General features: G+C 41.7%; 1 protein-coding gene across 3 annotated transcripts; it reads left to right on the forward strand.

Moving 5' to 3' along the window:
• The first annotated feature begins 1395 nt into the window (after window positions 1–1395).
• Window positions 1396–82264, forward strand: EHF (ETS homologous factor). Of its 3 annotated transcripts, none has more exons than XM_061610753.1 (9): window positions 1396–1531; window positions 39182–39281; window positions 50364–50609; window positions 54333–54392; window positions 57577–57645; window positions 57746–57814; window positions 64744–64806; window positions 70457–70652; window positions 77139–82264. In XM_061610753.1, exons 2-9 carry the CDS (start codon window positions 39185–39187, stop codon window positions 77236–77238), a joined length of 900 nt encoding a protein of 299 aa, XP_061466737.1. In that variant the 5' UTR covers window positions 1396–1531; window positions 39182–39184; the 3' UTR covers window positions 77239–82264. The 3 variants fall into 3 exon arrangements, with proteins under 3 accessions (XP_061466737.1, XP_061466736.1, XP_061466735.1); XM_061610752.1 differs by lacking the exon at window positions 1396–1531 and adding an exon at window positions 4221–4272; XM_061610751.1 differs by lacking the exon at window positions 1396–1531 and adding an exon at window positions 36058–36118.
• Window positions 82265–144179: the final 61915 nt, after the last annotated feature.

Here is a 144179-nt window from a genome sequence, read left to right on the forward strand (position 1 = left end):
GTATGCATTTTTGTAAATAGTGGTTGGTTGGAGAACTGCATCACAAAATTGAGAATGCCAAAGGATGGCTGTGTTTTGCTTCTCATCATGTTTTGGAAACTGGAAATTTGATAGGCTCGGCTTTAAATACAGACTGAATTTAATTTCTCCCCATACCTAGTGAACACACACACAAAAGGTGCAAAATTGTGCAATACCATCCCACCTGCTTTGTCTCTTACCTGTTCAAATGCAAAACTAAGCTGACAAAGCACCCCATACCACAAAAAAACCCATGCACCTCGGCTGTCTTCTCACATGAGTTATTATCCCTATCACTAGCCATTTGGGATAATGTGGTGGTCCCACATGTCTCTAGTGCTCTTCTTCATTATCCAGAGCATTTTAAAGAGGTGCAAGAGTTGAGCTACATATGGTTTCCTTCTTCTGGAGCCAGCTGGCACAGCAGTCTTCTGTAAAGAGACAAAAGCACGGCTAGGACTAAATTCCTTTGCAAGCACCATTTGTGGACCAAATGCTATGGCCAGGGCTTGGCAGACTAATGTCATGCCCTCAACTGCACAAGCTGATTCTATTTTATTTTCAGGCTGATTCTATTTTATTTTGAGCAGATGTAATCTATAATTTGAAAGGCAGCATGGACACTGAAATAAGCCAAACATCCTGGTTGCCCCTTTGTGCACTGATTGCCACATCCATAGTCACTCCTTATGCAGGTATGCTGTTTTCAGCTTGTGCCAAGTTTTTGTTTTGTTCCGTTCTCTACCATGCACATGTGGTGCGTGCACACAGAAATCAAATGTGGAAAGGACAGGTACAGAAACAAATTCTCTAATAGATGTACTGTCTGACTGAGTTCACTGAGGGTAATTGAACACCAGGGAGGAGAGAGATAATCCTTCAGAGCTGGAACATTTGCTTGAGCTTGCTGCTAATGCAAAGTTGTGCCATACAGTTTGTTTTCTGGGTAATCCTATCCCCACCCCCCAATCTGATTTCATCTATCTGAAATGATGGCCACATTTCTGGAATTTACTTCTCTTTGTCCAAATTATATTTTGATAAGTGCCTGAAATAACCTGTCTTTAGCAAAATAAATAAATAAATTGGGATCATCTTAAAACAGACACACATTCACAGGAAATCAATGCCTCATCCATTAACAGGGCTCTTTCTCTTTTGTTCTCGGGACAGAAGTGTAACCTGGTTAGACTTGTTTTGTTTGTGCGTGAAGGTGTGAGTTGGCTGACTGTATGCAAATATTTGCAATCCCTGTGGGGTTTTTTAAAGTTTAATCTTAGAAGATCCAATCAGAATAACAGGAAGTGACCTAAGGAATTCCACAATTGGCCAGCTAAACATTCTAAAATATGTTTTAAAATTAATATCACAACCATTTATCTTCACTGCTGCAAGGGTTTTTGAAGTGATAGCCTGCCACCTATGTTTACCTAACATCTGGCATAGCCTGATCAGTCTTTTCGCTGCTGCAGCTAAAGGATTTCCCCAACAGAACCAGCAGCTAAATGAGGTAAGGGTTCTTGACTCGGTGTGCTGCTCACTTCATTTTAAGCAAATACTCTGCCAGTAGGGTTGAAATCTCGAGTTGCACAAGTATTAACTAGGCTTAGGCATAACGATGAAGTCCCAACCTTGCCTTGAAAAATGCATGTAAATTCTTTTGATCAAAGTGTGTTGAAAAACTCTCATTAAGAGATTTTACCTGCATACCAGCAGCTCAAATCCCACTGAAATCAGTGGGCTTTAAGTATCCTAACAATGTGCAGGATTGTAACCATTGACTCAACTAGCAGGAAACTCTAATACAATTAATTTTCTTTAAAAGTGTTTTTGTTACTTTAGTAATAGTACTAATGCTACTAATAAAAATCTGCTCTTTTTAGTTACATTGATTATTGTACATTGATTATTGTACATTTAGTTACATTGATTATTGGCCTGATTTTATAAGGTGAAGAAGATTACTATTCAGAGGAAAAAATCTACAATGTTCAGTACAGTGTACAGTATTTTTTCACATCTGTTTTAATTTAGCACTCCAGTTTTGTTCATGCTAGTTTCAAATACATAGCTCCTAATTTCTCAAGTGATATTTGTGGGTTAACACTGTGTACGTACAGTGTAAATAGGCCTGGTGAATATAATATTGCCACTGATGATCCCCAAATATATTGATTGCTCTTTTGATTCTAGAATGAAGGAGACATTGTCATGATCTTAAATAGACACTGGTCGGCTTCAAACTGGGCTTCTAGGTCCAATTTCCAGATTGTTCCCTATCATCCAGTTACTATCATAACTAGGGGCTACTAACATTTTCATATCATGAATTATCTGAAGGATTGATTGTCCCATGTTGATGTTCCAGATCAAATTTAATGCAAAGTTCCATAATGACCTTGCTTAATTGTTACTCACTTCATAAGCACAATTCCATTTTTTCAGGGGCAAAGAATTTAAGAATGGACTATAAACAGAGTTAGAGTCTTCAGAATTTAAATCTTAATTTGTGCACTCATTTCCATTGGCTTTTACTGACATTTAGCTTTAATAACTTCAAAACAATTAATATAGCGTTTATTAAAATAGTATTTATTTGCTATTTTCTGCAGTCCCTGCTTTAATCACAGACTGAACAAATTGAAGTGCATATTCTGTATACTGAATTATGAACCTTAACTTGTTCAATAACCTTTCAGTCATAAGTACAATTTTAATTTTAATTTTAAGCTTGAGTGATTTTGAATACAGTGTTTAATGTACTGAAGATAAAACCTGAGTGCATAAAATTCAGATACATCTAGCTAGAGCTACTATTTTAACCTTAAACCATTCTTTTTAGGTTTAATATTAACCAAAGTTGTCAGTCTGATAATTTGTCTTGGTGGTTAAGAAATATTTTGAAGCCAGAGGCATAATGAAAGGCATGCATGCTTATTGTTATAGAAAATAAATCCAGAACAGTAAAATGGCTTCAGCTGTAATATCATAATTATGGTTATGCATTTGTTTTCTGAAATAAAAAAAAATACAATCTGTGCAGATACAAAGTGGAAAACAAAAATCAGAAATGAATCATTTAGCTGCGCTTGTTTCTTCTGTAGAAAATGCTCTATTTCCCCTCTCTTTCTATTCTTCTTTTTCTTAGCAGCAAGTGTGACTTTGGTTGTGATCCTAGGAACACTTACCTGGAAGTAAGCCCTGTTTCACACACTGAGACTCACTTCTGAATTAATATTAATAGAATGCTAGATTAAATATAAATAAGGTTGCGATCCTAAATATACTTACAAAGGAGCATGCTCCACTCAACACAGTATTATTTCCAAGTAAGCATGCATCTGATTGCACTGTAAGGCACTGTTTAAAGTTTATTTTTGCATTTTATACATATGAAGGCAAAAAATACTGAGTTAAAAATTACTGGATTGTTTGTTTCTTCTCTTCCTTTCATTCTTCCTTCTTTTAAATCACAGCCTTCTTCCAATCTCAGGGTAGTATAAATGGTTCCCCTGTTTTATTCACACCAGGATAAAAGGTATTTTTTAAAAAAAGAAAAATGCCCACTGGTCCAGAACTTAAGCATCAAATCGACTCTTTTCTTTATGATACATTTAATACATTTGTTAAATTGTATTGTACATACACACAATTACCCTCAAAGGCTTAAGTTCATCACAAAGGATGACTAATGGCAGAATGAGGGGGGGAGAAATAGCTTATATGAGTTCACATTATGTATGTAGAGCATGGTCTATTAATCACTTGAAAGTACAGTCCTCAACAGGATCAATAAACTTGCACCATCTGAGAAAATGACCACAGGTACACAAATATAATTGTCAGAACACTGTGGACTTTTCTAATAGTGTTTGTGTAAAAGGTAGATTATGGATTACTAGATACATGAGTCTATGGAGACATGAGATTTAACGTATTCCCAGCAGCAGTAATATTTTTTAAACTTATATCACTTGACAGTGACAGTATTTCTCCACAATTAGAACTGCTGGAGAAAGGGGCTAATTAGGTGGTAAAGTCCCACATGATCTGCCCTGCCTACATGATTGCAATTTTAGCACTAGTGTGAAATCACACCATGGAGAAGCAGTTTCCGTGCCATTGGTGTGTGTGTATGTGAATTTGTGGGGTGGGTGGGTAAAGGAATCAAGTGAGGGTGTATAGAGAGGTCTTTTCCGCAACAACTTCCCAGCTTTGGAATTCACTTTGTTCCAAGGTTCACCAGAACAAGTAAGTAAGCATTTCATGGCCTCTCATAAGTTTGGCACTTTGTCTGTTTGGTTTTTTAAATGGTTATTACAATTCCTCCAACAAAAATTCATACTTCTCCCAAGGACTTTAGGCATGGAGGCTATGTTATGCTGAGACTGCAAAACACTTGAGGCCACTCAGTTATTTCCATAGCTGATCACAAATGTGAATTTGGGTTTTCCACATCCAAATGCAACATGAGGCCAAATGAGCTCAGCTCCTCTGAACGTTTGATGACAGAGCAAATTAAAAGGGCTTAGACTGCAACCTAGAAACTAAGTCCAGTTAAGTTCAGTGGGATTTTCTTTTGAGGATGCACTATTAGGATTGCTCTTGCATACAGTGATGTATGCTTAAGACCTATGGAAACAAATGTGACTTAATTGTGCATAGCTGGATACAGGGTTGTACTCAGCCACAGAAAAAGTTAATTAAATTTTTCATATTTAAAGGTAAAAGCTAGCAGTCTTTGAAATTATCTTGAATTAAGTTAAATATTTCCACTTTCCACTAGTTAAAATGAGACTAGCTGGTTAAAAGTTAATTCATGTGAAATGCATCAAATACGGTGAATCGCCTCTGTAAATTAAGTCACAGTTAACATTTATATTATTTAATTTTTGAAATTGACTATTTTGAAGTTATACAAAAGAGAGTGATTCTAAACATATGGAGAGGGCCGTGAAGCTTTGCTGCATGGAGGGAGGACTTTGAGGACTAGGCGGCCTAAGCCAGGAAGATACACAGAACATTTTTAAGGATCAATTTACACAGGGGAGAAGGAGCGAGCTCAATAAAGAAATATAGCTATTCCATATAGGATCCCTAGAATCCCAAAGAATGGATGTGTCTGGGACAATTCTGGGACAGTTGGGTTTCAATATTTAAAAAAACATTTAAATTATAATTAAAAAGTTAATCTTTTAAAAAAAATCTAGTAAAAGTTAAAGGTTGACAGCTGAAACATTTAACGAGTTAACATTAAATATTAAATGTTAAAACTAGGTAATTCCCATGACTGCTAATTATTAGTGATGTCTTGTAGACATGGGGGATCTGATGGACACACAGCAACTTGTCAAGATGCGTTTCCCTACACATTCCAATGGAGTGGTCAGCTCCATGTGAACTTTTTTTGTATACACTTACCTGTTGCCTTCTCTAAATGAACAAGGAAGCCCACACAGGTCACTAGATCAAATAAACATTATTGTAAGATTAATTATATGTCTAGTTCCCAGAAAGCATATATATCTCCAAATAGCCGAGTTATTCAGGCAGCTTTAGGGTCACAAAGTAAACAACATTAAGCAAATTATACATATACACAAGCTGACATCATACAGTTAATGTCAACAGTGCTAATAACAGCTTTATTGCTGAAGATAATGCTTTCAAAAGGATTGCTCCCTGCACATATGGATATAGCCTTCTTATTTAGCCCTATATTGTGCTGACTTACATCCTGTCTGGATATATTTGTTTGACTGGATACGTATTTTAGAAAACGTGATTTGTTCAGTAACTACTGCTTAGTTCTACCCTCATTTTAGCTTCTAGAATCCCAAATACTCTAGTTCAAATTAAGGGCTACACATTTTATTCCTTATGCGAATCTGTCTCCTGTGATTGCTATGAAATGGACTCAGTCAGCATTCTGAAAGCATTATTACAAATAGTATTTCATGTCTGGGTAAGGTTGGTATTTTTCCTCTTTGATATTCATTAGGTGGGGGGGTGGTATATGAAGGACCACAATAATGATCCCAAAGTGAGAAGTATCGTGTTAATGCATTAATTCTCATCTGGACTAGATAATTGTGGTCCAATGGGTTTTCTAGAGTATTCTTTGAGCAGAAAAAATGTAATTAAAGTTGCAGTCCTATGTGAAGTTGGGCACCAGTTGTTCATTTGTCAATCTTGCATGTGAAAGGGACCATAAATGTTTTAGGCTGCAATCCGAACTCCACTTACCTGGGAGTAAGCCCCATTGCATTCAATAGGTGTTCCTTCTGAGTAGATGTGCTTAGGATTGTGCTGTCAGTTGCTGGTGAACACATGCAATACATTTATCCAAACAGTCTAAAGGACACTCTAAACATGACTATAAACAGAAGCATAGCTAATCAAGAATGCTATTTATGTTAAATTGTCTTATGTTAGATTTTTTTGGTAGTGTGCAGTGTTACATTGAACTAACTTTTCTGATAAACTCAGGTGGCACTGAATATCTTATCTATACTTTCTTGTTGTTGTTATGTGCCTTCAAGTCAATTACAACTTATGGCGACCGTATGAATCAGTGACCTCCAATAGAATCTGTCGTGAACCACCCTGTTCGGATCTAACTTAAGAGTATTTTGAACAAATTTATTATATTAGACATACACAACTATCCAAACCTGGGTTAAAAACATTACACAGTTATTAAATTTATTTATATAGGGATGAATACATAGCTCACTGGTAGAGCTCATGCAAAAAGCCTTAGATTTAGTCTGTGGCATCTCCTGTAGAATTAGAAAAGGCTCCTGTCTGAGTCTTCAAGAGCCTCTGTAGAGCCTCTGCCCGTTGATGTAGACAATGCTGAGCTAGATGGGACAACTTGGACTGACTTGGTAGAAATCACCTTCCTAGCTTCTGCTTATCCAAATTCACTGGGTAAACTTAATCATGTCATTACAATCCTATGTAGATAGGTTTCCATTTGTCTGAACTTCTTATTGTCCATGTTTGGGATCAGACAGAAAGGACTGGAAGGAAAATCTAAAATTCAATAATAACTCAATTACAGGTGTTATAAATAAATAAATCATTTACGTTTTATGTACACTCTTGTTCAGCCATGATCTAGCTTCCATTTAAACCAGTGGGACAAACTTTTTTTTTTATTAAAGACAATGTTGCAGTGAAAGAAGGGGAAACAAACTTTTAAAAGAAATAGGTTTAGTGATAGAGAGCAGAGTAAGATGCAGTCCTGAAAATACATAATTAAAGATTAACAGCTACAAGAAGAAACAAGGTAAAGGTGATGTAACTTACACCAATATAATTCAAACTTCTTTAGCATTATATTATTGTAGTAATGACATTGTTTCATAATCAAACCCGCAGTTTTGCTTAAAATGCAGCACGCTTGGCAGAGGTGTAGTTATCCGAGGTGTCTGGGGGACTTAGACCCTTTATGTTTTTGAGAGCAGTGTCCCTATGCCTCCCTCATCCAACGAGGCAATCAGCATGAAAAGGGAGTGTAGTGGACACTGATAAGAGTCTTCTAAAATGTTTCCTTGTCCTTTCCTGCACATTGGAGCCAATCAGAGTGAAAGGAGGTGAGTTAGCCGCTGAGAGGAATCTTCTCAGTATCTAACAGTCTGCTCTTTTATACTTATTGGCTCCTAGGGATGTCTGTTATTGTGGGAGAAGGCATTAACAAGGATCTCATTCTCTATCACTCAGCAAAAAAAAGTGGGGGGGGCTGTGACTAACATGAAGGAACCCTGCACTTCTGAATTTGCCCCTACACTACAAGTGCTTGGGTTAAACATGTAACAATCAGGAAGGTCTGTCAGCTAATGGAATAATTAACCATCCTGTTTTATCAGAAAGAGTTATTTTCAATTGACCCACTACTCAGTTCCTAACATAAAATAGGCAACTATTTTTTTCTTCATTTGGAACTGATTATGAATGTTAACAGGCACTTTAAATGTGATCATAGGAATGCAGTCCTAAATTCAGAGAGCAAAAAGCTTTCAAACCCTACCAGCTATACATAAACCGCCCTGGGCTCCTGCTGGGAAGAAGGGCGGGATACAAATTAATTAAATAATAATAATAATAATAATAAATATACAAAAGCATTAGAGATAGTCCCAGTCTAGTCAACTAAAGGGGAGATACAGAAAATGTGTGATTACTTCTGTGATTTCTGGTAGAATAGGGACTAACCAGTAATAAGAGTGATGCCACCTTCACATATGCACATATACAAACTAAATTTCCTTGAACTGTCTAGGAAAGCAATTCCAGGATTATAGTGGAAAATTCACTTGAAAATTCAACCCAGTACACTGTAACATTAGAAGTAAGTAAGCTGTATTTTCTGTATGTGTACATATCATGAAATCCAAAGTGGCAACTTGAACCCTTTACTCTTGTATGTGCTTTACCTACACACACTCCCCACAGCGGAAATATGTGAGCCTCCCCAGATGTTAATGACGCAGATAAACACAAATTACTATTTCATGCTTCCTGTATTTGCACATACCATAAGTACATCTTTCTCAAAATACTGGAATTCTGAGTCATCTAATAAAATCGATTAGCAGTTTGTGAGTAACCAGTATTCCTTCACAAAAAGTATACATAACTTATGTGAAACTATTGCCACAGATACATTTATTTATTATTTATTTATTAAACTTCTGTCCCACCCTTCCTCCCAGAAGGAGCCCAGTGTGGCAAACAAAACACTAAAAACATCTTAAAAAGAAAGCATCATAAAATCAAACATCTTAAAAAGTTCTTTTTTAAAAAAAAATCTTAAAAAGCAATGCCAAAACAGACTCAGGCTTGGATAAGGTATCTACTTAAAAGGCTTGTTGAAGGAGGAAGGTCTTCAGTAGGACCTGAAAAGATAACAAAAGAGATGGTGCTTGTCTAATATTTAAGGAGAGGGAATTCCAAAGGGTAGGTGCCACAACACTGAAGGTCCTTCCTATGTTTTGCGGAATAGACCTCCTGATAAGATGGGATCTGCAGGAGGCCCTCAGCTGCAGAGCACAGTGATGGACTGGGTATATAAGGAGTAAGATGATCTTTCAGGTATCCTGGTCCACGCTGTATAAGGCTTTGTTCACCAAAACTAGAACCTTAAACTTGGCCCAGTAGCTAATGGGCAGCTAGTGCAATTCTTTTAGCAGCAGGGTAATTGGTTAAGGTGTTGGACTAAGACCTGGGAGACCAGGGTTTGAATCCCCACAAAGCCATGAAGCTCACTGGGTGACCTTGGGCCAGTCACTGCCTCTCAGCCTCAGAGGAAGGCAATGGTAAACCCGCTCTGACTACCGCTTACCATGAAAACCCTATTCATAGGGTTGCCATAAGTCAGAATCGACTTGAAGGCAGTCCATTTCCATTTTTCAACATGTTGGCAATATCCTGTCCCAATGAGCAGTTGTGCCACTGCATTTTGCACTAGCTGCAGCTTCCAGACCAATCTCCAGGGCAGCTCCGCATAGAGCGCATTACAGTAATCGAGCCTGGAGGTTACCAGTGCATGGACAACAGTGGTCAGGCTTTCCTGGTCCAGAAATGGCCGCAGCTGTCTTACCAGCCAAAGATGGTAAAAGGCACTCTTAACCTGGCAGTCACCTGGGCCTCTAGCATCAAAGACGGATCCAGGAGCACCCCTAGACTATGAACCTGCTCTTTCAGAGTTAGTACGACACCATCCAAAGGAGGCAATTGACCAATTATCTGGAACCACCAACCCTCAGTGCCTCCATCTTGCTAGGATTCAGAGTCAATTTCTTGGCTGTCATCCAGCCAACCACTGAGTCTAAGGCTTGCACAGCCTCTCCTGATTCAGATGCTACCAGGAAATAGAGCTGGGTATAACGTTCTGCTGACACCTTACCCTAAATCTCCTGATGACCACTCCCAGCTGTTTCATATAGATGTTAAACAGCATTGGAGACACCCCGCAGCACAACCTCTAGGGGGCTGAAAGACAATTAAGCAATGCTATTCTCTGCAACTGACCCTAGAGATCAGATTGGAAACACTGTAAAACAGTGCCTTCAGTACTCATTTCACCAAGTTGGCTCAGAAGGATACCCAGTAATGTAGTGGCAAATTCAGAAGTGTTGGGTCCCTTCATGATAGCCACAGACACACTCCTCTCTCTTTTTTTGCTCCTGGGTTGAAAATGAGATAATGGCTTCTCCCACAACAGACATCTTTCCATGAAAGAGAAGAGTTAGCTGCTGAAAAGAGTCTTCTCAGTGGCTGACACTTCCTTGCACTTTGATTGGTTCCAATCAGCAAGAAAGAACAAGGAATCATGTTAGAAGACTCTTCTCAGTGGCTAACACACTTTTCTTTCATATTGATTGGCTCATAGGATGCTGGCGATATAGGGACCCTGCTGGGACCCTTCTCCCTAAAAACAAGGGTCTAAGACCCCCTGAGACCCTGGACAACTACACCACTGAGGATATCATGGTCAATGGTATCAAAAGCTCCAGAGTGATCAAGTAAGAATAACAGAGTCACACTTCTCCTGTCCTTCTCCCAATAAAAGTCATCTATCAGGGCAATTCAGTCCTATAGCCAAGCCTGAACCCAGATTGGAATGGGTTAGGATAATCTGTTTCATCCAAGAGTACTTGCAGTTGCTGCGCCACAACTCTCTCAATCATATTCCCTAACAAGGGGATATTGTTGAAGAGAAGACTGAGGGGAGATATGATAGCACTCTTCAAGTACATGAAAGGTTGCCACACAGACGGCCAGGATCTCTTCTCGATCGTCCCAGAGTGGAGGACACGGAATAATGGGCTCCAGTTGCAGGAAGCCAGATTTCAACTGGACATCAGGAAAAACTTCCTAACTGTTAGAGCCATACAACAATGGAACCAATTACCTGGAGAGGCAGTGGGCTCTCTGACACTGGAGACATTCAAGAGGCAGCTGGACAGCCATCTGTTGGGAATGCTTTGATTTGGATTCCTGCATTGAGCAGGGAGTTGGACTTGATGGCCTTATAGGCCCCTTCCAACGCTACTATTCTAGGATTCTAGGATTTGCGACTGGGCGGTAGCTGTCACAAATCAATGGATCCAAAGTGGGCTTTTTCAGGAGCGGTTGGATCACTGCCTCTTTCAGGGTGGTTGGGACCACTCCCTCCTGCAAAGATGCACTGACCACATCCATGCACTGACTTTATAGTGATGGAGAGTATGGCTTTAGCAAAGGATTAAACAAATTCTTTATATATTAATCATTTTTTGGCTTGAGAGAGAAAAGAGTGCTACCACTTTTTTTGGTCTTACAAGAAAATGTAATACCTTTTCAACCAAATGAGAACTGCTTTTATAAGCAAACGTGAGTTCAAAGATGTGTATAAGTCATTCCAGACTCAAGAAGGCTTTAGGTTGTGTTTCTTAAATAGAAAGTTCTCCATGCTACATAGCAGATAAGTTTTGAAACTGAAGGGAGTTGAAAAGCAGTTTGTGATATGGCATGGAGTAATAATAATCAAATATATAGTCTGCTGTTCAGTGTGAAAAAAATTAAACATATCTAATCCTTTGGGAGTTACCAAAGTAGTTTTTGGCATTCTGGCCTAACAGTGCAAACCCTCACAAAATTAGAAACAGTCCAAACCACAGTTGCTGCTGGAAACTAAGACATCAACACTGAAACCTGTAAACCAGCTATGGGAAGAGCCTGTCTTAACACAAAGCCTTTGGATCCATTCTGGCAGAGACTCTATAGATCCCAAGTAGTTAATTTCAACATAACATAAATCCAGCTGTTGGTGCCTTTTATTATTATTATTATTATTATTATTATTATTATTATTATTGATTACATTTGTACACCGCCCCATAGCCGAAGCTCTCTGGGCTGTTTACAACAATTAAAAACATTAAAAACAACATTAAAACATTAAAATCTTTAGGATAGACGCATGAAAACCACTGAATGCCAATGGTAAACCACAAAAACCCATTAATTTGAAAAAGATGCATTTAAAATAGAAAGAAATGAGTAATAAGAAAGCCTTAATAATGAAATACGGAAAATATTCAACTTACGTTGCGTGAACACTGTTCTAGCTCATACTTTAGTAATAGTAAGAATAGAGCCAAAAAGTTCTATTCGCAAACATCAGTTTCATCATCGTGATTCCTGATGTAGGAATCATGAAACCAGAAGGCATCCTCAGACTCCATTTTGGTTGGAGCACATGAAAATTCAGAACAAGCAATGAGAAACAGGAAGTACGATGCACTCTCCAGAGGCTTTCCTCCCCCAGGCCAACATGAATACCCGCAACTAACATTTTGGTCCTGATCTAAATAGGAAAAAAAATTAATAAATGGGAAAATGTTTACCCTTCATTCCTTGTGATATGGACTAATAGATGCTATATGAGTCATAATGACTTCAGGATAGGAAGGAGAAAGGCCACACTTCTTACAGGTAACTTAAGTGAATTAGTCTGGTTTCTCAGCAGGCAGGAAAAAAGACTGGGGCGAATTAAAACATTGCAGTCTCTGCCTGGGAGAATTCCTTACTGAGAACAAAGAAATGTGTGTCTTTTCATGATAGTCATACATGGACAGGGAACTAGTTATGTGGCTGTTTAGATGCTGCATTTTGTTTTCTTGTGCACTTAGCCAAAGATGCAGCCAGGAAAGATTGAAAGGATGATTCTTTAAGTGATTCAACTATATCTAAACCTTACCATTTTTGTTGTTAGATGCAACCCTGAATTTGCATGAGTTCAAAAAACAGCTTTCATATAAAACTGAGGGAGGGAGTGACTAATTTATAATAATACAGTATAATTGCTCTCTCATGTCATGTAAAGACCTTTTAAAAATCAGCCAAAGATGTTGTGGTTAGAAAATCCTATGTACCTAACGTAATTATCTCCAAATTTTTCTTAATGGGTTTGACCAAAACATACAATTATTATTACATAATTGCATAAAATGTTTCAGAATTCTCTTGTTCCATCTTCATGGTGCAGAAAACTTCGATAAACAGAAGTTGCTGACTGTATGGACATATGAAATATTGCCGCAATCTCCACAGTATTTGAATGCAAATATACAAACCTTTCTCCATAGGAACAATCCTCTGTAATATTTATAATATGTGGCACAGTTATAGTGATAACATTCCCAATTATTCACTATAGACAAAAAATCCTTGCTGTTTTAGAAGCAACCTATAGCCAGCAGACATTCTATCAAACTTTAAAAAGCAGGGAAATTGGGCTGCTCTAGTGAAGGCACCAGGGAAGCAGGAGACCTGACCTCCTCTCTGAGATACTGTACTGCCCTACAAATTTGTCAAAATGCAAACACAATTTGGGTTGGTCTTTCACAGTCCAACCCACTTCCTGCGTAGCTTGGAAGAATTTGGTAGCATGTGCCTCTGAGCATATGGTGAGCAGTGGCAACACCTGAAATCAGCCCAAATAACAGAAACAAGACATGTGCTGTGCTGATCTTGTTTTAGCAGGGAGGAAGCAACAATATTAAGACAGTTGATATAGTTCAGATCGTCACTTTAAATATGTTTGATTTACTTTGCAATTTTAGTGAAGTTACCTATAGTAAATCATTCTCTTTTGCTTCTGTTTCTGTGAATATGTGAAATACAGCAAGACTAAAAAAAAACCTCCAAAAACTATTGGGGAATAATGGCACTGACTATTCTGTAGAATAGTTTTCAATGGACATCAGGAGTGTCTCAGTTTTCACAAGATAAAACAGTGGGAGATGAAATATATTCTAGCAAAATTCTAGGTGTGCTCTATGTTTTTAATTGGCAATGCCCACCTTTCCTTAAGTGGAGTGGTTTAAGCATAGCAGGCTGAAAACATGCATCTTGGGCAGGCCAAGTTCGTTTTTTTCCAACAGCTAGAGTCATTGCTTAAGTAGCAACTTATTGTAATCAGTCTGATTTTACATCAAACTGCAGTTTCTGATTCAACTGTTAATGCACCCAAATTAGAAATATAATATAACCTCCAGTTTGAAACACAAAAGGCTGTCTTCACCATCATATGACATTGATCAATCAAAAGGCTTTGAAATTAATAAAAATAAATTTGACACAGATTTTGGGGATCTAGGTTAGATTCTCTGTACAAACGGTAGTAACACAGAAAAGAAGCAAATTAAGAACATCAACAAACATACAAAAATTCTCCGTCTCTGGAGATGCAGTCCTGATTGCTGATGTTGCCACTACTCACCATATGCTCAGAAGCACGTTACAAAATTCTTCCATGCTACACAGGAAGTGGATTGGATTGTGACAGACCAATCCAAATTGTGTTTGGATTTTGACAAATTTGTAGGGCAGTATAATATCTCAGAGAGGAGGTCAGATCTCCTGCTCCCCTGGTGCATTGTCACCCACACTCCCATACTAAGTAGATTTGTTCTGTGCACGGAAAACACTGAATAGGGCTCAAGCCTCATGTGCTTAGAGTACATTCTGGCAATCGGGCATTTGCTGAAGCCCAGAGAGGTGCCTACCACCAATACTCAGGCACTGCCATCTTCACTTCCACTTTGTACATGTGGTCTGTTATGTCCCACACATACATGCTAGCAGTAGGAATCTTTGGTATGATGTCTAGATCTGCTGCTGGCATTCCCTGGTTTTCTTTTACTTTGTTGTCTATCTGGGATTTGAACATATGTAGTTTGCCAGTAGTACTAGTGCTTCAATATTTGGTGTGCATAGGGAGGGGAGGGGAAAGGATGACTGTGTTTGCCATCTGAGGATGGCTGTTTCCACCCACCTTGCCTCACCCTCCAGCCCTAGGAGCCTTCATAAGAGAGCTGTTGTGAGAACTGTGAGGGTTTTTTTTCCCTGGCCTGTTGAGTCTAGGTATAAATGTCTTTTTGGGGCAGAGGGGTTGCTTGGCACTAGTGCCACCAGCTTAGGGGTTACTTGAGACATGAAGGTGACTAACATTTTCAGTTGACTTAGTGGTAAGCTTGATGCTCACTTTTTGATATATTTTAAATGTATTGTTAATTGCTGAATTGTTTGTGTTATGTTGCAGTGATAATATTTCTTCTGATATGGATTGTAATTATGTACAATTATTGCAGACTGTTTATTTTCTGTGAATCACTTTGAGCATAAATGTATTTGTGGGAAATGCGGTATATAAATAATAAACTGACTATAACTAATTGGCTGTAGCTGCCCAGAAGTAACAGCTATTGTCCTGGAAGCTAATTCTCCTGGCTGTGGTTACACAATCATAAGAGAAAACACTGTCCATTTTCTTCTTTAGTCATGTGTTCTAAGGTGGGGTTCCCAAACTATGGTCCGTGGACCACCAGTGGTCCACAAACTTAATTCAGGTGGTCTACAACATGTCTAAGTGGAACACTTACCTTTTGAATTCTGTGGAATTCCAATTGCAATACAATAAAATACAATATTAGAAATAAAAAGCAATAAAAATACAATTTAAAAATCATGCAGCATCTAGATCATTGCAATTGCTACAACAGACAGAAAAAAATTATTAGTTGGTTCACCAGGACCCTCAATCATTTTTAAGTGGTCTGTGTGGGAAAAAGTTTAGGAACCACTATTCAAAGGCAGGGCTGGGCAATCTTTTCCGGCCAGATTCTGAGCTCCTCCATCCCCCACAGGCCACTTTGACAGGCCTCCCCATCAGGTATATGAGGTATATGACATCAGGTGTGGGGTGGGCCGTGTGGCTTGGGAAAAAACAGGCTTGCTGGCTAAATTGGGCCACAGAGGGTTCCACTCTGCTGTTCTAGGATAAATGCGGATAGAGGGAGGCTCACTGATCATTTCTTGCCCCACAATCTGGAGTTGGTTCTGATTCCAACTTCTTGACCACACGGTTATATACAGAGATGAGTAAATGTAAGATTTATCTCCACTTCAAAATGCTTGCCCTTTTTTTGTGAAAGCATTAGATTGTTGAGAATATAAAGGGAGACCATGTCTGCAATATTTTGAGTATATTTAATTTGCAATGCATATGTTTTCTATAGCAATCTGCTCCTCTAAATGGCTTATTCTAATTCATTATTCTTGGCCCCTTCCCATCAACAGTTCTGTGTTGAATGTATGGGAACGTTGATTGATATATTAACAGAAAGCAAAGCTGATATATTTAAAGCATGTGACTTTAAGAATCCTGGGAATTGTAGTTTGTTAAGGGTGCTGGGAATGTGTACTCTTTGAGGGAGAAACCACAGTTCCCAGCTTTCTTTGGGGGAAGTCATGTTTTTTACATGTGTGGTAGATGGGCTTTAAATGTATCATGTGGACCTGTGAAACCATGTCACCATAGCATCTGTATTAATGGGTGAAAAGGGCCTGCAGATAGGTAGCCAGCAGCCAGTCTGCGCTTTATCCCATGTGCTTGCAACTTTTTAAAATTTAGGATATGTAATTTTGTGCAAACCTATATGCTCTGGGGTTTAATTTGGCAGGTTAGTAGTTGTCCTTAACCACACTAAAATAGGTGTCACACATTTTTCCTCTTCATCCATTCCTTTAAAAAAAACACAGTATTTTTTAACAGAATCAATTCATCCATTTTTGTGCCATCCCCCACCCCCTCAATAAGGCAGAGTAATCCTAACCCTCAGCAGTGGTGCAGAGAGGAGTGGAAGATCTGCAGGGTTCCATCTTGCCTTCCATACTATTTAACACCTATATGAAGCTGCTGGGAGCAGTCATCAGGAGGTTTGGAGTGAGGTGTCATCAATGTGCAGATGACACCCAACTCTGTCTCTCTTTTCCATCTGAATTGGGAGAGGTATAGTTGAGGTGCTGGACCAGTGCTTGGAGGTGGAAATGGGCTGGATGTGGGCCAAAAAAGTGAGGCTGAATCCTGATAAGACAGAGGTTATGTGTCCAGAGTTCTCATATCTGGAAGGTGGGGAGATGGCCTGTTCTGAACAGGGCTGGACTCCCCTGGAAGAAGCAGGTTTGCAGCTTGGGGATAATCCTGGATCCAACATTGTCACTGGAGGCTCAGGTGGCCTCAGCAGCTAGGAGTGCTTTTTTCCAGCTCTGGCTGGTTCGCCAACTTCAGCCCCTTTTGGACAGGGATGACTTGGCCACAGAACTCCATGCTCTGGTAACTTCCACATTGGATTATTGCAATGTGCTCTATGTATGGCTGCGCTTGAAAATGACTTGGAAACTTCAACTGGTTCAAAATGCAACAGCTAGATTACTGGCTGGAGTTCCCTTAGATCTCATGTTCACTAATAGGCAAAAAAATCCTTGTGGTTTAAGAATCCACCTGTTGTTGCCAACAGATATTTCTATCAAACTTTAAAGCAAGGAAATTGGGCAGCTATAGTGAATCCACCAGGAGATCAGGAGACCAGACCTCCTCTCTGAGATACTGTACTGCCTTACACATCTGTAAAAATGCACACACAATTTGGGTTGGTCTTTCACAGTTCAATCCAGTTCCTGTGTAGCTTGGAAGAATTTGGTAACGTGCCTCTGACATATGGAGGGAGGGGAGGAGTTTGGGTGGGTCGGTGGGCACTGGACAGAGGGAAAGACCCTCTTTGAAGTCTGGATTCTCCCTGAGTGTTTTGTATATCACCATGAGGATTGTTAAGCAAGCATTCATGAGTTCAGGTCTATAAGTTTTGTAAGGTTTTGGTTTGGAATGAGTTTATGGGAAGCAGCAGAATGGCATGGGTTTTTTTTCAGTATAACATGGCAGAATGTGAAAAATCCATGCTGGCTATAGTATTTTAACCCCTGTTTTAAAACAGCTGTATTTGTAACTTAGATCCCAAATATCTGAAAGACCACCTCCTTTCCGAAGACCCTTTCATTGTTGAGATCAGCAGAGGGCATGTTTCCATCACTCTCAGAACCTTGGTGTTGTGGTGGCCCAAGAAAGGGCATTATCTGTGGTAGCCTCTAAGTTGTGGAACTCCCTCCCCACTGGGATATGTTTGGCAACTTCACTGTACAGTTTTAGGCAAATGCTGAAGATGTAGCCTTTGCCCTGGCCTTTGACACCTGAGACATGTAATTTAGGACACACTCTATTTGGGGATTTTAGGTTGTGTTTAATTTGTTTTTAATTTTGTACTTTAAAATTGTTGTAACCTACCCAGAGACCTTTGGGTGAATGGTGGGTTATAACAACAACAACAACAACAACAACAATAATAAAGATTGATGGGACAGCCAGGATAGAAGGTTGGGGGCATTTTTAACATATCATTTTCTGTAGCAGAGGGCCCCTCTCAGGGGAATGGACCAGCTGAAGATCTAGCATATCCATGGCCAGCCCTTCTCTGCCCTGCTCCAGTAATGTTACATTTTGTGGCCTTACGCTGGCCAGTGGTAGCATTCAATCTACCATGCTTTCCATGGGCACAGTGGGGTCTCTGTGATAGCAGAACCCACACACACAGCAGCGGAGGCTGATGGAGGCAAGCAGGGGATGTCCCACTACATCTTAACCCCCTCCAGTAGGAAGGATCAAGGGGTTATCAGGACAGCCTTCCAGCACAATCACATGCATGTCTACTCAGAAGGAAGTCTTATTGAGTTCAGTATAGTTTACTGTCTGGTAAGTGTGGATTGCACAATTAATGAATTTAAAAACAGGATGTCTGAATGATACACTTCACATGCCTGTCTTTTAAAAACTGAAGAGTATCACTTTTTATCCCACTTCTTACATTCCCATACTGAGAATCAAGGGAAGTCAAAGTACAGTGTTAGACTGGGATCTGGGAGACCAGGGTTTGAATCCCAACTGAGTCATGAAGCTCACTGCGTGATACTGTGCAAGTCACTGTATCTCATCCTAACCTCCCCTAAACTGGGGAGGGAGAAAATGGGTAGGTCACCTTGAATTCTTTGAAGTGAAGGTGGGATAAAAATGTAATAATTATAAAAAATGAAACAGACAGCAAGGGCAGATTTGTTCTTGTGTGGGACCTGTCTGTTCATGGAACTCCTTTAGCTCCATGAGTTCTGTTGCTTTCTTTTTCAGTACTTGCTGCTAGCTACATAGAAATCCATAGAAAAACATTTGGGTTACTGATTAGGGTGTTTTTTTTGTGTAGCCATGATTTGCATATTCCTACATGCCTATTTGCATATACCCAACCTTGAATTACAGAGCTTGGGAAGTTATTCCACAATGACTTGCATCACTTCCTTTGAGAGCCCTTGCTCATGGTATTGCTGTTCAAAGGTTCTAGAGCAAGCGATGGAGCTTGCTCACACCTCCCTTACAGTTCATGCATGCACTATGTGTAGCTGTGCATTTGCTGCATGCTGCTTGGGTTCTGGTTAATGGAAAAGTCCAACATCCAATATCATCTTGGGGGATCGCTCCTGCTCCTCCTGCTCCTCCTCTAACTGGACTATGCATGTTGCAAGCAATGGGATGCTTACACTGCCTGACAGTTGAAAGCCACATTCCTATGAAAACTCTTTGGAAAAGCTCTCTCATCGAACTAGCCCAGGTTGTTGAGGCCAATGCCTTTCTTTGGTTTTGTTTTTCAAATATCCCAGCAAACCAAAGCCTGGTCTGAGCTGTTATCAGAGCCAAGCAGCAGGTGCAAAATAATAATAAAATAAAATAAATAACCATGCTGCCAACTCAAATGAAAAGGTAGGGTTAATACCCTTTGGAAGGCATTGAGAAGATAACAGAAAGCCATGCCAGCAACTGAATTAACGTCTCTTTTTATGGTCGGTTTTACCTTGACAACCTGTTTCCAGTCTTCTGACATATAAATACTCCATTGTATTGAATCCAGTCCCTACTAATTTAAAGCAAGCGACAAGAGGGAGCTATTTTCTGCAGCAGCGATGGAGGAGAAGCATTTTAGAAGTAATAGTTGTGTATCCAAATGAACACCCAGTGGACATAAATGGACACATAAAATTTAATCAATGAACCAAGAACACAAATTCAGGCTGGAACCCACTGAAACACTGACTAGAGGTATGAAATTTTAGTGAAATTCAATAGAAACAGTAGAACTTAGAGGCACATTACACAATAATTCTTGAGATTATTACAAACCACCAGTCTTTCTGAAAAACTTCTTATCACTGTCTGCTACAGCAGGGCGTGGATCATAAGCAGCAGTTGTTAATTTTAATTTGCTTTTTAATTCATGCAGGCTAGTAACTTATGTAAATGTATTTGCAAGGCTATATTCATTCCTTTTTTTTAAGTTGGAACCACTTTTGCTTCAATCCAAATGTCAGGGTTTGTACATAGTAGAGAAGCTTCCATGTGTAAACCAGCTGAATGAAAAAATGGACACCCATTAACAATTCCTTAAAAATGCTCTGTTTTACATAGAGATGGAATCTGGAGATGTGTTAATAATAAGAAGTAATGGCTAACTCTTCATGCATACACTTGCTTGGAAGTTAGTATCGCACTGCCAAAAGGAAGCCCAAAACTGCACACCTGAAGCTGCCCTCACTTTTCTTGTTATGCATGTGGTGGACCCAATACAATATCACTTTCTTGGTCTTATATAACATTTATAGAAGATGAGCAAACATCTAGCCAGTACATTCTTCAAGTCAACACCCCTCTGGAATAAGGTACTGGATCACAGTGTGCTTTTAGAGTAGTTTATTGGACTGCCAGCCTTTTTCTTTTTAAAGGAACATGCTGCAGTTGCAAACACAAGAACACAAAAGGGGGCCTGCACAATCAGACCAGCATTCTGTTCCCACAGTGGCCAGCCAGATGCCCGTGGGAAGCCCACAAGAAGGGCTTGAGGGTAATAACTCTCTCACACAGTTGTTACCTTTCAACTGGTATTCGTAGGCATGCAGCCTCTGATAATGGAGGGAATATATAGCCAACTTGACTAGTGCAGATTGGGATATATCCAGTGTGTGAAAAATTTGATTCAGTTTGCATTTAAATGCAAACCTACCTCATCCATACTTTCTAAAACAATATGCAAACTGAAACACAGCTATCATTTGGAATTTACAGTTTTACAGTACAGGTCTCCAGCCAAGTAACATATACAAAAATGCATCTACTAGGGTAAAGTGTGAATAAAAATGCATATATTAATAAAGATAACATATAAAACCACATTATATTGAGGAATATTGCTTTGCAAAAATGTGTATATTAGGGGAAATTGCATACAAAAATGTGTCTATTTGGAAAAATTCACACTAAAATGCTGATCAGCTTTCACAAAGACTTTAAAAAACATATACTGATGTGGAAATGTGAGAACTCAATTTAAGATTGGAAAAATGAGAAACTGAAAGAAACCAAAATTGCCATATTTGTCCATTCCTAATCCAGTGGTGGCTTTGTGCTGGTGGAAGCACTTCCATGTGCATTGCTAATGCCCCCTACCACTTGATTCCCCCCTGCTGTTTTATGTCACATTCTGTGCTTTTATAGAGGATGTCTGAAACAGTAACTGGGGGATGGGCACAGTGCTGCATTGCATTGGAGAGATCAGTAAAAATCAGGTGCCCTACATTGCACAAAGGGAAGCACTTCTGCTAGTGCAAAGGCACCACTGAAAACAACGTATTGATAGCCAAGCCTCCATGAGTTTGCCTAATCACCTTATACCATCTTGTGGTAGCATATGTTATGGTTTAACTAGGCTTGTGTGAAGTAGTTGCTCCTTTTGTCTGTCCTGAATCTTCCAACATTCTGCTTTGTTGGAGAACCCTGGTTTCTAATGTTATGAGAGAAGGGGGGGACTTTGCCCTACTTTCTCCACACCATGCATAACTTTATGCACCTCTATCCTACCCCCCTACCTTTTGGTTCTTAAACTAAAAAGCCTCAAATGATGTAACCTTTCCTCTAGCTCTTGATCATTTGGGTTGCCCAAATGTACAGTTACTAAGCTGAATAGTGCTCTTGTTCATCATTAGAATACCTTACAAAATATATAACACTAGTATTAACATTCATAACAAAGTTGAACAAGACAAAGAAGATATTCATTCTGCCAAAATGCCAATTTATATAAATATTTACATAAATAGTGGCTGCTATTTGAACTGGAATGAAAATTTCTGCTCCCACTAATGGAAGCTTTTTCCAATGCAAGAGGGAAATCTGGATTCGGACCAGAGCAGGGACAAAGTCCTCCCCCCCCCATTGCCTGTTCTCCCCCCTCTGCTATTTTACTTTTAAAAATCATTCATGCAATTGCTAATTGCATGAATTGCATGGTGTATAGGGTTTTGTGAGTATCGTTACCTGATGTTCCACGGCTCATTTAAGTAGAGCTCCTGCATGAGCTGGTTTGTGTGTTTTTGAGCTGGCATTTATACCATTTAAGCAGCTTTTGGTCAACACAGCTAAACTCAAGACAACTGTGGACAGCTTCAGATCTGCCTTTAAGAAAACCCTATCAGGAAGCAAGCCTGTTGGATTAAAGGAAACTATCAGACTAACTGGAAAAACTGTGGATTCTCTTGAAGTTCCCCTAAGAATTTTAATCAAAATTTGGTGGTGATTGAAGAACATGTTTTAATCCAGGGCAGTGATTATGACGCCCTCCAGGTGTTGTTGGATTACAGCTGTCATCATGCCAGGCCATTGGTCATGTTGGCTGGAGCTGACCTTGGGACCCAATAGGAACACTTACAGAAAATACTAGTATTTATTTATTATTTTATTTATTTATTGCATTTGTATACCGCCCCATAGCCGAAGCCCTCTGGGCGGTTTACAACAATTAAAAACATTAAAAACAAATATACAAATTTAAAAACACATTTTGTAAAAAAGCAATTTAAAAACACACGCTATAATGCCTGGGAGAAGAGGAAAGTCTTGACCTGGCGCCGGAAAGACAACAGTGTTGGCACCAGTCGCACCTCGTCAGAAAATTCATTCCATAATTTGGGGGCCACCACTAAGAAGTCCCTCTCCCTTGTTGCCAGCCTCCCAGCTTCCCTCCGAGTAGACACCCGGAGGAGGGCCTTTGATGTTGAGCGTAGTGTACAGGTTGCTTCGTGTTGGGAGAGGCGTTCCATCAGGTATTGTGGTCCTAAGCCATGTAAGGCTTTATAGGTTAAAACCAACACCTTGAATCGAGCTTGGAAACATACAGGCAGCCAATGCAAGCGGGCTAGAATCGATTTTATATGTTTGAACCATCTGGTCCCTGTTACCAATCTGGCCGCTGCATTTTGCACAAGCTGCAGCTTTTGAACCGTCTTCAAAGGCAGCCACACGTAGAGCGCATTGCAGTAATCTAACTTGCAGGTTACCATAGCATGGACAACTGAAGCCAGGTTATCCCTGTCCAGATAGGGGCATAGCTGGGCCACCAACCGAAGCTGGTAGAAGTCACTCCGTGCCACCGAAGCTACTTGAGCCTCAAGTGACAGAGACGGTTCTAGGAGAACCCCCAAGCTATGAACCTGCTCCTTCAGGGGGAGTGCAACTCCATCCAGGACAGGTTGGACATCCACCATCCGGTCAGAAGAACCAGCCATTAGCAGCACCTCAGTCTTATCTGTATTGAGCCTCAGTTTATTAGCTCTCATCCAGTCCATTGTCGCAGCCAGGCACTGTTTCAGCACATTGACAGCCTCACCTGAAGCAGATGAAAAGGAGAAATAGAGCTGCATGTCATCAGCATACTGATGGCAACGCACTCCAAAGCTCTGGATGACTGCACCCAATGGTTTCATGTAGATGTTGAACAGCATGGGGGACAGAACTGACCCCTGCAGAACCCCATACTGGAGAGTCCAGGGTGCAAAGCAATGTTCCCCAAGCACCACCTTCTGGAGACGACCCGCCAAGTAGGAGCAGAACCACCGCAATGCAGTACCTCCCACTCCCAACTCAGCCAGTCTTCCCAGAAGGATACCATGGTCAATGGTATCGAAAGCCACTGAGAGATCAAGGAGAATCAACAGAGTCACAGTCCCCCTGTCTCTCTCCCAACAGAGGTCATCATATAGGGCAACCAAGGCTGTTTACGTGCCAAAACCAGGCCTGAAACCCAGCTGAAATGGCTCCAGATAATTCGTCTCATCCAAGAGTGTCTGGAGCTGGCCTGCAACCACTCGTTCAAGAACCTTGCCCAGGAATGGAACATCTGCTACCAGCCTATAGTTATTAAGATTTTCTGGGTCCAGGGAGGGTCTCTTCAGGAGTGGTCTCACTACTGCCTCTTTCAGGCAGCCAGGGACCACCTCCTCTCACAGAGAGGCATTAATCACTTCCCTGGCCCAGCCAGCTGTTCCATCCCTACTAGCTTTTATTAGCCAAGAAGGGCAAGGATCCAGCACAGAAGCGGTTGCACGAACCTGTCCAAGCACCTTGTCAACGTCCTCAAGCTGTACCAACTGAAACTCATCCAAGAAATCGGGACAAGGGTGTGCTCTGGATACCTCACTTGATTCACCTGCTATAACACTGGAGTCTAAGTCCTGGCGGATGCTAAAGATCCTGGAAGTGCCTAGCAAATTCATTACAGCAGGCCTCAGATGGTTCTACCATGTCCTTGGGGCCAGTGTATAATAGTCCCCGGACAATTCTGAAGAGCTCCATTGGGCGGCACATTGATGATTTGATAGTGGCAGCAAAATAATGTTTTTTTTGCTGCCCTCACTGCCCCTAAATACAGCTTGCCATAGGCACTTACCAGTGTGTAATTGCATCTACCAGGAGTTCGTCTCCATTTGCACTCAAACCATCTCCTATATTGTTTCATCACTCTCAGCTCTGGGGTATACCATGGAGCCATACGAGCTCTACACAGGAGAGGGTGCTCAGGAGCAATCATGTCAACCACCCGGGTCATTTCTGTAATTCCACAGTTCAACCAGAGTTTCGACAGGAGTGCCAGCGCTATCAGCCAGAAAACTCCTCAAAGCCCTTTGGAAACCATCCAGATCCATTAGTCTCTGGGGGTGGACCAACTTAATAGGTCCCCCACCCTTGCAAAGGGAAAAGGCTGCTGTAAGTCTAAACTTCAGCAAGCAGTGATCTGTCCATGACAGAGGGACTGATGTAAGGCCCCCACATTCAGATCACCATCTCCATGTCCAGTTGCCAAAACCAAGTCTAGAGAATGCCCTGCTACATGTGTTGGGCCAATGGCATATTGGGACAGTCCCATGGTTTTCATGGAGACCATGAAATCCTGAGCTGCCCCGGATAAGGTGGCCTCGGCATGCATGTTGACATCACCCAGAACCAACATTCTGGGGGATCTCAACAGTACACCCGAGACCACCTCCATCAGCTCAGCTAGGGAGTTTGTTGTGCAGTGGGGTGGGCAGTACACCAAGAGAATCCCCAGTCTGTCCCACTGACCCAACACAAGGTGCAAACACTCCAGATAAGTAGTCACATGGACAGGGTCCTTGCAGAGGGAGATGGAGCTCCTATAGACCATAGCAACCCCCCTCCCTGACCCTCAGGTCTATGCTGATGCTGAACCAGGTACCCTGGCGGACATAGATGGGAGAGACTGACTCGTCCCTGCTCACCCACCCAGGTCTTGGTTATACATGCCATATCGGCTGCCTCATCCACAATTAAATCATGAATGAGGGAGATCTTATTATGCACCGATCTGGCGTTTAGGAGAAGCATCAGGAGGCCTGAGAGCTGGCTGATAGGGCAACCAACAAACCTGCGGGTGCAGGGAGGACCGGAACAAGGCACAGTTGTTAACTGCCTCAGCCATGTTCCCCTTACCTGGCAAATCCTCCTCACAACACCATATCTCCCTCTACCCATCACTACACTAATTGGGGCCCCCTCAAGTCTACCCACTTGGCTCTGAGTCCTCTCTCCCAGGCACATCTCAAGACCCGCAAAAAGCCAGGCAATCTGCAAAGCAGGAGCCACCTCAGCCAGCCAGTTGATGTATCCACTCCAGGAAAGGGACAGGTGGATGATATCAGCAACAGCTGGCTGAGTATCTGGGGGCCTGGTCCTGCAAGGTGTGACACCTGCAGAGCAGAAGTCCAACAGGGAGAGGAGAGTGGTGGTAGCCAAGCAGCAGCAGCAAGCAAGCAAGCAGGCAAGCAGACAGCAGCAGCAAATGGCTCTCCTTCTTCCCCGGGTGATGGTGGTCCCCTTCCTCCTGCAGGCACTAGTATTGTTTATATGTTTATGGTAATCTAGCCCAGTCTAGAAGGATGTTTGCTCACCTGTGTTGAGATGGAGAGACAGTTTTGGGCTAGACTCATAGAAATCTGATAAGAAGAGAAGCTTACATTTTGAAGCTCCTTCATCAGGAAATGATGAAGGACATCATTGTCAATGGAGGTGTTTATCAAGCAGGCCAAACTTAATGCCAGGATATACTAGATACATCCTAATACACAATTCATGATAAATCTATCATCTATAAATGTGTCATCCTTTTTTAAGGCAATCTAAGCTACAGATCATTAGTAAATCCACAGGAATGAATACTAAGTTCATTTGTGCTTTACCTGAAGAACTGCTTTTGTTTGTTTGTCACGAACTATTGGCAGTTGCTTGAAAGGATGACCACCAGTTTAAAATGGTGATCACCAGTTCTAGCATTATAACAAAGGGAATAATTTCTCTTCTCTCCACACTTCAAAAGCCTTTGTCCACCCAGAAGATGTCCCAACCCTCTGTTTTTGAGGTCAAGTAGACAAAGGGGCTCTCAGATGTGGCAACCTCATAAATGTATATAATTGCATTAATTTTTTTAAAAAACTCTTTCATTATAATTCTAACAAAGGTATTTCTACTCATGCTAGGTTGGGGTTACCCTGATTTTTGTTGATTCCCTCTTTCCTCTACAGCCCACCACACCCAGGGCCAGTTAAGACATCCTGACGCCCAGACCCTTGTCAAGATTCAGAGGCTCCATACCATAAAAAATAAAGTGGAAAAAAGTGGTGGGAAAAGAGGGAAGGAGGGGATTAGTGCAATGTGTTGATAGGCTTGCTCCCGTTGTTTCCTCTTGAAGTCTGCGGTGAGGTTGAGCAACCTGTAGATAATATGAGTAGTGCAGGAGCCCTAGAAGGGAAGTTGATGGGGTTGAGATGGGAAGGTCATCATTCAGAATTTTGGTGGTGGGTTTTATATGAAAACTTACTGAAGTTAAAGCGATTTCAATTATAATAAAACTTCTTAGTTATTTTCAATGTATTTGGAGGTCCCTCAAAATGTAAGGCCCTAAACTGTGGCTTACTTGGCTTGTTCCTAAACCTGGCAGGGACTACCCCATATCCCATGCCATTCTGGAAGTAACCATAACCACCAGGAATGGCTTTTGGGAGGGCATGGGCAACTGCAGTGGGAAGGAGGAGGCAGGAAGTCTACTGACTGAAATTAGGATACAAGCCACTGAATTTTATTTTATTTACAATTAACTTTAAAAGGCTTTTAAAAGGTTCTTGCAATAATAACAGCAGATTACTGATGCCATAGAAGATACAAATCTTTTCATATGGAACAAAGTGTCTGTTATAATTTAGTACAGTGATGTGGCTTGATAGTAGCCTACTCATATTCTGTACCCCTTCTTCGGATGGCTACTTAAACTCATTTCCAAAGCTTGTGTCTTCTGCACTTTGCAAAGCATTCTTCATAGGTTTCAATCTCCCTCTTCTGTCCTACTGTTCTATAGTCATCATTCATCTTCTCCAAATCTACATTTCATATATCTGTTGCGCTCACTCTCTGACTAGTCTTTCCCAATTTTGTTTTTTGCCATATTTAACCACACATGCTTTTTATTCATTCATAAACTTGGTATCTCTTGCCAGTCACAATCCTCTTCTGTTTCCTGTATGAGGGCCATAGGACCTGGCTGTCCATGACTGTGTTCTCCTTGCAATAAGTTGTTTTTGTACTAGTTGTGTCTTGTGCCTTCTCCGCAACAACTCACATTTCTTGACTGAGAAAAGAAGTTAGATGGGAAGGCAAAGTGGACACAGAGCTCCCATCTGCCATAATGTCATGGTGCATCACTGTCTGTGTAAATGTGCTAAGAGTTTGCTAGTGTTGTGGTGTTGCAGGATTTTGTGGTGCCTTATGATTAATCTGCATGCAGGTGATATGCCTCATGGGGATCATGCCCTTTGTGCTTTATATATTGGTACCATGTCAGTCCAGTTACATTTTGTTTCACTGTTGATTGATAAATCTTCTTCTAATATGACTACATGTATTAACAGTTGATTGCACATGCAGTTTGGGATAGATTTTCTTCTGTGTTGTAATTTTGATCAACATGTGGCTAAATAGGATGAATGTGTCTGTTTTCAGTAACGCTAGGCCAGCCAAAAGTGGTCCATGTGAACTCTTCTCTTCTCAAGGCTAAACACACCTAGTTCTTTCAGTCTGTCCTTAAAGGGCTTCATTTCCAGTCCCCTGATCATCCTTGCTGCCCGCCTCTGAACCTGATCCAGTTTGTCTGCATCCTTCTTAAAATTCTGTTCAACATTCTAATTGTGAGGTTTATCTATTGTGCTTGGTGTCCATGCTCTATCATTTGTTGTTTCAGATATGTACTGTGATTATTCTTTTATTGTATACAGTGATGATTTTTATTCAGTTCTCATATCTTATTCAATTATTATTTTTAATGGTTTTTTGCTCTTTGTTTTTGGGTGGCATATACATATTGTAAACAAACAAACAAATATATTTATATTATATTGTTATTATAAAGCCTCCCTTGGAAAGTTTTTCAAGGGCAGGCTATACATAACTACAATAAATAAATAAGGCTAAATCACTGTCTGATGTTGTACCATTATAGGAGCATGATTTTGTGAATATAAGTATAAACAATTAATGTCTGTAAAAAAGCTGGTAGTTAAATATCTGGGATTATCATTATACAAAGACTAACAGTGCAATCCTATGCATGCCTGCTCAGAAGTAAGTCCCTGCTAGGTGTATAGGATCAAAGCCTAAAGCACACTCTACAGCCAGGCCTGTGAAACCATTGGCTAAATGTTGCATGTACTGTATCCCTACGTGATCCAGCTCTGCTAGACGCAAGGAACCAGTGAGGATCATCCAGGATGGGTGGTAAATGGATGGGGGGAGCACATGTCTTTCTGTTTTTTTTTTTTACAATAATTTTTATTCAAATTTTCATAAAACATAGAAAACAAAATCATAAAACATTCAAAGACAAAAAACAAAACAAAACAAAAATGATTAAACAAAAAAAAATAAAATGTTGACTTCCCATTTGTCACATATCAAATCAGTTATAGGTCTACAATATATAACAATCCTGTCTCTTAAATCATATTATAAAATCACTTTCCTCCAGTAGTTATCTTAATTAATCATCAAATCTCATAAACATTACTTTATTCTTTCCACAAAAAGTCAAAGAGAGGTTTCAATTCTTTAAGAAATATATCTATCAATTTTTCTCCAAATAAACATGTCAATTAATCCATCTCGTTAATAATTATAATAATCTTATTGTCATAACCATAGTCCAAATAAACATTTCGATTAATCCATCTCATCAGAATCTGTTAGGTCCAATAATTTCAATAGCCATTATTCCATTATCCCTATTAGTTCCATCTTCCATCTTCAATAGTCCTGTTAAGTCCAGTAATTTCAGTGTCCAATCTTCCATTATCAGTATTCCATAATAATCTTGCTGTTGTAGCCATAGTCATATAATAAGAGTCTGATGGGAATTTCCTCTATCCCAAATATTTTCTTGCCATCCATTCTGAATAAGTTGCTGAAATACTGTTGTAAAGTCATATCTGTGTTCTTCTTTTTTACAAAATGCACTGGCTCATCTCTTAAGAGTTTTTCCATTGTCACATGGCTGCAGTTAATTCCATAGATTTTCTCTATATCAAGCTCCATCACATCATTCCAGTCCAGAAGATTATCCAAGCCATTGATAACTTTATCTCTAATATCTTCATTAATTTCTTCAGAGATAACGTTAAATTCCAAACAGTAGATTTTATTTCTAAAATCCATAAACTCCAGATCTTTTTCCAATTCCACATTTGTTCCAATCTCCAGGGCTTGTATCTTCCCTTTATTTTTTCTTTTCTCATCTCTGATCTCATTCTCCTCTCTCACAGGATCCCCTATTTCTTTAAACTCCTGCGTCATTTTGCTCAGTTCAATTTTCAGCTCCTTACTACCCTGTCGCAGGGTTTGTTTCGTTATCTCAATCTCATCCATTATTTTCTGAAACATAGTTACTTCCAGATTCTCAGCCACTTTCTTGATTGCCATTTTTAAAACCACGAAAACAAAGCAAAACAAAAATAAAGAAAAACCACTTCTTATTTCAGCAACAATTGGGTTAATATTCCAGGCTTGATGACATCACAGTATAAACAGAGCAACCTGCCTTATCTCTCTATGTTCAAGAATGCAAAACAAATTTAGTTCCCAGCATCAAAACAGTTAGTGGCGTCGTGAAGAAGCAGATTCGTCAAAATAAAATAGACCAAAAAGAGAATAGTCCCAGACAATATAATATTCCTTGGAATAGAAATCAGGAATAGAAATCCCTCTTCTGTGTATATCTTTAGAATGCACTTCCAGGACAGCTTTTTGCGACAGAAACAGAGATAAGCTGTTAATTTCGTAGATAACAGAGAAGAGTTATAGCTCACCCAGAAGCTGTCCAAAGCCGATCAATCTGACAAATCTCCTTTTGCTGCAACAATTTAAACCAAGTAAAAAAAAAAATAGAAAGAAAGGTGCTTGCCTGTTAGTCCGTTCTCTCTTTAAAGAAAAGATAAACGTATCGCTTAAGCAGATAGAGCTTGTTCGAAAGTCCGTCCGGCATTGTTGGCTGGACCTTATCTCATAAATTAATGAAATCCAGTCCTCCCAACAAAAACAGGCTTTTGAGGTTGATCTCTACGTTTCTCCCTGCCCGGGAGAAATTTCATCAGTCAAAAAAAAAATGTTCTGACTGATTTATATCTGAATAAGCTTCTTTTGAGGCGTGAGCCCGTCCCAAAAGCAGGCACAAGCGAAGTCACCCTTCCCGGAAGTCAGCACATGTCTTTCTGTTAAAGGTGTTTTTTTTTAATCATTGGATAGAATAGTATGTACTGGCTTTAAAAATAAAAATGAAACGTTTTTAGGGAAATATTCAGCAGATGCATTTTTTCCTCCCTTACACAAAAGCACTAATGAGAAAAACTGTGCCTGAGGAGAAATTTTCCTCAGAGCTCATGAATGGATGAGTGTGTCTTTCTGAGCCCTAACAAAATCAGTGTTTTCATGGCAACTATAAATGTTAATTAATTAATTGGAAAAGTTTATATCATACCATTCTTCATAAAAACAGAGTGCTTCCAAAAATTAAAACAACATAAATTTTAAAAATGCATAATAAAAAACCTACAATTTTACACAATCAAGGTCATGTTTCAGGAAATATTGAAATAGGCCATATTCAAACTATTTTTATTTCAGTGTGTTTTTAAAAACTGTTTTTGATTTTCCGATTTCCCCTTACTCAGTTTAATAAATGTGAGGTGATTTTTTTTAACCATAGTTAGTGTTGTTTGGGGTTTCCAACAGAAGTATGCAAAACATTATCCAGATAATGTTCTTCACACATTTGTGAGGAGACAGCAAAAAGATTGGAGAAAAAAGTAGTGTGGCATAAGTTCTGATGTCTTTCAAGGCACTTTTGGGCTGGGAGACTAGTTTTTATTTTTTTAATACTGAGAGACAGTAGCAGTCTGAGCAAACTAGTCCTTTTAAATCCCTCCCCTATTTTCTTCTTGCTTTAAACAACTTTTCCTGCCACTTTCCCATGGTTACAACAATCCTCTGTAGTGTGCCATAATGCATCTGCCTGCTGTCCAGGTGCTGTTTATTGGCAACTTCAAGGTCTGTGCTCTGTCATTTTGTGGCTAGGGTTAAATGGTCCTTGGACCAGTCAGCCCTTCAAACATAGGACTCCTTCAAATAGATTACTATCCTCTGTAAAGCAGGATATGTGCACCCTCTATTTTGTTGACCAGCTGAGGGATCATCAGGTCTAACAGGTCTGGTACAGGTCTAAGGGTCAGAGCAGCCTACCCAGACTGGCCGTGGCAGGGAGTGATCCAATCATGAAGAGCAGCAAGAATGGTAGTAGTGGCAGGTAGGCACTTAGGTAATAAGACCTTCCCCTCACTCCCTACATACCCTCACTACCCATTGCTGGCATCTTCATCATCCATTGCTCAGCAAATGAGCCAAGAAGACACACAGGATCACACAACCACTTGTCAGTGGGAGGGAGGGAGGCCCAAACCATGGGTGGAGGTGGGGATACTTTGAATTTTTCCTGCTGTTGGCAACATGCACACAAGCATGCACTGTCTTGCAGGACTTCCCACACATAGCCTTTCTGTATCCACAGCCCCATGCCAAACAATCAGTCAATCAGTCAGTCTGTCAATCAATCAATCAATCATAATGGCTTGGTTGGAAACCCCCACATGTCAGTGGGGGGGGGAGAGACACAACCCAACCCCCAACTGACAAGGCCGATACTTTTCAGTCCAGACGGCAACTCTAGAGACGATAGATTGAACGTAGGGATTTGGGGGGAAATTGTGGCAGCTGATGTATTCAATTAATATTACAGAGATGCTTAATTTTAGGATTATGTGACTTAGACTCAGTACTGATAGAGATACCCTTTAGATCTCACACACGAAAAACCCACAGCTAAGTGTGAATTGAAATGTGTGTGTGAGAGAGAGAGAGAGAGAAAGAGAGAGAGAGAGAGAGAGAGAGGACTGCTATTTCTTTTTAAAATTACGATCATGGAGTAAAATTTTGAGAAGAATATTAGCAGTGAACCTCTTTTCTAGATTAATTGGTTCAATTATTCTTAACTGGCATTATAAATAAATATGCAGGTACATTTTGAACGGTTATCTCTATCATTAACGTATAATCAGAGCTTGGAAAAGTTACTTTTTTGAACTACAGCTCCTATCAGCCCTAGCCAGCATGACCACTGGATTGGGCTGATGGGAGTTGTAGTTCAAAAAAGTAACTTTTCCGAGCTCTGCGTATAATATAATGCACAACTTAATTTAATTTATATTAATTTTGGAATTGTAATTTAAGAGGCCGCACTGGAAAATTTGACCTGAAACAAAAATTTTACATCAAATTAACAACAACCCATCACCCCAGCCAGCATGGCCATTGTCAGGGATTATGGGTGTTGGTAGTCCAACAACATCTGGAAAAATGCTGGTTCCCCATCCCTGACATACAATATAATCTTATTGTAATTGCCTCAAACTCCCTGCAGATACAATGCATACAATGCGGCCTGTAATCTCCTCCAAAATCATTGCCAGCTCTTCCTCAACTCTCAGCAAAGATTTAAATTCAATATCTGACTTTAGCAAGGTCCCTTATTAGCAGCTGTTTGTTTATGCTGAAATAGTTTCATAAATAAAGTGACCCATCACTTGATGATACATATATGCTCATCAGTTAACATAATGCCACAGATATGCGTGTCGTTAACTAACAAATGCATATAAAATCCTACAAAAACAAATTAGAGTTCATAAACCATTCCAGATTTTCGGCCTGTTATGTAAGACAAAATATTACAAAGGCGTCAAATATATTTGCATAATTTAAATATACAGTTTATTACAAGAAAACCTCACAGAACACTTGTTCTCTCCAAATGACACTGGCGTTTTCTAAAAATGAAAGATTCAGTGTATCTTCATCTGCTCTTGCCATGAGCTGAATTAATTATTTAAAAAACGTTCAGCTCTGCTCTGCTTTTGAAGCAGTTTGAGTTACAGTATTGTGGTAGGGTGATCTGCTAATGGATCTGCTAAGGGAAAGATAACAAAATATCTACTGGGCATGTCCAAATCACTAAAAAATGCCCTGGCCATATTTTTCAGTGTGTGGAGCTAAACTAGCAAATGGCTAAAATCCCCTCATAAAGATGTCAGCCAGTTGTCTCACGCCTTTCATGTAGAGAGTAGGTAGGCCATACATTTTCTGTTCTAAAACCAGGAATTAGTGATGCAAGCACCTAAATCCAGACAATTTGTCTATCACTGCTAAACTGCTATTGGTGTCTAATTCTGCCTTGTCCCCTCCCTTTCAGTGACAGTACTGTTCCCTACATATCTTTTCAAATATTTTGGTATTATACATATCATACATGATGTGGCATGCTGGTCCTAAATGCATTTAATCAAAATGAGAGTAGCTGATTTCAAATAAGTTCACTTCCATTAATTAATTAATTAATTAAAATTATCCACAATAACATTTGTTAGTGACTTTTTACAAAAAGAGGTCTCAAAGTAAAATAATAATAAATACAACAGATAAAAACAATTAAATCCAGAAAACTTTAAAACAATATATAAGACCAAATAACTAAAAAGATCATCTATAACATGATAATAAGTCCTATCCACCCCACTAAAAGATAAGCACCATCATAGAGGGCAGCAAAATTACCAAAGGCCTGAGTGAGTAAAAAGGTCTCAGGCAGGTGTGTTTCTCTAGGGAGGGCTTTCCGCAGATCTACACTTCTGGATATCTGTAAATATCCCTGAGCCTATGATTTGTGAGATTTCTGTTGAACTGGTGTGTGTGTGTGTGCTTTTTAGATACTGCCTGACTGAATTATCCAAAAATCCATATTTCTTACAGATTATTTATTTATTTATGTCAAAGCATTTTTGAACTGCTTATTATTTAAAAATCTGTAAGTGGTGTACACTATGTGCCATATAAAAGTGAGATTCATTAAAACAAAAATACAGCCTAAAACAATAAAACAGTATAAAAACATATAAAAGCAAATAAAATAGATTCAGGGGATTCATACACATAAATTTAATCTTGTGGGTCATGGAAAGCCTGGGCACAAAGATAAATCGTTACAAGATGTCTGAAGCAACAGATGCTTACTGCTTCATGAGGGAAAGGAATTACACAGTAAAGGGGCAACAGAATAAAATGCCTATTTTGGGGTTATCACCCTATGATATTCTGTAGGGTGCAGTGCTATGAGGACAATTAACTAGATGACCTCAGTGATCTTGCTCAGTGATACAGGGGCAGGGGATCTTTCAGGTAGCCTGGTCCCAAGTTGTTCCAGGGCTTTCCAAGATGACCTTGAATGTTGCCTGGTAGCTATTATTAATTGGAATTGGAAGTTCACAAAAAATGCTAAGGGGCACTGTCATATTCCAAGGAACTGACTGAAATGCTATGGCTACTAGAAATGAGATGAAGATTTTAGTCATAAACCTTTCATGCCACTTCTGACTGGGTTTTGCCTTCTCTTTCCTGGATATAGATATCCATAGAAAGTTTCCATTAAATGACACCAGAAAAAAATTAACTTCTTCCAGCCCATTTAAGAGTAGGCATCAGGCCCAACTCGTCTAAAGTTAGTCATGACTAAGTTCTATTGAAATAATTTGAGCTGATTAGGCTGCAATCTAAACCTGCTTTGTGCTGGGTTGGGAGTTGGATTGGGCAGAATTGTTACCATGCAGAGCTCTTTTTCTACCCATCAAATGTGTGGGCAACAGCTCATAGGAAGCTCCAGGGGCAGGAAAGGGCCCCTGCCTTCTGCCCCAGCTGGTGGGAGTGGCAGAGATGTGGATGTGGCAGTGTCCTTTTGCTCCATTAAGCTTCACCACAACCCAGCCAGGGTTTGGTCTGAAGTGCTAGTTACCACGTACTCTAGCCCGATTGCGTTTCATGACTAACGTTGGATGGACTGGGGCCATTAGCTGTGAAACAATTTAGTTAGTTAATTACTTTTATTTCTAACCCACATTTCAGATACCTATTATTTCCCAGAAACTCACATCAATCAAAAAGTGAGACAGGCCCTGCCCTCAGGCTTCCAAGCGAAAAAGACAGGAAACACCAGGGAAGGGAAAGAGAAGGGAAAAGATAAAGGAGGGAGATCAGTTTGACAATGCTAAAACAAAGCGGTGACTTTTAAACAGGGATTTTATTTCCAGTTCAGCGCCAGTCTGGTCTTCTTTTGCTGGGATTAAGGTAGTATAATTTAGAGATGGGTGAATCTGTCAATTTTCTCAGTTTCTAAATTTTACAGTCTTAAATTCAGTTGACCCCATTTCTGCATATATCTGTGGGTTTCTTTTAAAGTCTACATGAAAAGTCATACACATACTTGTGTCTGCATTTCTGCTAATTTACACTAGTATATGCATTTTTTGCAAGCAATTTTCCCTAAAGGAATGCATTTTATACATTTTCGCTAACAGACACATTTCTGTGCATTCTATGATTGGGAGACTTCATCGCAAAATTCAGAGAAGTGCAAATTTCGAAGGAGAGCTGTGTTTCAGTTTACATAGAATGAATTTGGTGATTTGCATTAAAATGTGTACTAAATGAACTTCTCCCCCATCCCTGGTATAGCTACCCTGGGGCACTTTTCCTCTAGTAGGTGAAAGAGGCTGAGGTGGCATTCTTTTGCTCGCTTCTGCATTCCCACAGAAACTGACAGAGAAGAGTTTGTTCAAACAGAGAGCAGGAACTCTGTAGCTGCTTCTCTGACTGATGGCTGGGGCCAGGCTGGGCTTCCCCTTGCTGTGATGTTCTTCCTGAGACAGAGTGAGGTAAATCTCAGTGGCCCTCGGTCTTCTGTCAGGTAGAAGAGACCATGGTATCCTTGTCCTCTCTTCTGTAGTGCTATTGTTCTGCTGAGTGGCTTTAGGCCTTACACAGCAATCTTAACCTCCCTACACAGCCTGTGTGTGGGGGCTTTACAGAGTGGCAGGGTTACCACAGCATCTGTAGCCCTGCATCTGTAGCTCATGGTGGCCAAGGCAGAAGGTGAGGATAGGCAGATCGCTATGACAGCCTGGAACTGGCACAGTAATCAAGACCAGATTAGGACCAATGCTGTCATATGATAGTGGCACGACTGGTTCAGAATCCAAGGGACCCTGGGTTGGCTCAGTCCCAGCCTCTCCCTGCCCCTTCCCCACACCCAGAAAGCACCGTTACTAGCTGACAGCAGCGGAGATCCCACTGGTGGCATTTCCTCCCAGATTTGGGGGAGAGGGGGAACTCCATGCCATGTGGTGGCTGTGGATGGCTAGTGGAAGCTGGCAGGGATCCAAATTCCATCAGCCTGGCACAAAGGGTGTCTTACTTAAACAATCATAAACATTTAAGAAAATTCCAGAGCATTTTTGACCAGCTATTGTACAAATTTTAGATTGTTATTATGTTAAGTAAGAGAACAGTAGTTACATAAAACATTGAAAATGTTATTCTCTGAAAGAAACTTTGGAAATAGATGCTGGTTTGACAGTTCAGATGAATCCATGGGGACGGTCTTAAGATCTGTTTCAATGTTGTTTTGAAGTATTGTTAGACTGATCAGATGAAATATTCAATTTAGGGCAAATTATACTCCCATGAGACTCTGGCAGAAGAATCTGGCAAAAGATAGTCAATATTGTTGGCACTGTGCAGCTCCCAGTGCTTTTCTAACTCATATGTTACGGGGTTGTTGTAAAGCAGAGCGTGGAGGTTTTTCATATTATAGTATGAATCTTAAGATTGTACCCAACTAAGTCATACCTTTTATGGAAGGAATCTTTGAAGTATTTCCTAAAATCCGGGATTTAGAAGATGCACACATTTTTATTTTTTAAACTGATTTTCATTAGTAACCATACTACAAAAAGGAGTATAAACAATAAACCTGTAAATTTAATACAACTGTATACCCACCTCAGAACTGATGGGCAGAATATTAAACCAATCCCCTCCCCCTAAGAGGCAAACATTACTACATTGAAATCATACATAAAAGCATCATATTGTGAAAAAGTAGAAGCAAGGGAAAGTATTACTATACTCATTGTGCAAAACAAATAAATTGATGGACATAAAGAAATGTATGCATTCCATATTCCATGTGGGCTGGGAAGCTCTGTGCTTTTTCTCATTTCCATAAACTTGTTAGATTTTGAGATTCCTTGCATATTCTATGTGTTCATTTATCCATAAATGCTATATAACACACTTGTGACACCAATACCAATTGTGGCCCCTATAAAATCATTCTAGTGTTTTGCCACAGTTAAACAAGCTGCCATTAGTAATTGGTCTACCAAATATTTATTAGTTATATCCAGGTTCACATCTGTAAAAAGATTTAGTAACGACAGTTGTGGAGTCCTATCCACAGTTTATGGTTATCCATTTCTGTTACTGAAACATCTTGGAATACTTAAAATCTAATCTCAATATACAACACTGGATTTCTAATTTATGTGTATTAGCAGTTTGAGATAAAATGTTTATTAAGCACAGCACGGTAAAATGTTTTGATGACATTTAGAATGCTGTCTTAGATTGCCTTTTTAGTTTTCTTTTTGTTCAACTTTCTGTCTAGTTGATTATTTGTTGCTCAAGGTTAATCTTTACCAATGAATGGAAGCCTGAGTTTTATACTGGCAAACTATAAATGTTGTTTGTCCCAGATGTATGTTTATATGATTAAAAATAAATTTAAGACACATTTTAAAAGAATATGCACCAATTCAGAAGTTCCTATAATTGTGGCCCTTAGTTCCAAAGTTGTAGTGTTTTATGTTATAAAGAAATTATTGCAGCAATTTAATCCAAAATTAGGAAGCACATACTTTATTTGTGGGAAAAATTGTTTTAGTAACTTAGTAACGTTTTGAAACTCAGGATGTAGAGAGTCAAATAGTATTTACATTGTACCAGTCAAAGAAAGTTGGGGAGAGGGAAAATCGCCCCTCTTCCTTTTCTTTTGGTTTTGAAATGCCAGAGAATGGGAATAAGGCATGGTTGTGTTGGTTTTTTTGCTTCCTTCTTGATCACAGATTTTTTTTTATGGCTGGCTAGCTGTAAAAACTTGCTTCATGCATATGAAAATCAAGTATAGTAATGTTTTGCCAATAGGATATTTTATTTCAACTAGAAAGGGGCTGTGGCAACATGTTCCTAACCTGTGCTGTGACATTTAGCATTGTTTGCTCTTGATGGGATATTCTTGGAATTTATGGAGAAAGAAGTACTAGCTAAAAAGGCTATTTGGTTCATTTGCAGATCATGATTTTAGAAGGAACTAGCAGAATGAGTCTTAATTCCGTCACAAGTCTTCTCCATGAGCAGCCGTCCTGGACAGATGGATATCCCACATGTCATGGTAGGAAGAACTCATCAATGCTGATCTATGAATAAGCTTGGGAGATGTATATCTTTCTTTTGCCCTTATCCTGCTTGAAAAAAGAAATCCAGCCTCTTTTATACTATACTGGAATGTCATTTTTGCACCAAACATTTACTATATTCTTTTTATTCTTCTTATTTTTTTTCAAAAAACTCAGAAACTCCAAACTGCTAGAATGGAATGTAACCATTGCAATTTATTAAGTTTCTTTCATAGTAATTTATTCTAGTTCACTACTCCATTCTTCCCCCTATTTATTTAGATACTCTATATACCACAACATTTGCTTTTTTGGGTGGGGGGATTTCTTAAGTGGTTCAGAGATTAAAAATGATAAAATAGCAAATACATGATAAAATTCACAAGTTAAAAACAACACAGTCAGCAACTGAAAAGAATAAGCTTCATATACCAAAGAGACCATCAACAGCAGCCTCTATACAAAATTCTCCCCAATAAACACCACATTCTAATCTAACGCTCACATCTGGAGATCATTTCTACAACTTGAAATTCTCCATTCCAGTTCTGGCTGTTTTAGTGCATATTGACTGGTTGCTGGCACTGAAACCAAGGATGTCACCTATGGCCAGAAGTAATTTTGGGTGAGGTAGAAACCTCTTTGTTTGGCATTTGGCTGAAATATCCACCAGACTTGCTTTCAAATAGGTCACGTATATAGGACAGAATCATTAAAGCCTTTCTGTCATTAAATGCTAAGCAATTAGACTAAAAGCCCCTAAGTTCTGTATGTAGAAATACATTTGGGCTGTGAGCCCATGAAGTAGATCTAATTTTTAAAATGTTTTCCTTTAACTCTAAAGCATTTGATAACATTATTCTAACATCTGCTCATACAATCACACAATGTCACCATAAATCAGTTTTCTTCCTACAATTTACTATGCAGTGGTATTTCCCCAATTTTTTTAAAAAAAACTATATCTCTAAAGTAATTCCTGATTATCCTATTTTAAAATCCTCATACCAATTTTTTTACTGCAACCTTTGCTTTTATCAATGACATTTCATCTTGAAAGCGACTTTTCACAGATGTTCCAGCTCTTATGAGTTGTTTGCCAAAAAAGCATTAAGGATTTCTTACAAGGACCTTTGAAACCTCGTAAGGCTCCCTTGTAGTTTTGAATACACAGGCACCTGGGATTTCAAGCCAGATATCCTTCCAAAATTACATAGACCATGGACAAAAGCACTTGAAACAATATATAGGATGGTTCCAATCCCCACTCTTTTCCACAGAACTGTAGCTTGCTAACTTTACTGGCCTGTGTGAGTGCTAAGATGAATGTATCTTTTTACTGACATTCTTATCGTTGTTTTACATAATCTTCTGGTTAAAAAAAAAGAGAGAGAAACAGCCAATATTTTCAACATCTTCAAATGCTGTTGAATGCTGTTGTTTATGCTAAAATTGCCTGTGGAATTGTTTATGTTTTAGTAGTTTGTTGATTCCTGCTGGTCCTCTTAATCCTACCAAGAATTATGGGACATAAGTGTGTAATTTACCTGCAAATATGCCAGTAATTTCATTAACAAATAGGATTTACGTAGCATTTCTTCCTGAGCGTACAAAGAGGATTGCATTCAGGATCACAAAAATTCATTCAACAGTCCTGGAGGACAGACAGTATAAACATCCCCTCATGGCTTGAGGATTGTTGAGGTGTTTGGTTTTTTTGTGTTGAGGTTTTTTTTGAAAATTTTATTTATTTATTTATTTGATTATTTGATTTATATCCCACCCTTCCTCTCAGCAGGATGCTTTGGTTTCCCCCCTCCCCCAGATGTTTAAATGCTTTTGATGTTTAAATACAACAGTGGCCCTCCACTAATGGAAAGCATTTTGATCCAGTGGAGACTTGCAACAGCAAAACAGGGAAGGAAGTAATTTCCACCAGTTCCCCTTTCCCCTGCAGCCCTCTGCTGCGCCGGGTAGGGATGGTAAAATTTGCCAGTTTTGGTTCTCTCAGTTTCCCATTTTTCCAATCCTAAATTAAGTTCTCCACATTTTTGCAGTATTTTGCCATTTTCTTTTTTAAAACAAATCTCATAAAAATCCTCCAGCATTTTAGTGAGAATTTCTCCTGATAAACATATTTTTATTGGCAGTTTTGACTAATGTACACATTTTTAACCAATGGTGTGCCAAGATCCCTGTCTAGGGGCCAACCTTATGAGATAGAAATTCTACACAGGGAACAAATTTGGAGCTGCATCAATATTTTGTGATTTCTTTACCCTGCTAAAAGAGGGTCTCATGTTGCTTGGGTGGTTCCTACTCATGTTCAAGCCACCTTCGGACCTTCTCCACTCAACCTTGGAAATACGAATTCTGAGCACACAGGGACAGGCATGTTGGATGTTGGTCTCATTTCCCCATACAAGTTGGTATTTCCTATTCAGGATAACGTCTGAACAACAGAGCATTATGATGGCTATTAAACCGAGAAAGCAGAGGTTAAATTTCCACAAGTGAGCTACGTGACTTAGAAGCGAAAGTTGGCAGAGCTCGAGCCATCTTCAAGGACACGTTGCTAAGCAACCTAGGCTCGGGCAGCTGGCCTTATCTATATAGAGGGCCAGCAGACACTTGTGAGTGTGGGGGTCGAGGAGTTTGTTAGTAGAGAGAAAGAGCTTGTAAATGTATCCTGAAACTTTTCATGTCAGTAAAAGTGACTCTTAAAACCTATGTCTTGTCTGGCTGAGTGATTCAACTGGGATCTAGCCTGTCACTATTCTGTTCTGCATTCTGGGCATCTGCTTGTGCCCGATCCAACATCCAACAAGTGGTAGCAGAGAATGGTTTCGATGCGCAGACGGATGTCCGAAGAAAAGCCAAAAGAGGAGTGAAGAGGACAAGCGTGTGAAGAGACGGCGAAACCGAAAGCTGAGCTGAAAGCTGTGAGAGAGCCGTGGGAATAACTGACTGAAGGACGGAGGTGAGAAGCTCTAAATTACAAAGGCGGTGAACTGTGAAAAGTGAAAGTATGTCTGTTACGTTATCGGCCGGGATTCCCTTGGGAAGGCTGACAGGGAAAAATTATGGCACTTGGAAACAGAGAATACAGGCTTTTCTAGTGAAAGAAGACCTGTGGAAAGCTATCGCAGAAGACCCACCCGCCGGGGTGCCTATTCCAGCAGATTGGAGAAGGCTGGATGAGAGGGCAAAGGCGTTAATTGTTCTTGCTATTGATGATTCTCAATTACTGCACATGCGTGACGCAGTAACAGCAAAGGAAACCTGGGAAACTTTAAGAAATATTCATGTGAAAAAGACTGCCAGTTCTAAAATATATCTTGCCAGAAGATTGTACCAGATGTGCTTATCTGGAGATACAACCATGTCAGAGCATTTGTTGGAAATAAACAAACTGTTTCCTGAGTTGTCAGAACGTGAAATTGAACATTCTCAAACGCAAAAAGTGTATATCACATTAGCTTCACTAGATTCAAGTTATGATAGTCTGGTGAGCTCTTTGGAAGCAATGGACGATGCAAATCTCAATATGGATTATATAGAAGGCAAACTTTTACAAGAATTCCAAAGGAGGCAGGAAATGGCAAAGCAGGAAAAGACTGAGTCTAAACACAACGTGGAAAAGCAGAACAACAAAGCTGCACAAGAGAGACTGTATGGACAAAAGGCGTGTTATTTTTGTGGTTCCAGGCAACATCTTCAAAGGAATTGTGAAGCAAGAAGAAGAGAAAGAGGAAGAAAACCACTTGTACAGGTGATATGTGCTAGCCGAAACATGCAAAGTAAAGCTAATAACAATAAATGTGATGATGTATGGGCTCTTGACAGTGGGGCTACAAATAGCATAATCAAAGATAAATCAATGTTTCATACATATTGTGACGTACAGGATCATGTAATAATGGCTGATGGATCTAAGAAACAGATCAAAAGTAGGGGTACAGTGAAATTAGCAGGTTTCAATACCATTATGACAGATGTGCTGTTTGTTCCTGATATTGAATGTAACATTATGGCTGTGTCGAAACTCAATGAAATGGGGTTCACAGTAATGTTCAAAAGGGGTTCAGTGCATGTAATGAGAAGAGGAAAAATATTCATGAAAGGAATAGTGAGGAACTCATTGTTCTTCTTACACGTGAAACAAACAAATCATTTACTCATGTGTGCTAATAAGAAACCCCATAATAATTGTGTTCATTTATGGCACAGAAAACTAGGCCATGTAGGATATGAAAATGTGGTGAAAACAACAGAGAACAGTAATGATGTGACATTGAGAAACTGTGAAAAATATGTAGACTGCCACGTGTGTAAACAAACTAGGGCAGTTGTGGCTGCAAAGAACAAAGAAGCCATGCCCAGTACAAATGCACCTTATCAATTAATACACGTGGACTTAGTGGGGCCATTTCAACCTACTCAGGGGGGTGCAAGATATTTCCTGACAATAGTTGATGATTTTTCAAAATTCTGCACTGTTTATTTACTAAAAGCTAAAAGTGAAGCTGCAGAGAAACTGAAAAGATTTATTACAAAAATTGAAGTGCAGTTTGGTGTCAAAATACAGAGAATAAGATCAGATCAAGGAGGAGAGTTCTTAGGACACTCTTTTACTGAATACTTGGATAAAAGAGGAATAAAACAGGAGTTAACAGCCCCTTATAGTCCTCATCAGAACGGGTTAGCTGAATGCTGGAACAGGTTGCTTCAGGACTCAATAAGATCAATGCTATGTGACTCCTCTTTAACACAAGGTTTCTGGGGAGAGTGTGTTCTGTATTCTGCTTACATTCAAAACAGAATATTCCACAAGGCCACTGGAATGTCTCCTTATCAGAAATTGTATGACAGAAAACCCAGATTAAACCATTTGATTAGGTTTGGAGCAGAATGCTGGGTACATGTTCCCAAAAATAAAAGGACAGGGAAGCTGCAAAGGAGAGCAGACAAAGGGTACATGCTGGGATTTGAAAACATGTATTACAGAATATGGCTGCCAAAACAAAGGTCTGTAGTGTTAAGCAGAAGCGTGCAAGCAATAGAGCAGGATTGGGAAGAGAAAACATATGTGGAGTTGGGAAACACTGAAGGTAGTAATGAACAAGAACAGGCAGACACAGTACCAATAAAACAAGAAGAAACAGGCAGCAGTAGTGAATCGAGTTCTAACTCTGAGAGAGAAACAGAGGAATCGCCTGACACAGACACAGACACTAAGGCAGAAATACAACCACGCAGATCAGAGAGAACAACAAAAGGTATTCCTTTTATAACATATAGACTTCAGTGACTGGAAAAAAGTGGGATGATGGAAATCATGAAGAGTAATGAAATATAATGACAATAATGCTGAGATTGCAATGGAGTAACTGTCTTACAAATGAAAGTGATGTAAACTGAAATAAAAGGAAATGTATCAGAAGTATAAAACCAAATGATGTAAATGTAATGACATGTAAAATGTAACACATGTAAATGGAAGAGAAATGTAACTGGCTGAATGTGGAAATTTAAGGTGGGGGATTGTTGGCTATTAAACCGAGAAAGCAGAGGTTAAATTTCCACAAGTGAGCTACGTGACTTAGAAGCGAAAGTTGGCAGAGCTCGAGCCATCTTCAAGGACACGTTGCTAAGCAACCTAGGCTCGGGCAGCTGGCCTTATCTATATAGAGGGCCAGCAGACACTTGTGAGTGTGGGGGTCGAGGAGTTTGTTAGTAGAGAGAAAGAGCTTGTAAATGTATCCTGAAACTTTTCATGTCAGTAAACCTATGTCTTGTCTGGCTGAGTGATTCAACTGGGATCTAGCCTGTCACTATTCTGTTCTGCATTCTGGGCATCTGCTTGTGCCCGATCCAACATCCAACACATTAATGGTATCATTTTTGGTAGTAATATACTGTTGGGTGGGGGTTTGGGCAGTGTGTGTGTGTGTGTGTGTGTGTGTGTACATAAACACCTAGGATCTGCATGCAGCAATCCAACAGGTGCAGCATTTTCTGACATCCTAAATTTCTCTCTGTTATTCAGCTATTAAAGTTACAAAACCTCTTATCAGGAAAAAGCTCTGCTGGACAATTAGGAAGATGTCCTTAATTCTGCAAAACATAGAGCTAGATGTCTTGTCTATGGATTAATAGATGACCAGAGAAAACCCATTGGTTTGACAGAGGTTTTAACCAGTTACCTATTTGCTATGCACTATTTAGATACAGAGAGGCTGGATTTCTCCTTATGTAAAGTGTGGAACAGAATATAGCCCCTGCAAATACGATCCTCCAACCACAGTGTAAACAACTCAGGAGAGACTACATATACTGGAAGATTAACGTTTTTCAACCCTGTGTTTAGTTTCTAATAATACAGCAGCTATTTTATTTTACTGCATGATAGGGAACTGAGTTCATCACCTTGGTTTTGAAATAACTCAAAATTCTGGTAGCCTATTGACCATGAGACAATATCACAGTTTTTAAGTACAGACTTGCCAGGACAGCAATGGCTTGCCTTCATCTCAGTGAGACTTCTAACATTTATTCTTTCCACTGCATGCATGCACACACACACACATGTGCAGACGCAGAAATGTTGTTTCATGGTATTCTTTTTGTTTTTAATCAGGTTATATTTTAAAAAATAGCTTAGATTTTGGGCTTGAAGTCTAGGGGAGGGGAACCAGTTCTGCAAGTCTGAAGCTGGAGCCAACTGTGTATGGTACTGATTGGCTGGCCTAAATGATGTCACCAAGAAATACCCCCTTGAAACACTCTTCCACTTCAAAAAAGTTCTTTTTAAATTAATATGCTGACTAATGAATGGATAAATGCATAAATATCCATGCTGTGTTTTTGTGGTATTACTGTAAACTGCCTTGAGACATATGTAGAAAAGTGATTGATTAAATAAATAAATAAATAAATCTCAAAAGGTGAACAATGCACCAGAAGCATGCGGAGGGAGGGAGAAGACTGACACTGATCCAGTGTTAATTTGCTGGTATGCATGTTTGCCATTTCAGCTGTGAAGTCAGGAGGAAGCCAGTCCGTATCAGTTTGTGGCTAAGACGTTATCAGAGATCTCTGTTTATATTATGCCTGGCTTTACCTATAGAGTGCTTGTATTCAAAGCAAGAACAACAATTTTTAAAAAGGCCTTCTAGACTTGCCAAGCCTTTCAGGCACCCTAAAGCTTTTCTGTGCCTATATGGCTGCTTTGTTGCTGAAAAGAGAGGAGACAAATGGGTTAAAGTGGCCTGGAGAATTAAGACTCTAGAACAGCCGTTCCCAAATAGTGTGCCTCCAGATGCTGTTGGACCACAACTCCCATCAGCCTCAGCCAGCATTGCCAATGGTCAGGAAAGGTGGGAATTGTGGTCCAACAACATCTGGAGGCACACTGGTTGGGAAAGGCTGCTCTAGAATATAGAGCCATATGTGAGCATAGTATCCTATATTGCTGGGGTATTGCCTTGTCAGGATGGCAATGGAGGATGGAGGGCATACTGTTCTGCAATTTTTCCCTGTCATTCCTCAAGGGCAGATCATAGGTGGTGATTCAAGAGTTGTGTATTCCATCTTGTGGCGTTTAGCTTGCAGAGTGGTTCATGGGTCTACCTTATCATCCATTCTATTTTAATATCTACATGAAAACACTGGGTGAGGTTGCCTGGAGATAGAGGGTGTGGTGTTATCAGAACACTGACGACATCAGACTCTATCTCTTCGTTGCATCTCATTCTAGCAAGGCAGTAAAAGATGTGAATGAGTGGATGAGGCTGGTGATGAACTGGATGACAGTGGGGGGGGGGAACTGAACTAAATCCAGACAAGATGGATGTACTGTTGACTGGAAATACAGCTAGCCCTGGAGTTAGGTGCACAGTCTATTGTAAATGGGCTTCTTCTGAGCCTTTCACCCTTGGATGTCCTCTTGGATCTAGCACAGCTCTGAGGTATCCAGGAGATGACAGCAGTCAAGAATGCTTTTTATTTATTTATTTATTATTTGATTATTTAATTTATATCCTGCCCTTCCTCTCAGCAGGAGCACAGGGCGGCAAATAAAGGTATTAAAAATACTTTAAAACATTGTACAAACAGACTATACATTAAAACAAAACATTTAAAAACATTTTTTAAAAAAAGCTTTCAAAACATTTTTTTTAAAAGGTTAAAAACATATTTTTTAAAAAAAGTTTGAAAACATATTAAAAAGCAGGCTGGGATAAGGCCTCAACTTAAAAGGCTTATTGAAAGAGGAAGGTCTTCAATAGGCACCGAAAAGATAACAGAGATGGCGCCTGTCTTAATATTTAAGGGGAGAGAATTCCACAGGGTAGGTGCCACCACACTAAAGGTCCATTTCCAATGTTGTGCAGGATGGACCTCCTGATAAGATGGTATTTTTACCAGTTTAGGTTGATACTTTCCTGGATATGAACAGCCTAATTTTAGTAATTCATGCTTAATTGCTTTAGTGATATCCAGATTAGTTTATTGCAGTGTGATCTACATGAGGCTGCCTTCAAGGACTCTTAACATATGTAACTGTTTTGGAACACCAAGATCATTGCTGGAAATATGTTGGCTTCTGGACCCAATTCAAAGTGTTGGTTTTGACCTTGACGTAAATGGTCTGGGTCCATGATACCTCAAAGACCTGAAGCTATCTGTACCCAAAGCCCCCTCTAGACTGGTGGGTTTTTTGCAGGTGTGGTCTGCCACATGTCATTGATGCAATAATAAAGTGTTAGTGGTGGATTTATACTGGAATATCCATACATCATTGCATTTTATCTGTTCTGCGATGCTTCCCCAGTGTTACCACATTATTGCCATCTGGAGGGGCACTCTTGCACTGTAGCACAACAACAGCGAGTCAAAAAATAAACGGGAACATTTGTGGTAGAAAAGTTTACAGGATTTCTACAGGAAGTTATAGGACATGAACTGATTGGAAACAAAGCAGTCTGCCTGCCCCAAAACTTTCACAGGTACTGAAAGCAGGATCATATATAACTGCCCCAATACCATCATCAGGGCTGGCACCAGGCATGCCGGGGCCCTTGGGCACCAGCCTGCCCCAGGCCCCGGCACACACACATGCATGCATGCATGCCCAACCTACCTGTCTCTCCTGTTTTTTGTGGCTGCGAGCGCTTGTGCATGCAGCGCTAACATTAGCTGAGGTTTCCCTAAGGGGCTGAAGCCACCACCGCCATCTTGGTTGATGACACACATGCATGCTACGCACATGCACCCGTGCCATCAACCAAGATGGCAGCAGGGGCATCAGCACCCTAGGGAAACCTTGTCTGCCATCTTGGTTAATGGTGCAGCCACAAAAGACAGGAGAGACAGGTAGGTGGAGCCAGTGAACGGGTGGGCGGTTTGGAACCTCCCTCCCTGTGATCCGCGGCAGCTACTCTGCCGTGGATCATGGAAGGGGAGCACTCCTCCTCCCCCACCTTATTGAGGAGCCCCTCATGGCCCCCTGTAGCCCCAGGGGCCCTCAGCCAGGGCCCGACCTGGCCGCCCTTTGGCGCCGGCCCTGACCATCATGAGTGCAAATCATTATGAATACACAATAAAAATGAAGTTATCCATACCTGAAATTTTTTCCTCAGAGGTCTTGCTCTGGGCTTCTCACCTTTCTGGCATACAATGAGCAGTTACCTAGGGCAGGGTCTTTTCACCAGTGACACTGACCTCATGGAGCTGCCTTCCTATGGCTCACTTTGCTGGATTTTTAGCAGCTGGATAAAGCCAGTGTAGAGGGCCTTGGGGGACTTCTGCTTTTGTTTTTTACTACCCAATGGGCCTTTACTGCTTCTGCTGGCTTTTTGCGACTTAATCAGCTATGATATTCCTGTTTAATTATTGTGTTGGAATTGTTTCTTACTCAATTCTACTTGAAGTAGTCTTAATGAAATTACTGGAGCTAAGTAAGTAATGTCCTTAAATTTCAATGTGTCTACTCTAAGTATGAGACATGGGGGTGTAGTTGTCCAGGGTTGGGGGGGCTTAGACCCATTACTTTTTGGGGAGCAGGGTCCCTATGTCTCCAGCATCCTACAAGCCAATCATCATGAAAGGGGAGTGTGTTAGCCAGGGCCGGCGCCAGAGGGCGGGCAGGTTGGGCCCTGGCCAAGGGCCTCTGTGGCCTGGAGGAGCCCCTAAAGCACCCCTTCTTAGGGTGGGAGGGTAGTACTCCCTCCCTGTGATCTGTGGCAGTGCTGGGTCCTGCAACCTGACCATGCCAGGGATAATGGAGAGGGGGCTCCCAGGCAACCCCCAATATAGACAAAAAGCCTTCAGTAAGCCTGCCTGCCTACCTCACCTACCCCTCCTATCAGTATGTATGCCATGCACACTGTGCATGTCTGCCTGCCATCACCCAAGATGGTGGCAGGGGCTTCCCTAAGGGCCTGATGCCCCCACCGCCATCTTGGTTGATTGCAGCATGCACGCTATGTATGCACCTCATTCATACGACATGAGAGGTAGGTGGGGCGCATGCCACCATATGGGGAGGATGTTGGGCAATGGCACCATGGGCGGGGCAGGCTGGTGCCCAAGGGCCCAGTCATGCTTGGTGCCGGCCCTGGTGTTAGCCACTGAGAAGAATCTTCTAGCATGCTTCCTTGTCTTTTCTGCAGATTGGAGCCAGAGTGAAAGTAGGTGCTTCAGCCACTGAGAAGACTCTTCTCAGTAGCTAGCACCCTTTCATGCTTATTGGTTCCTTGGAATGTCTGTTGTTGTGGGAGAAGGCATTAACAGTGCAATAACAAAGATCTCACTCTCAACCCAGCAGCAAAAAAGGGGTGTGTGTGGCCTATCATGAAGGGACCCTGCACATCTGAATTTGCCTCTATACTACTGGTTGGATACAACCTTTTGTTTTGTTGTAATTATATTATGAATTTTTAAGGTTTTGTAAGAAACTTTTGGATCAAAAGGCAGGATATAAATATTTTAATAGCTAAATTTTAAAAAATATTTTACCTGCATTATCTGATGGTGATGTTGGTCAAGCAAATGACTCAAGTCTTTTCTTGCAGCATCAGGCAGTTTCTTTGGAACTCAGTGGCATGAAATACATCCTCGGTATTGGACAAAGTATCAGGTGTGGGAATGGCTTCAGCACCTCTTGGACACCAACCAGCTCGATGCCACCTGTATTCCTTTCCAGGAGTTTGATATCAGTGGAGAACATCTGTGCAACATGAGCTTGCAAGATTTCACCCGGGCAGCTGGCACAGCTGGACAGCTTCTTTACAGCAGCCTTCATCACCTGAAGTGGAATGGTAAATAACACAGTAAAGCAAAAATAACAGCCTGAAGTATAAGGGGTTTGGGACCAGATACACAATTCTGCAAATTACATGTTCCTGAAGTGCAACTGTTGGAGAAATGTAAGGCTGTTGAGAGATGAGAAAACTTTTGTGATTAAATAAATCTCTTGGAACTCATTTGTCACATAAAACATATGCAGAGCATAACAACCACTCTCTGTTAAGGATGGCCATGCAAAGTATTTTTTAAAAACATCTGGACAGCACTACACATGATCGTTCTCTTCCGAGTTCTCTTCTAGGCCTGCTGAAATAACTGTTGTCTTCCTGGTGGAATCCATGGCAGGATTATAATGATGCAATTGGGGCTATGGGTGTGGAGGAGTGTGTTGCACATAAGATTTGCTTAGTGACAAACATCTATGTACTATTTTTATAATGGAATCAACTATGTTCTATTCCACTTTCTGATTGCCCAACTCTCAAATTATATTACCATCCCCTTCATATTTTTAGAATGTTTTTATTAAGTTTTTAACAATGCAACACAAAACCTAAAATTGTACAAAGGAAACAAACAATAAGAGAGAACAAAGGAGTAAAGGGTACGCATACATGTGCATGTAATATTCAGGATTGATAAGCAGAAGTAAAGATCACCAGTGTCCTTTTTGATGTGACAGTATCATCCCATTGTGGTCCTCCATAGCTGACCATGAGAAGCAGGAGGGATATACCCACCATCACTCTGAGTCACATGTACAATGTCCCCTTCATATTTGTAATGAGTAGCTTTTTTTACACCGGGGTGGGGAACTTTTTTCCTTCTGGGAGCTACATAGCAATGGTGGGTGGGGTGAGGGGTCAGAGGCAAAAGTGGGCAGAGCAATGAATTTAAATGTTACCTTTGTACAGGAGGCTACTTTCTATACTCACCCACACACCCATCTTGATCCTTTAGCCAAGGAAGCAAGAGGCATTATCAGAGTTCAAGGACAGGTTGCAGCCAATGAAAACACTCAAGGAGGATGTGAAGCAAGGCCAGAGAGGGGTGTGCCCTGGGAGAGGGTGTGGCTGGAGAGGGACTGTGGCCAGATAGATAGGCCTGGAGGTTCTCATTCAATCTCTGGACTGACGTTTCTCATCATTTGCATTACTTTGCCGCCCTGGGCTCCTGCTGGGAGGAAGGACAGGATATAAATCAAATAATCAAATAAATAAATAAATAAATTACTTTTCTACCTACATGTGCTTCATTGTTGTCCCTCTGTAACATTTCTGTTTGAACTTTATGTTCAGTGTTCTGGTGACTGCATTAGTTTACCACTTGATTTCTGTATTGATATCTAATATACTGATGATCAACAGTTTATTTATTTATTTATTATTTGATTTACATCCTGCCCTTCCTCCCAGCAGAAGCCCAGGATGGCAAACAAAAGCCCTAAAAAGTTTAAAACATAATAGAAGCAAACTTTAAAGCACATTAAAACAAGAAGGTTTAAGAACATATTAAAAAGCAATTCCAACACAGACACAGACAGGGATAGGTCTCCACTTAAAAGGCTTGTTGAAAGAGGAAAGGCTTCAGTAGGTGCCGAAAAGATAACAGAGATGGCGCCTGCCTAATATTTAAGGGTAGGGAGTTCCACAGGGTAGGTGCTGCCACACTAAAGGTCCGTTTCCTATGTTGTGCAGAACAGACCTCCTGATAAGATGGTATCTGCAGGAGCCCCTCACCTGCAGAGCGCAGTGATAGACTGGGTATATAAGGGGTAAGACGGTCTTTCAGGTATCCTGGTCCCAAACTATATAGGGCTTTATGCACCAAAACTAGAACCTTGAACTTGACCCAGTAGCAAATGGGCAGCCAGTACAATTCTTTCAGCACTGGGGTGACATGTTGGTGATACCCTGCCCCAGTGAGCAGTCATGCTGCCACATTTTGCACCAGCTGCAACTTTTGGACCAACCTCAAGGGCAGCCCCACATAGAGCGCATTACAGTAATCCAGCCTGGAGGTTACCAGTGCATGGACAACAGTGCTCAGGCTATCCCGGTCCAGAAATGGATGCAGCTGTCTTACCAGCCGAAGCTGATAAAAGGCACTCCTAGCCACTCATGTCATCTGGGCCTCTAGTGATAAAGATGAATCCAGGAGTGCCCCCAGACTATGCACCTGCTCTTTCAGAGGGAGTACGACCCTATTCAAAGCAGGCAACTAACCAATTATCCGAACTCAGGAACCACCAACCCAGAGCACCTCCATCTTGCTAGGATTCAGACTCAGTTTATTGGCCTTCATTTAGCCCACCACCGAGTCTAGACACTGGTCCAGGGCTTGATGGCCTCTGCTGATTCAGATGTTACGGAGAAATAAAGCTGGGTATCATCAGCATACTGCTGACACCTCGCCCCATATCTCCTCATGACTGCTCCCAAGAGCTTCATATAGATGTTAACGAGACAAGATGGTACCCTGCGGCACCCCACAGCACAACTGCCAGGGGGCCGAAAGACAGTCACCCAATGCTATTCTCTGAGAATGACCTTGGAGATAGTATTTGAACCACTGTAAAACAGTCCCTCCAATACCCATCTCACCTGGTCGGCCCAGAAGGATACCATGGTCAATTGTATCAAAAGCTGCTGAGAGATCAAGAATAACAGGATCGCACTCTACCTGTCCTTCTCCCGATAAAGGTCATCCATCAGGACGACCAAGGCTGATTCAGTCCCATAACCAGGCCTGAACCCAGACGGATGGGTCAAGATAATCTGTTTCATCCAAGAGTATTTGCAATTGCTGTGCCACAACCCTCTCAATCACCTTCCCTTAGAAGGGGCTATTTGCACCAGTTGGTAGTTGTCACAAACCAATGGGTCCAGGGTGGGCTTTTTCAGGAACTGTTGGATCACCACCTCTTTCAAAAACATATCCTTCATGTTCCTTGAAACAACTAGGAGTGTGTGTGGTTTGTGCAAGCTGCAACACAACATAAGTCAGGCAAATTCATTCTGGTCCAACTTTTGTGAGCTCTGGCATCTTTTTATATGGTCATCAGAGCAATATCAGATCTTTAACATAGCTGAAAACCAGGGCAACATTGCCTTAGCATGGAAAACTGAGTATACTGAGCATGAAATCCATGTCTCAGAGATCATGCTAGCAAAAGTGTTAGAATGGTCATGTTAACTGGTTTAAGTAAATAGGAAGGTACAAACTGGGATGTGTAGAGAGCCAGAGATGAAGGTAGACAGGGAGGACACTGAATGTTTCTCGTGTGTGTGTGTATGTCTTTATGCTCTCAATCCTTTGTAAAGTTAAAACTTACCTGTCTGTGAAAATGACTTTTCATGCTGGATAAGAGAATTACATTGCCGAACAGCTGAGGGCTGTTTCCTGCCTTGAAACTCATCCTCACAGGTGTGCTCCTGTCAAGTTACTCCCACGAGTAATATTTTTACAAGAGGAAGAATAATACATGTGTTTGCTTGTGATTTATGCCAAGGAGCCAGGAGCAAGAATCCTATGGGAAGGCATTCTTATACAGAAGCTATAAAGCAGCTGATGGCTTTTCTTTTTCACTCTGCTATAAATCTGTCACTAGTGCTGCTGTCAGGTGGTGTAGATTTCCGTTGTCAAAACAGATCAACTGGTTTGCTGATGTGTCTTTAAAATCCTCCTTTTTTTTGTATATTGTATATTGAGTTGCCCACTGCATTCTCTTGCAGGTCAGTGTGGAAGTGAAATGTACCCATCACACAATGTCATTGTTAAGACAGAACAAACAGGTGGGTGATGGTGGTAGTATTGGTGTGCCAAACAATAGAGAACAATTCCAAATAGAAAGGAACAAAGATAATGTTTGTATGGACCGAGAATGAGTAAACATTGAACACTTTTCAAGTCCCATTGACTGCAATAGGTGAGAGTCAAGCACATTCTCATACCTCTTGTTGAAGTCAATGGGATGTAAAGGGGCTTAATGCTGGCTGAATTGTGGCTTGAATTTCTTTTTAAAGAAAGCTGATGATGTTAAAAGAGTTTTTAAAAACCGCATAAGCTGCTACCAATTCATTTGGAAATTAATAAAAACCAGAAGCAGCAGCATGCAGAAAGCATGGTGAGAACAACCCCCCTTTCACAGTGGCTCACTTTGAAGGCAGCACAGAGCACTATGACATCCCTCAGCGCATCAGGCAGGCTGTGGACAAGGCGGAGACGCTGGATTGCCCCTCCAGCACCTTCTCTGATGAGGAGAGCTCTGCTGGAGAGCCCAAAAGCATCCCCACCGTCAGCAACCCGAACAGTGTCTACCAGGGTAAGAACCAGAAGAAGTTCATCAAATCTTTGTCTCTGAGCTGCTCAAGATGGGATGGGTAAAGTGGATTTCAAATGGATCTTCTCAATACTTCTATGTATTTAAATATATCCTGCCTTTTCCAAGCAAGGTACAACAGGGATACAGTTTAAATAAGTTAAAGTTAGCCATAAACTCAGAACAACTTAAAATTAGGTTCTGTGGGCTCTGCAGTTATTGGTGGTGATTTTAATGTATTAATGTCTTTATGTCTATTGTTCATTGTAATTTTATACTTCTGATTGTACGTCGCCCAGAGTGGTTGGATATCCTCCCAGATGGGCGACTAATAAATCCAATAAATAAATAAATAAATAAATAAAATCAAGTGATTTTATGGAAGCTTTCTATAAGGCATTTCCCCCCCCACCCCCAGAATGTTTGTCCTCAGTGTCATAGGAGTTTGCGCAAAATATTTCCCCTTCCCTCATTTAACTTTTTACCTGCTAAAACTACAGGGAAGGGCTGTACCTTAGTGGAAAAATATCTGCTTTGCACGTAGAAGGTCCCAGATTCAGCTCTTGGCATCTCTAGGTAGGGCTGAGAGAAACCTCTCTCTGAAATCCTGGAGACTTGCTGCCAGTCAGTGTTGGCAATACTGAGCAAAAGGGCCACATGGTCTGACTCAATATAACCACAGCTTATAATACTCTGGCATTACCAATTATAACAGGATTGAAGAACTTTTTCATTCCAAGGGCCACACTTCCTTCTGGTCAACCTTCCAGGGGCCACTTGCCAGTGGTGGACAGGGCAAGAGGCAAAAGAAGGCAGAGTAACAAATCCATTTTTCCTTTACAGAGTAGATTGCTCTCTCTCTCTCTCTCTCTCTCTCTCTCTCTCTCTCTCTCTCCCTCTCCCTCTCCCAGAGAAACAAGAGGAATGATCAGAGTTCAAGGACATAATCCACACAAAAACACTCCAAGAGGGATGGACAAATAGTCTGACACTATATATTCCTACCAAATTTAGCTTTTTAGTAGAAATGATATTGCAGTGTTTGGAGTTAAGGGAATGTAATGGGGTTCACCTTTAGAGGTTGAAGGTACTTGATAATCTAGGCAGGTCAGACTTAGGAAAAGGTGATGCCCCCGCCTGTTCCATGTATAAAAACCAACCAGACTGGAAGTTAAATCTTCCTTCAAGACTGGCACAGGGCCAGTCCTCCACTGTACCTGAGGACAACAGGCTAGAGAAGGGAGTGGAGGGCAGGGTGCACGGCACAGACAGCTCTGTCCACAGGCACAGCCAACTAATTCTAGTTTTGTCCCCATACTCCTCCTTGGTAAATTCTCCAAGGCTACGGAGGAAGAAGATGACAGGCAGGGCCACCTCTGGACCAGTTGTAAGAAAGAAGGCTGGCAGGTAGGTGGGGACTGACTGAGGGCAGACTGATTTGATGAGTCAATGCCCCATTCACTCTAATGGGCCAGTCTCCATGGGAGATTATTTTTTATTTTCTGTACGTGAAATTAGTAACATGTACCAATGGGAGCCCATTTACATTGAATTATGCTAACTAGGTTGCAAATGGAGGGATTTTTACACCTTGAAGAACTGCAAAAACAATCATTCTTCCAAGCCCCACTTGGGTGAGGCTTGTTTTTAGAGAAAACAATGGCTAGATCAGGTGTCTAAACAACAAGAGGGTGTGTGCTGTTCTCAGGACATAGGTTTGGGATGCCTAAACACGTAGCTGCGAAGTAGAAGATCGACTAAATTCCTATGTCATAATTCTTAACCTAGCCAAGCACAATGACTTAGCAAGTGATTCATTTTAAGCTATAATCACAATCATTGCTTTAAAAGACAAACAGATCCCCAAATTCACCTTGTATTTTGAAACACAAACAGAAACAAACTTAACAACTCCTAAAAAGCAACATGTGCTTGTACAGATTGATTATACTTCTGTAACAATATCCACGAGTATCATGCTCACTAAGTATGTGCTATGCTTCAAAAGGAAATTTTAGAATGATTTTGAAACCTTTGTGTTATTTCTCTGTGAACAACAATATATTTTGCCTCTGGCCATCTATCATAAGAGTGTCAGCCCCCCAGGTGAGGAGTTTCGAAATCCAGGGCAAATTCAGGTTAAGTTAAGCACTTCTGTGTGATTTCAGTTGTAGATTATGTGCATAATTCTGCAGCTGCAATCTCTCTTTCACTGCCACATTTGACTATACAAAATGCACTGGGAATGAATTTCAGTGAGAAAGGTTTGGGCAGAGCCTTTCCTGCTCTCTTACCAAAGCACCCGTTGTCACACTGGTACAACAGATGCACATTTGTGATCTTTCCCCTCATTTACTGATCAGAAGAAAACAGCCCCATCTGCCCATCACAGCAACCCCGGCAACAGAATCCAACATACCCAACTGTCAGCTCTTCAAATCACGTGGAGGACAGAATGTCTCATTCTGTAAATCCAGACCAGTCAGTTTCTTCCACTGCATTTTTTAAAAAACAGTGAAACATTCAAATGCTTAATTTTGGCTGGGTTTGCAGTGTATGTACTGAATATGGAGCATTTTTAAAAAAGATTTTTACTGTATTAGTTTATCAATATTGACTTTCGCTGTATTGTTTCTTTTTGTTTATTTGTTGTTAAGATCCATCTTTAATGGCATCATGGAAAGAAGATAACTATTTCTATGAGGGTGGATATGGTGGCACAGTAGGTAACTAACTCATCAACCTATGAAGCATTTTCAAATGATTCCAGGATACTGTTTTAACAAGACATTATATTAAATAATACTCTTTCTTTTTAAATCTCAGAATTAGTGGACAGCAAAGCGTATTGTCGAGCACAGATTTCAATCAACACTAGCAGTCACCAGCCTATTGGTAAGAATATCTCAAGTCTCATCATTTAGGCCAGATGGTCACCTCATGCTCTCTGATTTCTCTATAAATTGACATCCCATTCCCTTTGATGTGTATATTCATTCCAGTTTTGTGTATGGTTCATTATGAATATAGACTTCAGAACATGGCCTGAACTAATGATTAGAATGTGTGTGGCTGTCTCTGCCTTGATTCCTCAGCCTCACTGGCTCTATTACTGTTTGACCTACATAGAAGACTATGACATTAATCATACTTGCATATTAATCACATATTAATTCCCCTCCCCCTTCCTCTAAGGGGATCAAGTTAGTATACACAGTTCTACCATCTTTCATTTTATCTTCATTCGGCTGAGAGATAGTGACTAGCCAAGGTCAACTTGTGAATGAATTAGGATTGAACTTGTGTTGTCCCAGTCATAATCCAGTTCTTAATCACTACAGCACAGAATGCCCATGCTGTGGAATTTGCAATGTTTTCAGGAAAAAAAGACAATCCTATTTTCAAATAGGCGATTATAAATGGCAGGAAAATGTATGCATGTTTAATGTAACTTTGATCTACAGCAGCTAAACAGCCTGATTTACCTCAGTAACACAGACTTCAAACAAATGAGCTCAGCAACTGATGTTTGTCTTTTCCTTTTACTGTCCATTCATTGTCATAAAAATGGCTGCCAGCTCTTCAGATCTCTCTGACAGTGGTGAGGTTCACTCAAGCTCCCTGTTGTGGTGTGTTTTATTCTCTTTCTTGTCAGATCTAGAGAGAAAGGGTGGTATGAGAAGGGCACAGCGCTGTAAAAAACTGAAGTTACATATTTTGTAAAAAGAGGCGGCTTATTCATTAATCATATGCAAATACTGTGGTTTTTTCTCTCTTTCCCAAGTTTTGCAAGACACCTTTGTTGAAACATCATCTTTTTTTTAGTGCTAACCTTCAAAAACTTCTCATGCTTGAAACATCTCTGTGTCAAAATGATAAGCCATTGTTTTCACAGATGTGAAAGAATTGATTACGAATTCTCTGGCAAGCAATAGTCAAGCAATCCTATGGTTCCATTATACAGGGCATCGGGATACAGCTGCCGTATCCAAGATGTGTTTATTCTGGGGAAGGTCAGGCAAAGCACGCAAGTAGAAAATATAAAAGTGATACAAAAATGACAGACACTCCCACGTCGACTCTGGAAATACAGTCAGTGCCCACCAGTCAGGGTATATAGTCACATCCACACCATATACTTTAAGTAAATTTAACACATATTTAAAGAACATGGCTTCCTCCAAAGAATCCTGGTACTGGTAGTTTACCCCTTACAGAGCTACAATTCCCAGCACCTTTAACAAACTACAGTTCTCAAGATTCTTCGGAGAAAGGGCACCCAGAAGGTCCCAGGTTCAATCCATGGCATCTCCAGGTAGGACTGGGAGTTTCTCCTGTCTGAAACCCTGCAAAGCCACTACCAGTCAGTGTAGACCATACTGAACTAGATGGACCAATGGGTCTGACTCAGTGTAAGGCAGCTTCCTATGTTCCTAGGAAGCCACATGCTTTAAATGTACATTAAGTGTGCTTTAAATGTATGCTGTGGATGTGACCTATGCTGGCACAGCACACCCAATCTGCCCACACACAGAGACAGCCAATGACTTCACAGTGACAGAGGCACACTCCAGCATACCACTTTACATCTCCATGTACACAGCAAGCAAGATGATGCCGCAGCACCCACAGTCCATGCTGAGACCCAGTTGCACAGCCATCAGTGACACCACCAGTCCTAGGCACCCCCTTCAGACAAGGATTTGAATCTCTTCACAACCACTGTTTTATGAGCTCAACACGCACAAAGTGGAAGATATCCCACAAAGCACCCAATAGCTTCTTGGGGAGAGGGTCTGCACAGAACATGCACAGCCCTCCCTGGGACAAGGGTTTAAGAAGTCCCTGAGGTAATGGGAGAATATGCCCGACTCTCTGTTTGCATGCCTGGGGGGGGGGAAGCAGTCATGTCAGGTGAGAGAGAGAGAGGGCCCCTGGATTTGAACCCACACTGCGAAGACCACTTAAGCAACCACAGTAGCAACATAACATAGAGTAGGTAGCAATCAGATACATCAGAGCATCCTGTCCCTCCCTCCATCTCAACAATCATAGGCAGCAGGAGCACTGGGGCTGCAAGGAGATTCCAAGTTGGGAGAGAACTTTATATTTTCCATTATAGAGTTCTCTGATTTGAATCCAGAGTAGGGATGGGGTTTGCCACCTGATTCTGTTCTGTTTTTCAATTTGTCAAATGGGCTGCCAGTTCCTATTCGCCATAAATTGTGTTCCGCTAGTTATTGCGATTCCCAGTTCTTTTGTTTGGTTGTTCTTTTTTTTTGTTCTTTTTTTTCTGAAAAATTATGTACTTTTTTCTGTTATTCTTTATGCTGCTGTATATTTATACAATGTACACAGCAGCAGCAGATTAAAAATAATTACATAAATAATTATGACAAAGAGTGGGAGTCTGTTCCATGATGAGATGAAGTTATGGATTATCCTAGAATTCGCTACCAAATCTGATTTTGCTAATATTCTACACCATCCCTAATCCAGAGCACAATCTCACACAAGGAAAGGTACATCTGAGCCAGGACAGAGGAGTAAACAGCCCTTTTGGCCCACCCCTCCTTCTGGCAATCCCATGCCATTCACCCTTTTATGTGAGTTAGATTCTCCCTGTATATTGTTTAAATAGTGATGGTGGCATGCTGTGATTAGGTGCTGAGTTACAACATGTCCTACATTCTGGACACTGATGTGACTATTTTTTCATTTCCCACTGAATTCATTGGGAGGGAAATTGCATGCGCCAGGTCTGGGGCTAGTATAAAGAGGTGCTGCCCGCAGATGCATGGCTGTGGATTGAAGAGGTACTGGATCTGGAGTAAGTGTGTTTTCTCCCCTGTGCCGCACACATCCTCCACAAAATTCTATCCTGTTTCAGCCATATCACTGGCATATCTTTACCAACCGAACAGCTCTACCAACCAGCATTGTGTCCAGACAGGAATGGCAGGCATTCCACTGGCATATCTGTCATGATGGCATTGTGTCCAGACAGGAATGGTGACATATATGCCATTCTTCCAGTGTAGCAAGGTTTCTGCCAAATCCTAAAGTCCCCTTGGCAGGTGGAACTCCGGTATAGGATTGTGCCCTGATTTCAGTAGAATAAAATAACTGCCTAATTCAAAAGCAGCAAGGATCCCCACCTCCCTCGGGACAGTAATTTTAAATTCCCGGGTTTCTCATTCTCAGAGCAAAATTCCCAGTGGCTGTAGGTTTTATGGCAGGCTTGCTTCAATAAGGGCAGAAATATCAAGACTTAATTAGTTTTTGTGGCTTTCCCACAAGCTCAGCAAATTGTACAAGAGGATGGTGCTCTATCAACTTGGCAATGCAGAAAGAGGCACAAGTGTAATTAGCTGGTTTTCTGCTGCGGGTAAAGGACTCGCCTGCTTTTCTCTTCCAGCAGAATCTAATGGAAGGCCATTTTCCTGGAGCGCTTATCACTATTGCAACAAAAAACAGTCCAGACAAGTTTGTGCAGAGAGGCTGGTAGTTACTGTAAGTCATTTGCACATGCAAATGGCTCATTTCCATTGAAAGCTATGGTGACTGTTTATGCATGTATGTAGGTGGAAGAATGTGTGTGGGCTTTAAGCTTCTCTGGCACTAATCTTTTGCAGACACAACACAGGTTCCTGGCAATTGGTGATGTACCACTGCTAAATGGGAACTGATTGCCAACAGTAGATTAGTCAGGCATGCCTTTAGCTCCTTTTTCTTTTTCTTGTTTCTAAAGTGGTGTGCATTCAATATACCGGCCTCTCCTTAAGTGCTAAGTGGCAAACAGAGGGCATTTTCTTTCTTTCATTAGTATAGAACTGACAGTGCTTAGAAACCTGATTCCCCCGCATCCCCAGGTATACTGTTGCATCAATAAAGGGAAGGGAAATTTGTCCCTATTTGTCTACCAAGAGTTCCTAACACTGACTTTTTTGCCCATGGAGTGTTTGATTTTTCCATTCCATCAGAAACACCTCATTATGTGGGTGTATTCTACACTACAGGCAAGCCTAAGGGAAAAGGTCTGCATCTCAACTGAAATTGTTTTTAGATGCTTTTAGATGTTTTAATTGTTTTACCACTTGTGTGTTTGCTGCCCTGGACACCTTTGGGAGGAAGGGCAGGATATAAATTTAATAATAAATAAAATAAAAGGTGTTTTGTCCTGTGACTCTCAGCTGATGCTGACCAGCTGGAGTGTGAGATGCTGGTGGAGCGTGAGATGAAGGGGAGCAGCCTGAGGGAGACCAGAGATGTGAAGGGCTGATGCCTGAGGGTGAAGGACAGCACTTTTGGGTGATCTTTTGGGGTATCAGGGTCAGAGTCCCACAGACTCTGCTCTGTTGGGGACAGCAGCAGGAATACATTGTTGTTCTTGATATTATATTGAATAGGTAGAATTTTATATTGTATTTTTGCTACTTTGTATTGTAAACTGCTTTGAGTGTTATTTTACTAGAAAAGTGGGATTAGGCACAGGAAGCCTAATCTAATCAATTTTTACCACTGTCCAAATTTTGCATTTGATCAATTACAAGAAAATAACAGAGGGAAATTCTTCATAACACATTCTGGTGAATAATGGGGCTACATGGGATCTAGCATAGGGTGTGCCAGGACTGCTTGTGTCCCATTTCATTTCAGTTTTGTCTGAGGGAGATTTTCCTCTTTCCCTCACAATATTAGAACTTGGAGTTGGCCCTCAATGAAGTTGACTGGCAGGAGGTTCAAGTCTGAGAAACAATATTGCTTCACCCAGTGGGTGATTCACTTGTGGAGTTCACAGATGTGGTGACAGCCACAAACTTAAAAAGGCTTTAAAAAAGATTGCACAGATGTATAAATTTAATAATTTAATAACATTTAATTATTATTGGTGGTCCTGTCCTGAGGCCTCTTTGAAGTCTGGTGCTGGCGATGAGTATGAGTATACCTGTTCCCAGGACCGGTTCTAATGAGCGGCCAGGTTGGGCACTGGCCCAAGGGCCCCGGAGCTACAGGAGCCCCTGAGGGGCCCCAAGGGGCCCTCTGCTCCCCTTCCACATTCCGCACACCCCCACACCCCCAACTTACCTGTCAGCTGGCTTTTTAGCATTGCCCTTAATGAAGATGGCAGCCGCAGCTTCCCTAAGGTACTGAAGCCACTGCCACCATCTTAGTTGATGGCAGAGATGTGTGTGCATAGCATGCACGTGTGCCATCAACAAAGATGGCGGCGGAGGCTTCATTCCCCTTAGGGAAACCGCAGCCACCATCTTCATTAAGGGCAATGGTAAAGACTAGACAGGTAGGGGGGCGTGGGTGGGTGTGCGGGGGGCACGCATGCGCATACATGTGCGCGTACACCCACCCACCCACCGGGGGGGCAGGGCAAGGTGATGCCCAAGGGCCCCTGCATGCCTGGAGCTGGCCCTGCCTGTTCCCCAACCCACTTAGCTCTTGTGTGTCCATGCTGAGCACCTAAAGAGGGTGGAGTTGGAGTCTGATCCAGCATGCGAAGTGTTATTTTGTTCTTATGCTTGTCCCTTGATGTCCTGGCACTAGGGATAGAAAGATCTATCCATTTAGATTCTCTTGGTTTTTCATTTTCTCAATCTAAAATTCCGTTCTGCAGCAGTTTTTTTAAAAAAACTGTAATAAAATTTCTTCAGCATTTTAGTGTGAATTTCCTCTTACTAAACACATTTTGTATACAGTTTTGACCAATGTACACATTTTTGCATACATTTTCTGCTAATATAATGCATTTTGTATGTTATTTTCAGTAATATATTCACTTTTAAGCACGTTTTCTAATATATGCAACCTTGTTTGGCTAGAGAACTGCATCAAAATTTTGGATAAGTGCGAATTTTTGAGAATGACTGTGTTGGTTCTCATATCGTTTTGGAAACTGAAAATTTGATAAATTTGGCTTTAAATGTGAAATTAATTGAATTTTTTAAAAAATATTGCTGTAGAAATGTGTAGAAATGAATTTAAGGTTGGAAAAACGAGAAACTGAGACAATAGAAATTGACAGATCATTCCATCCCTACCACATACTGAGGATTGTAACCGAAACAAATTAAGCAGTTTATTATACAAAATAATTGAAGAAATAATAGTATGAATTTAAACATAACAACACAAAGGAAAAATCCATCAACGCAGTACAATGTAATAAACAAGACAATGCAATGTCAATAAAACAACAGTGATAATAAAGAGAGATTTATTTTATTTATTTATTTTATTTATTTCGATTTCTACACCGCCCACAGCCAAAAGGCTCTCAGGGCGGTGCACAACATAGAGTAAAATACAATAGAATTACAAAGATGACACTTGGGTGGTGTAACTTCTCTGTGAGATCCATCAGACCTGTTTAATGGATGTGTTTAAGCATTTATGGAAACATTTTTGTTCTCTGAATTTTTTGTGATTTTAGAATGTGCTGATGTTATGTTCCTGCTGTTTTATTTTAAACTTCGTGTGAAGATTTGTACTTGAATGCAAATATACTATTATGTTAGGTTTCTTGTTATTGCAAGCTACTTTGAGAACTATATTGTTGAAAAACAGGATATAATTGAAATATCAGATTTTGGAAAAGTTACTTTTTTGAACTACAACTCCCATCAGCCCAATCCAGTGGCCATGCTGGCTGGGTCTGCTGGGAGTTATAGTTCCAAAAAGTAACCTTTCCAAGCTCCGTGAAATAGTATGCTTGTGTGTAGATTAGGCTTGTCATATGATCATCTCTATAACAGGATCAGGTGTGCGGGTGCCAGAACAGGTGCAAGAACTAACCCTTTTCTCTGTTACAGATGATGCTTCAGGTGTGAAAAAAATACAAGACCACCTTCCAAAACCTCACAACAAGAAACACAGTAAGTCAGCTACTAGAGAATCATTGCAGTGCAAGGTGGGACTGATTAAATATTTACTGGCAGAGCAGATAGCACTGAAAAACAGAAGCAACAGAGAAGGAATTGGATGCAAAATTCTCAATGTTCAAAGAATGTAATTTCCATAGAATTTAAATTATCTTAGAAATAAATGAAGGCCCTTTGCTGTGGGACTCTTTTAAGTATTATCCTTCATTCATTGGCGATCACTCGTGGCCAAGTAAGATTGTCTTCCAGGGTAAGGTCTTTAATAGTGGGTCCGTAAATGACTGTGGAGGCCAATTCTGGATCCACACAGCCTCCCACAGTGAGGACATAGGTTTCCAGATGGAAGATGGTCACAATGAGGATTTGTTTGATGTGCCTTCCGCTTAGCTCGTTTGTCCCTTTCACCCTGTACTCATGCTTCTTCAAAGTCCATAGCACCTTTGATAATGGCCGACCTCCAATTGGGACGCCCATGGGCCAAAGCTTCCCAGTTCTCGATGCTCATGTTACATTTTTTTAGATTAGCTTTAAAAACATCTTTAAACCTCTTTTGCTGTCCACTGATATTCCGTTTTCCATCCTTAAGTTGGGAGTAAAGTAGCTGCTTTGGAAGATGGTGATCAGGCATTCGAACAACATGGCTGGTCCAGCAAAGTTGATGTTGGAAGATCATTGTTTCAACACTGGTGCTCTTTGCTTCTTCCAATACGCTAACATTAGTCCGCCTATCTTCCCAAGTAATTTGCAGAATTTTCTGGAGGCAGCGTTGGTGGAATCTTTCAAGAAGTTGGGAATGGTGTTTATACATGGTGCATGTTTCACAGGCATACAGTAAGGTCGGTAGTACAATAGCTTTGTAAATAAGCATTTTGGTCTCCCTGGGAATATCCCGATCCTCGAACACTCTATGCTTCATTCGGGAGAATGGAGCACTTGATGCTTTTACAGAGAGATGGCTGCCAAGATAAGAAAAGTGATCAACATTTGCCAGCATTGTACCATTAAGCTGGATTGATGGTGCTACAGAGGGATTGGTTCACACTTGCTGATGAAGCACTTTGGTTTTTTTGATGTTAAGCGAGAGACCAAGCTGTTCATATGCTTCTGCAAAGACATTTAGGATACTTAGAAGATCTTCCTCTGAATGTGCAGAGACTACATTATCATTGGCATATTGAAGTTCTATGACAGAGGTTGTAATTACCTTACTTTTTGCTTTCAGCCTATTGAGATTAAAAAGCTTTCCATCTGTTCAATATGTGATTTCCACACCAGTAGGAAGTTTCCCCTCAACAAGGTATAGACTCATGGCAATGAAAATAGCAAATGAGGTCGGAGCAATGACGCATCCCTGATCCCACTTTGAATGGATCACTTTGAGAGCCATTGTCCAAAATTGTTGCCGTCATGTAGTCGTGGAGGAGTCGCAAAATATTCACAAATTTATCAGGGCATCCAATTTTCAGAAGGATGGTTCAGAGAGCAGTTCGATTCACAGTATCAAAGGCCTTAGTCAGATCAACAAACGGCATATACAGAGGTCGGTTTTGCTCCCTGCATTTTTCTTGAAGCTGTTGTGCAGTGAAGATCATGTTCACTGTCCCCCTGGAAGGGCAGAAACCATTTTGGGATTCAGGGAGGATGTCTTCTGAGATAGGTAGGAGGCGATTTGCGAGGATCCTTGCAAGCATTTTACCTGTGGTAGCTAGAAGAGAGATGCCTTGGTAGTTCCCACAATCTGTTCTATCACCCTTCTTGAAAAGTGATAATTATGGCATCCCTAAAGTCTTCCGGGACCTCCTCCCTCATCCAGATTTTTTCGATGAGTTTATGAAGTTGTTGTGTAAATTCAGGCCCACCTTCTTTAAAGACTTCAGCAGGAATCCCATCAGGTTCACTAGCTTTGTTATTCTTCATTTGATCGATGGCTTTACTGACTTCATCCAAATTAGGGGATACTGCAAGCTCATCTCTAATTTGTTGTTGTGGGATTTGTGAGAAGATCTCACCAGCCACATAAGAGTAACGATTAGGAAGGTCATGGTAATGCTCTTTCCAATGCAGTGCAATAGATTCTTTATCCTTTAGAAGCTTGGTACCATCATTTGAACGTAAGGGATTTGTACCATAATTTGTTGGCCCGTAGATGGCCTTTGTGGTATTAAAAAAGCCCCATGCATCATGAGCATCTGCAAAATGCTGGATTTCTTGAGCTTTCTTTATCTACCAGGTGTTCTTAAGTTCTCTAGTTCTTCTTTGGACCTCAGCCTTTGCACTGGCATAGATGTTTTTCTTAGCAGCACAGTTAATGTCTTTTTGCCATATCTGGAAGGTTTTTCTTGTTGAAATGTTCAATCTCACTATCATTCTCATCAAACCAATCCTGATGTTTCTTAGTTTGGTATCCAATAGTTTGTTCACATGTTGCAATAAGGGATGTCTTCAGTTTAATCCAGTGTTCCTCGGCATTTTCAGGGAGTTCCGTTAGTAGATGTTTCTTGAGAGTTGCTTCAAAGCAGGCTCGCTTAATAGGATCTTGAAGGGCATGGATATTCATTTTACGCCTTGGTTTTCTTCCTTGGAGCCTACATTGAGGAACAATTAGGTAATCCAGGAGATGCCAGTGTTTTGACCAAGGGTGCTTCCATGATGTTTTAAATTTATTTTTCTGATGAAAGAATGTGTTTGTAATAATAAGATTATGCTCTGCACATTTAGTCAGAAGTAGAATGCTATTCAGGTTGCTATTGCCAACTCCTTCTTTCCCAATGGTTTCTGGCCATAAACTGAAATCACGCCCAACTCTTGTGCTGAAATCACCCAAGAGGATAATTTTATCCTCCTTAGGTATCTCTGATAAGATGGTGTCCAGCTGGGTATAAAAATTTTCCTTGATGTCTTCATCAGCAACTAATGTTGGAGCATAAGCACTTACAACAGTTGCCTGCTGGTTTTTGGCGAGTTTTAACCGGAGAATTGAGAGTCGTTCTTTAATGCCAATAGGAACTTCTGACAAGAGCTTCACAAGATCATTTTTAATAGCAAAGCCTACTCCATGTATTTGTCGTTCTTGTTCAGGCAGTCCTTTCCAGAAGAAGGTGTAACCTCCTTTTTCTTTCTTCAGTTGTCCCTCTCCTGCTCTTCGAGTTTCTTGGAGTGCTGCTATGTCAATTTTAAAACATCTCAACTCCCTCGCGCTGATGGCAGTCCTGCGTTCAGGACGTTCACTATCTGTATTGTCCAGCAATGTCTGTATATTCCATGTTCCAAAATTGAATTGTCTTTTGCGGCCACTAAGTGGTGACCCCACTGGATGCGGTGATCCAGTCAGGGAGAGAGATGAGGCAAACTATGTTTAGGGCACCTTTTCTAGCCCCCTCCCCATATGGAGTGAGCAGAGTGGATCCTGAATAGGACTGCTCAGTCGTGGCTATAGCTGCTGAACTACTCAACGGCCTTAGTCCTTGAGCCAGGACAACTGAGTCTGCATCCACTGCTCAGGTGCTGGTCCATGACTAGGGGCTTCCGGATTTCACAGTCCTGCCCCCACCATTCGCTGATCGCCATGGGACTTTTGTTTTGTTTTGCTTGGAAGATGTCTGTGCATGAATTTGTTTTATGTGGGGAGATTGGTGCATGACGATCATCACACAATCTTGACAGAAAAAGGCTTTTATCCAATGGCCTGGATACCGCAACGATTGGAAGTCTTTTATCTGCTGCAGCCTTCATCTGCTTTCACAGTTGTTGTAACATATACATTGTTATCCTCCGCCTGTTCTGCCGTTGAGGACTTTCTTGGATCGTTCTTTGTCTGGTTCCTCTCCCTTGACCTTACCGCCATGGGTGACCCTGCTGGGAGTACGACTCCTGACGGCATCGCTCACAGAGTTCATTGGAACACACAAGCCCACTCACCACTACAAGGTGACGATCCAGCAAGGGGTTTAAGTATTATATTTAGGGAGAAATGGGAACATAGCAGCCTTGGCCATGAACCATCACTGCCAGGTGAAAACAATGAATGTACTTTAAGACATTTATCTGAATGTTGTAGTTTCCCAGCTACCCAGTTTTAATCCTCCCCCACTTTATTTGGATGTGAGTTAGGTGGTTAGACAACTACTCTGTTCAAATAAGTATGCTAAAGGCCTTTTCCTCTGTTGCTATTTTCCTGTGAGGATGGGCATCCACACCCTGATACTTATTTGGAAGTTCTTCCCAGAATATACCATTTGAAGTAGCCCTCAGTTTTATATTTTTACTTAGTTTAAAGCAGACAGGAGTATTATTTATTTATTTGATTTATATCCTACCCTTTCTCAGCCCGTGGTGGCAAACAAAAGCACTAAAAACACTTTACAACATCATAAAAACAGACTTTGAAATATATTAAAACACAACTATTAAAAACATATTAAAACAACACATCTTTAAAACATTTTTTAAAAAGCTTTAAAAACATTTAAAAAGGTTTAAAAATATATTAAAAAGCAATTCCAACACAGGTGCAGATTGGGATAAGGTCTCTACGTAAATGGCTTGTTGAAAGAGGAAGGGCTTCAGTAGGCACCAACAAGATAACAGAGATGGTGCCTGTCTAATATTTAAGGGGAAGGAATTCCAAAGGGTATTGGAAATGTAATAAACTTTTTTAAAAAACGAGTTAGATATTAGTTGCTGTGTTCTCAGTGAGAACCAACAGTATTACTAATAACATTACTAATAAACTAATTTTGTCAGCAAAGATGATATCCTCTCAGAGAAATGCAAACTTTGCAATGGAAGATGCTAATTCAATCTTCTATTAATTAAACATTTGCCACTGATGGGGTGGACGAGATAAATTACACGTTGTTCCGTCTTGCTTTTCAAACTGTCCTCAGAGGGTTAGTTTGTATAAAGCATTTCAGGGAATTATGACTGGAAGGAGTTAAGCACTCTCTTTCCTCTTGTCATTTATCCATTGCAAGTTGCCTCCTCCTGAAGGTGCTTTCCAAGGCAGAAAGAAAGCCTTAGGGCTTCCTTACTCATAGCAGCAGTTTAACATGTATTTTGCCTCTAAGATGCTGCTTATGGTCTCTAATGCAGAACTCATACTTCTCAGCCGTCTCAGTCGTTTCTCGCTTTTTATACTTCAAGGGTATATAGAAAAATCTTCAGTTCAGTAGATTTTCTTAAAAATGTACACACCAAATAATGCTCCCCTTGGCCAGGATATTTTAGTTCAACATAGCTAGGTTTTTGGCCCCATGAGCCTTTTCTGCTCATCCATTGACATGGGTTCCATCTGTCCTTCCAAACTCCAATTCCAGCTGTTGGATAATAATTCAGCATCCTTAAATGAAACTAATGCTTGCAAAATCATATAAAATCAGCTATTTTAATGCTCACATATATATCCTTTTGAATACAGAATTCAGATTTCAAAGTTTTGTGAATTGTGTTAATAGTACAGAACTGCTTTATATCATGGATACATTTGGGGACAAGATAACATCTACGTTTTAAAATATTACTATTCAAACAATTGATTATTTCTATACACACCATAAGAATGTCCTCCTATTAGGAATTTACAAAGCATATTCCCCATATAGAAATTTCCCAAGTAACGTTTCCTCATAACACAATTTTATTTTAGCTCCTCGTGGGACTCACTTGTGGGAGTTTATCCGAGACATTCTCCTTCATCCAGAGAAGAATCCAGGCTTGATAAAATGGGAGGACCGCTCTGAAGGCATCTTCAGATTCTTAAAATCGGAGGCAGTAGCTCAGCTATGGGGAAAGAAGAAGAACAACAGCAGCATGACCTATGAGAAACTCAGCCGCGCGATGAGGTAACCAGAAGGGGGGAAGTTTTGGCAGAGAGCAACGGTCTTTAGTCTGTGGTCTGCAGAACACATAAAGAATTGAGTGGGTTGAAATTACAGGACACTTGAATAGTCTGGAAAATTAAAAACCTGAAAATATAAGGCAAACATTATTTCCTGTGGCAGAGTTGCCTCATAAAGTTTCTCTACCCTATGTGGAAGATGCCTGTAGGTTGAATGTGGCAAATTTAAAATAACTAAAATGATCCCGGAGGGACCTAAATCTGTCAATAGCATTTATATAATTACAGAGAATGCCCTGTTGTCTTCATATGAGAGACAAAGATCTTGTCTGTTCTGAAAGGTTTATATAGTTGTGGAACAAACTATGACTCTGTAAGAACATAAGAACATAAGAAGAGCCTGCTGGATCAGGCCAGTGGCCCATCTAGTCCAGCATCCTGTTCTCACAGTGGCCAACCAGGTGCCTGGGGGAAGCCCGCAAGCAGGACCCGAGTGCAAGAACACTCTCCCCTCCTGAGGCTTCCGGCAACTGGTTTTCAGAAGCATGCTACCTCTGACTAGGGTGGCAGAGCACAGCCATCATGGCTAGTAGCCATTGATAGCCCTGTCCTCCATGAATTTGTCTAATCTTCTTTTAAAGCCATCCAAGCTGGTGGCCATTACTGCATCTTGTGGGAGCAAATTCCATAGTTTAACTATGCGCTGAGTAAAGAAGTACTTCCTTTTGTCTGTCCTGAATCTTCCAACATTCAGCTTCTTTGAATGTCCACGAGTTCTAGTATTATGAGAGAGGGAGAAGAACTTTTCTCTATCCACTTTCTCAATGCCATGCATAATTTTATACACTTCTATCATGTCTCCTCTGACCCGCCTTTTCTCTAAACTAAAAAGCTCCAAATGCTGCAACCTTTCCTCGTAAGGGAGTCGCTCCATCCCCTTGATCATTCTGGTTGCCCTCTTCTGAACCTTTTCCAACTCTATAATATCCTTTTTGAGATGAGGCGACCAGAACTGTACACAGTATTCCAAATGCAGCCGCACCATAGATTTATATAACGGCATTATGATATCGGCTGTTTTATTTTCAATACCTTTCCTAATTATCGCTAGCATGGAATTTGCCTTTTTCACAGCTGCCGCACACTGGGTCGACATTTTCATCATGCTGTCCACTACAACCCCGAGGTCTCTCTCCTGGTCGGTCACCGCCAGTTCAGACCCCATGAGCGTATATGTGAAATGCAGATTTTTTGCTCCAATATGCATAATTTTACACTTGTTTACATTGAATTGCATTTGCCATTTTTCCGCCCATTCACTCAGTTTGGAGAGATCTTTTTGGAGCTCTTCGCAATCCCTTTTTGTTTTAACAACCCTGAACAATTTAGTGTCGTCAGCAAACTTGGCCACTTCACAGCTCACTCCTAATTCTAGGTCATTAATGAACAAGTCGAAAAGTACAGGTCCCAATGCCGATCCTTGAGGGACTCCACTTTCTACAGCCCTCCACTGGGAGAACTCTCCGTTTATTCCTACTCTCTGCTTTCTGCTTCTTAACCAATTCCTTATCCACAAGAGGACCTCTCCTCTTATTCCATGACTGCTAAGCTTCCTCAGAAGTCTTTGGTGAGGTACCTTGGCAAACGCTTTTTGAAAGTCTAAGTACACTATGTCCACTGGATCACCTCTATCTATATGTTTGTTGACACTCTCAAAGAATTCTAATAGGTTACTGAGACAGGACTTTCCCTTGCAGAAGCCATGCTGGCTCTGCTTCAGCAAGGCTTGTTCTTCTATGTGCTTAGTTAATCTAGCTTTATTCATACTTTCTACCAGTTTTCCAGGGACAGAAGTTAAGCTAACTGGCCTGTAATTTCCGGGATCCCCTCTGGATCCCTTTTTGAAGATTGGCGTTACATTTGCCACTTTCCAGTCCTCAGGCACGGAGGAGGACCCGAGGGACAAGTTACATATTTTAGTTAGCAGATCAGCAATTTCACCTTTGAGTTCTTTGAGAACTCTCGGGTGGATGCCATCCGGGCCCGGTGATTTGTCAGTTTTTATATTGTCCATTAAGCTTAGAACTTCTTCTCTAGTTACCACTATTTGTCTCAGTTCGTCAGAATCCCTTCCTGCAAATGTTAGTTCAGGTTCAGGGATCTGCCCTATATCTTCCACTGTGAAGACAGCTGCAAAGAATTCATTTAGCTTCTCTGCAATCTCCTTATCGTTCTTTAGTACACCTTTGACTCCCTTATCATCCAAGGGTCCAATCGCCTCCCTAGATGGTCTCCTGCTTTGAATGTATTTATAGAATTTTTTGTTGTTGGTTTTTATGTTCTTAGCAATGTGCTCCTCAAATTCTTTTTTAGCATCCCTTATTGTCTTCTTGCATTTCTTTTGCCAGAGTTTGTGTTCTTTTTTATTTTCTTCATTCGGACAAGACTTCCATTTTCTGAAGGAAGACTTTTTGCCTCTAAGAGCTTCCTTGACTTTGCTCGTTAACCATGCTGGCATCTTCTTGGCCCTGGCGGTACCTTTTCTGATCTGCGGTATGCACTCCAGTTGAGCTTCTAATATAGTGTTTTTAAACAACTTCCAAGCATTTTCGAGTGATGTGACCCTCTGGACTTTGTTTTTCAGCTTTCTTTTTACCAATCCCCTCATTTTTGTGAAGTTTCCTCTTTTGAAGTCAAATGTGACCATGTTGGATTTTCTTGGCAATTGGCCATTTACATATATGTTTAATTTAATAGCACTGTGGTCACTGCTCCCAATCGGTTCAACAACACTTACATCTGGCACCAGGTCCCGGTCCCCACTGAGGATTAAGTCCAGGGTTGCCGTCCCTCTGGTTGGTTCCATGACCAACTGGTCTAGGGCATAGTCATTTAGAATATCTAGAAACTTTGCTTCTTTGTCATGACTGGAACACATATGCGGCCAGTCTATGTCCGGGTAGTTGAAGTCACCCATTACTACCACATTTCCTAGTTTGGATGCTTCCTCAATTTCATATCTCATCTCAAGGTCTCCCTGAGCATTTTGATCAGGGGGACGATAGAGCGTTCCCAGTATTAAGTCCCTCCTGGGGCATGGTATCACCACCCACAATGATTCTGTGGAGGAGTCTGCCTCTTTTGGGGTTTTGAGCTTGCTGGATTCAATGCCTTCTTTCACGTATAGAGCGACTCCGCCACCAATACGTCCTTCCCTGTCCTTCCGATATAGTTTATATCCAGGGATAACCGTATCCCACTGGTTTTCTCCATTCCACCAGGTCTCCGTTATGCTCACTATATCAATGCTCTCCTCTAAGACCAAGCACTCCAGTTCTCCCATCTTGGTTCGCAGGCTCCTAGCATTAGCGTACAGGCACTTGTATTTTGTTGTTGCTATAGAAGCCGCATGTATGAACTGCTGCACGTTCTCGCACGTCAGTCCTGTATATTGATAATATATGCATTGACAATTGCCATTTCTGATTATTGTATTCATGTTATTGGACTTTCACATAATTAATATTTTTAACTATGTGAAATAATTCAAATAAATGTACCTTAAAATATGAATAGCATAGTGGCTATTAGTCAGTTCCTATGTATTATTGTACATAGAGATTTTTATTTGATGGGGACAATCAAGATTCATTACAATCAAGAAGAAATGTGACTGTCTTTATTGGAGGTGTCGGTTGTACCAGACTTTCTCTGAACAGAATTCTGCTCACGGGGGGGAAAGGGGAGAAGGCTATTTTTGCCTGTATCTCCTTCCCTCTGCACCCTCTGAAAAGGTGCTCCAGAAGATTGAGGGACCTTCCAGAACAGCATGGAAGGTGATGCTGTGGCTACAGGAGGAAAGGTGGATTGGTGAAAATCACTTCCCCGCTTCCTCCAGTGTGATAGGAGCACCTTCTCCAAACAGAAAGAGCCCTTCCATTCACAGAAGGACATGCCTTGAGCAGAGCTCGGAAGATTACTTTTTAAAAGGAATAAATTACAATTACTGTTACGTGGCCTCAAACAGGGAAAAATTACCATTACAATTACAATTGTTCTGAAAGAAATTCATTACTTTACCCAGAGCTTGGAAAAGTTACTTTTTTGAACTACAACTCCCATCAGCCTAATCCAGTGGCCATGCTGGCTGGGGCTGATGGGAGTTGTAGTTCAAAAAAGTAACTTTTCCAAGCTCTGACTTTACCGTTACTCAAAAGTAATTGGTACAATTACAGTTGTTACTCTTTAAAAAAAATCTAGAGTGCCTACATGGTGCCGGCCTTGACTGCTGCACACCTAAGTAACATAAAACAACATTAAAAATAAAAACACACACACAGAGAGTAGTAGAATAATATTTTTATATATAAGATTAACAGAATGGTATAACAGAATCTCACATCCACCCTCCACCCCCAGCAATGATGATACCCCAACACACGTGTAATTCTTCACTTGAAGCTTCCTCTGCCAGCAACTAAGGATTTGAATACGATAATTATGAAGATGATAAATATGCTGCATTTCAAATTAATTCTGTATGAGAAGTATTCCATGCCAAACTTGGAAGACTAAGGAGAAGGTATAAAAAATAGCCAAAATATTATTTTTATTAATGGTAATTAATTAATTCTGCACAAGCCTCTATGCCCTATTACAAAATTGCCTATAGTGAGGGGGGGATGGATGGATTGAAATGTGTTTGCTTTGAAACTTTGGAAGGAAGGAATTATATGGAACAAACCTGCCCTGCCAGCAACTAAGGCATGTACAGGGCTCACCTACCCAAGCAAACATAATTAGGGTGTATGAGGGAGGCTGGCTAGCTAGTACCTAGCAGTGGTGGTCTCTCCACTGGTAAGGGAGAAGGGGAGGGAAGCAGAGACCACTGCTCAGAACTTCACATGCCAAACCAAGTGCAATCCCTCCACACACTCTCTCTCAGCCAGCAAGCATTGTCTATCTCACTCAATCACCTCCCAGACCCTGCCCTGCCTCTAACTAACGCACACCCACCTAAGCAAATATTTTCCCCTGGGGTGCAAAAAAGTTAAAACAAAGTAGCCAGGGAGGGCAGCAGAGGCCGCTTTGTGTGCTAAGTGCAAACACAGTATTCTCTCTCTCTCTCTCTCTCTCTCTCTCTCTCTCTCTCTCTCTCACACACACACACACACACACACACACACACACACACACACACACACACACACACACACACTGTTGTCTCCCACTTCCACAGTTCTTTATCTCCATTCTGCTGCTGTCTCCTCCTTCATCTACGTCCTTGCCCTCTGGCTCTTTTGTCCCTCCACTCCATTCTTCTCCACCACCATCCACTTTTTAACATTTTTTTCCTCTCCATTCCACCCCTGTCTCTCCCTCCACCTCCTCCCTTGTCGCCTCCTAAAACACCCACAGAACACAAGGGAGGAGCAATGCTGCACAGAAACCCAGTTTGAGGCACATGATTTTCATCTATGAATCAAAGGAGCAGAAATCTTCCCTGCTGTCCCCTGCTCCCTGGTAATGCTCAAAAGTAATGCTGGAAACATTATAATTAGACCTCAAAAGTGATACAATTACTCTTTGTTCTATTAAATCAAAATGTAAAGAAATTATCCACTCATTCCTCAAAACAGTAACAAATTACATGTAATTGATTTTTCCTAATGAATTACTTCCAAGCTCCAGCCTGGAGTGCTTAAGTCTTAGTGAATGAATTGATTTTCATAGAGTTTCAGTGTGCCTAATTTTCTATTGATTTCAGCATGAATGCAGTGGAATTATGTTACTTAGAGCTTTGTGTGCATGTTCAGTAAATTAATAAGTCAACAGGGTGGTGGATAGGCTACAGTGGTTTATAGATAGAGATTGGGGTTGCCCAGAGCTTAGGAATGTTACTTTTTTGAACTACAACTCCCATCAGCCCCAGCCAGCATGGCCACTGGATTGGGCTGATGGGAGTTGTAGTTTAAAAAAGTAACTTTTCCAAGCTCTGGGGTTACCCAGGAGTCACTTGTTCAGAGTCTGTTGCTCTCCTGCTCATGTCATCAAGAGAACGGTGGACTCTGAATCAGGCTTGGAATTGTCCTTCAAGCAAATTAAGATATTTTCTGTTTAGAGGAATAGATTAGTTTGCTAAACCCACTAAGCTCAGGGGAAGTTTACCCATCATTAATTAGGTGTGGTATTCAACTACTATGTCCCATCAGTGTAAGGATTTCCAGTTGAGCAGTGGGACTTTCCCCCCTCTCCTCTTCCTGCATGTGCCCCACGCCCTCCCAAATCTGTTCCAGAGGGTAGGGGGAACTCCTAGAACAGATTTAGGGGGCACACAGAGGGAGGAGAGGGAGAGAATACTCCATTGTGCCGGAAGAAATCCTTGCATTGATGGAATGAGAGACTTAGAGCTATGTCTTTCTGTTTCATCCAGTTTCACCCATAATTATACATTTCTGATACATCCGATTTCATTACTTCTTTTTAACAGATACTATTACAAAAGAGAAATTCTTGAACGTGTAGATGGTCGGAGACTGGTATATAAATTTGGAAAGAATGCCCGTGGCTGGAGAGAACATGAGAACTAAAACTGTACAAATCTTCACTAACAGGAACTCCTAGTGGATGTAAATATTTCAAAGACTATTTTCTTCTATTTATGTTCAAAAATTGGGGGAGGGCAGGTGGAAATCTACTTTTAATGGGAAGAAGGAACACTATTGTTTATTGATGTTAAAATTATTTTATTTGAAGTATGTCCTTCTATGGGGAAAAATGTACACAGTTTTCTGTGAACTATGATGTAATAATGCTGTATGGTTGTGTTTGGGGATGTGTTTTCCTTTCTTGTGAAGACTTGTAGAAATGTATTCCAAGAGAAATGTGATTTATAATAATGCTGTGAGAGATGTAACGAGAGGAAATCACAGGGCATTACTTTTTACTACAGAGCCTGAAAATAAGGCCTGTTGCTTTCTGCATATGAGAGAAATGAGGATATGTCTGTATCAGCCTTCCCCTACCTGGAGCATTTCAGGTCTTTTGGACTACAATTGCTCTTAGTCCTAACCAGTGTGGCAAATGGTCAACAATGATGGGAGTTGTAGTCCATAACATCTGGAGGGCACCAGGTCAGGGAAGTTTGATCTATATCCTTTATGTCAGTGTAAAGGCTGTATGAGGAGGCGAGTCACAAACCATGTGTCTGTTTTAGAGGCAGCTGAATAAATCTGTGGGATATGATGATTATGGGATATGATTTATTTTGTGCTTCCTGTAGACAATATTCCCTTGTGTTACTCTTGGTTTCCTTTTCTGACCTCCAATTTAGAGATTGATTCAACAGCTCTTGGATGGATGGCTGTTAGTTCAAATAACTGTCCTGGAACATGAAGATCCATTATCCCAGTGAAAAGATTTTATTTTGTAGGGTTTTTTATAAAAATTAGCTGACCTCAGTGAAAGGTGCATATTTTAGTGGAGTTAGGCTATGTTATATCTCAGTGTGACAGCCTTCCCCAATCTGGTGCCTTCCAGAAGTTACTGTGCTAAAACTCCCATCATCCCTGATAATTAGCCATGCTAGCTGGGGATGTTTGGAGATGGAGAACAGGAATATCTGGAAGGCACAAGCTTTGAGAAGAGTACACTACTATCATCTGGCCCACACCATGATATTCCAAACAATGGTCTGCTGTCAACTTGAAATGTGTTGGGGTATCTAGTAGAATCACTGTACCAAAATCTCTTTCACAGTCAACTTTGTGGTGAAGTCAGCTGTGTAATCATCATACAGAGAGGGGCTGAACTTGATGGCAGAGCACATACTTTGCATGCAAACAGTCCCAGTTTCAATTCCTGGCATCTGCCTGAAACCTTGGAGAGCCGGTGCCACTCAGCGTAGACCAGCCTTTCCCAACCAGTGTGCCTCCAGATGTTGTTGGACCACAACTCCCATCAGCCTCAGCCAGCATTGCCAATGGTCAGGAAAGATGGGAATTGTGGTCCAACAACACCTGAAGGCACACTGGTTGGGAAAGGCTGGTGTAGACAATATTGAGCTGAATGGACCAATGATCTGACTTAGTTCCATTGTTTCTAGCGAGCCTGGGTTTGGATTAGGGTTCCCAGGTCTCCAGTTTTTGCCCATAGACTCTAGTTTCTGGGTATCTTCTCTGGGTGAGTAACCCTAATCTCTTGACTCTTACCTTTTATTGTTTTTTTTAAAAAAGTTTCTAGGTGGTCTGGTTCAAGAGGCATACACCAAAATGTCAGCCCCACACACAATTTCTGTTAGAAGCTGGCTGCTCTAATCCCTACCCTTTCAGGTTTTTTAGCCAATAAGTGAAGTCAGGGTTGTGATTGACAACAGATTTGCTGATCTTCAGGCAATAGATAGAACCCATTGCAAATCCCTGAAAACAGTTTCCTTTTCCTGTTTGTATGCACATCAGAAGTTGAGTGAGTATATAACTTGCAGCAGCAGCAGCAGCAATATTTCCTTTCTACAATAATATACCAAGAAATTTAGAACTGAAGATCACAGGAAGATCTTGGCAGGCATACACAGTAAACAATTTCAGTTATTATGATTATAACAAAAGTGTACATGCAGGTTTTTTTAATTACTTGCAAAAATAGCATATTATATATTTTATCTTTCAAATACTTTTTGAACAGAAATTTGAAAGAGTGTGCATGCTGCAGCTCGTGATGCCATTACAATATGTTATACCTTTCTATTTATAAGGAGTCAAACAAGTTTAAATTTTACTGGGCTGTTGAAGAGGGCAATTTATTTGTCTAAGTCATAGCCTGCTTTGAAAACCTTCCCAATATGAAGCTTTAATTCTACACCCACTTTTCTGGGAGTAAAGCTGCAATGCTAATCCCACATATTTGGGAGTAAACCCCATTGAATTCAGTAGGACTTACTTTTGAATAGATGTGTTAGGATTGTGCTGTAAATCAATGGGGCTTTTGAGTGAACATAGCAAAAGATTGTAAATCTTTCTCTCCTCCTCCAATCCTTTTTTTAAGCAACTAGGCAGGGCTTAGAATTATGATTAGAATTTATTACCCACCCTTCACTGAAAGGTCAATGCTTTTATTTGGTAGGAAACTAATACTGATTAAAAAAAAAGTTCTGCAATGACCAACTGGTTTTGACAATAAACTATTATATAGGGTGTATGTATTTTTACATCTCCAGTATGCACATAGAATCCTTTCAACAACCCTGTGAGGTAGGGTAGGAAACCAAGGCAGCTCACAAAAAGAAATAAATCAATTTAAATCTAATAACCATAAAACAAATATAAAACAGTTGCAAAACAGCTTAAAGTGGCATGATTCTGAATTTTGGGTTGGGTGAGTGAAATTCCTTATCATTTGAGGTTGCAGTCCTGTGCACACTTCCCTGTTTGAGTAAGCCCCATTGAATACATTGGGACTTGCTTCTGAGTAAACATGCATAGGTTTGCACTATAAATATCTTTACAGGTTGTGTAAATAATAAACATCTTTGACATGCATGCTTATATAAATATTTCTTCATACTGTGTCTTGATAGGTATTCAATTTCACACTATGGCTGTACATTATTATTTCTTCTACATTTTAAGTGTGCCCTTCTTCCTTGGGGTGGTCGTGGGCTCCCTCTATTGTTTTCACCCTGAGGGGCAGATTAGGATTTATTATGGCATAAGCTTTTGTGGCTCCCCCTTTGGTCTTTGCAGAAAAACACACATAAGCATGTCTGGAAGACAACAGATTTTCCTGCACAGATCCTGCCAAAGCTGTCACCATCAGTTATAGTTGTGACATTTTTTACTTTACATAAGGTGGGTGGAGGCAGATTCATCTTATTTACAGATGAAATCATAAGACTCCAGCCATCAAAGCAAGCCTTTTCTTTTTGTCTTTTTCTTGACTTAACATTTGTTCTATCTCTGAATCGGTTTCTACTCCACCCCTATCTCCCTTGGTTTACTCCCTGTTTCCCTTTTTAACTGCATGTGCCCTGGTGTCTAACTGTCTAACCCTGCATAAATAGTAGGCAATGGGCTGGATTTATCACTGTCTTGTGCCTCGGGTATTAAGCCCCAAAGACACTGTAATTAGTAAATATATAACGTGCCATATAATGATTATACACATTAATAGCCAATATATAGTTCTAAAGAATAAAACAAATGGACAATATTTTATTTTCAATGTACCAGCACTTGGAAATAAAAGAATGGAGCTTCACAATGGCCCATTTCTCATATAATACTAAGCATTGTCATCTTGTGGCCATACTTCCTGGAGCATAGTTGAGTAACAACTATGAGAATAGCTTCTTTTTATTTCAGTTTCTTTTTGAGTTCAGAACACCTGTCATTGGATTATTTATCCATCCTATGATACTAACCCAAGATACATTCAGATATTTCCCACTATTGTTAAGGACTTCATTTGATTTCAGGGCCGGCACCAGGCATGAGTGGGCCCTTGGCCACCAGACTTCAGGAGGCCCTTGGCACAGTGTCATGTTGTCCCCCCACCCCAATGCAACTGTTGCGGGTTTAAATAGGATTGGTCACCCTGCCTCTTGTGTTGGCACATCAGCATGCTAACACACTGTGTGTGTCTGCCTGCTATCACCCAAGATGGCAGCAGGGACATCAACCCCTTGCCCCAGGCCCAAATCAACCCTGTGACTTGATGGTGATGTGGATCACAGAGTGGGAGCTCCATCTTCCCAGCCTCAACCTGTAGATTTAGGAGAGGCTCTTCTGAGCCACAAGGGCCTTCAACCTGTGCCTGACCTGGCTGCCTGCTGGCACCAAGCCTGGCTCTATAGCTTTGGAAACAGAGGAAGGTAAGATTTACTTTGCAATAAACAGACAGTAGATGTATTAAATGCCTTAGATCTTGCCAAGCACATACAGTCCCAGCCCAAAGTGAACATTTTAGCAATGCTAACAAATAGGATATAATGAAGACTTGAACGTTTATATCATAAAGACTGTTTAAACGCAAAGGACTTTCTGAGATTGCTGTTATGAAATGTTTGCAATGAATGATGTGGTCATTTTTTTAAAAAAAAACCCACAACAATAACAGAAGATATATATTTTACTCTGGTAATATTTGTATAGATTTTTATTTTAGCCTAATTTTTCACATGTATAAAACTCTACATAGGAAAAAGACATTACTGTATTTATGTAGTTGCAAACAAATCACATGGTCAAAGAATTTGTTGATATGCTGGCTGTGCAATTTTGCTTAGCACGTATTTTGTGTGTATAGTCCAGTCCAATCCAATACACATTTATTCATAAATAAGGCCCACTGTCTTCAGTGTGTCTACTAAGTAAGTATGCATAGGATTGCAGCCACACTGATCTTTTTATAGACACATCTTGAGAGCTGTCCATTGACAAGTAAAATGTAGAAACATTTATATGCTTAACATTCCAGCTTTCATGTTGCTAGATAATGGATAATCTCAGTTCGTTGCTCCATTTTCACTGTCGAAATGTTTTCTGACAGCACAATATGTTATTGGGTGTTTTTGCTACAAATGTCAAAGACTGTCACAAAAGTGCCATAAAATTCTAAACATTGATTTCTGTTTATATATGCAAATTAAAAACTTTTCTTTGCTTCATGTGGTGTTTTTTTTTTAATCATTAGAATCCCCCCCATGGCAGTTGCTTAAGAAAGAAATAATATAATCATGATAAGCTTAATATGAGAAGTAGGAAATTAGAGGCATGGCCATTGAGGAATCTCCAAGGCTAGAGGGTTTTGGTGGGTGCCATTGGGATCTGACAGACAGAAGGAATTATTTTCCTTCTAAACACAGGCTGCTGAATTAAATTAACTTTTTGATCCATGTGCCTCTTAGGGCCAGATTAGACAAGTCCCCCCCACCCTTTAAAAAAAATCAAAACAGGTATGAGGAACCATGAATTAGACTGGGAGCAGCACAGGAGGAAATGGCGTTTAATCCTTTGTATCCACGTTATTATCCCAGTACAAATTGCCTCCCCAAAAGCTGCTATGAGATTCATCATGGAAAACATACAAAGATGTATCGGCAAGATATATCATAGCTTCATGATGGGTTGTGGGGAGCAGGGCTGGTTAGATCAAGAAAACAATGCAGGGGAACAGGGTTAAGTGCCTTCCTACATTCTTCTTCCCCAGTCCAATTCAGAATCCCTGGGACTGCTTTGAATAACAGTAAAAAAAAAGGCAATACCTGCAGAGGATTCAGATTTCACAGCATATCATCTCCTTCATTTATATTTTAAGTAAGTAAATTATCCCTGCTTTTTGAGCAAAATTGAATGTTGTTGAAATATATAGAGGCATTCATTGAACACATGGAGGGAATCAAGAGGAAATCCCGTCGCTCTAATCTCAATGCATTCAATGTCCAGTTCATGGATTGGCCTATGTGTATAAATCTGAATATGCATAGTTGGAAGATCAGGAAAGTGTTGCTTTGGCAGATGGCTTTAAGATTTTCTTCTCATTTCCTTTGCCCCAGTGTAAACCATCCCCTTTTGCTGCTGTTACTCTGCGGGGGGGGGAGAGACTGGAACAGCATTTATTTGTATCTATTGGAATTAAAAGCAGCTTGGTGAGGGATGCATATGGGAAGAAATGGTTAAAGAACCTCTCCTAGAGCAACACACCCCTGATTTTCTTGGGGCTCCTAATTAGCACAATAAAAACTGAGTTCCTAATCCTGTATAGTAGGGGTAGCCAACATGAGGCTATCAAAATGTTCTTTGATTCCAGTTCTCATCATCCCTGACTATTAGCCATGTTGGCCAGGGCTGATGAGAGTTGAAATCCAACAACACCTGGAGGGTTCCATGTAGGCTGGCTCTGCAGTTGTACACACGTGGACATCTTTCAGACCATGTAATGACCACATGGAGGTCATGCAGGTATGATCCTACACATATTTGTATAATGTCTGGGAAAGGGCTATAGTCTGTACACAAACAGAACTCGATACCTGGGATGTTCCACCTGAGACCATAATGGAGGGAGTTACACGTTTGAATAATTCCTCATATTAAAAATTTCTCTGCACACTGAAATTGGATGTCAAGGTGTGGGAGAAGAATTCTGGCATACGAGAGTCCCCCCATCCCCAATGATGGAGCACTGTGAAATCCCCTATCTGTAGACTAAGCCTTAAAAAGCATTAATTTTTATTATTCCACCACTACCAGAGCTTGGAAAAGTTACTTTTTTGAACTACAGCTCCCATCAGCCTAATCTAGTGGCCATGTTGCCTAGGGCTGATGGGAGTTGTAGTTCAAAAAAGTAACTTTTCCAAGCTCTGCACTATACTGACATAAAATGCTGGGCACACAACTTACTGTTTAAAATATCATCCTCCAATGGAAAAATATAAAAGGAATTCAATCCTAGTTATTCCATCCGGATGATATCTCTAAACTTTCTGGCCCTGATCCACCTCCAGTCACAGGTAAGCAAATTGTTAATGTATGATTAGTTGTGCAAGAATGCAGATGTGCTTCCTATTTTATGCCTGCGTTTCTAGCAAATGATAATGCATTCAAGTTTGTTTGTACTTGTTCAAGTTTCTTTACCTGTGTGGATCTCCTTATCTGGCTTAGAGGTGCCCATTTATCTTAGTACATTCACAAATGGACAATGTTAGCATTTTGGAAATGGAACTAAATTATCTTTTATTGCTGCATATTCATAAAAAAGATTATTCCTATAGTTCAGTTAGGAGTTCTCTCTCAAATTATGATTGATATCTGTTCACAATCTCGGTCTGCACAAGAAAATAATACAAGCCTTCACAGATAATCCTCATTTCAACAAAATTAATAACCACATTCTCATTGACATCAGTAGAAACAATGGTTTGGAAAAATGGGGTGAAATGGGATAATGTACTTTACATAATTAATTAATTAATGTAAGTTATATAATTTCACCATAGCGGACAGCAAGATGAATAATGTATTCATTTTGGCAGAAGATGAACTGCATGTGTCGAAATGGTACTGCATGTGTCGAAAACAGGGCAAAATGGAAGTTAATGCCTTCTTACATCCCGAATCTCAACAGACCATCCAGTTCTAGATGATTCACTGTATACTTGCCAGATTAGTTAAACAGATTTGCAATGAAAATGTAAAATATTGTGGAGCTTCCACACTGAAGTCATCAGCTGGCTAGAAAGGATCTGAGATGCAGATGTATCATACACAGACATATTTAGAATTCTCAGCAACAGTCAAATAATTCTGCAAGACAAACATATTGATCCTAAATGCATTTTTCTCAATTGAACTCCCTTCCCTAAAGTTTGAAAAGGTGAGCTAAGAATAATTTCAAATTAACTTTCTATAGAACTGTTTCCAGCACCTCGGTTTGAATAAGTAGCAGCCCTTCAAAAGGTGGCACTTCAGCCAAATATTAATTCTAACTGTCTTTCCGACCTTTCTGTGCTGAAGTGGTATCAGTTGTATGGAACATCAATGGCATTATCTTCACTTTCTAGATCAGAGCTGGGCAACCTATGCTCCTTCAGATATTGTTGGTCCACAGCTTCCATCATCCTTGACCATTGGCCACTGTGGTTGAGGATGATGGGAATTTGATGCCAATAACATCTGGAGAGTCACAGAAGGTCCACCCTTGCCTTAGATATATTGTCCTGGTCATGCCTTTATTAAATCATAAGCAGAACTCTGCAATACAAATAATGGCTTTATTTACTTTTACATGTTTATATGTGAAACAGCAATGAAGGAAAAATTGATTTAGAGATAATACAAGATTTCTGTCAAGGCAAATCTTAGGGCTGAAAAATACCAGCAGCCTCATGTGATATATCAGTTGCTGTACCAATTAATTCAGACCAAATGGTTTGAATCAAATATTTGAACACTCCCTCTAAAAACTAAAATACCCTCCCTGACCAAAGAAAGTTAGCTTAGAGCAGAGAAGGTTCTAGTCCAGATTTCTCTCTTATACTAGTCTTGAATTTGCAACATCCAAAAGGACCCTTAAAACATTAGTTTTCCCACCTACTGACTGAAGTGGTGCAGTCTAGCAACAGAGACATTGGCTGCTACCACTCTAGGATTGGATGCTTTAGCAATGTCAAGGTGTTGCAGTTCAGCAATTAGCTGGAAGCAGAATTATAGCTGTAACTCTACCCTGCACCAGATGTAGCAACTGATTCCAATTACAATCCTGCAATGCTCATCCTCAGTCAAAGGGGAAAGTCTGCTGCACTATCATTAACAAAGTTCAAAATGTTTTCCATATATATAATTTTATTTTTATTACCACAGTTATGCCTCTCCTGCCAAAATCTGACATCCAAAGCTTGCATGTTTATTTGGAATGAGGTATGCAAGACTAATTGTTGGGACAGGAAGAGAATGAACAAGAAGGAAACAGGAAAGTCTCCTCTCTAATCTGCATGCTAGCTTTGTAGGCGTAGGACAGATTGTTGGGGAGGAGAGGAGGAATTCATGAAACACAGTCATTCTTCAAAATTCACACTTACCTGAATTTTGCAGTATAGTTCTCTAACCAAACAGTGTTTGCAAAAACATTATTAGGGGAAATGTGTATAAAAATGAATTTATTTATTTATTTATTGACATTTATATCCCACCCTTCCTCCCAGAAGGAGCCCAGGGAGGGAAACAAAAACACTAAAAACATTCCAAAACATCTTAAACACAGAATTTAAATTAAAACAAAACATCTTTAAAAACAAAACATCTTGTTTAAAAAGAGCTCCAATACCACAACCAAGATGGCCTCCACCAGCTTGGTCAGAGAAGTTGCTGGGGAGTAGGGAGGACACCAGCAGCAACCCTAGTCTACTGTTTCCTTGGCCCAACACCAGGTGCAGGCCCTCACAGCCAGCTCCAATACAGAGTGGACTACAGCAGCCTCTCTTCCCTATACCTGCAGCCTGTGCTGGTGTTACACTGAGGGCTCATCCAGACGACTGCAAAATGTGTGACATGCCCGCTATGTGTGTTCATTATTTTTTGGTCGTCCAAATGACGTCTCGCGCTGTTAAGCATTTTTGCGGGTTAAATCCGCTCCTTGCAATACCGGCAAAAATGCGATTTGCTGTTTAAAATTGGGAATCATCCGCTGTGCCTTCAGGAGTCAGGATGCAATACTGCGGACTTTACAGCTGATGGGTGGTTCTTGGGTGTTTCCCCTTGCCCCTTCTCCTCATTCCAGCCAATCACGTATCTGCACTTTTGCGCATGTGCGAGAATAAGCCCGGGAAAATTGAACCAATCATCTCAATGGTGGGGTGTTGGGGGGGTGTCTGCAACTACTGCGCAGATGCATTTGATTTTTTGCCAGCCTGCAAACTAGGCGGCCGCTCTGGGTGAGATCTGCAATGCACAGCAAGCGAGAAAGGGGGGTGGTCGGTTTCAGCCTGCCTCCGAAAGCTTTGTCAATTTCATTCTCCCGTGGGAAGGAAAGGGAGAAGGAAGGGGGGTGACACGTTTCTTGCTTTTTTGGAGAAATAAGTGCAATTGCCAGCATGTGTATCTCCTTAAATATCAATAAAGGCAGAAAAGCATACATTCATTTAAGCATAATATCGCAAATACAAACAAGGCAGGCTGAAACCGACCAGCAGCCTTTCCTTCTGAGGCGAGAACTCCTTTACAGCCATATTGTGCTTCGTTGCAAAGGGGGAGAGGAGCATACATAATTTTTTTGCTGACCAATTGGTTGATAGGGGGACATTTTAGAGGCGGAGCTTGGAAAAGTGAAAAGAATGTAGGGGTCTTACCACTGCATGTGCGGGTGCAAAAAAGCATTTTTTTTAATTGGGAAAGAGCGAACTAAAAGGCAAAGTGAGGACTATCAGATGACAAACCGAATATGGAAACCGTGGATTATCCCGCTCCGTTTGGATAAGCCCTGAGTATCCAGGTGGGCAAAACTGGGTCAAATCAACTTCTCCCACTCACCCACCCAGGTCTTGGTAATAGGGTGATCAATGTTGTGATGTGCCATTCAGGATTAGCATTTAGGATAAACTGGCCACTTTTTATGAGCTGCAATAGAGCAGATCTTGGACTGGCCAGTAAAATGGTTTTTTAAAAATGTTTCTAGTAGTAAGAGTTCCTAGTTCAGTTGGTTTTATGTTTATAAGGTATAAGGTTCATTGTCTTTGTAAGGTAGCTAAAGGAACTCAAGGTGCTGCTTCCAGATGAAGAGCAATTACAGCCTTGCTGAGTTTCCAGACAGACCAGATACAGGGCTCATCCAGACAACTGCAAAATGTGTGACACGTGCACTATGTGTGCTTATTATTTTTCAGTCGTCCAAATGACATCGCACGGTGTCACGCATTTTCGCGGGTTAAATCCGCTCCTTCCAATACCGGCAAAAATGCGATTTGCTGTTTGAAATCGGGAATTTCATTGGGACATTTTTTTCATTGGGAAACGGCGAACAAAAAGGCGAAAAGTGAGGACTATCAGCTGACAAACCGGATATGGAAACGGTGGATTATCCCGCTCCGTTTGGATAAGCCCATAGAGGCAAGCGTATTTTAAGTAATGATCCTGATCACACATAGATAGATGCCCCGTAATAGGTTTTTTCTTGATCCTCATTTGTTGACTTGATCCTCATCCTGTGCTCATCCTAAATGCTAATCCTGAATGGCACATCGCTACATCAATCACCCAAAGAGCTTTGTTGCCAAAGAAAAGAAATCACAGGGAAAATGGATAATTGCAACAGTTGCAACATCTTGGTTCAAAACAATGACTCCGCTGGCATTCATCCTGCAGCTTAAGGATGAACTAAACAGATGAAAAACACTAGACTTCTATAATAGCTCTTAACTGCTTTGGTAATTAAAGTTGGAAGGAATTTCCCATAGCAGAAGCAATAACTGACTTCAAGCTACATATACTGAATTCATGAAAGCAGAAAGCATGAAAAGGACTGCTTTCTTTGCTGTGTTGATAAATCCATAGATAATAGAACTAAAATGAGGCATTATAACATTTAGCAATTGTATCATCATTAAGATGCATGCAGCAGACCCAGGTTTTACTGCAGTGCTGTGCTGAAAAATTCTTCCATGTTTTTTCTAATCATTCTTCAACAAGGTACTGTGGGTTGGTGGTTCCCAAGTTCAGATAATTAGTCAGTTGCCTGCTTTGGATGGGGTTGGACTCCCTCTGAAAGAGCAGGTCCTGTTAGCTACTGGGCTAAGTTCAAGGTTCTGATTTTAGTGTACAAAGCCCTATACAGCTTGGAACCAGGATACCCGAAAGATCGTCTTACCTTTGATATACCCAGTCGATCACTACTCTCTGCAGGTGAGGGCCTTCTGCAGATACCATCTCATCAGGAGGTCCATTCCACACAACACAGGAAGCAGACGTTTAGCATAGTGGCACCTACCCTTTGGAATTCCCTCCCCTTAAATATTAGATAGGCTCCATCTCTGTTATCTTTTCGATGGCTACTGAAGACTTTCCTTTTTCAACAAGCCTTTTAAGTAGAAACCTATCCCAGTCTGCATCTGTTTTGGAATTACTTTTTAACATGTTTTTAAAGCTTTTTAAAAAAGATGTCTTTAAAGATGTTTTGTTGTAATATGTTTTAAAATCTGTTTTTATGATGTTTTAGAGTGTTTTAGTGCTTTTGTGTGCCACCCTGGGCTCCTACTGGGAAGAAGGGTGGGATATAAATAAAATAAATATATAAATAAGGAATAAACAATGAGAAAAGAAATTGAATTTGAAAACGATCAAAGGGCAGGTAAAAAAATTTGAAATTCTCATGGGTGAAGTGGAGGGTTTTTGCTGCATATACCCTCATTTCAAGGTGGCTAAAGTGTGTCTGTGATTCTGTCACTCTACAAATATCCTCTTTGGTGGCCTGCACTCTGTACCCTTTCAGGACGTCCTGAAAATCTCATGATTTCCTCAGCTGGACTTTCTTGTAGCATGAAAAGGCTACCTACTATGCACTTATAAGCTGTTTCTCTTCTTTTTTAGTAAATTATTTTTATTTTTAAAGAAATTGGTACAAAATTTTTTTAAAGGCTAAAAAGGACTTCTTCCCTCATAAAAAAAATCAATACATGCCCTGATTTCAGTAGCCAGCCCAGTTTCCTGTATTTCAATTAACGCTCAGTGGATGATATCATGAGGTAACTTCTCCCATGGGACTTTTTCCAGATTAGGAAGCTCAGGCAGCCAACTCCAGGATGCTGAAGAAACATTTCATGGAAAGAAAACACACACTGCTGCCTTGCAAATTGCCACAATAAGGGAAGCTCAGCCCTGCACCCACCATTTAAAAAAAAATCTAAAGAAACAGGCAGAAAAACTGAAGCCTCCTTTGCAGCAGAAGAAAAGTTTTGAGAAACTGGAGAACATGTTTTGGCACAGCACTGCTTTTCTGTGTTCTGCTTTCGTACTAGGGTTGCCAGGTCTCCGGTTTTCTGCCGGAGTCTCAGGGAAAATGGGGCCGTCTCCGGCCTCCAGCCATATGTCAGTCAAACGGGTGGATCTCCGGCTTTGTAGCGGCCCCCTCAACCATGCATGCGTGAAGAGGCGGTTGCTGTGGAGGCCAGGCTGGGCTGGCTCCTCCTTAGGCAGTTCCCCTGCTCCGGAAAGGAAAAGAACTCTTTCCGGTGGCAGCTCAAGCTTAGCAGACCCGCAGAGCTGGCTCGCCCGGTGGAGAGAAGGCAGCGACTCTCGCCTGGATTCAGACACCCCAATTGCTTCGGCTAGCGGAGCCCAAATGCACAGGAAACTGTTCAAGGTGAGGCTGCCTTGATTTAGCCCTGTCCACTTTGGAACCCGTTTCCTCGCTTTCGTGTTATGTCTGGCCCCGAGATCTCCCTTCCCTCCCCTGTCGCTTCTTCCTTTCTCTCTCCGCCCGCCCCCTTTCCCTAGTAATAACGACATGTATGCCCTCCTGCCCACATTCTAGCAACCGGGAATGTGCCAAGCGCCGCAGCAGGCAGCTGCTGCCACCCACTTGCCTTGCCTTGCCTTGCCCTGCCCCCTCGCGCAATGCAACGGACCCCCACCCTGGAATCCTGCACCCCCTCCTCTTTCCCTTGGGAAAAAGGGGTGAGCCGGCGAGGAAGGGGGCTCTCTTTCAGCCTCCCCCCTCAATTCAGGGCTCCCAAAGGCTCCCGGTCTCCTCTCCCCGCCTGCCAAGCCCCCGATCGGGGGGGCAAGGCTGGCATCGGCCAGCCTCCCTTCCCCCTCGCCTGCTGGTCCCCGGCCGGCCCATGCGGTGCCTGGGGTGCGCGCCTCCGCCGCTGCGATGCAGCCACTTGCGGCTGTTAACCTCTCGCTCAGCCCCTCCCTGCCGATTGCAGCTCTCACACACACACACCCGCTCTCACACACACGGTGCCGGGAGGGAGCGCGGCGGCACAGTCAGGGCTCCCAAAGGCTCCCGGTCTCCTCTCCCCGACCCGCAAAGCCCCCGATCGGGGGGGCAAGGCTGGCATTGGCCGGTCTCCCTTCCCTTCCCCTCGCCTGCTAGTCCCCGGCCGGCCCGTGCGGTGCCTGGGGTGCGCGCCTCCGCCGCTGCGATGCAGCCACTTGCGGCTGTCAACCTCTCGCTCAGCCCCTCCCTGCCGATTGCAGCTCTCACACACTCACACGCACCCGCTCTCACACACACGGTGCCGGGAGGGAGCACGGTGGCACAGTCAGACAGGTGGAGCCGGACTCGGCAAAGCTGGTGGCGAACACTCACGCCCGGAGCCGCCACCGCACGTGCGTGCGTGCCCACACACCGAGCGAGGCAGCCCGAGCCGCTGCTATAGTCCGAGCGGGAGCTGCAGCTGCAGCTTCTCCAAGCAGCATGCTCTGGGAGGGTGGACTGGTGTGGGTAGCTTGCTGGCTGGCCGGCCGATGCCAGCCTTGCCCCCCCAATCGGGGGCTTGGCGGGTGGAGAGAGGAGACCGGGAGCCTTTGGGAGCCCTGACTGTGCCGCCGCGCTCCCTCCCAGCACCGTGTGTGTGAGAGCAGGTGCGTGTGAGTGTGTGAGAGCTGCAATCGGCAGGGCGGGGCTGAGCGAGAGGTTGACAGCCGCAAGTGGCTGCATCGCAGCGGCGGAGGCGCGCACCCCAGGCACCGCACGGGCCGGCCGGGGACCAGCAGGCGAGGGGAAGGGAAGGGAGGCCGGCCGATGCCAGCCTTGCCCCCCCAATCGGGGGCTTGATGGGCGGGGAGAGGAGACCAGGAGCCTTTGGGAGCCCTGAATTGAGGGGGGAGGCTGAAAGAGAGCCCCCTTCCTCGCCGGCTCACCCCTTTTTCCCAAGGGAAAGAGGAAGGGGCGCAGGATTCCAGGGTGGGGGTCCGTTGCATTGCACGAGGGGGCAGGGCAAGGCAAGGCAAGGCAAGGTGAGTGGGTGGCAGCAGCTGCCTGCTGCGGCGCTTGGCACATTCCCGGTTGCTAGAATGTGGGCAGGAGGGCATACATGTCGTTATTACCAGGGAAAGGGGGTGGGCGGAGAGAGAAAGGGAGAAGCAACGGGGGAGGGGAGGGAGATCTCGGGGCCAGACATAACACGAAAGCAAGGAAACGGGTTCCAAAGTGGACAGGGAAGTACACACTGTTCACTGTGGACTTTCACCGTTAAAACCATTTGGAACACAAAAAAGATCAGAAGAGCTCTGTATTGCTAATTATAATAAGGAGTTTTGTAAAGACTGCACTAAAGAGTATCAGAGAAGCTATTGTATAGTGACCAGCACTATGGAAGCCCCAAGAGTGTTGACATCAAAAGTGAAGGAAAACCTCTACATAATAACAAAGAAAAACAACAAATTTTGTGGAGGCATGTTGGGAATGCTAGTGAAATGGACAATGGAAAGGAGGACAGTGGATACTCCTCTTTGTTGGCCAGTCAGCACAAGCCCACAGATAATGACGATAGTATGCTACTGGCAGGAAACATAAGTGATACACATATATGCATATTCTTTATCTTTTAAGGAGGCAAGTCCTAAATGGGGGGTGGGGGAGAGAGAACACACACCTCTGCATTATTTTAGAACAACGAAATGGTATATAGTCCCCTGAAAATATATGTAGGTGACATTGTGTACTTTGTAAAGCCAGAAGCAAGTAAGCTAGATTAAATGTTCCCTAAAAGTGTTGGACTGTGACCTGGGAGACCAGGGTTCGAATCCCCACCCAGCCATGAAGCTGCCTGGGTGACCTTGGGCCCGTCACTGCCTCTCAGACTCAGGAAGGCAATAGTAAACCACCTCTGTCTGAATACTGCTTACCATGAAGATCCTATCTGGGATCAACTTGAAGGCAGTCCATTTCCATTTTGCATCACCCTAAGCTTGTGAGAAAGAATGACCTTGTCACTTCAGATGGACCTAGGAACACCCTATTTTAGATAAGATTTCTATTTTAATCTCCAGAGAATTTTTTTTTGAATGGTATGCTCCAAGCAACTGTGGTTGATACAATGTATCATGTTTAATGATGTCACTAGGGCCCGCCCTGTGACATCACTAGGGCCCGCCCCGTGACTAGGGCCTGCCCTGTGACATCACTAGGGCCCGCCCCGTGACATCACTAGGGTCCACCCCGTGACGTCACTAGGGCCCGCCCCATGACATCACTAGGGCCCGCCCCATTTTCTCAGGTTTTTGGATGGTTCCGACCTGGCAACCCTATTTCGTACAATGTGTGAAAAATAATAGGATTGTCTGAGTAGGGCAAATGATAAGGGTTTCCTTGCAGTGCTGATTCCATGGGAGTGATCCATATGATCAGCCCCTCTCACATGGTCTTTCGCTTTCATGCAGTCCCCAGCCTCATGGGTGTCTGTCACAGAAGAGTGGCTCCTTTGCAACTGGGTGCGATGTCTGAAGGATATCCTAATTGTTACATTACTGGATATTAAATGACACAGACATTCTGACCTGATAAAAGCACTGGAAGCTTGTGATGTTCCTGCTTGTAGGGTAAATATGGTAAGTGCTGTTTATATAGAAGACATATGGTAAGTGGAGTGAAAGAGGAGGGGGGAGTACATGAGCAGTAGAATGCTGGATGATTGGCTGAGCATTTGAGTGGCTGGGAGTATAAATGGAAGAATGACAGTTGAATCTGGGTGGATGTTGGGAGTGTGGAGAAAGAGGTGTTTGAGGGTGGATGTTGGGAGTGTGGAGAAAGAGGTGTTTGAGGATGGAGGTCAGGAGTGTGGAGAAAGAGGGAGTTGGAGTTCTGATTAATAATAAGTCAAGTACAAAACAGGAATAGATGAAACCATACGCTTGTGAAACATTCTAAAACTAATCTTGTTATTTCTGATATTTAATAAATACTTATTTGGTTTACCAAAGGCCTGATCCTTGGCTGGGGGATACACATACCAGAAGGGAGGGCAAGGTAATTACCAAGGCTGAACAGAAACAGTATCTAATGGTGGCAGCGGTGAAGGGAGGAATTATAACAATTCAAGTATCCAGAGCAACCCAGAGTTGTATGCGTTATCTATATAGATACAAGGGGGTTGGGAACAGCATAAGCACGCAGTCACAAAAGTAACCAGCTAGAGAGAGACTCAGGCAAAGTCTTTGGGAGTATTGGTGATAGGACGTGACTGGTGGTGCTGCCTAGCAGGGGGATCTAGTGAGATCTGTGCTAGAGCGGAGTGAGAAACCATATAAAGGACGGTCCGGACTGGTGGTATCCCTGGTGGTGCCTAGTGAAAGGCAGTAGCCACAAGCAGGTGGGAACCTGACAGGGAGAACCGGGGAAGGATGTCACAAAGCTCCCTTCTGCTGAGTTGCACCATTGGTCCATCTAGCTCACTATCGTGTACAAGGACTAGTTACTAGTCACTAGTAGGTGCACTAGAGAGTTTCAGACTTTCCAAGCCGTGCCCAGAGATGCCAGGGGTTGATCGTGGCACCAAAGAATGTGCTCTACCCTTGAGCTATGGTGCTTTCTCTAGTGCCCCATGAGTCCCACATCTGCACTGTGTTTTATTATTATTATTATTTCTGATGAGTAACAGCATCAATATCCCACACAGTTGTAGCCAGTCCTTTTCACTTGCAGGTGATTAGTGACTGGCAACAGGCAGCACAAACTACATACAGCTGATGACAGCACTCTAATCAATTATGCACCACTGATGAAGTATTCTGACTCAGAGTCCAACTATTTCCCTTCCTGTTCCCTGGTAGAACATTTGCTCTTTAGTAGTGTTTTAATTCACATGTTTTCTGAGGAGCAAGTAAAGCTGTATATAGATAGTATAATTTTAAGATGAATCTTGAAGACAACTGCGTTGGCGGTTTGATTCTGGTTGTGCTGCCCAATGAATCAAAGCTTTATGTTAGGGCTGCTCTGAGTTGCCTATAACCCCCCCCCTCTCCAAACACACACTGTGGAAGTGTTTTAAGTTTTATGTATTGGCTGGATTGCTTAAATTTTGATTAATTTTTTTGTGTTCTGAAATTTGATTGAAAGTTGCCTAGAGATGGCCCTGTGTTAAGCCACTAACAAATTGATTAAATAATTAGGCAATGATATCTTGAACGCATCAGGATGAGGAATAAAAACATCTGTGCAGCTGCCTTTTTTCATAGTTGGTTTTTTAAGACAATAAGAGCCTCTTCTTGGCTTGTCTGGGACCACTTGCCATTTGGCTCCTCCCCTTGCTGGTGGTGATTAAGGAAGCAGCACAGATCCAAAATCTAAGTGATTTTTGATTTGCAAGTCACCCTGAAGGCTTTTAAAGTTGAAATGCATGATAAAAATACCCTAAACTGGGGAACATTGTCCTTTTGAGGCATGTGGGCACATCTGCAACCTGAAGAAACTGTCATAAGCACCACACACACCACGAGCAAGCACACAACACAACTTATTCTACTGGCTACAATAGAACATGCTTTTCAAGTTTAATATCAACAGGCCTCTGTGGGTAACCCATGCCATATCGCTATTGTTAGATACTCCCTTCACCATTGTCAGATATTGTCAGTCTTCCTCCAGCAACAGTGTTCTCCTTCTGTCTTTGCCAATGTTTCTCCACAAATTAAAACTCATACCTTGTAAAGATAACCACATTTATTAAAACAAAACAGAATTACACCCAGGAGATTTAAATATAACCAATTCTCAGATGCTAATTTAAATGCTAAATGCAGATTGTCTCAAGAAGATAGCTTCTTCTGCTGAAGAAGCATTTGATTTTGCATTGGCAATTATGCTGTGGGAAGAGAACAGCTCAACACTGCTCATAAGATGCTCATAGGCTACCACCAAAAGTATCAGCTTCTAAGTTTCCCTCTCGCACCCTACTTCATTGGCTGCCCCTTGCAGGGGAAACAAAATCATTGCATAGTGACATCATGGAATACATTTTAGAGTGCCAGTTGTAGAACATATTCTTATACCATAGAACAGCCTTCACCAATGTGATGTCCATCAGCTGTTTTTGCCTACAACTCACACTAGCCCCAGCCACCATGGAGGCATATCTGGGGGACTGGAAAGTTTAAATCAGACAAAAACAAAATGTTCAAAATAGAATTTTGCATAGCCAGCTGTTTTTTTAAAAAAATCCAGAGATACTTACCATGAGTAATGAATGTTTGAACATGTTTTCTGTCTTTTGCCCTTTGTAGTATATGTTTATCAAGTTACAAGGCCAATGAAGAAGACATATGTTGAAACATGTTTGTCTGTACTCTGCATTCTGTATTTTATTATGTACTGGCATTGATTTGTAACTGTATGTGGAATTTTATTAGTGAGTTTATGCTGGTTTTACAAAACATGTGTATTAAATTTTGTTCTTTTATTTTGTGCATCATATGCGTGCCTTAATTCTCTTTTGGCACATCTGGAGGAAACAAGGTTGGCAAGGCTTCCATAGAAGATGGTATGAGCTTGTCTACCGCCACACTCCCCTGAACACAATGTAGTCTGATCTGAGAAGCTCAGCAGGGTCAGGCCTGGTGAGTACTTGGAGGGGAACTGTCTGGGAATACCAGGCGCTGTAAGCTTGAGCCTGTGTGGTGTAATGGACAAAGTGCTGGACTACGACCTGGAAGACCAGGGTTCAAATTTCCACTCAGCCATAAAGCTCACCGGGTGACTTTGGGCCAGTCACTGTTTTCTCAGTCTAACCTACCTCACAGGGTTGTCATGAGGATAAAATGGAGAGGGGAAAACCATGTACACCACTTTGAGTTCCTTGAAAGAAAGGTGGTATAGAAATGTAAACAACGGTTCCTGTAACCCAGTATTGTTTACTTGCACTCCAGCATCTCAGGAAGTCTTCCTGATCCTTTAACAAGATGGCTGAACTTGAGGTCTGCACTCTACCATTGAGTTATGATCCCTCTCCACTACTGGGCAGGGAGGAGGAGAGGAGGATAGTGGTCTGTGGTTCCTTTATCATCCACTTTTGTCCTCAAACATACATAGAAGGAAGTTATACAAGAATAATTTCCCAAACTTCTCTCACTTTTTTGAAGCTTGTTGTCCTGAAAGTCGATGGTAATTGTTTTTCTGAAAGTTGATCTGTGTCCAGTGGTAATAACTGAAGTACTGGTCTATATATATTTTTGGCACAGGTATTGGCATTGCTGTAACAAACTTCCCAACTCCTGGAAGTACCAGAATTCAATGTGTTTGTCAGGGCCATCACACAAGGAATTTCTCCATCCCCAAAGTCATGTGAATGGCAGTCACTGGTAGGAACTCATTACACGTCAGCCACAACTCACAGGCTTTCTGTTTTACAGTTCAGCTGGCCAGTTGGAATATCCAAGAGCTTACTCAATCAAAATGATGAGTTAGCCCCTCAAAATCTTGAGACTCATTTAGAGCAGTGATCAGAATCCATTGAATTAAATTTAATTAATGTCACTTATCCAGTAAACAAACATACGCATTATATATGTAATATTTAAAATTTATTCTGTTTTTCGCTTGCTTTACAGTAAAGTATATCTTGGTTCTTTTGTTTATCTCATAATATTAATTAGATTTGAATTCTACCCAGGTAAGAGTGATGCTTAACTTCTTTGAAAGTAAAAACCATAAACAAAAGATTAGATGGTTCAAGGTTAATTATTGCTGAAGCCATTCACCTCTAAGTCATTTGTTTTAGTCTGCAACAGGTTGATAATGAAAATGATTGTGCTGCAACTTATAAGGCCTCAGCCCCTAGTCTCCCATTGGAAAAAAAATCTTACCCATAAGGGAAAAGCAAACACAGCAAGTCAGGGCTAAATTCCTTGATAGGTTAGATCCCTCTTCTTAATATGCTAGCATTCTAGCGTTAGGAGGTTTCTGATATGGAAGCACATTCCCTCATGCACTACACCTGTATGCTGAAGTAATACAGCTCAATAAGATTGTACTATATGATTTGGTTTTTTCCTCACAGTGTAGATCAGATTCAGTAATGTTGGAAATGCTATAGTTTGGCCGGCAGCATGCCTACACTCCTTTGATATTGAATTTGTTTACCTCTAGATGGTCTAGAATTGGCATCTAGGCTAAATTACTGTAACACTGTGGGTTGTATCCAATGTAGCGGTGAATTAAAGTCACTTAGCAATATACTTGTTCTGCTGGCAAAACATTTTGTGCCAGCAGAACATTGTTGCACAAGAGAATGCATAAGCAGGTTGCTGATAATATTGCAGAGCAATAGATTGTGCAATCTGTTGTGCAGGTTTCTGCTAGTGCATTGTGTTGGATTCCTCTGTTGTGCAAGAGATAAAGTCCATTGTATACGGTACTGGACTTGAAGACTGTTTAGAAATCTACAACAGGCACAAAATATGGCTGCCACGCTGTTAGCTGGGGAGTACCAGCTTCAGTCTATCTTGCGAATGTCAAAAGATCTCTGCTAGATGCCAGTTTTGTTTCTGGATACTATTCAATATACTAGATTTCACATACCATTTAATATATGTACTAACAGCAATATCAGTTATCCGAGGGCCAGAATGATACCACCCACGCACAAGAGGGAGGGATGAGCGGGCTTCCAGAGACCTCTAGGTTTGCAGAAGTACAAAAACAAAACAAAGAAGCTTTCGGGGGAAATTTCCAGGGAGGGAAGAATCCAAAGCTCAGCAGGCTCAGCACCATGGAATGCTGACTGACTTTTGGGAGGGGGGAATGGAATTTTAGGTGGGAAGGGAAGGCGAATGGAATGGAGCATCAAGGGCAAAGCTGAGTGTAATAGAGAACAGGACTATTCCGTATTGCAACATTTTGTGGCAGGTCCTACTTGTGAAGCCCTAAATACCTTGGAACCTGCACCTCCTCCCATCTGCCTGATCTTTAAGACCTGTTCATAGTTCTTTCTCGGGCTGCCCCCACCTCTCAGAGATGAGACAGGTAGTGTCAGGGAGAGGGTCTTTTTTGTGGTAGGGAACTCCCTATCTCTTGAAAACTCTCCTAAGACAGATTTGTGAAGCACCTACACGATTATCATGTAGCTGCTGGATTAAGTTTTCCTTTTTAAAAAATTGCTTTTCACAGTAGCATTCTGCTTCTACTGTACATTAGCTCTGTTGGATTTAGGGACCTAGGAAGCTGCCTTATATCCAGACAGACTGTTGGTCCATCTAGCTCAGTACTGTCTGCCCTGACAGCAGTGACTCTCCAGGGTTTCAGAAAGGGGGTCTTTCCCAGCTGCACATATAGATGTCAAAGATTGAACCTGGGCCCTTCTACATGGAAGGCAGAAGCTCTACCGCTGAGCTACAGTCCTTAAATAGTAATTTATTGATTACTATATAATAATAATAATAATATTTAATTTGTTTGTCGCCTATCTGGCAAATTAGCCACTGTAGGCGACGTACATTAAAAGAGATAAAATACAATAATAACAGATGTAATCACATTAATAACAATAGGTAAAATACTGGACAGTCATCAATACATATAAAAGCAATTATATTAACAACATACGATAAATGACAGAATCATGGTGATTTACCCAATGACCTCAAAGGCTTGCTGGAATAGCCACATCTTCAGGGCCTTGCGGAATACATCTAGGGAAGGGGCATTTCGAAGATCACGTGGGAGGGAGTTCCAGAGAGTGGGGGCCACCACAGAAAAGGCCCTCTCCCTAGTACCCACCAACCTAGCTGTTTTGGTTGGCGGGATTGAGAGAAGGCCTTGTGTGGCTGATCTAGTTGGGCAGCATAATTGGTGGCGGTGGAGGCGCTCTTTCAGGTAAGCTGGGCCAAAACCGTACAGGGTTTTAAAGGTTAAAACCAACACCGTGAATCGGGCCCAGGAAACAACCGGCAGCCAGTGTAGGTCAAATAATACTGGCGTGATGTGGTCCCGTCGGCGGCTGTTGGTAAGTAAGCGCGCCGCTGCATTCTGTATAAGTTGCAATTTCCGGGTCGTTTTCAAGGGTAACCCCACGTAGAGCGCATTACAGTAGTCCAATCGAGAGGTGACCAGGGCATGCACCACGAGCGGGAGCTGTTGAACAGGGAGGTAGGGTTGCAGCCTACGTATAAGATGTAATTGATACCAAGCTGCCCGGCTCACAGCCGAAATCTGAGCCTCCATGGACAGCTTGGAATCAAGAACAACCCCGAGGCTGCGGACCTGGTCCTGTAGGGGCAACTTCACCCCACCAAACACCAGGTCAACATCTCCTAACCCTCCCTTGTCTCCCACAAGTAGTACCTCGGTCTTATCAGGGTTCAACTTCAACCTGTTCCTGCCCATCCATCCACTCATGGATTCCAGGCACTTGGACATGGTCTCCACAGCCTTCTCCGGTGAAAATTTAAATGAGAGATAGAGCTGAGTGTCATCCGCATATTGGTGACACTGCAGCCCAAATCTCCTGATGATCTCTCCCAGCGGCTTTACATAGATGTTAAATAGCATGGGAGAGAGGATAGAACCCTGTGGCACACCACAATTGAGAGGCCAAGGGTCTGAAACCTCGTCACCCAATGCTACCTGTTGGCACCTATCAGAGAGAAAGGACTGGAACCACCGTAAAACCGTGCCTCCCAATCCCAAACTCTCCAGGCGATCTAAAAGGATACCGTGGTCGACGGTATCAAAAGCCGCTGAGAGATCCAGGAGGACAAGGAAGGTGAATTCTCCCCTATCCAGTGCCCTCCTCATATCATCTACCAGAGTGACCAAGGCTGTTTCAGTTCCATGTCCAGTCCTGAAACCCGATTGGTATGGATCTAGATAATCCGTTTCATCCAAGTGTGTCTGCAACTGATTTGCCACCACTCTCTCAATGACCTTGCCCAAGAATGGTAAGTTTGAAATTGGGCGGAAGTTGTTTAAAATCTGGGGATCCAAGGAGGACTTCTTTAAGATGGGTTTAATAATAGCCTCCTTGAGGGCTAGTGGCATAACACCCTCTTGCAAGGATGCATTAACCATTGCCTTGATCCCCTCACCCAATCTCTCTTTGCAGCTCATAAGGAGCCACGATGGGCAAGGGTCATTTAGACAAGTGGTAGGCTTTACAGATGAGAGCACCATGTCCACATCCTCAGCAGGAAGAGGCCGAAATCGATCCCATTTGACCGGTTTGCAACTGGTTAACTCTAGCTCACTCACTGTATCCACGGCGCACGGAATCGAGCTCCTCAGGTGTTCGATTTTATCAGCAAAGTGCTTTGCCAATTTGTCACAGGAGGCCTTAGACTGTTCCAAGGGTTCCTGAGCAACTGGACCGACCAGGCTTCGGACCACCTGGAACAACCTCCTGGGACAGCACTCAGCTGATGCAATAGAGGCAGCAAAGAATTCCCTCTTTGCTGCCCTTACCGCCACTTGGTAGGCAGCTATTGCTGCTCTAACCTGTGTCCGAGCATCTTCGGAGTGCGACTTCCGCCACCGGCGCTCTAGTCATCTCACCTCCTGTCTCAAAGTACGCAACCATGGTGTGTACCATGGTGCTACTTGAGTTCTGTTCAGGGGGAGAGGACGTTTCGGAGCCACTCGGTCTAATGCCCCGGCGATCCTCTCATTCCACTCCATCACCAGGGCATCGACCGGGCGACCTTCAGCAGGTTCCAATTCCCCAAGCGCTGTCAGGAAACCATCTGGATCCATCAGGCGCCTGGGCCGGACCATTCTAATAGGACCTTTACCCCTGCGGAGGGCATGCGGCATCGAGAGATCCATCTTTACCAGATAGTGGTCTGACCATGACACAGGGGTAAAAGAATTAGCCCCTAACTTCAGCACACTACCCTCCCCTCCTGGGACAAATACAAGGTCAAGAGTATGACCGGCTACATGGGTGGGCTCAGTATTACTAAGGCGCAGTTCCCAGGAAGCCATGGTTTCCAGGAAATCCCGAGGAGCTCCAGTGAGAGTGGTCTCAGCGTGTATGTTAAAGTCACCCAGAACTAACAGCTCCGGGGACAACATTTGCACGTCTGAGATCACCTCGAGCACCTCGGCCAGGGAGTCTGCCGTGCAGCGGGGCGGGCGGTACACGAGTAGGATCCCTAAACTGCCCTTCGAGCCCAACCTCCAGTACATACAATCAACAAAGCTAGTCCCACGAAGGGGAGGTCTGGCAAAGAATAACGACTCTCGGTAAATAACTGCCACTCCCCCTCCCCGCCTTCCGACCCTCGGCTGCTGTGCGTAACGGAAGCCTGGTGGGCACACAGCCTCAAGAATAGGAGCTGAGGCTTCGTCCAACCAGGTCTCCGTAATACATGCCAGGTCTGCACATTCATCCAAGATCAAATCATGAATGGTAGATGTTTTTTGTACTACAGATCTGGCATTACACATCAGCAGTCGAAGGTCAGTAGGAATCCTGCGTCCCCCAGCTTCCTTCTGGTTCTGGACAGACCTGGAACAAGGGATGGATATTATGTATCTATCCCTTGTTCCTCTCCGTTGACATGGTCTGCCCCCAGCACCATTCCAGCGCCTGCCGCCCAATCTTGTTATACTTTGGCCCCCAGCCCCTCCCTCCTCTTCCCTCCCTGGTTTACACATGCCCCTATCTCCTCCGCAATCAATCAACAAGCCCAGTTGAAAAGGTCAAAGATGTTGTAAAAAATATTAAGGGATGGGTAATCAGGTCCAGTACACAACCCTTGGGTTAGTCAGTCCTTCCAATCATGCGACTGCATATACATAAACAATCATTCAATACCTTCGTACCACAAAACAACCAATCATACAACATTCACACCACACTAATCCATGCACACATGTACTATTTCATCAACTGCTATTTGTTGCTTACATTGGTTACATCTATGGTTACATTGGTTTTATATTTTTATTATGTTAATTTTGATTTAGCATTGGATTTTTTTTTGCCACTTTAGATACTTTTTTAGTGGGAAAGCTGTTAGGTATATTTGCAAATATACACGCTGTCCACAATAGGCTGTCCACTTAGTGAAGGACAACAATGTAAAGTTGGGTCCCTGCAAATCAACCGCCCTAGCTTGGACAGTGCTATTTTGATTCTTCTTCAGGCAGCAATGTTTCAAAGGACCCTGAAAGAAAGCTTATAAGAACTGGCTTTTCCAGTTGAGCTTTACACCAAATCCATCTAACCGGTTTGATTCATGCACTTTGATTTATTTTCTCCAGCTTGTGTTGGCAATTAAAACAGGTCAGAGCTTTTTCTGAGAAATATTTGGAACTGTAAATATTACTAATGACTTCTTGGTATCTGTAGAAGTAGAAGGCACGGATGTACTCTCCAGAAGTTTAGGCTCACAAGCTCCATCTCCCATCCTCATCAAATGATTGTAGCTTGAAATCCATGCACAGAAGCACTAAGCTGTTGAAACCTAGATGTTCTGTATGTAATATTAGATCATAACTCATTCTCATCCATGGGTGCTGCAAAATCAGGCCAAATGAAACTGGAGTTTGTTTGTTTGTTTATATACCCCTTCTTGCAAAACATCAGGGCAGTGTATACCAACATAAAAACATTTAAAAACAATGCAAAACAGTCAGGAATGTCCTCCAGCATCATCATAAAAAAAGACAGAAAAAGGAAAATGCAATGCAAACAATCATTAAAAATGACTAGCTACTCGAGAGGCATTTTAAACAACTGCACAGCCCTGTTAGCATTCAAAAACTCTTCATGAGATGCCTGAAAGTCAAATGCAAGGATGGCTGCTGAATCTCTGCTAGAAGAGTATTCTACAGCATGGGACCAGTGACACTAAATACCCGACTTTGGGTTGAGGCAAGTTGGGCCTGTGCAAAATGGAAGACATGTTTTAATGGGAGACATACCATTTCTTCCCATAAGTCCATGTTGTAAACAGAACTTGCTGTGTAGATCTGATTGGCCTTCAGTGCAGCTATGTATTTTTAAATATCCTTATGTCTATTACACACCAGATTAGACTGCATAATTATCTTGTACTTATCAAAAATATAACTATCTTTGGAGTGGTGAGCACTATACGTATATCTGGTAATCCAAAATGAAACAGCCATGTTGGTCTATGTAAACATCATCAGGACACTGAGATGTGGCAAAGGCAATACAATCTTCAAGTACTGCAAAGTTTGAAAGAAGCCAATCAGATCCTTTAGCTTCTGCCAGTTACATAAATGTTGGTCGAGTTGGTAGCTATCTAAAAGTGTCTAGGTCTTCCAGTACAAGACGGGTCCAAGATCAGGCCTAGCCCTGCCATGTAGCAGTTTGAAGCCACCTGCTTCAGCCAGCAGCAGGAGGGGCAAATAGCAGAAGGCAGGCGATATTGTCTGGGTGATGCAACAAAACTGCTTAAAGTGTTGGCCCCAGTTGGAGAGAGGGTGTCATTTGAATTCTGCTTGAGGCAGCAAAATGTCACAGGTCATTACTGTCCAAGGAGATTCTGCAGTTACCAGCCTAGAGGAGCAGGCTGCAATCTGTTTTTGTGACACTGAACAGGTATGCCAAAGAAGATGTTCAAACTACATGCAGTGAATGTGTGGGAATAAAATGACACACACATTTTAACAACTGTGTACAACACATAGGCCACCCTCTTTGTGATTGGGATCTTAGTCGCAGACTTACCAGGGTCCTGGCAAGTTTTGAATGCCTTTGTAGGCTATATATTCTAAAATATATATGACACATTCTGCTTGTACTATTAGATGTTGAATGTAATAGAACCAGGAGCATATTTCCCCCTACATGTTGTCCCCTATCTGTGGCACAGAGTTAAATGCCCCCCCCAAGACTGCAAACTTGAAAGACAGTGGAATTTGCTTCTGAATAAAAATTTAGCCATAGTGTCTCTCCATATTGGTAATAATAAGAACTAGTAGTTTAGCAGAAACAAAATAGATATGAAATGGCAATACTTGTTCTGAAAAGAACAAGCTGTGTTAATGGGTTACAGTTGAGGGGCGAAATAAAACACAGAGACAGCAGCTTGGGTTGAACAAGGGCCACTTTATTAAATTACAGCAAACAAAAACCCAATTTAAAGTGACCTGCAGAAGGAAACCTAGGTGCGGGAACTGACTATAAGCAAGCATCTTGCCATACAGCTCTCGGGCGACCAGCCCCTGCTGGGGCAAGGGCAAGCCCATGTGCTTACCCCTTACCCCGGCCACACCTTGTAGGTGAGTTGGGGTCCTTCCTACATCATCCCCAACCAGGGCCGGATAACCCTTGGGTAGATGAGATAAGTTGGCCCCAGAGGCAGCCCATATCCTGCCCTCGAGCTGCAAAAGCCCTGACAGACAGGCCTCCGAAACCACCAATCACTTTCAAAGGTGCCTAAGGGGACCACCTAGCTGTCCTTACCTATTTCCCCTCCCGCACCTTACCGCCACAAAAGGGGGACAAATCTCTATTTAGTCCCCCTTTACCCCACTGCCGAGAAGCACCTCTTGCAGACACCTCTGCAGGTCTCCCAAATATATCGTTACCTGCATCTGACAGGTAAACACCATCAACCCTGTATAGTTCACCCTTCCAATGCTAAATGTGGGGGTGCGGAATGGCTAACCCCCCCCATGCCCAAGAAGAGCCAACCGAATCTGCTGGTTAGCCTTCGTTCGCCAAACCCTGCGTGGGAGCATGTCTGACCACAGCAGACGTACCAAAGGCCATCGTTGCCTTGCCAATTGCATGTCACACATGCCTGCCAACTGAGGCCCTTGCCCTGAGTAACCGAGGCCGTCGTAGCCTCTCCGCTGCATGTCACACATGCCTGCCAACTGAGGGCCTTTCCCTGAGTAACCGAGGCTGTCGTAGCCTCTTCGCTGCATGTCACACATGCTTGCAACTGAGGGTCTTGCCCTTAAGTAACTGAGGCCAGCGCAGCCTCTCCGCTGCATGTCACACATGCTTGCCAACTGAGGGCCTTGCCCTGAGTAAGTGAGGCTGTCATAGCCTTTTAAGCTGCATGTCACACATGCCCGCCAACTGAGGGTCTTGCCCTTATGTAACCAAGGCTGTCGTAGCCTCTCAAACTGCATGTCTTCACATGCCTGCCAGCTGAGGGTCTTGCCCTTAAGTAACCGAGGCCGTCGTAGCCTCTCAAACTGCATGTCGTCACATGCCAGTGATCTGAGGGCCTTGTCTCAAGTAACTGAGGTCATTCCCACCCGGGGGAAGGACCATCACTTGCGAAACCGTCCGTACTGAATTATGCTGGAACAAAATGTGTAGGAGCCCATCCAAACGCATTCCTCTCCAGCCAAGCCACTGTATTGCAGCCCATCGACTGAGGCCCAACTGTGAGCCCATGCTCGATTTCAAGGCCCTCCAGGCTGCCCAGAAGACCATGCTATGGCAGCCTATTAGGATGCGCGTCTGCTCCATCCCCGTCCAGCAACCTGTCAAAATAATTATAACTTGTTAGGCTTCCGAATTCCCAGGCCCTCTAAAAGGGGTGAATATAGCCCTTATAAACCTGACGACCAGCATCCAACAGCCTGCACCTTTGCCTGGGAAAACCCAAGACCTGCTGCCGTAGAAGCAGCTCCAAGTCCAAGAGTGGATATCAAACTGTGAGTGGTCATGCCCTAGCCCTGTAAAAGCCTGCTTTGTGAGCACCCAAAACTGGTATTTTGTGAGGAGGTCCTCGCTTGCATAGGGGAATAAATATCCTTCTCCAGATCCCCCTGGCCAATGTACGGTCCGCCCCATACATCTCTGGTCCGTCTTAGACCTTCTCAATTGTATACAGGCACATCCCCCCCTCCATGGAGACATCTGATAGCTGGAGGACATGTCGAGACAGGTCTCGCTTGGATCCAGCCATCACCTTACCTATCCTAAAAGCTCCAAAAAACCAGTGTAAGGGCTACTGCCTGGAATAGTCTGGCTTCATAGCTGGAGGAGTATACTGTATTCCCACTGGCTCACCATACCCAATAAAATGTCCAGTGAGAAAGGGATAGGGAAAAAACCACCAGCCTAGCTATGCAGGAAAGTCCTGCCAGCTTACCTTGAAGTGCTTGGACTAACAGGCCCCTTCTCCTGCCGTCCACTGGGAATTTCAGCAGGTGACTCAACGGAAAAGGCCATTCTGGCACATAGCGCTTGCCGGCCCAGAATTCCTGAATTGCTCTACCTGCTCTGTGGTAGCTGGCGAGCGTGCTGGAGGCAATGGAATCTACGGGAATTCCAGTGCGTAGTTCACAGGAATAGGCCATCTTTGCACAGCCCCTGTGGCCCTTTCTGCATTCTGATAGCTGGTGATCACACTAGGGCGACGGGTAGGCTTATGGCCATCTCCGACTGGGGCAGATCCTCCCTATTCCCAGCTGTCAAGGGAATCCCCAGGTACATAGCCATACTATAAGCTGTGACGTCAGCTGCTAACATGCATCCCAAAATCTGCCATACCCCTGAACAGCCAATCGCACAGATAGTGCCCCACTAATTCTGGGCCCACTTGTCTCCTGATTGCTCCCTCCCAGAAGGATCTGAAGCACTCCATGAAAGAAATATAGCAGTCCATAGGCAATGCTCTGTCACATAAAATGCATAAGGCACCTCTGCCACATGCGCGCACCATGTTAGAATGAAATGTAGCGCACTGTACCTAGACTATCAAGTATGAACCCATTACTGCCTAACCCATTAAATAAGACTGGTGGTAAATCCAGTGTAATTTGCATCTTTACACTCTGTCCCTGGCAAATTACTGCCATAACGAAAACAGATTGAAGAGTGTAGGCCATGAAGGCCAGCCTGGAGCTGGAGGCCATGAAGGTAAGCCAGGAGTTGGAGTATGGGATTGGGAAACCAAAAAGGAAAACACCATTAACACAGACAAACCTCCCCTTAAACCGGGTAGCCTGCAAACAAAGTTCATAGTACCTCTAGTCTAACTGGGCAGGGACACTGGGGCTTCTTCTTAACCCTTTGAAGGCCTCTGGCCTCATATCTCACCGATGCCCCTATCAGTCTGCAAAGAAAGGAAGGAAATCATTTATGAGTAAGTACACTTTACCAACTACTATGTCGTAGCAGCTAACCCAGTTCCCCTAAAGCACAGAGGCTGAGGATAGCTGCTGTCACCAATATTTGGACCTACTGCAGCTTTGTCCTAGCTGGTTTCCAAACACCAATCAGATAGATGTTCAAATGCGAAATTTGCACGCTATATTGATTTCAGTTCGCTGATATACATACATATCGAAATAGAAGTCCCAATGCCAACGTTGCATGCTATATGACTTCAGTTAAATGATACCAGAAATGTTGTTGTTGTAAAATCATCAGGAAAGATGGAACAGTCTGCCTTGGTCTTAAGAGGCAGCTTCCGTGTCACAAAAGTCTAAGATCCTGTCAAGGCAGCACTTGCTTCACTAAGGTCTAAGATCCTGGAAATGAGGTTAAGAGCCTAAGAAGTAGTCTGTCTTTCCTTTTTATCCTCTCCTGTAATTTGTTCTGAGCCTGCAGCCCATGGCTGTTGGGGACATTTGAACCCTGGTCTCCCAGGTCACAGTCCAGACACCTCAACCACTACCAAAAACTTATCCCATGCGCATGGGGTGGTGGTGGTTTAAAATTGCCCAAAGACCTGCATTTTATGAGGGGACCTTTCACCCTCCTCTTTCTTTTCTTAATTGGCAAGACTACTCAAATCCTCCCAGACCTGTAATAATAATTATGAGAGAAATTATTATTATTATTATTATTATTATTATTATTATTATAAGCCACTGACTATATGGTGTAATTCACTTATTCCCAGACCTTAGTCTATAACAATAAGTCCAAATTATTATTATTATTACAAGCCACTGACTGTATGGAGTAATGCACTTATGCCCAGTCCTTCGCTTATAACAAGAAGTATTTTAATTACTGATTCTATTTTAATTAGGGTTGCCATATTGCCCGGTTAGCCGGGTTTTACCCGAATTCTTTGCATGCCACCTGGCGCCTGTTTAGCCTCTTAGGTGGCCCGGATTCTCAGCTTTAATTAAAAACAAAAATTAAGTTTCTAGGTGGTCTGGTTCTTGAGATATACATAAAAACGTCCGCCGCCCCCCCCACTGTTAAATCTTTCTTTAAACAGTACTGTATAGCACTTTGTAGCTTTAACCCCGCCCGTTCAGGATTGCAGCCAATCAGTGAAGCCAGGGTTGTGTTTCAGTTTCATTGACCTCAGGCAGTGTCTAGAAAACCTCATTGCAAGGCCAGAAAATGGTGGTTTCCCCTCCTGCTTATCTGAAAATCTCATAAATTGGGTAAGTATATACATTTCAGTTTTTTTTTCCTCTTGTGTGCAGGAGTCAGATCCTGGGCAGTGTTTTGAAAACCTTCCCAATACTTGCTTTTGTAAAAGCAATGCTAATCCCATATGCCCAGAGTGAATCCCATTGAATTCAATAGGACTTACTTTTGAGTAGACATGGTTATGAATGTGCTGAAAATCAATGGGACTTTGGAGTGAATGTAAAAAAGAATTGTGTTTGTGTTCTAACTCTGTCTCCAATCCTATTGTAAAGCAAGTAGGCAGGGCTTACTTAGGTATTACAGTTTTTATTCTGTAGGAAACTAATACTGATTTCTTTAAAACTAATACTGATTTTTCTGCAATGACCAACTGGTTTGACAATAAACTGTTATATGGGCTGTATGTATTTATACATCTGCAGTGTGTGCGTGTGCGTGTGCGTGTATGGAGTCTTATGATTCAGAATTGTGTGTTGTGTGAATGAAGTTGCTTATCACTTGAGGTTGCATTTCTGTCCCTGTTTGAGTAAGCCCCACTGAATACACTGGGACTTGCTTCTGAATAAATAAACCTAGGATTGCACTATAAATATCTTTACAGTTTGTGTAAATAATAAATATTTTTGATAGTCATGCTTATATAAATATTTCTTCATTTATCATATTTTTGGTTTTTGGTTATGAATCCTGACTGGTTGTGAGATGCTTAGTTTTCTGCCTTACTCATAGGAATCTTGTTGTGGTTGGTATAGTATTACATTTAGGAAAGTGTTACTGCCTTTTGTGTTGTTGTTTTTCCTATTTGCATTTCACTTATCTTTAACCTCACTCCGTTACAGCCATAGAAGCAACAGCAGCATATGCAAGATAATTAACTCCCATTACTGATAAGAGCAAGAATTTATAATTATTATTTTAATTAAAACAAGAGGCTTATCAGTACTTTGAAGAGGACCAGATCTTTATTTTATTTCTGAGCCCAGGACTGGGTCTTTCATGATGCCTGGTGGGGGGGGGGGGCAGCAGGAGATTAGTCGATAAGACAGACATCCTGACATTAGTAATCTAATTAGCAAGGTCTGTGTGGGGTTGTTGCACACTTCCAGGCCCAGTTTCATTTTGAGTATGGAGGTGGAACCTGTGTAGATGTGGTTGATCAAAGGGAGAAGAAATTTTGAGTTAAGCAAAGCTCTGCTTTTTTAAAACCTAAGAAACATACAGATACTTTGAATGTCTGAGTGCCTGCACCAGTGGAATACTGGAGGAACTTGTAAAACTTGCTGCAACAGTATTTAGAACTGAGAATGTGGTGTGAAAGACTCCTTTTCCTAACATTTTGGCTTCTTGTTTTTCTCCACCCACCACATCTCTGAAATATATCGTATATGTAATGGTTAACCATACTGCTGCCCTGACTTACTTTATATTTGTTGCTATTTTGTGTTTTTATTATGTTTTTATATTGATTGTGCATTTTTATTGTTTTTATTATATTGGTAAGCTGTGCTGAGCTGTTTTTAACAACAGAAGGGCAGGATATAAATCCTCTTAATCAATCAATCAATATTCCATAGTGTTGGAAACTAGAGTCTAGGCATTTAAGGCTGAAAATGTTGCTTTTAAAAAAAAGATTTCTTACATCTTTCCCCAGTTTTTGGTGGTAATTCCTAGGCACAAAAACAAAACAACTGGACAATCCAAATATTAATATGCAAATAATTTGCATAATATGCAAACAATATGCAAATAATTAGCATAATATGCATAATATGCAAATAATTAGCATAATATGCATAATATGCAAATTAGCATGTCCGGATTTGTGCAACTGCAATATGGCAACCCTAATTTTAATGTCAATATTGGAGCAATGTGATCTTGTTTTACTGGCTGGAGAAACAGCCTTGAGTATTTTAAAGCCAAGATTGTAAGCAATGTGTGTGTGATCTTGCTTAACTGGCTGCCGGAAAAGCCTTGAGTATTCAAAGCCTTGAAAAACCAAAGCCTTCATGTGTGATCTTGCTTTAACTGGCTATAGTAATAGCCTTAGAGGTGGAGTACCTCCCTCCCCCTCCCGCCGGGGGGGTGCAGTGTTCGGCTCACAAGCCTTTTAAAAGGCCTGCTCCAGCTGCTGCCGCTTCTCAAGCCCCTCGCCGCTCGGCTGCAACCACTACTCCCTCCGGGGAATAGAATAGGCCTAAATGGCCCACTGGAAACGCCCTGAGCCGCTGCAAACCAGTGCTTAATGGTGCAGAGGCCATCAACACAGCCTGTGCTGCCAAAGATCAGCGCCTCAAAATGGCGCTGATCTTGCTGATCACATGGCCACCTTAAAATGGCCGCCGCTGTTCTTCTCTTCACTCGCTGTCCCTCGTTGACCCTCGTTGCACTGCAAAGAGGAAGGTAGGAGGGGTGGCTAGACTTACATAGTCCCAGAAGCCCCTACCCTCCATGCTGAACATCGCACGGCGCAATAAGCACGACTTGCGACTTTGCCCCATACCAAGATGGAGACGGCAGCTTCGCCCCCATCTGCAACCATGCCTCGCTCGTGAGCTGCACGGCGAGCGGGGCGTCATTTGTGTGAGACAGAACATTATTATGGATCTGATATCATTATTTACAATCTCATAGCAGAACAGCCTCACACAGTTCAAACCAGGCCAGCAATGATGTTTGGTTATATAAATACCATATTAAAGACTACTGGAATAAAACATGTGTACAGAAATAAACAGGAAAATACTATTACAGGCAGAGCAATCTCCTTGCACTGGGCTGGAGGGGGGGCTAGACTGGTCAGAGGTGTCCCTCTGCACCACTCTGCTAAGAGTGTGGGCAGGCAACAGATCTGCTGGTGGTGTGCCCACCAGAAAGCCCTCAAATGGAGCATTCTGAGGGCAGCGAGGGGGCGGGGTTGAGCCAGCCTGGGATCCACTGGATCCCAAGCTGGTCTCAGTGATGTCAGGTGACTGAGCAATAAATGAACCAAGCAATACATGAGTGTAAAAGGAAGTGTGGCTGACATAATTCCAGTGTGATTCCTGAAGGAATTTGTGCATCCAGAGACAAGATATATGAGCTGTACCAATTTCTTGAGTCCCTGCAGCTTTCCACAGGAAGGAGAGATAATCCTCAAGAAAGGTCTCCCTTTGTCTTCCCATTTGGCTCTGCCTTATACCATAAGGCCTATATCCTTCACTTGGTAACAGTACAATTTCTCCTTTCCTCCAGAACTGGGCATATCTATCTAAGCTACACAATTAATGGACAACAAACCAAGCCCCTTTGTTCAAAATTAACTTTTTCCCCATAATGCAAAACCATAGTGCAGGGATGGGGAACTTTCAGCCCTCCAGATGTTGCTGAACTACAATTTCAATCATCCCTGACTATCGACCAACAACTTGTGGAGGACTACAGGTTCCCCACCCCTGATATAGTGCAAAATTAATGATCAGCACTTGTGACTGATGGACCAAGAATTTACCTGAGAGGAAAAGTACAATTGCTAGGTCTATTTATTAGGAGAGGAAGACATATTGTACCCAATACTTCTGCTCTGAATTGTCTTTATCAGGTTGAAATCTGATGGGTCTGATATATTTGCAAGGCCCTGTGTGCATTGTTATGCTGTTTGGTTTTGATAAAATGTAGTATTGTACTTGGTGTTCTTTAGCTACGTCAAACCTTGCTTCACAGCTAATACATGGCATTGGTCCATACCACAAGTTGTGCAACTTTCTCCAGCAAAAATATTGCTGCTTCTTGAGGATTAAGATCATTATTTCAGTATGAACTTTGTGAACAAGAGAAGGGCAGAGGTAGAGGGAGTTTTTCTCCCACTCAGGCTTCAGAGTAGGAATGAGCACAGTAATACGCAGAGGGGGGGAAACCCTCCATTTATCCAATTCTTTTTCTTTCTCCTGCTTCCTTGGTTAATTTTCTTCCTTCCCTCCTATACTGGATGCAAAAGAACCAAAGGAAAATGGAAGATAACGGAGAGTTTACCCAAGCAAACTTGTGATACACCACCAATTCTAGACAACAATAGACACCAATTTTCAGTCCACTTTAAACTAATAATAATCCATTTTTTAAACCCTGAGTTTTGGCAGTTCAGATAGACTCAAACCTCTACACTGAGAAAGATTCAATGGCTGGAAGCAGAGGAATATTTTCCAGTTGGTGACAAAGAAGAATTGAGTATCTTGCATCTTATACCAATGATTTCTCTGTCTAAAGGCAGTTTTACAGGTCCCTTGCCCTGGCAACAAGGATGTCTGAGTTGGGCATACTGCACATTCCAAAGCTGATTTGGTTCCAGACAACCTATTGGAAACTGCTGGTGAAGTCATAGCCCTAGAACAGCCTGTCATGTATATTACAGAAACTGTAGTAGGGTGTTGAGCCTGTGGGAAAGTTCTGCCAAGTAGAACAACCCATTTAGAACCTGTGGGTATGGAACAGCATGAGAGATGACTGGGACCACCAGACAACAGCACAGCATGGGGCTCCCACAACATCTGAATATTGTTTTGCATTTGTACATCAAATAAGTGAGCTTAGTTCAATCTAATGTTCCTACTTAGAGTAATACTCAGAGCTGTTCTTTTATCATGTAAATAAAAAATCTTTAGTGCATATTGGTTAAGAGTGCCTCATTTATGGCTCCGTTACTCAGATTATTGTAGTAAATACTGTGGAACCAGCAATTAAGACTGCAATCCCACCCATGCTTACTTGAAGGTAAGCTCTATTGTAATCAGTGGGACTTACTGTTGAGTAAATATGCATGGACTCAGGCAGTAAATCTTGATTTATAAAAATATTTTACTTTTGGGCAACTATTTATTTTACAGATGTTTGCTTCAGAATCAAACCAAACCCCAGGTATATCAACTTAATCTGAAGCTTGCAAAGTTTGCATGTGGTGTTTTGGTTTATAAAATTCCTGACTCATATCATCATTATTTGTAATGTCAGGGTCATGTTTTGGCTAATATGTCAGTAACAAAGTGAGGACACTTTTTTTTGTTACAGAAGCTTCATAAAATAAATGATATGCAAAAACATTTTCACAGGAAGGATAGCAATGGGTGAGGGTAGTAAGGTGTGGAAGATTTTGGGAAAAGCCATAGAAATGAAATACACCTTCATTTTCTCCCATGTGGTGGCTATACAGTATCTATGCTATGTCTGAATTAGAGGCAAGCTCTTAGCTTGTAAGGGATTCAGTTACATATTTTCTTCTCTCTCTGTTCAAACTTTTTTAAAGAAATATGTCATTTTCTCATGATTAACAGAAATTTAAAAAATTAATCTAAAAGTCCATGGGAGTATTTCTTCGTAGCAAATACACTGCTTATACCTTCGCTGTTGATTTGCACCATCCACAGTTCCTGCTCAATGATAGTTGCCAATCGTTTTTTCCCATTCACACATAAGTAGGCATTCCTCTGGGAAGGATTAGTCTCACTGTTTCCTTGCGGCCCCACCCTCTAATTATACATTTCCACTCCCTTTAGTTGCTAGGTGGCCAAGTGTGTTCAGTCTGTTCTACCAGCTGCAGTAGGTACCTTTAAAAAAATCCAGAAGTGCAAAAATCTGTATTTTCCCTGCTTATGGTTGGTAGGATACAACTGAAATCAAATCTTTGTTTGAGCAGTGTTACACTTTTGTGCACAAGTTAGGGGGAAAAGAAAATAAAGGCACCATTTCCAGCAACATAAAAAAGGCCAGTAGAACGGAGGAGAGCAGCCAGAAGTTGCTTGTCAGCCCACAGGAAACAAAATAAAAGAAAGCAGGAGAAGATAGTGGGTGTGGAGAGGGGAACGATTGACACACCCACCTAAAAGCATAGTAGCAAAGCATCTGCAACCACTAGAGAAACGGAGTGGAGACTTTTTTCCTCCACTTTTCATATTATCAGCAGATTGGGTTAGTACAGATTTATAGGGGGGAAACTGTGTGAACCATTCAAATTTAAAGGAGACATGAGTAGCACCAAACACACCAAACACAAATAAACCACTGTGTAGATGAGCCCCAAATCTAACTCAATAACCAAAGTTTAAATTATGAATGATTTCTCCCCTCAGGCCTGATTTGGGTTATTTTCCAACAGTCAGAATCCCAGACTTACAAGTGTCATACTCCCAGTGACTTTAGTAGGATAGAGACTCTCTTCATGTTTGTAATATTAAATCATATCAAAAGTATCAAAGTTTCTGTTAAATTCCTGTTCTGAAATGTACATGTTTCCTTATACAAACTGGTTGATATTATTTTGCAACTTAACAGAGGTTTTATTTGACTCAACCTAAGAACGTAATTCATAATCCTTGCTAATACAGTTCACATTCACTGCAGAATTGTACCTTCTCAAATGAGAGATGGATTTATTTGGCTCTCTTCATAGTCAAGCAGGGAGAGGTTACTGGGGAAAAACAATAGGTTGGATCCAAACACTTCTTCCTCTGAGTGGAGTTCCTATTGGTGATGGAGGTAAATAATTTCCCCTTCCCCTACAGCCCTTAGGGCCACCCTCCTTCAGTGTTCCAGAGGGTTCCCCAACCCTCCAGAACTCTTTGGGGGGGTGCTGGGGACTGCAGTGGGATGGAGAATCAGTAAAAGCTGCCTCCCTCCCTCCACCAGCAGATCCCTCTACTGAATCAAAAGTCTCTGTGAACAGAAAAAGTCTTTCTTATCCTCAGGAGGAAAAGTCTGGATCCATCTCAGGAAATGAAGTGGCAAATGCTATTTAGTTGGTGTTGTCATAAATATTTGTAATCTGAGAAATGAACAAACTGCAAACTGGTTGGAAGATGTAGAAGTAGAAGTAGAAGCTCACTCATATCAGCTTCATGGATGGTCACGGTGATATACAAGGTGGCATTTTGTAGATGCTGGTGCCTTGGATACTTTGCTAGCACCTGAGTCCAATAAGAAGCCAACAGTAATACTCATAGTATATGACTTGTTGTAGTCATGCTTGATCTCAAATTCAGGTACTTCTCCTCCTGGCTGTAGTTTACATGGAAAAACAGATACTTACTCAATCTTTCTGGCCATGAGTTAGTTTGATTTTGTGCAGCATGTCTGTATTAAGTTCATATTTTTTAAAAATCAAAATTTTAAACTAAGTAAATAATCATTGACATTTGTTATAAAACAGATGTTTAATTATTATTATTTAAATCATCTGTTTTCATTTACCCTGTATTCTGCTCTCTATCCCCAGACCTTTACCAATCGCTAAAGCCTGGAGGACCCTCCCTCTCCCTGCCCATCCTTGGGGATGAGCTATCTTCTTCCCATCAATTGTTTCCACTCCAGAAAGCTTCTCTCACCCTGACTCTTGCCATTGACATCTCCAGTAACAAGCTTGGATAAGAAAAGGAGCTGCCAAGAGAGTTTATAGTTTGTTCAGATATGTATCATCCAGTAACTGCAAAATCAAGAGGCTGCTGTCATTACCAATTTGATACCACAAGCGGAATTATCTCATGCAACTTAATATTTTGCAGGAGGGATAGTTCATGTCTTCAGGAGTGATGAGTGATATGCATGCATGTGTGAACCAGTTGTTAGTAACTCTAGTTCTGAGAAGTCTGTTGACATCATAAGTCTTTCCCAGGGTATCCTCAGGCTGACTGGGTTTATTCCATGTTCCCATCATAAAATCAATGAGACAAAAAGAGCTATTGTCAAAGTGTGGCCACAGGAACATCTGACAAGCCTAGCATCGTGTTTATTTTAGCAACATGAATAGGTTTGGCTGTCATAGCAAATATGAAACTCTGTCATGAAAAAAATGCCAAAGAAATTGTTTGCTTGGCAACAGAGGAGCACCTTGCCAGGGGCTGAAGGCTTGAGTTTTCTCTGATCCATATGGCAAAACATGGAGCACATTTTCTATACAGCTGAACTTGTAAATATATCTTTGCTTTCCCATCTTTGGTGTTTTATGAGGTTCATGGTAGCTCAGTTTATAGACTAGTAACAAACCAGAATTATTTTGGCCTGCTGTTATGTAACTCTGGTCATTTTTTCCCATGTTTTCATCCAGATATTGCAGGTGCAAAAATGACAGAAGTTCAGTAAGTTCTTTCCCCACACACACACAAATGCCTTTGAATATATACAATTCACCTGTTATATGCTTTTACAGTATTTCTTTCTTTCATTCACTCAATTTGTGAGGAAGGCTATTACTTATTATTATTAATAATAGTTAGATTTCTTACCTGCTCTTCACCATGAGGTCCCAGGGCGGGTTACAACAATGTCAAAATACAGTATTAAAATCATTTAAAACAATTTACAATCAAAATAATAGAGCGGATCCCAAAAATATATTAGGTGTCAAAGGCCTGGGTAAAAAGGTCTATCTTCAGCGTATGATGAAAGCTATACAATGTAGAGAGGGAATTCCTCAGCTTACAGTCTTCCACAGATAATATATATATTATATATATAGTGAATCCCCAGGTGAACAGGGGTCTCTATCCATGTTTCTGCAGCCACCACACTCTGTTCATATTCCCTGCATAAATGAACTAGTCAGAAAGGCAGTTGAATGTGATGTATCACAACATCTGGGGCCATAGTAAGGAGCCTGAACAGTATTTATTTATTTATGCAATTTGTTAACTTCCCTACATCTTTGAGGATCCCAGGGCAGTGTCCAAAAATGTAGTGAAAACAATAAATTTAATCACACCAGTTACAAACTTTGTTAATACTTTAAACAATAATCCAACTGTCACCTTAGTGCAACCAAACAAGTACCAATATATCTGATCTAAGCACGAAAGTCTCCTGAAGGCCTGAGTGAAGATATGTATCTTGCGACACAATCAGAAACTCTACAGTGAGGGTGACAACTAAACCTCCTGGGAAGGGGACTCCATGGGTGGCGTGATCAGCCTTGTAGCCAGCCTTCCTTGTTAGGTGGGGCATTTTTGGAGGGGAGGCGCTAAGCGCTAGCCAGTCCCCGCCCCCCACTCATGGGTTGAGAGAATGTGAGGACCAGACCAGGGGAATGAAAAGACAGTGACCTTCCCCCTCAGCTACTCCTCCATGCAGAGAGTGTGTTAACTTACATAATAGGCTACAGTAATGTAATGGCAAATCTAGAAGTGCCGGTCCCTTCATGATAGTCACAGCCACACCTCTCCCCCTTTTTTCCTTTTACTGCTGGGTTGAGAATGACATCCTTATTAATGCCTTCCCCCACAACAACAGATGTCCATAAGAGCCAATCAGCATGAAAGGGGAAAGTGTTAGCTATTGAAAAGAGTCTTCTCAATGGTTGACTCACCTCCTTTCACTCTGATTAGCTCCAATCAGCAGGACAGGACAAGAAAGTAAATTAGAACACTCTTCTCAGTGGCTAACATATTCATCTTTCATGCTGATTGGCTTGTAGGATACTGGGGACATAGGGAACCTACTGGGACCCTGATCCCAAAAAAGTAAGGGTTTAAGACTCCCTGAGATCCTGGATGACTACACCCCTGATGGGCAATGTAAAGGTCAAGTTAATAGAAAATTTTGTATAAATACCAGAATCCTTTTAGATGGCCTGGAGAGTTTGGGATTGGGAGGCATGGTTTTACGGTGGTTCCATTCCTTTCTCTCCGATAGGCGTCAACAGGTAGCATTGGGTGATGAGGTTTCAGACCCTTGGCCTCTCAATTGTGGTGTGCCACAGGGTTCTATCCTCTCTCCCATGCTATTTAACATCTATTTAAAGCCGCTGGGAGCGATCATCAGGAGATTTGGGCTGCAGTGCCACCAATATGCGGATGACACTCAGCTCTATCTCTCATTCAAATCTTCACCGGAGAGGGCTGTGGAGACCGTATCCAAGTGCCTGGAATCCGTGAGTGGGTGGATGGGCAGGAACAGGCTGAAGCTGAACCTTGACAAGACCGAGGTACTACTTGTGGGAGACAAGGGAAGGTTGGGAGATGTTGACCTGGTGTTTGGCGGGATGAGGCTGCCCCTACAGGACCAGGTCCGTAGCCTTGGGGTCATTCTTGATTCCAAGCTGTCCATGGAGGCTCAGATTTCAGCCGTGAGCCGGGCAGCTTGGTATCAGTTACACCTTATACGTAGTCTACAACCCTACCTCCCTGTTCAACAGCTCCCACTCATAATACATGCCCTGGTCACCTCTCGATTGGACTACTGTAATGCGCTCTACGTGGGGTTACCCTTGAAAACGACCCAGAAATTGCAACTTATACAGAATGCAGCGGCGCGCTTACTTACCAACAGCCGCCGCCGTGATCACATTACGCCGGTGTTATATGATCTACACTGGCTGCCGGTTGTTTTCCGGGCCCGATTCAAGGTGTTGGTATTAGCCTTTAAAACCCTGTACGGTTTCGGCCCAGTTTACCTGAAAGAGCGCCTCCACTGCCACCAATTATGCCGCCCGACCAGATCAGCCACGCAAGGCCTTCTCTCAATCCCACCAACCAAAACAGCTAGGTTGGTGGGTACTAGGGAGAGGGCTTTTTCTGTGGTGGCCCCCACTCTCTGGAACTCCCTCTCGTTTGATCTCCGACATGCCCCTTCCCTGGATGTATTCCGCAAGGCCCTGAAGTCGTGGCTATTTCAACAGGCCTTTGAGATCTTTGGGATGGGTTAATCTCCATGATTTTGTCATCTATTATATGCTGTATATGTAAATGTTTTTATAAATGTACTGATGACTGTCCAGTATTTTATTTATTGAGATTAATGTGACTGCATTTGATACTATTGTATTTTATCCCATTTTAATGTACGTCGCCTAGAGTGGCTATCTGCCAGATAGGCGACACACAAATTAAATATTATTATTATTATTATTATTATTATAAATGAGTCGCATTTTTGTTGTTGTTGTTGCATAAAAACAAAAGGATGTTAACGATACAGCGAACAAGAGGATATTAAAAGTGTAAAGCAAACAAAATAGTTTATGCTAAAACTCAGAACTAATATGGAACATGCTTTCTCTAAAAAAACAGTTTTAATATTGTACCACAACAGCAATACAAAATAAAAAGTTTAAAAACAGAGTAAGAGCACATTATAATGCAAGCATAGTCAAGCATTTAGGGAGAGCAGTGCTGAGTCCAATATGCATAACTTTCTTGCTGAAGTCAATGAGATAGGAGTCCTCACATTTCTAAAATATTTACTTCATAATAGACACGCTTTCGTAAACTTATAAGAATGCTTGATAAATATGCAAGAAAGTGTTCTGAATGGTAAGTTCACAATAGATCTTTTCACAGAGAGAGAGAGGCCTCTTGCTGAGCTGCACATATTGAGAGAATCAGAAATTAAACCTGAGTTTCAGTGTAGGTGGCCAGCATGCCACCTAACTGCAGTGTGGACAGCAGTGTTTCTATTCCTCTAGGGCTGTTTTCATTCTTTGCCAAAGTATTCAAGAAAAAAAAAAAGGAAAAGTAGGCACTATGACTGTGAGTATGGTAAATGCTTTGAAAGAGTAAAGGTTAGATATTTTTTCAAGTACTTTTAAGTTATCTCCTTATTTCATCCTTTAGCAATAAGTTACTGTAAACCACCCAGAGAACTTCGGCTATGGGGCAGTATACAAATACAATAAATAAATAAATAAATAAACATTCTCAGTTGAGTCCCAGGTGCTAAGAGCCCCGGATACGCCATTTTCAGGACATCTGAGTACGCAGGGTCTCTGGTGCCTTAGAACCTGCTGTTTCAGTGTTGCTTTTGCCAAGGAAAGGAAAAAAGCCCTCCTGATCTCTGCCTCCATCTGGTAAGGTTTGGGCGAAGGAAAAGGAAAGCAGGGTGGGCAGGGCTCATGGGTGATGGAGGGATTGAGGGGATTGACAGGGGTGACATTCAGAACCTGTCATGCTCCTGATGATGCCATGGGGAACACAATGAAGTACCAAAACTCCAGGACTGGCTTAGAAAAAAAATATCTGAGCCATTTCCCAACATTTTGGAAGATAGTTCATATTAGCCAAGCCCAATTATAAATCAAGCTTAGGGGAGTTCACCCATAATTCATTTTAAATCTCAGTCTCATTGTTTGAGCAATGTGTTGCACATTGGGGTGCACATTGCCTATTAGACCTTCTCAGTCACCAGCCTGTCTTTCCATTGCCTGTTTTTCTTGATTTCCTTCTGTGGAAAGTCTGCTGTAGTTAATCCAGCAGTGGACCCTGTAAAATGTGGGTTGGGAACTTCAGGCCTGGAGGGCAAATGTGGACCCCTAGGTCTCAGTCTGGCCCTAGGAACTCTCTCCAGGCCACACCCATCCCTGGTCCTGCTTTTCACACCAAGTGCTTTTGCCCATCTAGAATGTGTTCTTGAACTCTGATCATCTCTCTTGTTTGCCTGATTGGAGGCCACTAGCATGTGGCCCTCACAAGGTTGCCCAGAAGGGAATGTGGCCCTGGGGTTGAAAAAGGTTCCCCACCGCTGATGGAAAGGATAAAGGATCTTATCCATTGCACCACAAAACAGCTGTTACCGCAGGACATGGTCCACTATAAATATGTCTAGTGTAGTTTCACTGGGAGAGCACTCTTAGACTGATTAAGGGAAGCAACTAAGAATGCTTATTTAGTTATTAAGTTTATATCCTGCCCTTTCTCCCAGAGGAGCCCAGGGCAGACACACAAATGATAAAACAATGAAAACCTCTCAAACCAATTCCAATACAGATGCAGACTGGGAAGATCTCTATTTAAAAGGCTTGTTGAAAGAGGAAAATCTTCAGTAGGCGCCAAAAAGACAAACAGTGCCTAATATTTAAGGGGGGGAATCCCAAAGGTTAGGTGCCACAACACTTAAAGGCTCAGTTCCTATATTGTGTGAAACGGACCTCTTGAGAAGATGATATCTGCAGGAGGCCCTCACCTGCAGAAAGCAGTGATCGACTGGTTATATAAGGCAACACGATCTTTCAGATATCCTGGTCCCAAACTATATAGGGCTTTATACATCAGAAATGATACCAGAAACAGTACTGAACTTAGCCCAGTTGTTAAGTACATTGAACTTAGCCCAGCAGCCATTCTTTCATCAGTAGCATCACACGGTGGCAATATCCTGCCCCAGTGAGTTGTCACAGTTTTGCACTAACTGCAGCTTCCGGACCAACCTCAAGGGCTGCCCCACAAAGAGTGCATTGCAGTAATCCAACCCGGAAGTTACTAGCTTATGGATGGCAGTGGTCAGTCTATCCTGGTCCAGAAATATTATACTGGTATTCAGAAGGTGAATATATGTCATCCCTCCTTAAAAATTTCTGTTTGAACTTAAGTTCAGGGTTCTCGGGATTGTATTAGTTTAGCATTTAATTTCTGTATTGATATCTAAACAACTGATGATTGACAGTTTGCAACATATTCTTCATATTTCCTGAAACAACTCAGAAGCTGTAGTGCACGTTCCAGTACAACATTAGTCAGGCAAAGTTACCCAGTTCCAACTTCTATGAGCCTCTGTGCCTGCACTATTCACTTTACTTCGGCCTATTCACTTCACTTGCTATTCAAAATAGTGTGAGTTCTGGCAGGCAGGGCCTACTTTGTTATGCTTTTCATCAGGTCCCTAGCGTGCACTAATGGGTGTTGTCTCCAAAACAAACAACAATACTTCTTTTCTTTTCCTGGCATATTTGAGATCTTTGTTTCTCCCTTAATCCTTTGGGCTAGAATTAACTCTTCCTGCATTTTTGCTAAATTTCCTCAGCAAAATGTAATTTGCTGGTCATTTTAATTTGGTTGCCCCCTCCTGACCCCCACATGTCAAACTTTTTTATTTGTAATAAAAAAAAATTCTTTTTTTTCTTTCTTGTCCATTTAACAAGGAAGAAAAAACAAAAACAACAATATCTTTAAAAAGGGAAAACAAAATGAAATACAGAATGACAATAAACACTGTCAGCTCACACAGAGAATTACGGCTGCCATCTGTACTTCTATCTAAAATTAAACACCAAGAATACAATTGCAATCAGTACTTGCCACCCTGGGCTTCAACGGGGAGGACGGGGAGGACATAACTTTATTATTGTTATTGTTATTATTATTTCCATCTAAAATTAATCATATAAATTGATATAAGCCCTCCAGATGTCCAAACAGATATCCACATGAGATTGGTGTTTATATAAAAATGTCCAAATGTAGCAAACGCAGTGATGTTTAACAAGGTCCTTGGACCATTGTGTAATCAACGATGGGTGTGTATTCTCCCAGAGTCAAAGTATATGTCTCTTAGCAAACAAAAGGGCTTGTAAAATCCACTGCTGCTGTCCTGCCATTAATGCCCATACTACACAAATATAATTTAAAAGTACATGAACATCAGCAAATTTCAAGGATTTTGCCAGTATAAAATTTATACAAACAATTTCAGATCAAAAAGAATATGTCACTGGACATGCCTGCATCGTATGCTGCAAAGAGGCCTTTTAAGCATTATACCTCCAGCATCTATCTGTATTAGACAGTGCCTTACTGTGTAAATATTGTGGAGTCCAATATACCCAAAACATCCATTTTTGTTGGATCAATCTCAATTTTCAGTCTCAAAAATCTAAGAAACACTGCATATAGATACTAAAGCAGCTTTCCATTGGTTGAACTGAATGGGACACTTAACATTCTAACACTTTACAACATTCCTGACCATTCACTCTACAACATTCCAATAAACATTTATAAACAAGCATTTGTTTTCTGCAAAGATCCAATTATTTCCTCCAGCAATACAGGAGAGGATGAGGCACTCAAAGTTAATGATCCCAAAAGTGCTATAGTTAAAGATACTGCCATTCAGCACTAGCGAGCAGTGGTATATCACTTATACAAGGAATTGTTAGCTTCTTCCTCAGTCTGTGTTGTGCACCAGACAAAGTTATATTAGCACTTCTTTTTTATCTGGAGAAGGTGTCTTGTTCTTGTACTTTGTTTGGTGAAATTATGTGCTAATATGAATTTCATTAAATTGGATTAATGGTGAAAAGTCAATTTTAATTTTTCTCATTAATTACAACTATAAAGGCTGGATGAGGGCTAGCACAAGTGGCAGAGGATGTACTTTGAGGCTGACCGGGCATATGTGAAACAACATCACCATGCCTATTTGCATAGTGGTGAGCACAGTGAAGAAGGCCCATTTCTCTGCCTCCATCACATCCTCAAGCAGTCATCCAGTGGAGCTTTTTTGTACTGTCTGGGGTCTATTAACATCTGCTCCAGAAAATGAAGTTTTAGACCCTTCAGAAGCCCACTGTGACTTGTTTGCAAGGCACTTTGAGGGTAAAGTTGCCTGCCTCTGTAGCAATCTTGATGCCCCATCCACATCTACTGTAGTCCCCAGTGAGGTGTCCAGTGCAACATCTGCTGCAACTTCTTGGGATCGGTTGCAGTTGGTGCAGCCTGATAACATGGACAAGGTGCTTGCGATGATGTGGCCAGCAATGTGTCTTCTTGGCCCTTCTTGGCTTATTAAAGCTTGCTTTAATATGACCAAGTGGGTCCAGGGTGTGATCAATGCACTTTTGTTGGAGGAAGTGGTTCCCCCTGCCCTGAAAGAGGTAATGATCTGACTGCTCCGGAAAAAGCCCACCCTGGACCCACTGATCTGTGAAACTACCACCCAGTTGCAAATACTCCCTTTTTAGTGAAGGTGCTTGGGAGGGTTGTGGTACAGCAATTGCAAGTACTCTTGGATGAAACAGATCATATTGACCCATTCCAGTCTGGGTACAGGCCTGGTTATGGGGCTGAATCAGCCTTGGTCACCCTGATGGATGACCTTTATTGAGAGAAGGACAGGGGGGATGCCACCCTGATTCTTACATGATCTCTCAGTGGCTTTTGATACCATTGACCATGGTATCCTTCTGAGCCAACTTGGTAAAATGTGTATCAGAGGCACTATTTCACAGTGGTCCCAATCCTATCTCTGGTTTTGGTTTCAGAGCATAGCATTGGGTGGTTGTTTTTTGGCCCCCTAGCAGTTGTGCTGTGGCGTGCTGCAGGGTTCCATCTTGTATCCAATGCTGTTTAACATTTATATGAAGCCATTAGGAGGTTTGCAGCAAGGTGCCTGTTGTATACTGATGATACCCAGCTCTATTTCTTGATAACATCTGAATCAGGAGAGGCTGTGCAAGACTAGGATGAGGCCAACAATCTGACTCTGAATCTTATCAAGACCGAGGCACTGTGGGTTGCTGGTTCCCAAGTCTGGATAATTGGTCAATTGCCTGCTTTGGCTGGGATCCTACTCCCTCTGAAAGAGTGGGTTTATAGTCTAGAAGTGCTCTTGGATCTATCTTTGTCACTAGAGGACCAGGTGTTCCCAGTGGCTAGGAATGCCTTTTACCATCTTTAGCTGGTAAGACAGCTGCAGCTATTTCTCTACCTTACTGATACGTTGCTTGTGTGCTTGAGTGGTAATGATTTTGCTAAATAAGCAAGAGCACACATAGCCTACACATTGGAAATAGAGAAAAATATACAGTAAATACTTTCGGGTAGCCCTAGAGGAGATCATAGAGATCTCTCAACAAATCCCAGGCCATGGGCAAGGGGAGATGGTTTAAATTTGGACTGGGAAGATGTATGGTTAACCTTTTGGCCCATACCACTTTCCCTAAGAAAATCACCCCCCGAAGTTGCTACTTGCCTCACTGTGGAAAATGTTCATGTAAGTAGCTACTGCAGGTATATGGTAACCATTGCAGCTGTATTAAATATAATCCCGAAAGGATCCCATTATTCTCATTGTTGCTTTGGATTCACACAGGGAAACACTTCTTATTCTTTACAACTCTCAATAGATTTGAAAGATTCCACTCTGCATTCCTTGATGGTAGTTTCTATAGGCTCTATAACACATGCAGACAGATATAGAATCATAGAACAGTAGAGTTGGAAGGGGCCTATAAGGCCATTGAGTCCAATCTGCTTCTCAATGCAAAAATCCAGATTAAAGCATACCCGACAGGTAGCTGTCCAGCTGCCCCTTGAATGCCTCCAGTGTTGGAGAACTTACTACCTCCCAAGGTAATTGGTTTTATTGTTGTACCACTCTAACTGTTAGGAAGTTTTTCCAGATGTTCAGTCGAAATCTGGCTTCCAGTAACTTGAGCCCATTATTCCGTGTCCTGCACTCTGGGAAGATCGAGAAGAGATCCTGGCCCTCCTCTGTGTGACATATGTATGAGTATCTATATACTCACCATATGCTTAGAGGCACGTTACCAAATTCTTCCAAGCGACACAGGAAGTAGATTGGACTGTGAAAGACCAACCCAAGTTGTGTTTGCATTTTTACACATTTGTAGGGCAGTACAATATCTCAGAGAGGAGGTCAGGTCTCCTGCTCCCCTGGTGCATTCAGTATAACTGCCCAATTTCCCTGCTTTTTAAAGTTTGATAGAAATATCTGTTGGCTATAGGTACATTCATCAACTGCAAGTTTTTTTTTTTTTTTGCATTTTAGTGAATTTTTCTGCTTGTTAATCCGGGAGGTGAGAAATAGGATCCTGTGCAAGTTTGCTGAGAATGGATTGATCATTTGCATGCTTATTGAGTTCAGTGGGATTTACTCCCCTGCAATCATACTTAGGTTAGGTGAAACTGACCACGGGAGGAGAGGAAGGGAAGGGGTAGGAAGGAAGGAACAGTGGAGAGAATGGGTAGGTGGGTACTGGACAGAGGGAAAGCTCCTTTCCTTTTCAAAAGGAAAACATTGTTAACAGTATTATTATTTTGGGGGGTTTCCCCCACCTTTTTATTCTACAGCAGACATATGTAGTCTCCCATCCAAATTTAAACCAAAACTGTTCCTGGCTACATCTACATCAGACAGTTATTCCATTTTAAACAGTCATGGCTTCCCCCAAAGAATCCTGGGAAGTATAGTTTGTGAAGGTGCTGAGAGTTGTTAGGAGACACCCTATTCCTCTCACAGAGCTACAGTCATCAGAATTCTCTGAGAAGGGGGTCTGACTGTTAAACTACTCTGGCCACTGTCAGGGGAATAGGAATCTCCAAACAACTCTCAGCACCCATTACAAGCTACACTTCCCAGGATTCTTTGGGGGAAGAAGCCATGACTGTTAAAGTGGAATCAATGTCTGGCGTGGGTGTGGCCCCCATCTTGGTTAATGGCAATGGTAAAAGACAGGAGACAGGTAGGTGGGGGGGCTACACATGCGCCAATGCGTGTGCAAACACGAATGCACACACACATGCCGGGGGCCAGGGCAAGCTGATGCCCAAGGGCCCTGGCATGCCTTGGAGCCGGCCCTGATTACAGGTACTCTATGAACATGCCTGGTTTTTAATTAATTTCCACAAATTATGAGACCAAAAAAGTCCAACAGGGGTCTGGATTCCCCCCCTCTTGTTTTACACTTTAAACTCTCAATTCTCTCTGAGTGTTTTGTGTATCACTACGAAAACTTATATGGTTGTTAAGCACGCATTTCTGAGTACAGGACTTGTAAGATTTTGTTTTGAAATGAGCTTATGGGAAGCAGCGGAATGGCATGGGGGTATTTTCAATTTAACATGGCGGAATGTGAAAAATCCATGCTGGCTATAGTATACAGTGAATTCTTAATGAATCTCTGGTCTTTAATTCCTGCAAGGCAGGAGATGTACTAAAGCCTCTTTGCAAAGTTTCTCATTTCCCTTGGGGGGGGGATTCTTTAACATTCACCCACACCTATTGTGTGGTAGCATTTGCAGAAAACAATTTCGAGGCACTACCTGATCTCATGAGAACCTAGCACAGGACAGATGCATCCTGCTTGTTAGGGGAAAGGAAGGGCAAACTGTGGAGGTTCCAAGAACTAGCATAAAAGACAGAAGCAGGAAAAGTGCACCAAAGGGAGAGCAAAACAGCATCTCTTTAGGATTCCAGGAATTCCTATTGTCTTGTGTCTGTACCTTATCAGTCACAGCTTTGACTTCACTCATTGGCTAATTAACACTGACAGACTGGAACAGCCAGGCAGGGTCATTTCACAGAAATCATTTGGAAAGGTACCTGCATATTTTGCTCCATAACTTTCTTTCTAGGAGGGGTAGAGATTTACTTTTTTAAAATGAAAGCTCAGTTTCTGGATACCTGGTGGAGGTGCCCCTGAAGACCTTTGTGGGTGTCATTGTGGCCACAGATGATGGGTTGGTGACCCTTGGCATAGACCCCCCCCCAATTTCATGTACTGTACATGACCCTTCCCCATCTGGAAAGGGAAGGTTCTACTCAATAAATCAGGGGTGGGGAACCTTTTCTCCCCCATCCTCTCTGGGCAACGTTCCAGCTGCCACATGCCAGTGATGGGGTGGGGCCAGAGGCAAAGTGAGCAGAGCAACAAATATAAAAGTTACATTTGTACAGTATGCTGGTTTCTACACACAGGTTTCTCTGTCCTCCATCCAGGTAAGGACACATTCTGGCAGGGCTGGTGAGGGGTGTGGCCAGAAGAGAAGGAGTGTGGCCTGAGGAGAGTCCAAACAGGCCTGAGGTTCCCCACCCCTGGCATAGTCTTCTTTGATATTTGGTTTGCAGTCTTCTTTGCCTTATAACAGACTTTTTTTTTGCTTTATTTATTTATTTATTTATTTATTTATTTATTTATTTATTTATTTATTTTATTACATTTTTAGACCGCCCTATAGCAATAAGCTCCCAGGGCGGTGAACAGCATAATAAAACAGATTAAAATACAAGCGGATGTAAATACAATACAGTACACAATAAAACATAATTAAAATTCCAAATTTAAATTCAATTTTAAAATTTTTAAAATTTTTAAAATGCCTGGGCAAAGAGGTAGGTCTTTACCTGGTGCCGAAAAGATAACAGAGAAGGCGCCAGGCGTATCTCGTCAGGGAGTGCGTTCCATAGTTCGGGGGCCACCACCGAGAAGGCCCTAGCTCTAGTTGTCGTTCTCCGTGCCTCCTTATGCGTTGGGACACGGAGAAGGGCCTTCGACGTCGAGCGCAGTGACCGGGTAGGTACATAGCGGGAGAGGCGTTCCGCCAGGTATTGCGGTCCGATGCCGTTAAGGGCTTTATAGGTAAGAACCAACACTTTGAATCTGGCCCGGAAACATATTGGTAGCCAGTGCAGCTGGGCCAGAACAGGTGTTATATGATCAATTTTTTTAGTCCCAGTAAGGACTCTGGCCGCAGCATTCTGCACCAGCTGAAGTTTCCGAACCGTCCTAGTTTTTTATTTTATTTTTATTTATAAAAATATTTGTATACTATTCATTAAAAAATCAAAGCAGTTTACAACAATCATATACATATATATACATACAATAACATCATGAAAAAATTAAAGTCAGAAATCATATGTATTTCATTTCTATTACCTTGTTTGCAGTCTTTGCAAACAAGATAATAGAAACTAAATACATATTTTACACACACACACACACACACACACACACACACACACACACACACACACACACACACTTTAAATCCCATAATTCTGACTCCTACTCATTCAATTTTCCCCCCATATGAGGATCTTTCTTCACCCTGTACTGTACAATACCTATTGGAACTAAGCTCTAAAACCTCATTCTGGAGACTAAATGTTAATGTACTGAAGACTGGTTTAGGATGATATAAAGTAGGGCTTTTCCTAATGTGCAGTTCTACACAAAATGTACAGCTTCTAAGCCAGTTTTGTGCACCAGTTGTAATGGGAATTGCACGCAGTTCTGAATTGATAGTCAAATGAAAAATGCAGAGAAAGAGAAAGCAAATTTCTTTATTCAGCAAACATGCTGCAAGACACATCATTTGTATTTTGTTCTTGTACTACTGTAGTCCTCAAAATGACTTGGCTTTCCACTTGGGCTTGGCGTTCCTGCTGGCTTTGTCTTTTGAAGTGTTGAGTTCAAATTCTGAAGTCCGCAGGCTTTCTAAAAATATAAACCATGCTATATAGGACCTTAATATACATTGGCAAAAACCTTGGGAGCATAGGGGGTAGTGAGAAATATTTTAGAGGCGTATCTGCAACCCCTTGCCACCAATTGGAATCATCCCCTACCAAATAGAAGCATCTGCCTTGCATGAAGAAGGTCCCAGGTTCAGTCCCTGGCATCTCCAGGTAGGGCTGGGAGAGACCCCTGCCTGAAACCCTGGAGAGCCACTGCCAGTCAGTGTAGACATTACTGAGCTAGATGGATCAAGGGTCTGACTTGCTTCCTATATTCCTGCCTGAAGCTGGAAAAGTTAACTTAGAGCAGCAGTGAATAAAATGTTTCACATGCTTAAGGTACTCTCTTCTCTTCTGCATCAGTGTTACCAAATTCCCAGGTCTGTGGCCTTTCTCCCATTCTGGGTAGGCTTCCAAATGTCATGAACTGTGATGGCCCTAAGCAACAAAGTGCATGCACACACAAGAAAAAGGGCCAGGTGTAATGTAGTGGCACACACTCAGTGGATGAATGAAGATCACATCCCAAGCAACAGTTCTAAAACTTCCTTAGGGAAACTCTTGACTACAAAGAGTTGTATTACAAAGATGATACATAGAGAAGAAAGGCCATAGGTCAATGGTAGAGCACGTGATTTGAATGCGAAAGGTCCCAGTTTCAACCCCGGCATCTCAAGGTAGGTTTGAGAAAGACTCCTGCCTTGAGAGTAGGAATGGGATATTTGGTTCGGTTCCCATTTTAACATCAAAATGCCCATTTTGCTCTTTCCAAAACTATCAATAGCAGTCAATGTGGTTGTGAACACAGGGTGGTGTTGCGTACCTGGCTTCTGGACGTTGTGTGTCACTGCTGCTTACCTAGAGTGGGAAAGACAGGAAGTGCAGTGGCATGGTGGCAGGGGCATTGGATTGGTGCCAGTGCCACACTGCGCTGAGCACCCTGTGCCTTGCCCCTTCCCCCTGTCAGTATGTGACAGTGGCCCTCAGGCTCAGGAGGCCAGGTATGCAACACCTCCATCTTCACCACCCCACCAACTGCTCCTGGAAACAACATGTGAACCAAACACAACAATCCTTCTAAATTTGTACGTCTAAATTTCATGATGCACTTCTCCAACCAAGTAACTGTTGACGTGTGTGCGTTGTTGCGTGAAACAGCATACATTACGTTGGAGTTAAGTTGAGCAAGAAACTTCTTCAGAGCATTAGATCATGTTAAGAGTCTTTATTAAGACATTACGGCCAAAGGCTTAAGAGTAAATACATGTAGAGTTTCTTCAGTCACCCCCCTTCTGGTACATCTCTCTCCAAAGGTAAACACAGAAGACAACCTCTCAGTTCAGAGGCAATACACAGAAGACACAGCTTAACACAGATAGCTGCTAGAACTTTTCCCAGTCTATCGCGATGGTTACCATAGCAACGGCCTTGGCAGTCCGTTCCCAGACTGGGCAAAGACATAACTCCCCCTAGTTACAGTTTTTCAGACTTGATGGAAAAACAGACTCAGTGACAGTGCGGTTCAATGGTCAACAATCCCCCCTTTTTCCCATCATGTCTGTAACTCATTACAACAATAACAACAATACATTTCTCCAATACATCTTGCAATACAATTCCAAATTACATCTCAGTACATTACAGTACATTTCAGAACATCTCTGTACATTTAGCTAGAACTTTATTCAATCAACTTTCAACTCATTCCAAGCCTTGTCACCAGTTTGCCAAATTTCTCCTCACACAAAGGCTTGGTCATTATGTCAGCCACCATGTTGTTAGTGTCACAAAATTTTAGGTTAACAAACCCCTGCTGCACACAATCCCTTATGTGAAAGTATCTGACACTAATATGTTTTGTTCTTTTGGTATGAGCTTCTGATGTGGCTATCTTGATGCAGGTCTGATTCTCTTCATATACAGTAATCAGAAATTGCATATCAATGCCTATCTCCTGCATGAGCATTGCGAACCATTGTAGCTCATTACAGGCCTGTGATAGAGCCACATACTCTGCTTCTGCACTTGAGGTTGCCACCACATTTTGTTTCTTGCTGTTCCAGTCAATGCATGACCCATGCCACATCACAACTATGCCAGAGGTTGACTTACGACTGCTCAGTTCCCCTGCATGATCTGCATCCACAAAACATTCAAGACCTCCTGTCTTTGCTCCTGACAAAACCAGACTTTTTGTCTCCGTGCCTTTCAGATTTATGTCAAGTTCTGGTTTAAATGTTTGCGCTTGTGTTTCTGGACACCAAACTCTCACATATGCATTCTCTTGTGCTCTGGGTGCACGTTTGCCACGTCTCTTACCCTGTGGCTTGTAAACTCGGCTGCGATGCACTCTTTCAGGCATCAGCCTGACTGCATTACATGAATACTGTGGCTGTGTGCTTTTAACAGCTGTCTTCTTACAGCTCTGACCGTCATTCTCTTTCCGCCCCATTAAACTCAAGGCATCAGCACACTTCACACCCACGGTCATTCTAAACTGCCCCTGTGTCATAAAACCCTGACAGACAACTTTGCCTCTTCTCTGCACAAAACATTTTCCTCTATCAAATGTTACACAATACCCAGAATCCACCAGTTTTCTCACAGATAAAATATTATGAGCCAATTCTGGAACAAACAAACATTCTGACATTATCCCAAGTTTATTAAATCTCACCAGTCCTCGGGCTTTCACCCTTTTCTGTGATCCATCCGCAAGTTGCACAAAATCCTGCACTTCTTCTGAAGCATAAAACAAACTTCTGTCTTTAATTAATATATGGCTCGCCCCGCTGTCGACAATCCAGTTAACAGGTCCTAAATCTTGAGACTTCTGTTTACAAACAAAGTTCACACTTCCCTGCTTCAAGCCTCCGTCCCTGGAGTTGCGCTTGACTTCACAGTCTTTTCGGAGATGCCCACGAGCCCCACAGGCATAACAAGACTTCAGCCTTTGATGCTTGTAATCCTGTTTGCTTTCGACAGCCTCCTCCGGTTCGGCACTTTTCTCCTCCTTGCTTCTGACAGCTTCCATCAGCTCGGCTCTCTGCTCCTCCTGCCTCCGCTGCCATTCCTGGGACAAATCCTGCAACGCGTCCCACATCTGTTTGGCCGACGGCTCATCTCTCACACACATCAGTTGAGAATCCGATAGAGCCAAGATTATAAACGCCTGCGCCCTCTGATCTTTGCGCTTCCAGGCCGCGGTCAATACCGCCGGGGGTGGTCCATCTATAATGTCCCATAAATCCTCTTTTATCAGCAAAGCCCGCATCCTCGGCTTCCAGCTGCCATAATTCTTTTCCGTCAATCGTTCCATTGGCAAGCCTCCCCCAGACAGGTTTACAGCCATGTTGCTCACCTCTGTCTGGTACAATCAATCAAACTGCCCTCTGGAACTCCGTCTGCCGTTCAGACCAGCAACTTACTCCTGTGTAATGCGCTGTAGATCTGGGCCCATAACCCTTGTTGACGTGTGTGCGTTGTTGCGTGAAACAGCATACATTACGTTGGAGTTAAGTTGAGCAAGAAACTTCTTCAGAGCATTAGATCATGTTAAGAGTTTTTATTAAGACATTACGGCCAAAGGCTTAAGAGTAAATACATGTAGAGTTTCTTCAGTCACCCCCCTTCTGGTACATCTCTCTTCAAAGGTAAACACAGAAGACAACCTCTCAGTTCAGAGGCAATACACAGAAGACACAGCTTAACACAGATAGCTGCTAGAACTTTTCCCAGTCTATCGCGATGGTTACCATAGTTGGGCCTTGGCAGTCCGTTCCCAGACTGGGCAAAGACATAACTCCCCCTAGTTACAGTTTTTCAGACTTGATGGAAAAACAGACTCAGTGACAGTGCGGTTCAATGGTCAACAGTAACATGTACAAAAATGCATATATTAGAAGAAAGTGTGCATGGGGGGGACTTCCGGGAAGGGTGACTTAGCCTGTGCCTGCTTTTGAGACGGGCTCCTGCCTCAAAAGAAGCTTATTCAGATATATCAGTCAGTTTTTTCTTTTTTTTTGACTGATTAAACTTCTCCCGGGTAGGGAGAAACGAAGAGATTAACCTCAAAGCCTATTTTTGTTGGGACGACCAGATCTCATTAATTTATGGGACGAGGTCCAGCCGACGAAGGTGGGACGGATTTTCAACAGCAAGCTCTATCTGATAAAGCGAACGTTCACCTTATCTTCTAAGAGAGAACGCACTAACAGGCAAGCACCCTTCTTTCTATATTTTTCTTTTACTTGACTTAAATTGTTGCTGTTTAAAAGAGATTTGCCAGATTGATCGGTTTTTGACATCTCACTGGGGAGCCATAACTTCTCTCTGCTACGCACTAATTAATAGCTTATCTCTGTTTTTGTTGCAAAAAGCTGTCCTGGATTTGCATTCTAAAGATATACACAGAAGAGGGATTTCTATTCCAGATTTTTATTTTGAAGAATATTATATTGTCTGAGACTACTCTCTTTTTGGTCTATTTTATTTTATTTTATTTTGACGAATCTGTTTTCTGACGACTGCCATTAATTGTTTCGATCCTGGGAACTGCATTTTGTTTACTTAACTATGGAGAGATAAGGCTGTCTGCTCTGTTTATACTGTGATGTCACCAAGTTTGGAGTATTAACCCAATTGTTGCTGAAATAAGAAGTGGTTTTCCTATATTTTTCTTTTAAAATGGCAATTAAGAAAGTGGCTGAGAATCTGGAAATAACTATGTTTCAGAAAATAATGGATGAGATTGAGATAACGAAACAAAACCTGCGACAGGGTTGTAAGGAGCTGAAAATTGAATTGAGTAAAATGACGCAGGAGATTAAAGATATAGGGGTCCCTGTGAGAGAGGTGACCCTGGAAGGGGTCCCTGTGAGAGAGGAGACCCCGGAGATTGGAACAAACGTGGAACAGGAAAAAGATTTGGAGTCTATGGACTTTAGAAATAAAATCTATTGTTTGGAGACACAGGAGATTAAAGACATAGGGGTCCTTGTGAGAGAGGAGACCCTGGAGACTGGAACAGGGGTCCCTGTGAGAGAGGAGACCCTGGAGACTGGAACAGGGGTCCCTGTGAGAGAGGAGACCCCGGAGATTGGAACAAACGTGGAACAGGAAAAAGATTTGGAGTCTATGGACTTTAGAAATAAAATCTATTGTTTGGAACTCAATGTTATCTCTGAAGAAATTAATGAAGATTCTAGAGATAAAGTTATCAATGGCATGGATAATCTTCTGGACTGGAATGATGTGATGGAGCCCAATATAGAGGAAATCTATGGAATTAACTGCAGCCATGTGACAATGGAAAAACTTTCAAGAGATGACCCAGTGTATTTTGAAAAAAAGAACAGAGATATGATTTTACAGCAGTATTTCAGCAACCTATTCAGAATGGATGGCAAGAAAATATTTGGGATAGAGGTAATTCCCATCAGACTCTTACTATATGACTATGGCTTTGACAGCAAGATTATTATGGAATACTGATAATGGAAGATTGGATACTGAAATTACTGGACTTAACAAGACTACTGAAGATGGAAGATGGAAAATGGAACTAATAGGGATAATAGAACAATGGCTACTGAAATTACTGAACCTAACAGATTCTGATGTGATGGATTAATTGAAATGTTTATTTTGACTATGGTTATGACAATAAGATTACCATAATTAGTAATGAGATGGGTTAATCGATATGCTTATCTGGAAAAAAAAAATTGATAGATATATTTCTTAAAGAATTGAAACCTCTCTTTGACTTTTTGTGGAAAGAATAAAGTAATGTTTATGAGATTTGATGATTAAGTAAGATAACTATTGGAGGAAAGTGATTTTATAATATGACTTAAGAGACAGGATTGTTATATATTATAGACTTATAACTGATCTGATCTTTGACAAATGGGAAGTCAATATTTTACTCTTTATTTTTTATTTTTATTTTTATTTATTTTTTTTTTTGTTTAACTATTTTTGATTTTGTTTTTTGTCTTTGAATGTTTTATGATTTTGTCTTGTATGTTTTATGAAAATTTGAATAAAAATTATTGAAAAAAAAAAAAGAAAGTGTGCATGGAAAGGCATATATTTGTGAAAATAATTTTTTTTAATAATTTTTATTCAAATTTTTCCAAAAACAAACAAAACAAAGTCGAAAAGACATAACAATACAACAACAAAAAATAAAAATAAAATAGTTGACTTCCGATTTGTCGCAGATCAGCTATAAGTATATAATATACATCAAACCTGTCCCTTAATGTATACATACAGAATCCCTTTTCTCCATAAGCTGTCTTAATTAATCGTCAAATCCCAGTATCATCATTTTATTTTGATCTTTCAACAAAAAGTCTAAGAGAGGCTTCCATTCCTTAAGAAATGTATCTGTCGATTTTTCTCTAAGTAAACATGTCAATTTATCCATTTCTACTAAGTCCATTAATTTCAATAGCCATTCTTCCATTGTTGGTGTTGATTCCATTTTCCACTTTTGTGCATATAATAATCTTGCTGCCGTAATCATATACAATATTATTCTTCCATATTTCTTTTCTATTTGTTTATCCATAAAACCCAATAAAAAAAATTCTGGTTTTGACTGAATATTTATCTTTAGAATTTTTTGCATCTTCCTACCTATCTGTGCCCAAAATGATTTTGCCTTTTTACACAACCACCACATATGATAAAATGATCCTTCTTGTTGTTTACATTTCCAACAAACATTAGAAACATTACTATACATTTTTGACAACTTTTCTGGAGTCATGTACCAACGGTACATCATTTTATAAAAATTTTCTTTAAGATTATAACATAGTGTAAATTTCAAACCTTTTTTCCACATATTTTCCCATTGATCCATTTGTATGTTATAACCAAATTTTTTTGCCCACTTTACCATACACTCTTTTACTTGTTCTTCCTCCATATCCATTTTCAATAAGAGTTTATACATTTTCGCAATTATATTTTCATCATTTGTACACAATCCTATTTCAAAATCAGATTTACTTATTTCAAACCCATACATTTTCTTGTCCATTTTATATCTTTCTAACAATTGTAAATAGGCGAACCATTGAAAACTATATCCTTCCTTTGTCAGTTGTTCTCTCTCTTTCATTATATATTCTCCATGTACATTTTCTAATAGTTCTTGATAAGTTAACCATTTCTCTTTTCCAGCCATTTCTCTTCTATAAAACGCTTCTTGGCTTGAGACACATAATGGTATTTTCGAATAAAACCTTGGTTTATATCTATTCCATATTTTCAACAGAGGACGTCTTATAAAATGATTGTTAAAGTCTACATTTACTTTTACTTTGTCATACCATAGATATCCATGCCATCCCCACTTCAAATTATGACCCTCCAAATCCAATAGTCTTTTATTCCTCAATAAGATCCATTCCTTTATCCAGACTAGACAGCAGGCAGCAAAATAAAGTCTCAGATTTGGTAATCCCAGTCCTCCTCTTTCTTTGGCATCTTGTAGTAGTTTAAATTTAACTCTTGGTCTTTTTCCTTGCCATACAAATTTAGAGATATCTTTTTGCCATTGTTTAAAAGGTAAATCAGAGGATATTACAGGTATTGTTTGAAACAAAAACATCATTCTCGGTAATACATTCATTTTTATCACAGATATTCTACCCATTAATGACAGTTGTAGTTTATCCCATTTTAGCAAGTCTTTCTTAATCTCTGTCCATAATTTTTCATAATTATTATGAAACAACTTTGAATTTTTATTTGTCATAATGATACCTAAATATTTCAACTTTTTCTCTATTGTAAAATCTGTCTTGTCCATTAACACTTTCTGTTCCCTTAAAGTTAAATTTTTCACCAACATCTTTGTTTTTTGATTGTTAATCTTAAATCCTGCTAACGGTCCAAATTCTTTTAATTTGTCCATCAATACATTAATTCCTTCCAAAGGATTTTCTAGTACAATTATCAAATCATCAGCAAATGCTCTCAATTTATATTCTTCTTTTTTTTTATCTTTAATCCCGAAATTCTTTTATCTTGCCTTATATCTCTAAGCAGCACTTCTAAGACCAGAATAAATAAAAGGGGAGATAAAGGACATCCCTGTCTTGTACCCTTTTGTATTTCACATGAATCCGTTAAATCTCCGTTAACAATTATCTGAGCCTTCTGAGATGTATATTTGTGAAAATAATTGAGGGAGATTCTGCAAAAATTAGGAAAAATGTGCACTAAAATGCTGACAATTTTTGAGATGACTTTTTCCCCCAAAGCAAATTGATGCAGAAATCTGGACAACTCAGTTTAGGATTGGGAAAATGTGAAAGTGAGAGAAAGTGAAATTGACATCCTTATTTGGGAGCCATTGCTAGTCAGTTTAGACCAGCCTATCCCAACTAGTGGGCCACCAGGTGTTGTTGGACCACAATTCCCATCTTTCCTGACCATTGGCAATGCTGGCTGAGGCTGATGGGAGTTGTGGTCCAGCAACACCTGGTGGCCCACTAGTTGGGAAAGGCTGGTTTAGACAGTACTAAACTGGATAGATCAATGCACTGACTCTGTATCAGATATGAGAAGCACACCAATGGGGCAATTCATTCACAAATGAATGGAATAAGGATAATAGAAACATAGGGAGGCTGTCAAGAACTAGGTGACAAAGAAAGCAAAAGAGACAGACAGATGTGTACTCATGCAACCGGTGATACTGTGCAATCAAGATAAACACAGTGGTGAGGAACCAAAGGGTAACAGCCTTCAAAAGACACAGCACAAAACCAGCGCTGTGAATGATGGGAGAAATAAATTAAAGTTTGGGGCTTTCAGGCACATTATTATTTCTGCCTCCCACAAAGGATCATACCAAATGGGTGGAGGATTTTAATATAATTGTCAATTAACATCTGTCAGGCAATTATATCTACCTTCGTAATCTTATGCTTGTTTGTCAGCATGTCTGACCTATTTAATTCCAGGAACACCTGCTAGAAAGAAATGAAATAGATGGGAGAACGGTTTGAGTGAAAGAATGATGAAAAAAATAAATATAGGGCCACTGTTTTAGTTATTATAAAGAGAAAGACCATGCAGCCACGAATCTTCTTGCTATGGCTCAGTTGTTATCATTCAGTGCATCCGTTCATGCAGCATCCAGGAGGCAGAATCAGAAACAAAACAAAACAAAACAAAACAAAACAAAACAATGTTTATACATAAAAGTTCTTTAAAAATGCAGGTCCAGGAGACTTTCACTTAGTCCAGGAGACCTTCCAGGAACCAGAATTAATGGCTACATGCAGGAGAGATCAGAAGAAGGTAAAGATGAAAGGAGGTTGATTTAAACTATTTAGAAGTGCATTTAGACTTGCTGGGAAAATGTGCAGAACAAACAACTTCCCTAGCTTTAAGACACAGTTTGTGAAATGTAATGTGTGATTTCTCTGTTCTAACACACCTCCATCAGAGAAGAGTGGCTATTATTATTATTATTATTAAATAACAATAATAATAATAAATGCCCAAATGACTTACAACTAAAAAATAAATTATAAAATCCATACATAATTAAAATACTCAACAACAGTTCCAACAGAGCACTAAGACATCCTTAATTAAAACATACAATAAAAGAAGCCAGTTAAAAAGTGTGACAATTAAAACAGTTTAAAAAACAGTTGAAACAATAAGATCAGAAGTGTAGGTTCAAGGAGATGCTTGCCTAAACAGGTGTGTCTTCAGGAGCTGGCAGAATGCCAATATGCATAGGGCCTCTCATTTTTCAGCAGGGAGGGCATTCTACAACACTGGTGCCACCAGTGAAAAAGCCCATCTTCTTGTTACCACCGGCTGATAATCATCAGGCCATGGCAAAACTATCTGGATTCCATTTGCTGATTGTAATGCCCTTACCAGAAAATGGAGTGGAAGATGGTTTTTCAGGTAACCTGGCTCTGTATGTAATTAGAAGAACTGGCTCAGTGGTTCATAGGCAGCCAGTGCAGACCCCTCAGCAGCACTGGCATGATAAGTGCCCAATAAGGAGCACTACTCACTACCCGGGCTGCATTCTGCATGAGCTGTAGCTTCTGGACCAGCTGCAAGGGACACCCCACACAGCACACATTACAATAGTCCACGCATGAGGTTACCAATGCAAGTACTATTGCAGTTTTCTGCTTTGAAAAATCACACAATTAACATTGCATGGAGGGGAATAGCAAGGCTCTGCCCACTGGCTCCGCCTTATGTGTCACATCCCTACTTTCCATATATTCAGGGGGATGTCTGAAGAAGGGAGCTTACTCTACACACATAGACTCCCCTGGTGAAGTGGTAGTCTGATTTTTGCAGCATTTGCAATCACTCTGCTCTTCAGATCTTCCAACAAAACATGCATGGTGGAGGGGGTTGCAGCAGCTGCTCTTCGCCTCTATGCAATATTAATTTCACAATTTTGTACACCTAACAGGGCTTTGGTACTTTTTCAGCAATAGTGTTTTATGGCACAATGTCTCAAGGATGAAAAAAGTCATCAATTTCTGCCATGAAATCACATGCTTTGAGCCCTTTTCACAAACAAATATGTTTAGAATGAACCTGTGGAGTGGATCTTTGGATGGGCCAGCTCTCTCTCTCTCACACACACACAGATAGGAAGCTGGTCTGAAGGGCAAAGTGGGGCATACTCTCGCAAGATTCTGGACCCCCAACCCCCCGCAAAAACATCCAAAGCCATAGGCCAGTCTTTCACTGACATCCACAATAATATTAATACATTTGCACTGATTGAGAGGAGGTAAGCCCTTGTTTTTTATTGCTTACTCAAGTGCGCGCGTGCGCGCACGTGTGTGTGTGTGTGTGTGTGTTGCTGGAGGGGAATAGTTTCCATTATGGGAAGCAAGATGCTGAACTAGATTGACCTTTGGCTTGAGCTATCATTATATTCAAAAGGATTCCAACCCTTCTTTAATAGAAAAGATTGCTGCTTTCTGGTTTGTTGACTCTAGTTTATTTTTATTTTTGCTAACCTGTGAACACAACTTATTGCTTCAAGAACCTAAGCAAATCCCACTATCCTGAAGCAGGAACATTTAGGTTTGGATACTATACAACTGACGGGGGGGGGAAGCATTTTTCCCCACTCTTCAACCTAAAAAGGTTTTCAGAGTTGTTTGCTAAGATCAGTAATATGATTAGACAATCACAATTGGTAATAAAACATTGTTGTTGTTGTTTAGATTTATTAGTCGCTTGATACCTGATGGTCCCCGAGCGACTTACACAATGTTAAAAGAAAATAAATGAAACAGACTATAAAACATAACAATAAACAACAACAAAACCATAGCAATATCACCCCCATAGAGCCACAGGAAGGTTTGGCAGCATATTAAAAACAAAACATCATCTCAATCTATCAAATGCCTGGGAGAAAAGGTATGTCTTTTCCTGGCGCTGAAAAGATGACAATGAAGGCACCAGGCAGACCTCACTGGGGAGCATATTCCACAGATGTGGAGTCACAACTGACAAGGCCCTCTCCCTTGTCACCATCTCAAAGGGGGGACCTGGAAAAGGGCCTCAGAGGAAGATCTAAGGGTCTGGGTAGGCTCACATTTGGAGAGGCGTTCCAGAAGATATTGGGGTCCTGAGGCATAAAGAGCTTTATAGGTCAAAACCAGTACTTTGAACTGGGCTTAGGATAGGCAGCCAATGCAATTGGAACAGGAAGGTGTTATATGCTCTGTTCGCCTGGAACCTGTCAACATTCAGGTGGCTGCATTCTGCACTAATTGAAGCTTCCGAACCGTTTTCAAAGGCAGCCGCACCTAAAGTGCATTGTGGGACTTCGTCCATTACTTTTTCCACAGCTGGCCCCCTGCCGGCTCCCTCCAATCTGCTAGCTACTCACACACACCAGGGCAACGGAGGAGGCAGGAGGGGAGGAAGCTCCCCAGCTTCTCCAAGCAAGTGGAGGAGGAAAAGGAAGAGGAAGTGCAACACTGTGGGGCAAGAGACAGGCTGCCAGCAGCAGTTGGCGAAAAATCGGCTTAATTCCGGGGTGGTGGTGGAATTAAGCAGATATTTGCCCATCCCAGCCTACAACCTGTCTCTTGTCCCACAGTGTGGCTCTTCCTCTTCCTCCTCCCAGGGCTGGAACTCCTGGGAAGGATATTGCTGCGGCCTCCGCTGTATGGATGTGGCTGGGGAGGGCTCCTACCTCCTCCTTTTGGGTGGTAGCAGGGATGGCAGATCTGCAGCAGCACAGTGTATGTGTATGTGTGGGAGAAGTGGCATTGAAGGACGCTGCACTTGAGAGAAGGAGTTTACACTGCAGAACGGTGGCGAGGATGGCGAAGGGAAGAGAAGAAGTTTACACAGGGAGCGGGAGGGTGGAAAGCACTTGCAAAGCCAGGGATGACTATTTTGACTTCAGATCACCCAACCTAGGAAGGAACTGGATGTTGAGCTTGCTTCTTAGGTTTTTTACCCTCTCCCAGAGGTGATGGAACAGTTCAGGATTCAGAAGAGGAGGAGGGGCACATTAGTTGCAAAGCATTCGGAAGGGATGAAGAATTGTGCCCTTTCTTTCTCTCTCTCTCTCTCTAAAAAAGAGGATTTTGAAGTTTGTGAGATCTTCCCGCCTTCTCCCCCTCCGATCCCCTTTCCCCCATGCATCTGAAATATTCCTGACACAAAGAGTTATAATTTGCAAACGCAGAAGGAAAATGGGTGTTCCTTGCCGCAGTTTGTTAAATGAGCAAGAGATTATTCAAAGCAATGTCTTCCCTCCTCTGTCAAACTCTGCCCAGACAAAATCCAGTCTTTCTCCTGTTAACAAATTTAGACTGCAATCCAATACACATTTACCTGGGAGTAAGTTCCATTGAATCCAATGGAGCTTACTTCTGAGTAGACATGTGTGCATTGCAGGCTTAATCTGCTCCCTGTGGGGAGTGGATGCTGCTGCTGTGGGAGGAGTGAACGAGGAAGCAATTTTCTCAGCTGGGAAGGCAGCAACACCAACATGTTAAAGCTAACTTGGCTTACTTGGGAGTAAGCTTCATTGATCACAGTGGGGCTTGCTTATGAGTAAACATGTAAATGATTGGGTTGCATGGTACTATAGCAGATTTATCTTCATAAAATAGGTTGTTAATTTCTTTCTTTGGCTAGATTGTATGACAAGATTAGAGATAAGGAGAGTGATAGCTAAATAATTCATGTGAGTGAAGGTTGTTTTATTGTTCTAGGTACATAACCTTGGGGTGGAGAAAGCATGGAAGGATCTTTCAACAATTGAGCTTCTAAAACCACAATATGCTTTTTTAAAAATTCCTTGATGAAGGTAGGCTTTAAATGGGGAAGGGCCGTAGCTCAAGGGCTGAGCATCTGCTGTCCATGCAGAAGATCCAGGTTGAATTCCTGGCATCTCCAGGTAGGGCTGGGAGAGACTCTTGCCTGAAGCCCTGGATTGCTGCTGCCAGTCTGTGTAGACGATACTGAACAAGATGGTCTGACTCAGTAGAAGGGAGTTGTCTGTCTTCCTATCTTCCTAGACTTGCTTAACTTCTTTCTTTAATAGACTGAGAAAGAGTAGTCTTCAAAAAAGAAAAGTTACCTGCAGTACTCATCTGACAAAGGCAGGCAGGCCTATGAAGCCTGTGACCAAAACAGCCTGTCAGCCATGCAGGGTGGTTCGTCAGAGACTTGAGAAAACTCCTATTTGCTGTCTATATGAAATTACAAAATGCAGATTGTGAAGTA

The sequence above is a fragment of the Rhineura floridana genome, chromosome 2 (assembly GCF_030035675.1).
Source record: "Rhineura floridana isolate rRhiFlo1 chromosome 2, rRhiFlo1.hap2, whole genome shotgun sequence".
NCBI lineage: Eukaryota > Metazoa > Chordata > Lepidosauria > Squamata > Rhineuridae > Rhineura > Rhineura floridana.

Bases quoted from the DNA above. Each gene is read 5' to 3' on its own strand.
- EHF (XM_061610753.1), top strand. From the start codon at position 39,185: ATGATTTTAGAAGGAACTAGCAGAATGAGTCTTAATTCCGTCACAAGT. The intron at 57,815-64,743 runs GTAAGAATATCT...TCTCTGTTACAG, and splicing joins TAGCAGTCACCAGCCTATTG to ATGATGCTTCAGGTGTGAAA. The intron at 64,807-70,456 runs GTAAGTCAGCTA...ATTTTATTTTAG, and splicing joins ACCTCACAACAAGAAACACA to CTCCTCGTGGGACTCACTTG.